The sequence below is a fragment of the Rhea americana genome, unplaced genomic scaffold, assembly GCF_003343005.1.
Source record: "Rhea americana isolate MKP2758 unplaced genomic scaffold, rheAme1 scaffold_267, whole genome shotgun sequence".
NCBI classification, from domain to species: Eukaryota; Metazoa; Chordata; class Aves; order Rheiformes; family Rheidae; genus Rhea; species Rhea americana.
In genome coordinates this window covers 267,419-398,163 of record NW_028186387.1, presented here as the reverse complement: position 1 = coordinate 398,163, position 130,745 = coordinate 267,419, and the positions used below count along the sequence as shown (strand labels likewise).

The 130,745-nt window shown below is 40.2% G+C and overlaps 2 protein-coding genes across 4 annotated transcripts in view; one reads left to right on the top strand and one right to left on the bottom strand.

Moving 5' to 3' along the window:
* MUSK (muscle associated receptor tyrosine kinase) overlaps window positions 1-7,454 on the top strand; it is a 62,632-nt gene extending 55,178 nt beyond the window's left edge. The window contains exons 15-16 of the mRNA XM_085307868.1: window positions 243-391; window positions 2,662-7,454. Of these exons, the coding sequence (XP_085163994.1) occupies window positions 243-391; window positions 2,662-3,338 (826 nt within the window). The 3' untranslated portion in view covers window positions 3,339-7,454. The remainder of the gene's footprint in view (window positions 1-242; window positions 392-2,661) is intronic.
* A 41,042-nt stretch (window positions 7,455-48,496) lies between these two features.
* Window positions 48,497-104,237, bottom strand: LPAR1 (lysophosphatidic acid receptor 1). Of its 3 annotated transcripts, none has more exons than XM_085307864.1 (4): window positions 104,068-104,237; window positions 89,558-90,305; window positions 50,093-50,390; window positions 48,497-49,916 (listed from the first exon to the last, which is right to left on the bottom strand). In XM_085307864.1, the coding sequence occupies exons 1-4, from the start codon at window positions 104,125-104,127 to the stop codon at window positions 49,883-49,885; spliced, it is 1,140 nt and encodes a 379-aa protein (XP_085163990.1). In that variant the 5' UTR covers window positions 104,128-104,237; the 3' UTR covers window positions 48,497-49,882. The 3 variants fall into 3 exon arrangements, with proteins under 3 accessions (XP_085163990.1, XP_085163993.1, XP_085163991.1); XM_085307867.1 differs by lacking the exon at window positions 104,068-104,237 and adding an exon at window positions 99,519-99,632; XM_085307865.1 differs by having other exon boundaries at window positions 48,497-50,390.
* Window positions 104,238-130,745: the final 26,508 nt, after the last annotated feature.

Below are 130,745 nucleotides of genomic sequence, written 5' to 3'. Positions count from 1 at the left end.
AAATAGTAATCAGAAAGAGCTATACTGGATTTAGTTCTCCCTGAACTAAGTTAAATACCTCTGTATTGTGCCTTGTAGATAGGCCCAAGGGGGTGAGGGGGTTGGTCTTTCATGTTCCTTCAGTTAGTGCTGAGGACTTGCAACATTTTTTTCCTTTCAGCCTGTGATTTCAACACAAACAGAAAACATTTTCTTTGCATGCGTCTCTCATTGATATCTTTATTTTTTCATTGTCCCTCTAGGGCTCCAGGACTGCTGCCTTATGAGCCTTTCACTATGGTGGCAGTGAAAATGCTAAAGGAGGAAGCGTCTGCGGACATGCAAGCTGACTTTCAGAGGGAGGCAGCCCTCATGGCAGAATTTGACAATCCGAATATTGTCAAACTTTTAGGTATCTGAACAGCTGTCCTACTGTGGGATATACCCCTCTATGAATCCGGTGGAGCTCCTTTTAGGGTACAGAGTTGAACATGTAAGCACAGCTAAGACTCAATGCAAAAGGCAATGTTGGTCTCTTATACAAGAAAAAATGCCTTTTGTAAAAGAGAAAAACTTCTCTATGTGCCACTGCATGATCTGTTGAATTCTGTACTGGCACAAGACTCAAAATGTAGATTTTATGCTATTAAGAGGATGGGGCATTATAATAAACCCTCCTCTTCTTATATCAGAATATACCCCTGACCATGCTGCCAATTTATATAGCATTGGCACAAATGTCTTACAGGGAACACAGAAGCTTGTTGGAGCTGTGATTTATTTTGTCGGTATTTAAAAAGAAAGAGGTACAAGTCTTGTTAGTTTTATGGGTCCCACTTACTATTATGATATCTGAACACGCACTAGCAATAAAAACATAATGACACAAATGAAAAATAAAACCTCAACCACAAAAACAGCCTTTTCCTTCCCCTCCCTTCTCGGCTGAAAGGAAACCCTAGTTTATTGGGCTTTTTAGAAAGTCTTGGCTCCATAGCTCTGCTATTAGGTCATTCTTCTGTTAAGAAAGTGCTTACCGGGTTTTATTTCAGTAGATTTTCAGTTTCTGACTGAAGTAGATGTCAATAGCCATCTTCACCTAGCAATCCTGCTGTAAGTTGTAGGCAGATCTGATCCTTGTGGACAAACGATTGGGGTCTTTATTTACTTCAGTAGGAGAAATACTCCTACTTTGCTCCCCGAAGTTTGGAAATATATAAATCCTGGTTTGGGGAAAGCTGGATTAATACAAGTTCTTCAGCAACAGAGAAGAAAAGCAGGAAGTACCCTAAACTGGAATAAACATCCTGTTTATTGTCAACACATTTTAAATCAGGAAAGGGTAAAGGGACAGAAATAAGATAGTTTCTTATTATGGGGTGTGGCGAAATAGCCATGTTTTTTGAACACAACTTAGACAATAAAGCTTTTGCATACGCCCCTCATGCTTGTCAGGACCTGACGTTATCACACCGGTAACAGCTGTCATTTTTTTCTCAAAGATTTGAGTGGTAGATCATCAAAAAGAATTTTCTATTTCACAACAAGTTGGATCCCAGTTGCTAAATGATGGCCCTAAGAAAGGAAAACACATGCTCTTTAAATGTTGCCTTTTGGTAGTAGATAAGTTAGTAACAGGTATGCAAATAACACATTTTTTTTGCCTACCTCTAAAACTGGTTTAGTATCACTGTGTGTTTACTGCAACTGGTTAAAAATTGGGTTTGGAAATTTATATATTCCGTTGGTGATCTTTGCACACACCCGAAAAAATAATGCAGAGAGGAAAGGCTCTTCTGTTCCATGTTCTCGTATAAGATATGTTTATTATATGCATCTAACAACTGGTGTTCCTGGTCTGAAACACAGGAGTAASCCATTAGAAAACTTAGAGAAAAGCAAGCCAAACACTTTCCTACAGATGAACAMACTTTCATCAGCTGCATTTGAGTCACAGCAGTCCTACTGCATGGTGAGAGCGGAGCCTTGTACGGATGCAGACTCCTCTGCTCTGCTCTACTCTTTTCTGTCTCTCTCTTCCACTTTCGCTCTTGCTTTCTCTTTCTTTCTATCTCTTTATTTTTCTCTCTCCCTTTCTTTCATATGTTTTACATAAAGTAATTTCTGCAAAGCACATTTTTACATGTGCTGTTTTCAAAAACACAGAGAAATTTGGGGTAGAGGTGTCCTTGTTTTTCAAGTATACCATTGAACTCTTGAGCATGGGCCTGAAAATGCTTTTCCTGATTATTCCTGAAGTCTACCTGTATATGTGTAGCTCCTATATCCATAGCAGTATGAATGCAATAACTACAATAAAAATCTATTAAAAAATACAGTAGTCAGGACTAAAAAGATTGCTTCTTGGAAGCATGACCTTCCAGTTGCATCTGGGAAAATGCGAGATTCCTGTTAATGCCAATTTAACTAGAACTGGGCTCTTAATTAGATACAGATAAATAAGGCAGCTGCATGATTTGRTTAGCATCTCTTACAGAGCTCAGCATTAGGTCACTGGCTGAGGGAGTTTCAAAGGCAGAAACCTGATGGAGGTTAAAGGTGGTATGCCTCACCTTTTCCTCTGCCCCCACATGCATTCCTTGAAAATCTCCTGTTGGTGTAAGTTCTTTTTTTTCCCTTTGCTCTCCAAAAGTCCTGTGTGGTGCATCTGTTTCCTTTCAGGTGTGTGTGCTGTTGGGAAACCGATGTGCCTGCTGTTTGAATACATGGCCTACGGGGATCTTAACGAATACCTGCGTGACCGCTCCCCGCGCAACCTCTGCAGCCTGGTGCATGGCAGCCTGGACACGCGGCTCCGTCTCTCCAACCCCCTGGCCCTTTGCTGCACCAGCCAGCTCTGCATTGCCAAGCAGGTGGCTGCTGGCATGGCCTACCTCTCCGAGCGCAAGTTTGTGCACCGGGATTTGGCCACCAGGAATTGCTTGGTGGGGGAGAACATGGTAGTCAAAATTGCCGATTTTGGTCTCTCGAGGAACATGTATTCAGCAGACTATTATAAAGCGAATGAGAATGATGCCATTCCCATTCGCTGGATGCCCCCTGAGTCCATTTTCTACAACCGCTACACCACAGAGTCCGATGTGTGGGCCTATGGGGTGGTGCTGTGGGAGATCTTCTCCTATGGCATGCAGCCCTACTATGGGATGGCTCATGAGGAGGTCATCTACTATGTGAGGGACGGCAATGTCCTCTCCTGCCCTGACAACTGTCCCCTGGAGCTCTACAACCTGATGCGCCTGTGTTGGAGCAAGCTGCCCTCTGACCGGCCAAGCTTTGCCAGCATCCACCGCATCTTGGAGCGCATGTATGAGAGGGCAGTGGCTGCTGCGCAGGTCTGATGGGTGCACGCGGGAAGGCACTTTCTCCTCTGTCCCCTGCATTGGCGGCACCACGTGAGCAGCCATCAATGTGAGCAGTKCGACTCAAGTCTCATGGTCTGATGCAATTCAACCTGTGGAGAGCAGACTCCTGAGCTGCAGCTCTGCGCAAGGAGCCCTTACTGCAGAGCCAGGCCAAACACACTTAATCTGCCAAAGGGAAAGGAAAGAAACTGTGCTCGAATGGGTGTCTATGAGCCATGGCTACACTGAAGGGAGAGTGCTTTAGGAAGAGTCGAAACAGCTTGTTCCTCCATCAAGCAAAAAGTTTAGATTGTATCTCCCTAAGGTGGACTATATCTTCCATACTGTAAGACTAATTTCCAGTCACAATGCCTGATCTCTTTCAGATTAGAGATGATCCTGGCCTTGCTAACTCAGTGCTTATATTTGGAATGTGCAGGAGCAAACAGTTCTCCCAGAAAAGCAGACCAACATTTTGATATCTGCACTTCCCTTCCTAGCAATTCTATTCATGTACTTTTGCATTTATGCACTTGGCTTTTACCTTTTCTCATAGGTTTTCGACTATCATCTTGGGAAAAAAAATCACAGAAGACAAGCCTTTTTTGGATTTTTTTATACTATTTTATTTTGGCATATTCACTTTTATTAAAAAAAAAGGATGTTTCTGAAGCCATAGCCAACTTACTTTTTCCTTTTGATTTTCTCCTTCTCTTTGGCACTCAGGAACATGACTAACAGAAAAAAACAGGACCCCAAAGGAGCACCAACAGTGGCCGGTGTAACATGTTATAGAGATGAGCAAAGTCCCTTAAGCACAAAGCCTTACATTTTCAAAAGAAAGAAGCACGTAGTGAGGTTCAGAGATAACTTATTTGATTTTTGCCAAGATCTCACCCAAAACTTTGTCTCAGACATAAAATCCAATTTTCCCTGCCTCCCTCTTGCAACAAAGACATTCGGTGCTAAGGGATAGATTCAGCTTGAGGATCTGGTCTGTGGACCCATGATTTCTCTCAGGTATATTTCGTTCCCTCTGGCTGCACTACAGTTCTCCCTGAAACAAGAGCTGGGCAAAATGCAGCTTCTATATTTGAAACTTGCACAAATGTGTGAAGCATCAGTCACATATAACTGGTGTCACATACCACTTAGTGAGAAAATATGCTTTCTTTTTAGAGAACATGGTAGGTCCTGTTCTTTTTTAGTAATTAAGGCTARTGTGTGTTATCAGTGGCCTTCAGAGTTAACATGCCAGTTAGAGGAGYGTGGACAAAAATAGGAGTCCACACTTTACAGAGTAAGTGTTGCAGACTGGAACAAACACAAGATGAAGGACACTGCCTTGGTTACAGGTGGTCCAAAATCCACTTTCTCCTGTATTTTCCTGTGATGTGAGCTAATCATCTCTTCTATATGTCATAATCTTTTGGTTTCTATTTTAAAAATAACCATCATTCTGGGCATTATAGTTGTGGCCACAACAGCACAGCTTAATGTTTTCAGACCACTGGTATCTATTTCACTCAAACCAGAGAGCTTACAATTAACTGAATAGTGGGAAGAACAAGAGGAAACTCTACCTTTGCTGTAAAACATTGAAATACTAGTAATGTTTGGATGTGTGAGCACTGAGCACAAAATGACCAGTGCTGTCTTACTCATTTAGAAGTTCTTCCATTACAGAACACCTTACTGAAATCTGGATACTGAAAAAAAACAAAGCCTAAGAGCCCCAACATCCTGTATTCAAATAGAATAATTACTGCAGCTCCTTACATAGCCCCTATTACCACTTTCTGAGCATCTCATAGTCTTCATCATATTGTATTTTGTCACCTACCTGGCAAAGATGTACTGTCATCCCTGCAGTACAGTAGTAGGAATAAGCAACAGCGTCCCTGGGGCTGGAGTTTCCTGCAGACAGTCACAGGATAYCCCTGTCCCTTCTCACAGTACGTGAGTGAACACAGATCTAAAAGCCTTTGGGACATGCTGATACCAAATTATGGCCTACTTAAATTGTGCCTTGCACATTCTTTGGCTCCTCACATGCACCGTTGTCACTGGGAGCAATGTCCCAGATCAGGCAGATGTGCCTGCAGCAGCTGCCCAAGGGCAGGAGGACTCTGCTGCTGARCTGAACCTCACATATTTGGCTCCATCTTCATCACTCTACACAAGGGTGCACTTACAATCTTAAGAGTTGGCTTTAGTTTTCTTTCATCTGCCACCCACTTTTTGAGCAACTGAACACAAGTCACATCATCTTTGTGCAATTCAGTTTTCCTACAGTTGTAAGAAAGAGGCTGCTTCTTCCTGCCTTCCACTTTTTGCCTGTTTTACCAAGTTAGACCTGAATGGCATTGAAGCAGGGACTTTCTCAGCCTGTGCRTCTCTATTGCCACTTGCCACAGTGGCCCCAGTCTGCATTGTCAATTGGAGTGCTCAGGGCAGCAAGGATTTTATCATGCCCTTTAGAGAGGCCAGGCTCAGGCCTGAATGTGAAACAGCAGTGTGGATCCAGCWTAAATACTCCTAGGAAACCAGCGCCTTCTCCTCACCTGAAAGGTTACACTGACAGTGCCAATAACAGATTTGTGGAGAGTGTATGTAACATGCTRATTTGAACAAATCAACCCCTTTAAAGCCTGGAGGACAGTTTGCACTTCTGCCTTCTAAGATCCCAGTGCTAGCTGTAGTGATTTGCCCTCATTTCCCCCAGCTGGATGGCTTTGAACACAGAACAGAGTTTCCTTGTTTAAATGTTGGATGCAGCTTCTGATGTTAAATACCTACAACAGTGCATGCTGTAAAGTTCCCCTTGCTTCCTCTGTGTGCAAGAGATTCCCACAAACTTAGAAGAATAACCATTTTTATTGCAGTCTCCTARCCAGAGCTTCCCCTTGGTGATGACAGTTCAGGCCCTGACCAGTTGGCATGGGCTGGTAGTTACTGAAGAGTGGAAAATGGGCTTTCCTTGCCCAGCATCTCAGTCTTTGCATTGTAAGCACAGATTGAGATGTGTGGTAGGTAGTGACTGTAGCTAGAGATGGAAAATGGTTCCTGTGCTACTTGGGGAAAAAGATCATTTCAAGATCATCTCATAGAGCAGCAATCTGTAATATACTCTCCAAAGATGATAATCACTCCTGTGTCATGATACAGYGGAAGAGCTTAGCACCTAAATGGTGCTTTCTTTGAGGATTCAATGGTAGATAGATCTTCTCTTGCCTTGATATATGGCTGGATTTTTCTGCAAGAGACTCCTCCTGTGTGTGTTTTTCAGCTTGCTGAAAGTTGAATAGCTTTCAAAATTTGCCTCTTTCACAACTCCCCTCCACCTTTTGTTTGAGAGTTCTGCTTCCGTAAATGTACATGTTATACAATGTCCTAGTTAAGAGATTTACATGCTGTTTTGTATAGCAATTACGTAACTCAAAATTGTTGTGAATGGGAGTAAACTGTGGGTAGAGGAGGAAAACAAAGGTTGTTATTCAAAAATCTAGAAGTAAAATTATTTTGCCATCTCTAGTTTGCATTTACATACTCATAGAGAGAAAGTAAGTGAACCAAAAATAAGCATTTTTGGAAAGTCAGTTCCCATTCCCATTGATTGCAAAGGGAGTCTTGCAGTCACTGTCACATAGGGTGAGAATCCCTAAGAGAAGTGGATTCACAGCACATATGGTGTAACTATTCCTTCTGCAAGTGTCCTGCCTAGAGCCTTTGTAGCATATGTAAAGCTGTATCCTAGATGACAAATGATGACAATTTCATCAACCAAACAGCACAGAAATCCACCGATGTTTTCATGGGTATATTTAATGGCTGCATTTAAAATGCATTTTAAATGATAAATCCTATCTTTATTGGATACTGCCTGCAATATGGTATAAATTTGGGTTAAAAGAATTGCCTCTCAGATATTTTGGGGACTAAACATAATAGTTTGATCTCTAAGGCGGTATATACCTGTTATTCTGTGATTATTTGGATACATACTTCGTGAATGATGGTTCTGAATGACATCCCAAGCAGAGATGTACGTTTTACATTGTCTCAACTTGTGTAACTCATGTGTGTAATATTTTATAAAATAAAGAGATACCAGGAAAGGATAAAACTAATTCTTGGCTTTCTGCCCTCTTCCTCCTTCAGCACTGCACTTACTCTGTGTTAGCAGAAAAACTTTATTACAGCTTTACTGTCAGAATGGTTGCAGAATGATTGTCAGAATGCAACTGCAGTTAAAAATTCACATAGACTTTTCAGATCAAGGCATGTGGCAAAACTAGCTTGTTACCTATGCTCATAATCCTTCTCCTGTACCAAATAACATTTTGAGAACAGGTAGTATGGTATTACGAAAGCAACACTGATGTCATTCTCTTGGTCATTTTTCCTTGACAGAGTAATGTAAAAGATGTCTCATGTAGATGAGAATGACACCTGCCTCCTCCTATGATTTCTGAATTCTGATCTTACACCTAGAGATACATGGAATAAAATCATGATATAAAATTAAAGGAGAATTGAATTTGCTGTCTGTAGAACACTCGTGAGAAAATAGTTTATCATTGACGGTTTATCTAAAAAAAGTAACTTCTTTTTCTGCACATGTTTCCCATTCGTCAGCTCATTCAGTAAGCCAACAAAGTCTTCTGGAATTCTAACAATTTTTGAATTCATTGCAAATTTTTGATAATCCCAACTGGAGAGTAAAGCCTAATTTCCAAACTATAATGAGTCAACAAAGCTATGAAGTACATTCCTTTTCTTTCAATTTTTAATGTGAGGTGAGATCTTTTCTGCAACTAGTTTTGCCTGAGGTCTTAAAAAAGTCTTTTGTAAATATTATCTTACTGAGAAGGTGTATGATGAACTTGAAACCGGTCTACCTTTTTTCCCCTTTGATTAGAGAGAATCATATTTAAAGGGTTGGCTCTTAAACTACAAGCATTTTTGAGACACAAGGAGAAGTTGGGCCCACAGTTTCTGTTAGGAAAACAATGTTTTTTGAATGTTYGTAGTTATATTTCTAAGCATATACTCGAAGGTTTGCTCTGTGACAGGACCTGTAGTGTTCAGTAGCTTGCTCACTGCCTGGCCTCCCTCCCTCCCTCCAAATGCCAGGCCCCTCTGAGATGTCCTAAGCTGGACATCTGTAAGCAGCTGCTCCCAAAGTCATTAGTCRCCCCGAGTATTTTGCATACTAGAGTGGCAATGCCTACCATCCCGTATGAAGCAATGAGAATGACACAGCTGGGGAGAGGACAAGTGTACAGCGGATCATTTTGTTTTTCTCGGCTTTTACTTGCGTTGTTGTGGATGCACATATCCCTCTGCGTGCGCATGTGTTTTTGACTGGGCAAGGTGAAGAAGTATACCTTGTGCATGAGAAGAAATTTTATAGTGATCCTTTTCTGCAAATTTCACTTGGTAGCTTTCAAGACTTTTGATTCTTTATAAAACTTTTCATTTTTGATTAGATGTAGGAATATCAGACTTCTTCAAGGGAAACTTGAGGTCCTAACAGGCCTTTACAGAATCTCTTTTGAAATGTCTTTAAAGTAGGAGCTACTATCTGTCTCTGCTGCCAGAGTGGTGCTATGAAGTAGATGGGAAACTGCTTTTCACATGTCATGAAGTTTAAGAAATCAGACTAGGATCTTTTTCTTATTAGGAGAAAGGGGGGGGGGAACCTGAATATGTCAATTTACCAACTTCATTGAAGCTTTTGAACCTATCTTCATAACACAATGTGTATTTTTCAATTTTCTCAACTTTAGAAGAGAAAATGAGGACTCATTCACTGGAAAATCYTTAGAAACATACTTTTTACACAGTCCGGCAGAATCTAGCAAAGAGGATTTCCTTAGAGTTACCTTTACATATTGAAAGTATAGAGGCCAGTTGAACTGTATAAAGAAGAAACTTAAAGATAATATTAAAACTAGAATTTTTTAGAGTTAGAGAGGTGATAGCCTGAAATAAAGGTCACATTTTATGTCACTCACATATTTCTCTAGCAACACAATAACTTGTCTCCTGCAAATGTAGGATTAGGTAAAAAAGAGTTTCATCAACAACTGATAGGATGTTTTATCATAGATTTGGACTAACTTCCCTAATATAACTAATTAGTTATATTTATTAAGCAAGTAAAATTTTATCCCTGCAGAGATGCTTTAAATCTTATGCAWCTTATAGCCAAAAAGGCTTTTCTGCCTCTGAGAGAGACAACCACATTATACATATCTACTGGGCATAAGCAAGCATGTTGGGGCTTTTGTATGTTTATCCGCCCACCCTAAAGGCKCTTATACAGAAGAGATGTTACAGCTCAGGAACTCATATATGTCTGCAAACTTTTAGGTAAACAAATGACTTAATGGAAGAGTGGAGCTGAGCTGAGGTGAGTAGCAGTGGGTGAATGAATGAGGGTTATTCACTGTCTGAATGCTGAGCTCATTTTGTGCTAACTTCTTATTTAAAGCAATATTAACATCACAGCAATGATWCTAAAGAACAAGCTTTACTTACAGAGAAGACAGGTGAACTTCCTGTGGCCTGCTGAGGCCAGGAGAGATGATACAGGATCTCTGTGATGAAAGAACATCAGCAAACTTGATGTCCTTGCTTGAGAAACATGACATTTTATTGACAGAAAAAATACCAGGCATGCTCACTCCACTGTTGAATTCATTCGGATTTGACTTGGATTTACTCACTGTGCCACAGCATTTATTATTATTTCTCCCTTTCTGGAGCACAGTAATAGTTTTCTGTTGCTTCTGGACCCCAAATCACCATACCAAATCACCATATATTTGGTTATACCGAGTATAACCACACTGAGAGTGCAAAAAAGAAGGGTTGCCCTGCTCCCCACACTTGTCCTTGTTCCCRAAACTGCAGCCCTGTCACAGGTTCCCACCCACATACTCATACCAGAGTGGTTCAAAGGGCASGACATTCATCTTATTGCAGTGACGGGGCAGGTGGACATCCAATGAGCAGGATAGCACTAGCAGATGAAGTGCATGTTCCCAAGTCACTTACTATGGACAAGGCAGTATGACTGTGCAGATCCCATTAAATCAGAGCTACTCCTGCCCCAGGCAGAGACCCGATGTGTAATAAGGCTACAGGTCTCCATGGCTCTGAGAGGCTGCTGCTCATTTAGAAAGAAAGAACTGGTGAGGACTGTACGAAGTGTTCAGATAAAACCCTCCAGCAGTGTGAAGTCATGTGCATTTGAGTGTCATTACTTGCACTGATGAGGTAAACTAAAAGATTTTACAAGCTGCTAGGCTGATTCTCGGCTCCATTTCAGATGAAACTGGTATGATTTGTAGTTTGGCATCAGTAGTACATTACAGTTCAATAGCCATGGATTGACAGGGGAATGGACAAGATGACCTGATACCATTGTGATTTCTGCATGAAATCTTCCAAGTTAATAGCAAAATCTGCTAATGGTTGTGCTCTCATGAACTGGTGATACAAAAAGGATGTGAAGTATTGTCTGAGCCCTAGGTGGCCCCTTTTAGACAAGACAATAAAGCCTTTGACCAATTTATTTTAACATACTATATGCAAATGTAACACTATAAAATTTGCAAAGAAACAGAATCGTTTTCTCCTTTGCAAACCAGATGCTGAAATCATTCTCTCCCTGAGTGTGCAGAGCGAGGGATTTTGTCTGCATGAGATGATACATTTTGTCAATGAAAGAAATACACTTAATATTCTGAAACATACACTGACTCAGCAAGAGTTGTACAAATATTTTCTTTGGAAAGCTACCATACAGTTAAGTAGTTGCTACTACACATTTGCCTTTTTATAACACCCTAAACAAAGGATTATCAATTAGCAAGATAAAATAACTTCGTGATAAAATACTAGATTTTATATAGATTATACAGATTAAAACCTTACACTTGTAAAAATATCTCTGGTGGTAAGAAATAATGTACACAGCTCACTCTTGAGGACCCTGAGATCCTCTCTGGCTTGACCAGCAGTCCTTCTAATTTTACTCAGTGGGTGAAGATTATTTATTTATTCTCTCAGTGTAAGGGTGAAGGGGTATCCAGTGAGCTTACTGACAAGCAAGGAAATAAAAATTTTACACAGGACACAACTGTATGGACAGGAAGCTGAAGAAACCAGAAATTAAAGAAAAAAAGAAGTTGGAGAAATTCACAGAAATAAGGCCCATTAGTTGCAATTAAATTTAATCAATTGAATTTCTTATGTGGCTGTTTTATAGAGGCATGAAGAACACAAGGGAAGAAACCTATGTGACCTTTTCTTGCATTTTTTTATAGTATCTTCCGGTTACTGTTGGAATCAAGATACTGAATATTTGACTTTCTGATGCCCTATTTACTTATTCCACCATGAAACTTGCCTGAAAAAGGGCCTGGGTTGTAAAATTTTGGTTCTAATCAGACATGTGTCCTAGCTGAAGGATACTTGTTCGGTCTGGGCTTGACAAGAGGTATGTAACTGGAGAAACAATGATAGCTTTCTGTATTCCCTGTGCAACATCACATCACTTGGTTAATGCTATAATACCTCTATACCAACACCTGTAAAGAGACAAGAGAATCGCCTTCCACAGGCTGTTGCACTTATTACCAATCAGCTCCATTCTAGGATTAGGAAAGATGAATCACCAGTAAAAACTCTGCCTCATGCAACTCGAAATATTGTTACTCATTGGCTTGCGCCAATGACTTTTGAAGCCTTCAGCATGTTTATAGCTTACAAAGATGCAGCTGTACCCCAAACTGAAATCAGATAGCAGGAGACAATAGGACAATATGACCAGAGTGTGCAGAACAAGAAACCAAGCTCATCTCCAGACACAGCTGCTGGAGGTCAGTATTGAAGCCATATAGCTACCTGTGTGGTACCTGCTCTGACAAGAGAGGACTTTGACCCTGCAATCATATTGTGCTGACTGGGATTGCACACAATCATTTTCCAAATTAAAATCAAGAAAATATGCACTTAGAGTCCTTGCTGTTGATCTAGTAAAAGTGAAACATGTGCTCAAAGCTGAACACAGCCTTCTTGGGTTTTGGAGTCTGATCTTGTCCTTAAGGCTACCCCTGTGCTGAAGTAATTTCAAAAGACTGAGATTTTAGGATAAAATCATTTTCTTCCCACAGCTTTGGCAATACCATTATTTGTAAAACCCCAACAATAGCATCAACAAGGAAAGGCAAGAAATACGGCATTTGTTAGCAAGTGATTTTTCCATTCAGTCATTACTAGCTATCAATCYCCCCAGCTTCAGATGTTTGTGGCCAAATATGATTTGTACAGTTCCAAGCCCTGGAAGTGTCAATCTCAGCAGCTGGCTTTCTCACTTCCCCTGGGCCAACTTTTTTTCCAGTATGCTCCATGATTCATCCACAGATGGTTCCCTGGATCAGCAGCAGGCAGCTCCACCCACAGCCAAGAAAACTGGTAATCCCAGTGCTCACAGCAGAGCCAGGCCCATGCAAGAATGCAAACCCCAGTGCCGACAGTATCCTCACGCTTACACACCTGTTCATGTGCTGCTGGCCCCACATTTCAAGAAACTTCTCTTGGTTTATTTTGAAAACCTTATCAAAGGTTTGCTAAGAGGAAGAACATCCTGCAGACATGTTAGGGAGTTACAAATCAGGATCAGACCTGCCATAGACACAAGGAGTGACTGGCAGCTCTTGGAGAGGAAATTTGCCATTTGCACAAGCACTGGCTTGAGAMTTAGTATAAAACTAAAAAAACTCCCCATGCAGTTCGACCAAGTGTAGCAAAACCGTTCTGCTGCAAATCTGCCTCCCTGGGGCATGTGGATACTGAAGATTTGTGAGGTGCCSTGGAGCATATGTAACTACCACTTTTGCCTTTCTGAGGAGCACAGCATGTCCTGGGCAAACAGCAGCAAGTGTGCTGATGGYATTACCAATCCATACAGGCGTTGTGGGATACAGCAGAGATATTTCCTGATCTGCTCCATTTCCTGGAGAGGGAAAAGTAGGGCAGAATATGAGATTAGTCCTTTATCCTTCCTCTGTACACATAGTATTGCTTGCTAGCCCTTGGTGCCAATGGTAAAACTTCGATTGATTTCAGCGCCAGCAGAAGAATTTGGCTAGTTCAGAGCACTTTTGAAAATCCCACCCTAACTGTCGACAGTGAGGTTTTCATAATGTGAGTGGTTATGCAAGGAAAAGATTTATAACATCTAAGGTGATGTGAAGCTGGACAGTTTTAATCACATAATGGAGCTTTATGAATTGCTGCATATTCTTGCTGAAGTTATATAAGCATGACCCATACCTGACCTTCCTTGGCAGCTTCCTGACTTCTAATTACAGACCTCCTGGCTACAAATTTATGCTGGGATCCAAACAGTTTGGCAAATTCCAGATGCTCATTTTTGGCAAGATGGAAATCCAAATAGCCTGACGCTGTCTCAGGAATGTCTTCCCTGGAGAGCCACACACTTTTGGTGGCAGATGAACAAGTGAAATTTTCCCTCTCTGTCTTCCTCCAACTCCTCCCATATTGGTGGCACATTTGTAAGGAAAAGCCCTCACATCCTGTGCCTAGATGAAAAARGGGTGATAGCTCTGGGGAAGTTTCCTACCTACATGGTTTGTTTTTTTTCTTTAAAATCAAATATATGCTTTCATATGGTCAAAGTGCTGCAATCTGCCAGCTACATCGGTGTGAATGCTTCCAAGTTAAAACAACATGAGAACGCTGAATCACTCCCATCTCCCTAATGCTTATGACACAGTGTTCATCACTGCAGCAGAAAGAAAACAAGTGGGAAAAAGTGACTTGTTCGCAGGCCTAATACCTCCTGCTGGGTTAGCCAGTGGTCACCTAAATCTGCAGTGGTAGAAAGAGTAGGCTGTAACCAATGGCCTCAGTCAAGCAAAGCGACAGCCCTGAGACAGACTTTATGAAAAGCCAGTGCTTCGATAAATAGCATTATTTTGTCAGCTCAGCRGGAGACCAGGCAGACAAAGGGTGCTAAAGTCATTGAGACACTTTTCCCATAGTTTTATCTCACAAAGAACAAGCAAATGGGTGGCTTTTGGGTCATAGTGGGTTACCCAACAACATTCAGTCAAGCACAAATTTGTCTATAAACCATTTTCCTAATTCTGTGCTAACAGAGGCACCGAACATAATATGCCCACAGTAACATAATGGAAAATTTTCTAGACCCACCACAGCCAATACATAATTCCAGATACATGGAAAATGGGATAGTTTTTCTGCTAGTGATCACAGAGGAACTTCTCCCTCCATGAATAGGTCAGGATCAAGCTAGTAATTAATCCCTGTTGCATATTTTGTATGAGCAGCTGAGCATTACTTCTGTGTAGCCAATAGGTAAGAATGGTTAATAGTGTTTGCAGCCCCTGGGGTGTGTGTGATTTATCCCTTTTTCAGCACAAAAGATCTTCAGTATTTGACACAGGGGCTTGCACATGAACAACTGATTCAGGAACTGAATTATAGGAATCAGAAACCTATTACCAGACAAATAGCATACACCTCTGAAAAATGCTCAGCCATATTCTTCACCCTATCTTTTCACTTTTTTCACAATCTTGAGCAAATGCAAACTAAAATGGGGTGCACATCCGTTTATTAATTATAATGGATTAATTATAATGGCTCTAATGCAGCTTCCTTTCAAGTCAGTGGAACAACTCCCATTGACCTCACTTGGGAAATGACTACAATCCATAGGGAACTATCATTAAGTTAAACACAAAACAAGTGCACAGCCAAGTTCAGCCATGTTAGCTCACTGCAGAAGAGGTAGACAGACTGAAATCTCCCCAAAAGTCATCTCATGGGAGAAAATGAAACTCTGTCATGTGCTTTGCCCTAAATCACCACCGAAGGATTTCTCCCAGTTAGAGGGAGGGAACACTACTGATTAATATTAATTTAGGCAAAGTGTAGACCTAAAGGCTTTCCTACTAGAAAGCATTTTGGCATTTTTGAAAATGACARAAGTTGGATCTTAAATCTGTAGTGAATATGATTGTAAGTGGCTGTATTTTGACTGTATTTTGACAGAGGTTTAAATGGGATGAGTATTCAGTAGTGTTTCCCCAAACACTTCACAGCACTCCAGCCCATCCTTGAAGAACTGTGATGCTGCAGCCAGTGGCACCAGCACACAGAAAGCAAGGATAAGTACAACGACTGCTGTTAGCATCATCAGGAATGCAAGAAAACAAACATGTCAGAACCTGTGTGGRGGAAAAAACTTCCCAAAGAAACAGGTCATTTCATAGGTGCCTACTCCCAGTACTGAACCAACTTCTTCCATAAAGGTGCTGTACTGATGCAATTAGACTAACTGTGTACTAAAACAGTATTTGGAAAACTCTCTTGGATGAAATGGGTGAGGTTATTTGGTTGAGAGTCTCTGTTGCTGTCTTCCACTCCTAGGTATGTCCAGTGACTTTAYGGGCTGTTTGCACTGACTCTCCTCTGGCTTTCTCTGACACAGCAGCAACAAAATTTCTATAGGAGTCCTGCGGTCATTACTATTTGATGAATAATGAACAAAATCGCTACTCCTGTAGACTTGGAAGCTGGCTAGACCACACAGGTTGCAGCATCACTCATGGATAGTGCTCCTTTTGTGAGCCCTGCTAGGTGTCCCACACCTTCACACCATCTCTGATTCAGTTTTGTTTATTCAAAAGAAAGAAAAGGTGTCAGGAAAGGGTGGGTATCACTCTCACACTGATACCCCCAAATTTTTGTAGTCTTGGCTATGGAGTGTAGCTAAAGGAGATGTTTTTTCCTCTCCTCTATTGCAGTGAAAACAAGCCAATAGATTGCATGACTCCATGCCTCTTAGATTCAGGTCATCTTTGTACTCCTCCTTTCTCTCATTGCAACAGCAAATTGACAGATTGGGAGTCAGAGGACAAGATAAGGCAAAGCATTGCGCTCAGTTGCTTTGAGGTCTGTGGATACTGATCCACAAGTAGAATCATTAGTTCTTGGCTGCATATAGAACTACAAGATGAAGCTTTATGAACTGGAAAGACAAGACATTAGAAAGTCCAGGCGAAATAAATAAACTACAAAAGGAAAATAAATAGAATTCACCTGTGACCCTTGATGTGGGATTAAAAAATGACAGAAAGAAATAAGTTTTCTCCGCAAAAAAATCAAAACAGCAGAGGCTGTAGCTGCTGAACTCCATGACTTGTTAAGTGGAGTGAGCAGGGGTGAGAAAGAGAGCTATGCAGGTGCAAAGAGCAAAGGGTGGGGTAACTCACAACAGGTTTGTTGAAGTCTGATGTTTTGGCAGGGGTATGTATCTATTCTTCAGAGGGTCTGGAAAGGCATGTATGCCAAAATATGATGCATACTGAAATCACAGACATAGATTATGCTGCCACAAGGGAAAAGACAGCACAACATATTTTTCTGGGAGGAGAATGAAATCAGAAGAGCCAGAAAAGCAAAAGTCATGGATGGGAACTCAGTCAACATTGTTTATCATTTTCTTCATTTCTCTCTGCATATCCTGTAAGGGAGACAAAACTAACTTATTTCTCAGCTAGCTGATGCTGCTTTAATGGAAAGACTGGTAAAGGTTTAGAGCTTTTATTTCATGCATTTTTCTGGACTGAAGTTTTCTTTTCAGCACGGCTTTGTGCTTGCAAGCAACAAGCAATGTCTGCCAATTTGAGAAGGCTCAGGCTACATGCAGCATTTGTGGGCTGTCAGACATAACAGCAGTTGCTTTTTGGAGGAGGAATTAGCTCATAAATATTTGTGAGACTGTTAGTAAATGGATGAAGAGCTTTAGCAAGATGGTTCTGATCAAAATACGGAAGATGGCTTCAGCATGCCTGGACAAATCCAGTCTGGTAATTGCCCTTTGAAACCATTCAGGAGCACGAGGAAAGCAGTTTASTTTTCCCTCCCCCTGCTTCACAAACAAAACAAAGAGTTAACTGTATACATTGGTGGAGGGCTGCAAAATCTCGCACTATTCAAAATGTGATCCTTTAAACTGTATTTCTGGATCTGTATTTAAGCACCTAGCAGGGCTACTTTGTTTTAAGAGGAACTAACTTCCTCCCCCCTTCCCTCCCTGCCCTGTGTCTTCTAGGAAATCAGCCTCAGAGTCACATAACCCCAGTTGCAACCTGATCCTGGCTCCTGGCATTTCCTATGATCCAGATGCCCCTGAAGACCACTGGCCAGACAGTGGGATGGGCTGCCAGGCCAGCACTGGGCATGAGAATGAGSAGCTGGGATTCTCCCACCCCTGACAGTGTGAATGAGGGTATCCAAAAGGGCACCAAGTTTCCTGACTTGCTATCCCTTGTCTCRTCTACAGCCCTCACGTTTTCCTTACCCTGATGCACAAAAGATGAAGATGCTGCCTGACCAGTAAGTGCTGGTCTCATTTTCTTTTTTGGTAGAGTGGTCCAGGGCTGTAACATCAAGGACTTTACGTCTCTAGCAAAGCGTTTGTTTCTAATCTCTCTTGGAGCTCTCTGTGGCTGGATCACATCTGCAGGCATTAAATCAAGGATCTGAAGGCCACACTGGCCTTTACAGAAACAGAAATTTGTTGCTAGGAGCTGGATGCAAGCCTGGTCTGAGGGAGCCAACTTCTATGCTTGGAGAACAGAACCCTGGAAAAAGTGATACCTGCCCCAAAATTTAAGTGGATATTTTTTTAAAGTGGTCACAGAACTTTTTAATAGAAGCTTAGCGTTAAAAATTAAAAAGGATTTTTTTAACAAAAAAGTAATTAAAGGTGCCAAAAGACCTGCACCAAACTCCACTATAGAACAGATTGGAGATTATGGGCTGGACTGGTCAGCCGGAAGCACAGCAACAATTGAGTGGGACTTCCACCTACAGTCGCAAGTCCATGGTGATTGATAATGCATGAAGCTAAGGATCACTGACATATTTACAGATGATTCTCTCCTCTGAATTCTCCCTTAATGTGTTTTTTTTTGACCCAAAATGTAGCATCAAGCTAGGCCTTGTTGTGATTGACCTATTTTGGGACACCTTCCTCTACATAACACTCCAGCTATATCCCTGGAATACACAAGGGTCTGTCCACAGATTCAGTTGCAAGATGGGGGTTATGAAGGCAAGGTTTCTTGGAGAAAGGTTGCCTCTTACTTTATGTTTGCATAGCACTTAGCATAATGGAGCTCTGACCCCATTTAAGGCCCCTGGGCATGGGAGTAATGCAACARCAATGCTACAGCAGCAATCTCTCGGTGTATATTATCCATTAGGCACTCACTGTGAACAGCAATGACACATCATGGATCTTGTTCAAGAGATACTTCACTTGGTACTTTTACTGCATATTTTTGGGGCCCATCTAGAAATACTCATAAGTCTTGCTCTTCTTGGAGATCCTTCTGACTAYTAGCAGGAGCTGTGTTCAAAAGTAGGAATAGGAGCAGTTTTGTTTAAATTGCTTTGTGGTTGTTTTAAATGACAGAAACTTAAAATATTGAAGAGCTTTTATGATGTGCTAGGAACAAAGACACAGTATGAGAGAATAGTGGAAATCACGAGTCCTRCTTAGTTTAATATACTATACTCTTCTAAATTACCTTGGAAGTCAGCTGCAAAAGTGTGCATCTCAATTGCTTAACAATGCTCAGATCAGGAGCATGCATAGGCCGTTCTCCCCAGCAGAGCATAATGGGTCTCTTAGGAAAACATGAAGCTAAAATGATCTTGTATAATAAATTTTCTTAGTGGAATGGGTACAGTACATCCCGGGGGCCGTTTCACTAAAGCCAGATGAGTTATACCTGACCACAAGTTGGTGAAGAAAGGTGGCCTGGTTGCTTGGGAACCTGTCTGGCAGTTATCTGCAGGCACTGCTGCAGCTGGTCTGAGCAGTTTGGGGGGGGGTGTTGCCATGGTTTTTCCTCCAGGGAAAGCAATATATGCTTTCATCATGGTGGCGATCACATGAGAGACTGAGGAGCTCTGTGATGCCACAAGAAGAGAGACTGCAGATACAAGTGATTTTCTCCCAGACATCAATAAAGTACCCAGTCCTGCCCATGCTGACTGCCCCTGTGGTGACACACAAAAAAACTGTCATCAGTAGCTCTGTCTGTCCTCTGGACTCTGCATAAATTAGCATCTGCAGGATTGAGTTGTAACATAGCTAGAGTGAGAGCATCCCATAATCTATCATTATCATCATGTTAATCCCTTTACCTTGGGCATGAGTCTGGATGGCACCCTTGCTTCACCACTGAAATCTTCTTCCAAAAACTATGTGTGTGCTCTGCTCACTGTGATCTGGTGATAAATAATAGAAACTTCACTAACGGCACTAGCAACTCACTATTAATTGGCAGGTATGGAAGAGACGTCTGCTCTTAATGACTGAATTCTGTCTAATGACTTTCTTTGGGAGGTCAAGAGTCTCCAGGAGGAAAATGAAGCATGCTGAATGATAAGACAGATGCTCTAGCATGTTCTTTTCACAATTCTCAATTTTCATTGTACTATAAAACATAAATGACAGGAGAATAATGAAATAAATTGATGATTGATTTCTGAGACAAATTTAAAGTGGAAAACATGAGGGAAAATAATTATCAAATTGTAATAAAAAAATCTGCAACTATTTTACAAGAATCTATGCCACAACATGCAAGGACTCACTAGAGTGTTGCTCTATCTTTCTTTACTGGAGGACAGACAAACTCTCCAGTGCTGCCAGGCAGCTCCTGTGTCGCCTGTGCCAGAATTCCTCTGCTGATTGCCATCTGACTATGTCCCCTCAGTGCAGGACTAATACCCTATTAACAATATTGTGCCCTTGCACTGTGCGAATTCTTCTCTGCTCAGTCTCTGAGGGAGGAATGCCTACTACCGCGAAATTCAAAACCTTCACAGGACAGAGCAAGTGTCAGGAACTGCGAAGTATGTTCTGCTGAAGGCTGTATTTTGTGCCAGGTTAGTTTTATTGAAGTAGTTCAGAAAGACTGAATAGAGGTAACACTCCCTAGGGGACAACCTGGCTTAACTGAAGTCTCCTGTTTTCTCTGGTTGTACCCTTGCTTTCCACACAAGTAATTTGCAGCGATTTCCCAAAACTGAACAAAAACCAAAACATAATTAGTCTTCAGCAAGTACTTTTCYTCTAATTAAATGCTATTTATAGAGTACAGAGGCATGGTAAGATTTACTTAAGAAATAAGATCTGCTTAGATCTAACCTGTGTTTCTGAACAAAGTATCCATTACAAGTCATCATCTGCGTGTATTTAACACATACACGTTTTGTCAACTGGCATGAGTCATTAAGTCTCCCCTCATTCAGGAAGTTGTCACCCACCCACTCATGCCCAATCAACTCTTTCATTTATGTGTACCTCTGTCAAGTCCTTCCAACTTCTTTTTTTCATTGAAGATGCCGTGGGATTTCACAGCTCAGCTCCTGCTACAGGTGGGAGGTAAGTATCTTTACCTGAAAGCAAAAACAAAGTCTTCATACACTGCCTAGTGTAGGGAAAAAAAAAAAAAAAAAAGGTACTAAATCCCCTCATTCCTTCTCTTTCTACTCTTTTCAGGACTGGAATTAATTAAAATAAGCCAATAAACACCAGAAAAATACTACAATAGAGCCTATGTTCTACAGAAATAACAAGAAAACAAAATCACATTGGCTCCATTAATAACGAGAGCAAGACCCCATCTAAAGCTTCRTAGGAGATTTAATGTCTAACCTGCAACTGTAGTTACTATGACTATATAAGMAAGTTAGGCCTAATGATGGTAATGCTGATGCTGCAATGACTTGTTAGAAGTCTAACTGTGGTCAAATTAGGCATACAAATGTGCATGCAAGTTACTAGTGCCTCTCCCTGCCTAATGCATAAAGCATAGGAGCTCCTATAGGCACCACCACCAAGAAAGAAAGCCTTGCAGCGCTCTCTCTGCAGCTCCTACGTGTGGGCCAGGTGGGTGCTGTGATGTAAGGGGAGTCTCACGCTCTTTGAGATGTGACAGGCCTGAAGCAATGAGGACAAAGTCTTCCATGCAGAGGAAATACATCTCCCAAGAGGGAACACGTATTCTGCTTCACACCACAGAAGATGCAAGCTGTTACAAAGCTTTGGCCACTCAGTTGCTGAGGTTTCCAGCTCTGAAAGCCGGCGATTCAGTTCCCCAGCTGCTGGCTGAGATGCTTGTGAACAAAAAATTAAACAATATTGTCAGGGTGTGTGGGGGGAATTTTGCTGTTGTTCTGTAAAACATTATAGTAAGCTGAAAACAAGGCCCAATCCCTGGCAAGTGATGCTCAGGACACTGGAGGACTGAGCCCTGGCGGAGCCAAAACAAATTGCAAGGAACAGCAATAAGTCAGCAATCATTGTACTAAAAGCCAGTTTCCTTCAGTTTATCCCCTTCTACAGTGTTACTGCTTTGTTGTCCTGATTCTGAAGAAAGTATTATATTTTCTCAGAGATCAAAGGTCAAAAAAGATTATTCAAAATTAATAGGCACCTCTTCACCTCTCATAGTGCTCAGGACCACACACAACTTTTTTTGTTACAAGTGATGGGCTTGCCTCCAAAGAGAGAAGAAAATTTCAACAGCGATGTTAATTGTAAATTTAAAAACTTTACTGTTATTACATTAATGAAATAGTAATAAATGTTATAGCTGCAAGATCCAGAACAAGGTTACTCCAAGTCAGTGATTTAGGAGAACCCTCTTTGCTGCTCTGTAACCACCATCAGCAACGCAAAGACAAAGATAATGCAATCACAAGCTAGTCTGCGTAGATGTGAAATGGGGCCAGGGAGAGTCTTGTATTTAACTCTCCAGAGTAAGAAAGATGGAGGAATGCACATGAACATGGTTTAAAGGTTGGGGTTTTCAATGCAGTTTACAGGACCTGAGCACCTAGCTCACTCCATAGAGGGGTTTGAGTGAGCAAGAATTAGGTAAGGTTGGGCTTGAAACGGGAAAGCTGGCTTGTTTCTTTCTCCTGGAAAGGGGGAAAGCCTCCCTTTTCTGTTCCTGGAGCAGGTAAGAAATGCCCCTGCTTTGCTCCCTCTCCCAGAGAAAGCTCCTCATCTGGTTTTAAACACAATACTGCTGGTCCATTCGATTTCAGCTTATGAGTTCAACAAGTGCTAGTGTTTTTTTTTTTTTTTTTTNTTTTTTTTTTTCTTAAATCTCCATCCAAGAATCTCCAGGATAGGTGAGAATCCCAGCATTAATCCAAGGCTGGAAATGAGCTCTGAATCTTCCTGTAGCTGCAGAAAAACTTAAATTTTAAAATTGAAAGTTATTATCGGAAAACCTAGAAGACACAACCAGGAGGCAAAAATATCCTGAAGGTATTGTTTTACCTGTTCATGGTTTCTAAGCTAATGTCATGACTTATGGATGTCTGACTCTGGAAATACTGCTAAGCTTTGATACCAAGGGAGTGCATTCAATTTTAAGTCCTCCAGAAGTATCCTGTATAATAAAAAATGCTCTTTGATACTCAGATGCCATGATCCCACATCATAGCCTCCAACACCAGGCATGTAACTACTGATGGGAAGTCACACCTCCGATTTTTGATATCTCCTTGTGTTCTTTCACTTGGTTCCTGAACATCTGGAGGTATGCACACACTGTTCATTACACATAAACAGCCATGTCAAAGCAGAAGTCAATATGGAATAACAAAATGCTGAAGGAAATTGCCAGGATGCAAAAACATCATGACATAACCACACTGGAAAAGTGCTTGAATATGCATTTATTTTCTTGTTAGACGATTAAGTGACTCAGAAATGATAACAACATTAACTTCACTTTAAAACTTAATATATTAAATGATTTTACAATATGCAACAAGTATGAGGCCACATGCTCAAAGCCAACTTAAGTTGCTGGATTTATATTGAAAATCTGTGTGTTAAAATGAAACCAAATGTGAAAAGCAGGAGGAATAAAAGAATCTGGTAGGGCTACCACATAAAACTTTGAGGAGTTGAGGTTTATTCCTTCCTGAAATTTGTAGAAATGACTATGCTTGAACCTGAGCATGTTGGGGACTTCAGGGTTGAGAAAAGCCAAAAACATCACAACAAGCTATTCTCAGATTATTTAATTTTCATTTTCTATTCTTAGCCATATGCAAGTCTAGAAAATTAAGGAAAAAATAAAAGAAAATGAATAATTTTGATACTCAAACCAGTATAGACTGGGGGAACCAAAAGTGTAGGTGAATAGTCTAGGGGATCTGTATTCCTGCAAGAATGTTTGGTTCAGACCTGACTTTAAAGTCACTGGGCTAAATCCTCCTGCCACTGAAAATGACAAGTCTCTTATCTTCTCTAGGTGTGAATATGAACAGGCAGGAGTGCTGAAACGGATGAAATATTCCTACCTGGTGAAAATAAAAAATAGTTGGAAATCTTTGCACCTATGGAAAGTAATATTCTCCTTTTCCCCTCTCTGTCTCTTTTCTAAGGCCAAAATAACTTAAATGATCCAATGAACAAATAGATCCCTTGCTCCTATTTGAGTGGCAAAAAAACACAGACATCCATTATCCGGAAGGTCTGACTTAAATGATAGAGGAGTCAGCAAAGACAGCCAGGGACAGTTTTTGAAGACTATGCTACAAAAATAATAAGATGAATGCTTTAAGCAGCTTGGGAAACTTCACAATTGGCAAACTGCACACGGGAACTTACCACGTGTTTTCCAAGAAAAAAAAAAAGTGTATCTCTCACTAAAAAAGCCAACAGCTTTATAGCTGTCTGGCTCTGCTGCACTGAATCTGCATGGGAATCTTCCATTCCCATTGTTCTGAAGTGTAACTTTGTTTTACATTACTCCTTCTCATGCAAAAATGCAGAATTAAATGAGAGGGGGAAAGTGAAATCCAGAGATAAAAACAAGGAGTGGAAAGATATGGAAAATTAATGAAGTAGAAAGATACAGAAAGGCCAAATGGCAGGACTGTGTTATTCCACTGGGCCTTGGAACGTCGCAAATGGCCCGGACTCTGTTATTTTATTACAAGCAGATCACATGCAGGGGCTGGAACAACCATCCTCAGCCGTCTTGTGCTTCATACACTCTGGCCTTGTCTATATAAAGATTTTTTTTTTCCCTTCAAATTTCCTCCTGTTGCTTTTACTGGTACAGTTCAATTTCTGTCAAGAAAACAAAACAGGCTAGCATATGGCATTTAACCACTATGTCATCTAAGTCTCCACCCAAGAGATTTAGAAGGTGGCTAGCTTGCCAAATCTCGGCTTTCAAAAGGCATACAGTCACCTCATGTTCCATCATCTTCGTCATAGTTTTAATCCATGTGGACAAGGGAGATCTAGGAGGAACAGCATAGGTGGGGAAAGAGATGAGGTAAAAAAAGGCAACACCATTTCCAAGATCTTCTATATTTTCCTGAGAAACTTTACCGAGAAAAACCCAATCAGAATAAAACCCCCCAAAACCCCACAAACCCCAACATGTAAGTTGATAGCCTCATATATTCCCATGATTCCTGTTGTTGATATGTTGGAGACCTGCAGAGGCTGGCGTGTTAGTCTGCACCGCTGTGCACACAACAGCCAGGCTCACAACCCAGAGGGTCTGTAATGGGGAAAGCAGGCAGGTACAGTGTAAAGCCGGTGCAAGATCTGCCTCCCTCTTTCCTAAGAGGAATTTCAGCTGAGAGGAGGCAATGTAAGAGGAGCTCCTTTCCTCAGCTTGTTCCTAACACAACATAGAAAAGAGCTTTCCCTTTCCGGCTCTCAAACAGACCTAGATGCACCCTTCTTCCAGACTGCAGCCCCTGTACCAGCTTTTGCTAACAACAGTGGCTCCTTGAAACTTCTTCTCTAGTAGTGACATCCTTGGTGCTCTGTTGTGTTAATTCAAGCCTAGTTATTGCTTAAAAAGTTGGAGGGCAGTCATGCAAACACCTTGATGTAGAAAATGATGGTAACTAGTTTAACTCCAAACATCTCTTCATCAACCCTCTCCAGAGTGTTTTCTAATAACCTGAACTGAAATGCAGAAAATGTGATCTCCTAATTGTATTTTGGGTTTTTCCTAACTTCCTAAGCCAAGCTATTAAAACTACCCTTGCTGCTTTATTTTCTGCTCTTTCCTTTTGTGAAGATGGACAARTCTCTTTATTGCAGAGGCGTTAACGACAAAGCAGGATATGTTTAATGAGTTAGTCAGAGTTCAGATGCATTTTCCAGGGACAGGTCAGGTGTTTTTGCCATCTGGAGGAGTGTGTGTCTGCTCACACCTCAGTGCCTGGCAGTTCCAGCATCTTTTCCTTCTTTGTTCAGGCCTCTACACTGCTGTTGGCTAAAAGCATCTTCTGCTATTCTGTCTCCCCATGAACATACAGCTAATTTTCTCCTCTTCATGGAAAAAAAAACCCTCCTATTTATGAATAATAGAGGCAGTGAGATAGATTTTGCCGTCCTTTGTCAGTGTAAGTTGTATTTTCCTTGGGGAATAGCTCCTTTGAAATCCATGAGTTGTGCCATGAGCTCCAAGTGAGTAAAGACMACCATTGCTAGCTGCAGTGCAAGTAGTTCTAGATAAATGAAAAGGGTTAGAGATTAAACACAGGTCGCAGATTTTACTGAGCTTTATAAACAAATACTCTGCARAAGTTTATTAATATATGTTCAAAAGATTGTTTTAGTGACTGGCACTCTGTTTTTTCAGTAGGGATATAACATAGCCTACAAAATGGACCTGGTGAAGACATACATATCTGGCACTGGAATTGCATAGGGCAAGATGATTAGCCTTTTCCATAATCTACAGACCTGCTCAAGAAACTGGTGAGTGACTTTGATAAGGCTCTACCGATTCACAGAAGCTGAAGTCATAGCCCTGTAACAGATCTTTGTTACAGGAAATGCAGGCTATTCCTAAAACAGCTAATGATTTCATAGAGTTTTAATTTCAAGGCATGTGATTTGGTGCAGGGTCATTCTGTTCCCCCTCCCCCCTTAAGAGTCATTTTGAAACATTTTTTCCTGTTTGCATCTGGTTATAAAACTGCAAAGTTAGGAAGCTTCCATACCAGTTCTTTACTCAGCAAATTTATTTTTGACTTAGGGGCCTTTGTGACCAGCCAAAAAACTCCTCCTAGAACAATTTCTTGGAAATCGGTTGCTGGCACAGAGAGTTTTGATTCATTAACCTGACTACTGATATGAGGTGGCCTGCAAAGAGTCTTGAATGAATTGCATGTGGTGAATCACAAACTATCTGCGTTACCAGAACAGTTCTTTTGTACTCCTGTCCTTCTTTTCCCTGAGACTGCAGGGATGACTCCTCATCCATGGTCAAGCCTGCATTCCTTATCCATATGACACTTAATCTACTCCCTCAGCACCACTAAAACCAGCGCAACTGGATGCCACAACAGAGACTAGAGGACTAGTTTGAATTAATCTGATAAGTGGGAGGCTATTTATATTTCTATTTGAGTATTTTTCTTCTTTTTCTTTGCTAATGACATAAAACTACAGTAGAGGAAAGCAAAAAAAATAGAGAAAAAGGAAAATTTTGCCGTGCACCGACAAAATGAGTAGAACACCAGGAAAAAAAATTTTTTAAAAAAGCCAGGAAATACACATCTATCATGTGTCTTCTCACACTCACGTTAACTGCTCCCCACAGTCCTGACTTTGATTTTTCCAGCAAGATCATTTCAAGTTGTGGAATCCAGAGAACATCAGAAAACTTCTTGTCTGATTCATATATTCACTGATCTAATAGACAATTTTATAACTGAATCAGTGTCCTTGGAGGAGCAACTGTGTATTTGTCCAAGAGCATTTTAAAGGGCTTAGCAACACATTTGAGACAAAACTTCTTACATGACACTCCACACCACCATCAAGTATGTAACTCATAAGTTTAACATGCCATTTCTCTGATAGCAGTCTGTCTTCCTCTGCTTTAATACAAAGGGATAGGCAGACCAGGGCATCCCACATATTTCTTTCTGTAGAGTGGATTCATTTATGAAAAAGCTAATTTTACCTTGGTCATTACACATGTGCAAAACTCCAAACTATTTCCTTGCATCAGAGCAAATGTTCATGACATATCCCTTTACCCTAGCTGAATATATCTCAATTTGCTTTAAAATTCCCCGAAGTGCCCAGGGGTACTCAGTAAAGTTAGGAAAGTAGTCAGATGGACTAGCTACAGGTTACTCATTGAGAGCTACCATCAGAAGGTGATATTCTACCGGTGGATTCTGTTTCTTCCCCTTATCCAGGCACTGAAACTCAAGGAGATGGTCAGAAATTACACTTGGCACATCCAGAATTATGACCGAAGGTTTCTTTTACATGATTAAGACCTGAGCTCAGGATAGGGAGAAGAGTATCTTAAGAGGAGTTATGAAGGAGATGAATATTGGCTGTTGTTTCATCTTAAGGTCCTGTTCCTTGCAGCTGGGGTGGCCCAGACATGGAAGAAATGAGCTAGTGGCATGAAACTCTAAGGAGCATTAGTCAAACCAAGTAATGCAACAGGGAGCAGAAGAGACTGGCAGAGCCAAGCCAGGAAGTGCTTAACAGGTAAGGAGCACGGTCATAAAGAGAAGAGGAGAAGGCGAGCTTTGGAGAAGAAGAGACATGCTGTGGGGCAGTCACAACTGAAGCAATCTGCATCCCCAGTTAGCAGAAAATGGGGAACTGTCTTCATCTGCTTGCCTGTTCTCACAAAGGACACTTTGCATCTGCAGTGGTCAAGCTACCTTTTAGCTGCCTTGATTTTTTTCCAGACAGGCAGATTTCTCAGATCACCTCTAAGCATTTATTAGAGAAACTGTCATTTAATAATGTCCCCTTCTTCACAAGAACCCATCCTACAATAATTTCCTATAATCCTTTGGCCACTACTTAGCTGATACGGATTTTTACAGCTGTGGAAAGAGTCTCATTAAGATGAGCAAACCCAAATTCTGGACAGCTTTTTACAACACAGTTCACATGCCTATGGTGCGTCACACAGTTTCTTCAAGCAGCACATTTTTTGATTCACATTAAGATAATTTAGAAGATAAATTGGATGATTAATCTGCCTTTTCTGGGCACAGAGCTAAGATACACAATATTAATGGATTTCTTGATTCCCATTTCACTATGGAGGTAACAGCTGTGGATGAAGAGATCCTCCAGTACCCATACGCAAGGTTTGGCCTACTTCTCCTAAGGTCAGCAGTCATTGCCCTGGTAATCTGGGACCCAGATCTGCAGCAGGCAAACTGTTCCAGCTCCCTTTGGAATGTAGGGCCTCCTCAGTGTAAGACGGTGACATTTGCACCTTGCTACATTCACATTTTTTTTCCTCTCAAGTGCATTTGGGCAGATGCATGCCTGCCTTTCCTTCTCTTTATTCTGTTAGTATCTCAGTTTTTAGATGGGATGATAAACACTTCCTGAACCATTGTGGTTGTGTCAGCATCAGAGTTAAAGCTACTTCCAGTCCCACATTAACTAATGAATGATGCTTCCACCAGAATGATGCTTTTCATCAAACAAAAGGTCTTTTTGTACTGTTTTTGCTGTTTTCCTTTACTGTAGCGGAAACTGGCATTGCTTTTCTGGAAACACAGCTGAAGTGCTGTTTCCACTTTTGAAAATGTCAATATTTATGCCTATGGCTTCTGATTTGGTTTGGACTTTTAGCCATGAAGCCTCAAATCATCTTGCACAGTCCAGACCAATGCCATCACAGTCTCCTTCAACAACTCTGCTGAAGATCTCACCTCTGTCTGGATCAGCAGAGTTGGGGTGAGGGAGGACACCAGCCTGCTACTCCCAGTGCCTCTTCTTGAGTGACCACATCCCTTGGCTGATCTCCAGGCATGAATGAACACCTGAATGTCACTGGCAGCTCAACTCACAGAGAATATAGCAAGCCATCAAATGGCACCAGCTCTTTACTGTTTCCACTCACAGAGAGGGCAGGAGACCTGTAGATGGTAGCTAGATGMGCAGTCTCCTGTTCACCCATAACTATGATTTAACTCTCCCTCTTCCCTAGCTGCAGTTGGTTTTAACCAGCTGCCACCAAAAAGAGACCTATTTTCAGACAGATCTTCACAAATGGCATTTTGAAAGGGATTAATATCATAAAACACTACAAAACACTGTGAATTAGACCAGTATCAAAATAAAAATAATTATTCAAAAATGAATCAAACTGATGGCATGACCAGTATTGACTATTTTTGTTTTTTCCATTTGTCTGCTTTTCTTTTTATTTAACTTTGCAAAATAATGTGCCACTTGGATGATTTTCCCTAGGTAGTGATCATATAATACTCCTCAGATTGGCTAGATGTAGGGATTTAATTACATTACAAATGTGACAAACTTTAAGGTTTAAGAATTAATCTATCTAATCTATTAATCTATGCTGAGGTTACTGACATAATATTTATTTCACATATCGTGTTGTTATGCCTTTAGAAAACTGTCATGCCTAATTTGGACATGAGGATACCAGGAACAAATCGGAGATCTCCCAATCCAAATGGCCTACTGCCTGTGTAGGTATGCAYATCCTCAGTTCCTTGTGGTACCTGTAGTAACTGTGTTCCCCAGTGGGGCATTCATGTTTTTGTTCCATTTCTGCATCTGACGAACATGATCTGTATGTCAGGAAGTGAATCACAAAGATCAAAATGCAGAATAGCCTTTATGTGACCTAAAAAAGACTCTGTATAAATGAAAAACAGCCCCGTTCTTCCTCTGGCCTTCCTGGGCACTGGAGGATGAACACTTCATCCTTGCTGGAGGTGGGCAGGGAAGTTGCTGAGACCATGAGCCACAGAACACTGGTAAAACTCAACAAGCTGTGACAAAACTTTGTACATTGCCAAATAATCAATATTGACCAAGTAACCCAGAGAACAGGCTTTCCTGAAAGACTGCTAGGATTTAGAAATAATGGAGTATTGGAGTAGTAAGAGAAGCAAGTGCATGAAGTAGGAGGAAGAATGATGGTTTTGGGAAAAATTGCAGAACTAATCATCTTTGATACTGATTTTCCCACTCACTCTGAGGCTGCTTTTATCTGCTCACTTCCTGCTGGAAGTGGTCAGCTCTGAGCAGCATTTTGAGGAGAGTTTGCTTTATTTCTGGCAAGCTGAGAGGGAATGGACTGGCATCAGTATTCAGCTGCTGTTGGGTTCTATGAAAATCTGGCTCTTGTGACTATCATTGAGATCTGTAGAATCATAGTTTCACCTCCTACGGCTAATCTGAGTGTGGAGGATGGGAGTTTGAAAACTCTTYAGCATAGGCTCTTTCTGAAACCACTGTGAATTTTAGCACTAATCTCAGAGGTAACAGAGGCAGGGTAGCACTGAATGTAGTTTTTGTTGTTGTTGTTGTTKTAGGGAAAAAAACAGCTTCTGGAACCATGAGGAAGTTATTTCAAACAATTGTGTATGAAATGCATTTACCTGAGTGGGACCAGTGTAAGCACTGGATTGAAACAWCAAAGACAGCAGATCTCAAAGCATTCTGTAGCAGCACCACTCCCCAGGTCAGATACAGATAAAAAGCTTCAAGATTTATGGGGGCTCAGCTTTCAGCTTCCCTTTCCTCTTTGCAGTCCCATACTTCCTTTTTCCAACAATTCCTCTCTTCCTGATGTTAACACCTCTCACTGCTGTGAACGTTGTCATGCCGTTGCTTTGCTAGAGTCACCATTCAAACTACCCCAGTCTTCCTTCATTGGTGACTATTGCTCATTCACAGAACGATAGGAAATGCAGTCAGCATAAAGAGGAACTCCTGACATGCCTTCGCTAATGTGCAGTGGGTCATTTTTGGAAAGATATTCAGCAGCCTGGCTTCATTCAGCCAYGTTATTTCTTTTCACCCTGTCAGAATTCTGCTGTTCAGTTTTTCAGAGGTTGCAAATGGTGAATAGTCACAGAGCAGCTCAGGCTCGTTCATGCTCCTACTCCAGCTAGCGATGGGAGAGGCACTTTCTGGAATTCACAAGAGCTGATGATAAACTGAACCCTGTCTTGCAGCTCSCAGGGATAACCCTTGGAGGTCAGGAACGCTAGGTATTTTCAACAGGCGTTCCCATCTTCGTGACTGGAATTGTGAACATTCCCCAGCTGTGTAAGATAGTTGCATTTGGTCAGTGAAGCATAAACCAAAAGTATCCTTCACAGTTTCAGAAGCAGTGATAACCAGTCTCCTATACATTCCTTAAGCTTTCCCCTTGTCCCATGATCTCTGTTTATTACAAATATCACAACACAGAGAGGATTTTTGCACACGAGTGAGTGAGTTGGCAWGTTAGCAGATGAATGGACTTTATCAAGCGTCCTCTGAGAACAACCCATCACAGAGTTGAATCAGAGGCTATTGGTGAACAGGTGAAGAARTTCTTAATGGTCCAATGTTGCACTTATACTTCTGTCTATCCACTTTTTCACTTTTCTTTTGGATGTCAAATTACCTAATGAATATCATTGTGTCTACCACTATAAAATTTATTGTAGATGGAYAGCTAGCTAGATGGCAAATAAAATCAGTCAATATCACATTAGGTAGTAATTAGAAGATAACTGGGCTATAGTTAGACTGTAAATAGCTGTAATGTAAGTATTGTAATCTGTTTGTAGAGCTAGATATGGAAGAAGCTGCACATYACTAAAGAAAGGAAAACACAAATATACCTGAAGTTAGGAAAGGGAGATGAAGTTAAGGGAAGTAGATGAAGCTGATTTTATCTTTTATTATTTTTGATTCTTAATAATAGATAGCAAAACCTTTGAGAAATTAAAAGGTATTTCAGTACTTAGCTTGCAGGAACCTGAGTTTTAACATATTCGAAATGCTTAAAAGAACTACAGGAAAAGCAACATGCTCTGCTTACTCTAAAACCCATCTTTGGTAATAAGAGCATTCCTCCTATCTCTTGCCAAGCTTGACTGCATGCTGCTGGGTTTCCAGGCAATCACACCTGCTTCTTCAGGAAAGAGAATATGCCAGATGTCAGATTTTTTTTCCCACTGGATGTGGATCATTTGCTGAATTCAGAGCTAGTAAGCTCCAGTTCTTCCATAACCAGAAACTTTTCTTACCTCTAAYTATGGAAAGTCTAGGAAACATACATAATATGAACAATACACAAAATTTAAGTAGCAGGTTTGTAGAAGATGGTGAAGTTAGATGGGAATGCTTCTCTGAAACTTATTTGCACGGTCAGTTTAGGATTCTGAGTGGTTGTGTAATRAGTTTTTAATTTTTCCCCATCATTAACCCTAGTACTACCCAAGGTACTCAAAATAATGTAGAAAGCTTTTCTTGGGATATCTCAGCCATTAGGTTAATGTGATTTTTAAAAAAGAATAAGATCTTTACATTCAAAAAAAAAAAAAAAAGCAGATATGTTATGTATGACAAATAGGAAATCTAGGTTTGCAGTTCGAAGTGAAAGCTCACCCAAGCATTATCGGTGTCCCCAGGTTAGGCTTGCTTCCATCCTCTGATCACTTTCTATAGCGGAGACAGCTCAGAGACTCCATACCACTCTTCATTATGTGAAATTTGTCCCTGGCCTGAATGATATCTGGACTTCATTCTTTGTTTTTATGCTCATGAAAGTACAGGATTTACAAATATGATCTGCCTGTACCAAGGTCAAAAACAAGTTTAACTCTCATTTGAAAGAAAGTAGAAACYGTGCCCAGGTTCTTCTCTTAGTAGAGATAGTAGATACATACCTGGAGATCCTTTTCTGACTGCAATGTGGTCGTCTAGTATTTATGAGAGAATGAGACAAGATCATAATCACAGGAATAACACTGACATCAATTTATGCATTTTGTTTTCTATAGTTTTGAGAGCAGATTCAATAATCTATTTTAGTATGCTTTAAAGCCCTTTACCTGTAACAACTGATTTGTCCAGAGTGTGGCATCTGCAAGTCTATGCAAAAAAGCTGATGATTTTATTATAGTAGTTCCCAGCTCTGCTGAGCACTATGTGGAACACTGAAGCACATATAAGACATTATAAAACAGGAATACTCACTTAGATAATACTCACTTAGAAGTTTTTTTTCTTATGGAGTAGGTGAAATTTCCAGTCATAGTAAGATAGGAATCCAAGGACCAGCCAATATGCAATATAAGTATAAGTATACTTATAAGTATACTTATAAGTATATATATAAGTATATAAGTATAATATAAGTATAAGCCAGTATAAGACTATATGAGATACAATGCTTTTTGATTATACTTCCCTTATACTTCCAATGTGATAATCAACAGAAATTGTTTCTCTCCAACGAATGGTCATTGGCCTTTCTGTAGAGCATTTATTTGCATCAGCCCAGGCTCTTATGGACCAGAGCTGGGATTTTTACATTTCAGTTAAACCACTGGTGAAGCCCCTTCTTTTATGCCTTCTCTGGGATGGCCCAGACTTGAGTGGGCAAAGGCATCCGGAGCATCCTGAACCATCTTGTGCTGGCTTCAGACCCTGGGAACATTGGTGATATATGCACTTTCCACCAGATTAGGGAAGTTCCCACCCAAACCTCTCTGAAGTCACCAAGAATCTTTTCACAAACTTTAGGAATCTGGGAGAAGGCAAAAGATCCCTAAACTCAATAGTCATGGAAAAAAAATATGAGGGCTTGCACATGCACTGGGACTATTCATATTCCTTACATGTAATATTTCTAGAAGAAAATCCCTTCCAATGGTACTTACCTTCTCAATCTCAGATGCTGTAGCAACTCTAGTTTTGTAAAAAGTTACACATGTACTTGCTGGGCAAAATCCTTGCTGCCCTTCCTTCTTTCTCTACAAAGACATGTATGTGCTGTAGTGAGGTTGATTTCAAGCATCTGTATTACCTTCCTGGTCTGCAGTACTTAATTGTTTCAACAAAATTCAGTAAGATTGTTTTAGATTGATTATCTCAGTAAAATGTGACCGTGGCTGTGGCCTTGGCTCTGGTTAGAGAAACAAGGAACACATTTCCAGCTGTCACAAAGGGGAGGAAAGAAATAAACCCAACCAACCTCAACATAACAGGAAGTACAGCGGCTGGCAGACGGATGGCTTGGGCTCTGTCCTGCGCAAAGTCCAATAAAAAGTCAAACCCAGCAGACTGGCAGCTGGCCCACAGGGGTTCAGTTTGACATGGTTACCAGAGCCTTTGTCCTACCCAGGTTAAACCTTTCATCTCAGTATTTATAAAAGAAAACTCTCAGTTGCCCTAGCGGAATTGCCATGCGTGAAAGGATCACAGGTCTGTCGGAGAAAGCCAGGGAACACCTCCGGTGATGTTTTTTCACAGAGTGGTGTGGATTTATGCTTCCATGCAACAGCCATGTGACCAGCTAGTGAATCTGATGCAGTAGATAGCAGCCAAAATCCTCAATAATGCAACTCTTGTTGTCAGGTCAATTTGCTCTAACAGAAGTCCCTCTGTGCTGCAGCAATATTTTGGAGCTCTGTAGCTCTGCTCTTTGTTTATCTGGCAGAGCCCCTCCCTCCCTGCTCCGCTGAAGCACCACAGGCTCACCTGAAAGCAGTCCACAGCTCCATCTTCCCTAGAAACTTTCCACCTCCTTCCCCAGTGGATGTAAGGGAGCTGGGTTTGCCAAAATGATAAAGTTGCTAACACAAGTCATATAGGCTTTTCAGGGAATGCAGCCATTTCCTCTGGGACTCTATTTTAGCATCTTGCTTTTCAGCAGATCTCATTGTTTTTGGTGCCTTCTTTATGCCCAGTCCTTCAGAAAATCAAACTTTCACAGAATGGTAAGACTTAAGCATGCAGGCCGATTAGCTTTTGGGCTATGGTCCAGCAAAGTTTGACTGCAAAGAAACTTTCAACTTTTTCTGTGAAGTTGAATTCATTACATTTACTTTTCTTTTTTTTTTAATATATTTTTCTTGTTGATTTACCAACAACGAACAGCACATATATTATGCCTTCTTCCTTTGTCATTAGTTTTTGGTGTCCAACACATTCTGATGTAATTCCTTCTGTCTGCTTTCCTATCCAAACTCTTCTCCAAAGAATGAGGTAAGTACATTACTTACCAGCTCACGCCTGAGCTGACAATGAGTCAACTGAGTGACTGAATTGCTCTACTGAGAGACTGTTGAGTCCTGCACCAGAAGGGGCCTCATTTCCTGGTGGAAATGTTCTTGTGTGGAAATGTTCATTCACTGTTTTGGGCTCTGTGTAAATACATTATAAAAAGGCATTCCCCATATTGCAGAATTCACAATGGAAATGCAATAGTGGCAGAGAACAGAACTATTACCCTTTACTGAAATGCAAAAGTTAGATACTGAATGAGAATTGCCTAGTCATACGCAGCCTGTAGCAGGACAAGCAATCATATTGGTTTCTCCAGAGTCTTGGTCCAGTATTTTATTCAGCTGACTGCATTTCCTCTCTCTGCCTTTATTAACTATGTGCAAACATAGTTCATGTCTAATGTCATAGTCTAACCCAGGTCTCTGGGTTAGAAGCAGGAACAGAAGCAACCTGTCCCAACTCACCAATCTAGTAAAATATTTTCTAAACTAGGTGCCATATATACTGCCTTGTTCCTGGTGTAATGTGGCTGAACCAAGTGTTTACAAGGGTACCATCAGTTCTGTGTATCTGAACTGGTGTCCAGGAAGGGCAGGTTATGAATTGGGGGATGAGCCCCAGGAACTCTCCAGAAGCACCATCTGGACGGCAGACCCCATGAGGTGCACCTAGGTGGGGAGTGCAGACTGGGGAGGTGAGAAGCATCCCCACTGTGACCTGCCCTCCTAATGCTCTGACTGCCATGTGAATCCATGGACAGCTCATAAATCAGCAGGCATGGTCAGGGAGCAGCGAGGGCTGCTCTGCAAAGGAGAGTAGCGGAGGAGGATAGTAGGGCAGGCTGGGCAGAATGAGGTCATCAGGGCAAGTCAGGGCAGAGTGACCAGGGTCAGCTGAGGGCCCAGTGCAGCAGCTGAGTCTACAGCTATTAGCAGGGCTGAGGAAGTCAAGTCTGCAGGTTGAGGTTCCCAGCCAGGTGTGGGCACAGCTGCAGCAGAATGCAGACAGGGATTGATTGCAGCTTCCAAACAAGGGGAGAGTCCTCACAGTGGCTTCGTGCAGAGATTTCTACCTGATGGCTGGTGGCAAGGTCAGACACCTGCATGGTATCAGAGTGCTTGCCTTAAGTGTGGGCACTGACCTGGGGAGGGCTGYGCCAGCCCGAGCAGGCACAGCTCATCTCTCCAGCTCCACAACTGGCTGTGGTGCAAATTGGATCAGTGATGAGTCAGGGCCAGTTAGGAAGCAACAAGGAGGCAAAAGCCCACCTAGTTTGGGATTGTCATTACAAAGGCTCATGTTGCTTTATTGATGAGCACTCCTTTGATGAATGAATGGACTTGCTTTATTTTTCACTGTATGGTTGTCTTGCACATAGTGTTAACTAATGAAATCATGCTTTTCTTTATTAAAATCACACGTATGTCACTATTAGTTCATAGCAAAAAACATGGATTCATAGCAAATTTATATACAGTATGATTTTTTTCCGCTCTTAATGAAAAACACACTGTTTGGTTTGGGCCATGTCCAAGCTTTTCAGTTACAGAGAGTTTCTCTCTGAGGTGGAAGCTTGTGGGAGGTTACTTTGAGCAACATTACTAGCACAGCCACTCACTGTGAATATTGGCATCTCTTTTACTTTATTTGGATGAAGAGTAGTATTTTCAAAAGTGTCTAAGCTACTTAGGTGTCTATGGCCTACACCAAAAAAATTTCACTGGTGCATGTTGGTCTAGATGTGACGTTTTTTCCTTCAATGGTTGCTCCATCACACAGCAATATGTGGCACGGGTACAAAGGCGCCTTTCATTAGTACTGTGTCTTGATTGCTGAACTAGAATAACCTAGACTGGCACGAGCACTGCTAGAGATACTTTTACACAACTACAGTCTCCTCCAGCAAACTCAGCAGAATGAAGTCAGCCACACTTCCGAGTGATTTAGGAACTTGGAAGGTATGTTCTTTTGACTTTTACCTGACATATTTTACCCAAACTTCTCAGGCCATGTAAATATTTTGGGGAAATGCTAGCCTTGTAAGTAATAGGGTAGGCTATTAGCATTTTAGAAGAAAACATGAAGGGCTGTTCTGTGCTACAAAGGCTTTGTTGATACCACTATGTACTGGAAAATGGATGGAAAAAGTAGGATTTTGATTTTTGTGCAGATGACTGTTAGGTGCTTTTCTTACATCACCAGCTCTGTGCTGGCTCACTAACACAATGTCTAGTTTAGTTATAATGTTGATACAAGAAACTTCCAAAATGCTATTCAACTGCTGAGTTAAAAAAGACACAAAAAAAAACCACTGCAAGGAAAGGCATGCACACATCCTGCTGGAGATACCTGTGGTGGCATGGGTTCTGCGACAACAGCTATACCTCCTGGCCGAGCAATATAAGTGAGCGTGGCAGAAATACTCACTTGCAGGGAACCCCTGCAAAGGCAGAGGGGTCACCAGACTGTCAGTTTTTCCACTTCCTGGCAAGACAGAATATTGACAAAGTCAAAAGTAATCTTTGACACATCGCAGCTGGCTGAGTTATAGCGCTCTAGTACAAGTTAAAAGCCAGTGCTGTAGAGACCATACCAAGTTCATTACAGAGCACAGTAATTGACATCTCTTAACAACAAACCTTAGAGCCTCAGCCAAGATAAAATTCATTCACTTGCACTCCAGGCCAGGACTGCCATCGTGATAATCCTCATTATTGGTTCATCATAATAAATTATTTGTACTATCCAAATTCAGTGGCTACTCTGCTGTATCCCAGCCAAGTCTGTACCTCTTTATAAAATCCTAAAGGCAGAGAAGAGGGTAGTCCAGTTCAGCTCCCTTTCRTGTTGCTTCTTGCACAAGCTACTTGCCTCCCTTTTTGTCCTGTCCTGACAATATGGCAATGTTTTTAACCCATGGGCTGCTGCTCTTGTGATAAAGCTCCCTGGCACAACCTCTTTTGGGGGGGTTGTGCAGGCTGACTTCTCCCAGAAGAGAAATGGGGGTTCTTCCCTTGTCCCCCCTCAGCCTCTGCCTCTCTTCATGCTATTGCAGCTGCAGCGAGGCAGAAAGTAAGATGTGGGAACAAAGCCTCTCAGATTGCATTTTGTTCTCTGAACTCACTGCAAGGACAGTTCCCAAGGACTCAAGTCCTAGAATATCTAGGTGGACATTGTTTGTTTAAAAATTTAGCTGTCATCTACAGATGGCTATAAAAAAAATCTTATTTTTTATCTTTATAATTGTACTTTTTCTCCCCAGAATTTTGAAGCATATACTTGGCTTCAGTGTGTGAGGTTTTTTCAGAAAAAAAACAGTGCTGCCCCATTTCAGATAGTTTTCCACATAGAAAATTAAGATAATAATAACAATAATACCCTTTTAAGTGAAAGTCTTCTAATCTTACAAGTTTTCATGGAGACTGTCTAACTAAAAGAGTTGCTTGTAAGCACTTGCACTTTACTTGTGAACTTAGCATAAGTCCTTGAGCATGTCTCGTGTTCCTGGACCAAAGCAGACATCGCAATACAGACACTCAGCATGTGAGCTGCTGACAAGAGCAAAGGTCAGCCAAGATTCCCAGGTCCTGTTTTACCTGCCTTGGTACAAATCTTTCCTTTGCCTTGCCTTGGATAAATCAGATGTGGCTCGTTTTTGCTTTTAGCCAAGTGGACTGGCTGGCAGGATTGCTGCTTTACAGAAAATTCGTTTTTCAGGAATGAGAAACTGCATGGGAGCCTGGAATTTCTGAAACATTGACACCTGTCATTGCCAATGTACAAAAAGCTCACAGGACCCTTCAAGTGACTCAATTAAACTGATGTTACTTAGCTAACTWAGCTGTCACTTAGCTAAGTGATACTTGAAGGCTCCTGGGGGCTTTATTTATTTGGAAATGACAGTGAGTCCCAGAGCAGCACTGCTGATCAGTGGCTAGYTGCCCAGGAGCTGCAGGCACCGCARTTTGAGTAAAGAAATCACTAGGGTTCAGGGATGCTTTCCTTTTCCTATATCACCTTTCTCCTGTAGGAGGACTTCACTGTGGGCTAACGCAAGCCTGATAGAGCAGTGCCAAATGTCCCAGTTCAGTTGCCTCTGCCCTGAGGCTCTTCTTTCTTGCTGGCTGGGCTCAGGGAGCTCATTTTAGAAGCTTTTATTCAGCTCTGTAGGTGTAACCAGGCCAGCACCCAATTTTCTTTCAGGTCTCAGGAGGACCTTCCCTTCCCCAAAAAGTAGAAATTGTAAATCTTACCTGGGAGAGAAGGAAAATGAGAACATTCACCAGGAGAGCTTTAGCTGAGGAGGATCTTTTGAACTAAAGAACATTGAATTTTAATCTTCTAAATAATCAAACATCTACCAGCATTGTTATTTTTATTACAAGCTAGACTGTACCTTGGCCAAGACAGCCTCAACATTAACTGCTACCTTTTGCAATCTTTTACCTTAAGAATGAAGGACAAAGCTACGATTTGTGGAGTCTGTTCTTCAAGCTCACTCAGGAAACTGTAATTTTATTTGTTTGTTTAAACATAAGGTCTCCAAGTAACAGAGATGAATATCACTTAATTCATGTAAACAGATCTAGCCACTTGATATGAATCACAGCTCTGATCACAAAATAAAAACAAGGGAACATAAAATGCAGAGAACATCCATGTCATGTTTATCAACCCTGATGACCCTATGGTTTCAGCAATATTGACACACCGTACCCAAGAAGTACTTTATCTTAGCTTTTTAGTTAGTAATCTCTGCTTCATAACATGGTGAAACTTTCATTTGGCAAAGATTTTGGTACACTGCTTTGTCCTTCGTCTCCCCACCACGCATAGAAAGTCATGTACATGACTGTGCACTGTCAGTGTTTCTGGAACTGGTGCCTTCACCTTCCCTGCTTGTGAACATACAAGGTACAAGAAATGCAACCATAATTTCACAGTTTCCTACCACTGAACTCAAGTGTGCAAGGTCTTTCAAGTCCCCAGAACTCATTATCTGAACAGCTGAGATAAAATATGCAGATTATGAAGGGAAAAAAAGTCACGAGTAAGAGTAATATGTCAAGACCCAGACTTCTGCAGACATCCACAGGAGCAAGATTTCATCCTATGCATCCTGAGACAAGGTCTGGGAACCTTCCTCCTCTGCAGTGCTTGAGCCAGCTCTTCTGAAACGAGTACTCAGCATCGTCTAACTCAAGGGCCAGGAGCCAGTGGTGTGTTGGTAATACCAATGTACCAGTGCAAGTCCATGTTTATCAGCAGTAGCATGTCACTGAGCTGTCTGACTGTCCCTTTCTCACTTCTTTCCCAACTCCTTGCATAAGCTGAGCACTCCTCACCCCATCAGTGTTTCCACTGACATCACTGTGGTGAGCGGGGCCATGAAGAGAAGTGGGCACGTCTCAAAATAGCAGAAGAAAAAACAGACATTCTAAAGACTAAACAACAATTTATCCCTAAGCTTTTTCATGCAAGGATGTAAAAAATTGAATTTGAAAAATAAAAGAAAAGTCAGTTATTTTTAAAAAATCCTTAAACCACCCCAACTCAAGTGCCTCTTTTAGAAATGTCCTAGGGGTAGCAGGCTTGCAGGCGGGATAGTCTGTTAGCTGTAAGGACACATATATGATATTGGCATCTCCCCTGACACAGGAATTTCTAAACAAAATAATTGTCACTTGCTAACATCTAGTTTTGGCTCAAGCTCGGTCCTTACTGTTAGAAAACACAAGAGGGGTCTGGAAGGCAATAGCAGCTGGACTAGCTCAAACCAGGCACATTTTTGAGTAACTCCCTTGAACTAAGGAGTGTTTACGCATTTTGAAAAAGCAGGATTGTAAAGAGACACTTGAGGACAAGAAAAATGCACAAGTTTCAAAATCCATGGCAGAGTAAGCATTAAAATATCCTGATATCATGATCCTGGAAAAAAACAGAGAAGAAAAAAAAAGCCCTACCCAGACTTCGAAGCATCCTTCAGTCTTTCAGAGGTGAAACATTATTTATATAAAAACAGTTCAGTTTTGTGTTGAGTGTGGGTGGGAAATGGGAAGGCTTATCCTTTTTTCAGTTGGCCTTTTGAGCTCTTAATAATGAAATACACCTAAAATAACAAAGTCTCCAAGCTTCCATCAGAAGAAAAGTCAAGCTATGGAAAGGGCATTATTCTTTCCAAGAGCAAAAAAAAATTCCCTTTCCTGAATTTGTCAGAAAGTCCTTGAAAGGATCATAAACAAAATCCTGCACAGAAGGTAGTGGGGTCTCTACTTTGTTGTCCCTCTCCCTCTGCAATTTTTCACTTCTCTGGTCTTTGTTTTTCTTTCACCCCATCCCCCAGTGAATTTCAAGGAAACCATAGCAGTGGTGGAAAGCACCTGGCTTTCATCTCACAGCTTGTTTTACAGATGATTTAGGCAACCTGGAAGAAGCTTAGAGAAAAAGAAACATAGAGGAGGAACTGGAAAGGTTCTTTAGAGGGACCACATGAAAGAGAAAGCTCAGCAATAGATTGGATGTGCAATGACTAGAGATGGGAACAGCACATCAATAAGTACGTGAAAGGCATACTAAGAAGCAGAAGATTCAGATAATAGTAGGTGTCAGAGCCACAGTCTACACTACAGACACCATGTAATCACTGTTTGCAACAAGAAGGCAAACATCAACCAGTCGCAGGGCTGCTGCACAGCTCATCTGCAGCTGCTCCTGCTGGGACCATTCATCTGCAGCAGTCTAGTGCTGGAGTGAATGCAGGTAAGCCAAGGCACTTTTCTGAAGTGTGCAGTGTGAAAATTCCCGGGCACATTACATGAAGGCACCTGGGGAGCCCAAAGGAGGGGATTTCCAGCAAAGCTGAGTCGCTGGCCATGACTCACATCTTCCAAATGCTAAGAACAAAAACTGGGCACAGCCTCCCACATCAGCTTTTATATCCTCATTATTTTTTGATTTTTTTTTTCTTAGAGACTCTGCAGGAAATAGAAAGAGAAGTGTTTTTACTTTGTCTGGAGGAAATATGCTACCTACAGCAATGAAGCTGTAAGGAATTTCATCTAAAAACACAGTTACTTGTCCATCTCAGGCCACTTTTTTCCTTTGCTTGTTTCCTGGTAAATAGGACTAGTTCTTCAAATTGTTCCATGTGGCAGAAGCCTTGAGTGTATGGGCACTAACCTGGCTTAAAATGATCAAATTCTGAAATTCTTCTATTTCCAAGATCCCCAACCCTACATACCTACATACAGCCTTGTCATCTCAGCCACACATGCCCAGCCACTTGGCATGAAGGGGCAGATCTCAAGATGCATAAAACAGAAAACCAGGAAAAGTGAACACAAATAAGGCATGTAAAACCAAACAGACAAAGGCAGTGATGCCTGGATAGCATGAGACAGACAAGTGGTGCAGTGAGGGTGGGTGATTATACTCTACAGCAGTGCATAGCGGTTGTGCACATCTTGTTTTTTGCCTGTCAAGTTCAGCTTTATAGTTTCAAAAAGTACTGACAGACTTAGCCCTCTCTGTGCTCCAGGCTTGGGCCTACTATACTACCCCTACATGGGTGGCTTGTGCCCCATGATCCCAGAGAACGTGCTGCAGACTCTGGGCCTCGTCATCCCAAATATACTCCAAGTCTCTGCTTGCTGCCCACTGCGTGCTAAGGCTGTGTCCTGCATCACTGCACATGTTGTATATTTAATGGTAACAGACTGCCATATAAACAGTCTAACTTTGCCAAAAAATGGTGATCCAGGTCTTAAAATAAGAAATCCCAGAGGTACTGCACTGCATTTTCATGAGGTATGATTTACTTAGCAATTGTGTATTTTGGCTTTCTGCTTGTTATGTCCAGCAATCAAGCTCTATGAAACTGCTTTATATTACACTTGCCATGTCATGAAGAGTCCATCATTAGGGCATTAGCTGTGAATCACCAGGGTCTAGGGAGAGGAAAAAATCTGACTTTTCCCTTTTTACATTCTTGTAGGGTACTTAATTATGCCCCAAATGACTAGTATTTTAATTTTATCTTAGGAGTGTCAACATCATTTTTCTTTATTTTGCTGAAGCAAAAAAGTAAAAACCCAGGGCACAAGATTTCTTTCTATATATAAATGCTTAGCTTCTTTAACAAAAGGCTGAGGGTTAATCGACCCCTTAACAAAGACTTTTTTTTTCTTGAAATTGGGAGTGAAGTAGAAATTAGCATAAAAATAAACCAGACTTGTAAACCAGCTGTGCTGCATCAAAATTGAAATAACACTTTTCTTTTCAGTTCCTCCTGCTTCCTATTGCTCTGCCAATCAGTGCACTAGACAGGCTCGTTTCCAATATATGTGACCCTCCCTAGTTAAATCAAAACTGCAGACCTATTTTGGGAGAAGCATGTTCATGCATAGGCACTGGGAAGTGGAAGAGGAAGGAAAAGGGGAAGGGTAGTGAAGGGAAAAGGGGAAGGGGGAAGATAAATAGAAGAGGGAAGGGGAAGAAAACAGGTTTGTTTTCTGTTAACTATTTAGCAACTAAAGAGTGCCTGAAGTTAAAAGATGCAAATATGGACTCATCCAGCTCAGAAGAAAGAAAGGTGGGTACCTAGGAGCTAGGAACAAAAGACTCAGAAGAAGGATCTCCATTCCCCTCTTTTATTATGTGATTTACTAGATATAAGCTACCCCCTCCTTGTCCCTGTGATTTACCCCTACGGTAGCTCCTGGAGCTGACAACCTTGTGCCTACACACACACACACACACACACACACACTTTTTAAAGAATTCTCCTCCATACTCAAAATGCCAGCTTTCCTGATGAAGGATTTATCATGCACACTCTGTATTATACATACTAAATGCTTTATTGTGCTAGATACAAGTTGTAAACATTTAGAGTAACTGCACTTACTAGCAAAATTATTTTGCAAACCTCACTGGCTCTCTTCATGCTTAAGAGTTATAAACATATATACTTTTTTTCAAACAGGAAAACAAATGAACAGATTCCTGAGGCTCCCACATACACTTCTCATTATCAGAAGTTTATCACAGGCAAGAGGGAATATTTCAAGGAGGCCCTTGCTAAAATGCTAGCAACTTATCAGTAGGCTGAATTTCCCTGTGCTGTAGAAGACAACAGCTCAGTTTAATAACTTTGTATCTTTTCCTATCAGTCTCTTCTTTCCCCTCACTATATTTAGAAAAAATGAATTGAGGGAAGAAATGCTTGGAAAATCTTATAAGAGAAGAAAATGGGAGGAAGGAATAGTGTATTTATTCTTGAGGAGACACGACTGGACAGGTGTGAGAGTTACAAAGCTTTAAACTGGAGTTCTTTTGAAAATGATCTGTAAAAGGAGCTGTAAAACCTGGGTGATTTCACTGAAAAACTAAAATCACAGTTGTAATTACCCTCCATAAAGTTTAATATGTGTATGGCACAGGCTGATCACTAACTGGAAGAACTGATCAGAAGATACACTACAAATAAGCTTCTACTATGCTTGTAAAGGAGCAGCAAAGCTTGCCATGACCTTATCTGTTCTCCAAAGAAGAATTCAATATCTCTTCCACTTGGAGACTGAGGATTAAACCAATCCTCACTACACTAACCTCTTAGTACTGGTTATGTTTAACCCAAAGAAACACTTTTTTTAGCACTTTTACTAAAAGTTGATGCATGTCTTTTGGGATGGCAAACCTTAAACACACAAATGTAGAATTCCAGATTCAGAGCTTTTCTATGCTAGCATCTTTCATCCTAGTTTAGCAATGTTAACTACAGCAACTGTAAATTTTAGTACAGACAAGCCCCTAAGATCACAAAGGAAAAGCACATATTTAAGTTTTATGATGTTATTTCTGCAGCACATAGAAGAAGAACCAGTCCATTAAGCCTGATCTCTGCCAAATTCATCCCATTTCACAATTAGAATGACCCCAAGGAAATTATAGGTACAACAGGAACAGAGTCAGGGCTCAGTGTGGGTTAGAGCAGATGTCCTAGAGAAATGTGTTTGTCAGCAATGTTTTGCATCAATCTGATTCATTTTGATTTAAAGGCAAGTTATATGTGCTTGTATCAAAGCCTCCCAGTCGGTAGCATCCTCTTTAATCTCGCTTGGGAAAGCGATCTGTTTGGTATGATTTTATTTCTTTAACAGGAAAAAACAGTATGGGTTTAAGCTATACTCATCTGTTGTAGTGAGAATGGCCAATGCTGATGGTAGTAGTGTCAAAGAGAGAAACTCCAGCTGGCTTTATACCAGTTAAACTTGGTATCCAGAAGTATACTTCTGGGGCAGCATCAAGCTCAGAACAAGCCACAGAACCTGCCTCAAAGCAGGGGCCAGCTCGAGCTTCCTGCTCCAAACTGCAACTAGGGGCTAGGATAGCCAGGCCATCCCTTCTCCAGGCCATACCTACTTCAGACACCTGCACATCTAAGTGCAATGGCAACTCAAGAGAAATTTACATTGATATTCCTAAGTTGGAAGAGGAGCACAACTAAAACATTGGTCATAAAATATGTTCTTTCTTCTTCTATACACAAATTATCCAGGCTCAGTTTGCACTGTAAACATCACATGACTGCCCTTTCTTGAGCTATGCCAAGCCTTTGCTGCCAGCTTTTTTAAAGCAATGCCATAGCAGTGACTAGATGGGAAGGATACAGTTAAAACAATGGTTAATCTTTGGGCAACTACTTTAAAATCCTAGTTACTGGTACATTATGGGTAGGTGTGCTTTCATTTTAAGAAGCAATGAAAAAGCTTTTAGCTGGCCAGTTGTTTCTTCTTGTGCTACCTATATGCCCAGCTCTGAGCAGGCCGGTTAACAGCCAGCTACCAGGAGATCTCAGAGACCATGGAGCAAGCAATAGGGTTGACAACAAATGCAACAAGTGCCAAATGGAATGTATTTTCCATTTTTCATGCAAATGCTGTGATTAACAGCTCTGTGGATCAACAGCTCATCCAGCTTCTCTAAAGTCAAATATGCTAGAAAAAAGGGAGTTAAAAGTTTAGGAACTAATACTTCATCCAAGGGCAATTTTTTCAATTTGTTTCCAGACTTGTGCAGCCACTGAATAAATGAAGTAGTAAAAAACCATTTTCTTTGACCTGCAAATGACTTAATCAACCATTTAGCTTTTACTACACAATACCCCACCACTACAGTTGCTGAAACAAACACCATTACATTTGAACTTCAAGAGGATTTACTTGGGCCAGCAGCAGCCAGCTACAGAAGAATTTTAATGGCTGTGGGAGGATCGTTGGTATTTTAAGAAGTCTTCTAAAACCTTTTGTAGGATTTGAGATAAGTAAAAATAAGTGGAGTAATTCTTTTTCCTAAGTACTTTGCCTACGTTTTCACACAGCAGAAGCAAGTTCTACAGCTGCATTGTGAAGCTGGAAAATCTGAATAGATAAGTAAAAGCTAAAAAAATCTACAATGAACAAGTGGCATGAGAACCACTCTAAAAGAAGAGCAAAAGAATCACTCTGAGCCCTTGTTTTAATTCCTTTTACTCACAGCCAATTTAATTTCATTAGCCTGCAAAAAAACAGTCAGTCCACAGATCATATTTCTAAGGATATAGGGAGATCATTTTGTTAAAACAAAGCACTAATTTCATTTTTAAACACCAGCTACATGCTCAGTTAGTTCCTCTAGTGGAGTCTTACAGGCGGTTTTTGCATCCTGATGCCTTTGATCTAAAGCATTGTGCTTCACCTTTTAGAAGCAAAAACCCTGCTGTCAGAAGTGCTCCTAATCTGCCTGATGAATGAAATCCAACTGCTGTTAAAAATGCCAAAGTTCCAGCTTCTTGTCTAGTACCTCCCTGAAGAAGGATATGATCAGTGTACATGGGTAGCAACTGCTAACTATTGTAATTATAATGAGGGAAAAAAAAAAACCACCTAACCGCTCTTGCGCATCCATTTTCACATGTGTGAAGATCCATCAGCAGTGTATCAAAAATGATCACGCTCCTGGTTAATTCCTTCACCCACTGCTTTTCCAAAACCACTACACAATTCCAGCATAGTAAAGTAAGGTGAATGATATGCTACTATATCTTAATGTCACCCTCCTACCATGTATATCCTGGATAGACTCTGTAAAGAACATGCTAACAGCAGTTAAAAGCATACCAGGAAAAGGGAAACTCCACAAAAAAATAAAGGTTCTATAAGGCCTTTCTATTGAGGAAAATGGGATCAGGAGAAAGTATCCTGGTTCCTTTCCACCATCTGCTTTTCTCCCCAAAGCAATCGAGAGGAAAGAAAGCAACTCTGGGCATTTTCAGGAAATGAACGCTTTTTCCTTTGGTCAGATGTCCCCCTTCTCTGGAGGCACTTCTACTTCCCAATCCTCTTTCTTCTGAAAGCTCACCTGCATGTAGCCCAAATACCATGCAAGCACTAAAAGAAAATTACGAATGCTTTAGCAAGTAGATATGTAAAAAATATATACCATACAGACGGGTCTCTTTCTCAATGTAGTTACATGAATGAAAAACAAGTAACTCTTTGGATACACTTACTTTCAAACATAGTCAGAAAACTCTCCGAAGCAAGCATAACACTCAATACCTTGGTCAACCGCCAAAAGATATTTGGATCATCTTTTACCCTTTTGCCTATTCCCCCTTATTAGAGTTGGCCCCACTAATTTGGCTGAACAGCACAGGTGAACATCCTAGCTTTACTGAAATTAGTGGCAGAACTCCCACTTCGTTCATTCCAGACAGGTTTTGTTCACTTGTTCTTCCCTTCCTCAGCAAAAAGATTCTTTTTCAGAGCATGTTTCTCCCACAGTTTTAAAAGAGATCCTACAAAATCTGCCTTTTGCTAGATTGACACTCTCCTCCCCCCCCAGTTTCCTTCTTGCCCAAATGGGAGAGTATTGTCCCTTATGTTACACTGCAACACAATACAGAGACTGATACACCTCAAACACCTCAAAAATTTTTTATTAAAGAAGCATATAACAATATGGAAAACGGTCTTAGGATTTTACTGTTGATACATTTTACATTGTTAGGAAAACACTTTACATGCATGCAGTTTCCCAGAGAAAGGTCCCAAGTTCTTTATTTGCAAGATCCCATCTTTGCTCACATTTATTCCTATCAAGGAATTGTAATTAACATCACTGATTCTTGGGAGTTGAGATTCAAATGAGTGGCATTTCTCTTCAAAGTAGCTACATACGAAAAAACCCGTATGTTAGCATAGCTTGCCATAATGATGTGTATGTCTGTGCATTACATCTAGAATTGTTCAGTCATTGGCAATGGACTATTACATATTTGGTCTTGACTTTACAAAATAAAATTGTACCTTGGTTCCAAGTAGTCCACTGCTTTTGACGTGAAGGGTAAATAATTTAAAAGATACCCTACAAATATCTCTCAGTGCAAAAATCCATAGAAGTTGGGTTTTTTTAATTACAAAAAAGTTCCATAAAAAAGTAAACATTTTTCACCTAAAAAATCCCCTTGCACTCCATCATGAATAAAAATCCCCTTGCACTCCATTATGAAAAAGAATAGCATTCCAACACCATAAATACATTTTTTAACATACCAACATGACTGTAGCCCTTTAAGAGCCTTAGAGATGTATCTTACTTTAAGAACTTGTCCAAGAAAAACCTGGGACCCCTTACACATTACATATTTCATACCACACTTCAAAGAAGAACGTTAAATATCTTGTGACTAGAGTATTGTTTATTTCATAATCTAAACAAACACTGGAATACAGTCTATGTTTTTCTACTTTCCTGCAGACTCTACAATGAGCTTTTTTTTATATATATATAATTAAAACATTCTGCATACACACAGAACATGCATGCTCTCTAACACCAGTAATGAAGTTAAGAAGTGTGTCAGAATTTCCATCATCTTCCTGTTGCTTGCATTACGAAAAATAATTTTTTTTTTTTACTGTAGTTACGGCAGTGTGGCTAAGAGTATGAAGACTAGAGCACAGTTTTACTCCCTGCACAGAAAATGTTCACCATGAGCATGCTGATGGTGATAAATATTACATATCTATTAAATGAAAAGCTTACTTTTATCCCCTTTTTCATTTTCCCTTTGTTTTTTTTTTAAAGACTAAGTGGCTACATGTAAATGCAGTGAAGCAGGTATAAGCTTAATTAATCAGAGCTGATTCCAACTGGCACCAGGATGCAGCATAATCTGGCAAAGTCTAGTTAGCGTAGTCTAAACAAGGCTTTCCAAGGGCTACCTATGAACTCCATTGCAAGGCATCTGCTTTCTACTTTTTGAAAGTAGAAATCAAAGAGCTTATAGCAAGGCCTGTTCTGCCTACAAGGCGGATCTTGTAGGAGGGGAGGGCTTCCTTGAAAAAAAAAAAAAAGTAAAAGGCACTGTAGTCCATTAGTGTTTAAGAAAACCTTGTGAGTTTGTTACCTTCCCTTGGCCCCCGCACCCAGCCCTCTCCGTAGGCAGCGCTGCCGCCCGCCCGCCCGCCCGCCCGCAAGGTGGTCCGCGGCGACGGGCTCGCTGTGGTCTTACACCACGGAGTGATCGTTGCTGTGCACGCCAGCCAGGATGGTGTGGTTGAGGGAGGAGGCGGAGCGGTCAGAGCCTTCGGTGGGGCCGTTGGCGCTCTCGCTGCGCTGGCAGCACAGGATTTGCTTGAAGGTAGCACTCATCTCCTTGTCCCGGTAGGAGTAGATGATGGGATTCATGGCAGAGTTGAATTCAGCCAGGAGCAGGAAGAATTTTTCATAGGCAAGGACGTTACACTGGGGACAGCAAACATCAAGGAGCAGCAAGACTAAWCCTGGGGTCCAGCAGATGATAAAAGCACCTAGAAAGAGACAGAGAAAACAAAACAAGACAAAGTCCACAAACATAGTAATACACTGTCACTCACAAAAACACACTAAAAACCATCCAACTRGAAGCAGCAAAGTTTTATGTTCTTTTACAAAGTATCTTTCCCACACTATTTCTTCACTGACCTGATGAGACGGCTGCCTTTTAAAAATCCATAAATGGTTATGGGCAGCACATCAAAAGAAAAAGACATTCTCCTCCCACATTCACTACTTGCAAAGTTCCCTGCTTGGCAAATGAATTTGCATTTGAAGTTGGTAATGAGGAACACTTTTTCCCTTCAGCTAGAGACCTCTGACAAATCAATTTCTTGATCAGGAGAAGCAATTCTGCAACTTACTTCTCAAACTAATAAAAACAAAGAAAATCTTTTTGTTAGTGCTGTGACAGAAACACCAGCAATAGAAAAAAAGTGATGCAGGCAGCAGTTCTCAAGAAAAAGAAAGCCTGGGTCCTGTTAATCCATTTCAGTCCCATTATGTAATGGAAAGTCCTAAACACACATCCTTCTTGCACTGAAATGTCGTCCTTCAACAGATCTATTTCTTTTCTGAGAGCTCTATTCAATAGAAACTCRGAGGCCCCTCAGACTTCAATAGCGTAAATGCCACAGAGTCTTAGTCTGATTAAAATGCTTTCCCCTCCTTYCTCTACTTTACAAAACTCTGAGGGGATAAAGCTGGAAAGAAAAACCTGTGTTTAATGTGGAGATGAAATCAGAGGTGCCTCATTTTATTAGGACTGCTGAGTTAAAAGAAGATGCTCACTTCTTGCAAGGTTAAAGAGGTTTTAAATACAAGCATCACAGAGAAAACTCTTACACAYGAATTATGGTAGAAGGAGCATGGTGCTCCTGAGATTTTCCAGACTGACATGCTCGGCCGATGTAAAAATCAAGGTCTTATCATTAGCTGTGAGGCTTAGTGCAGGCAGCAGCACTAAGAGCCTCCCAGTACTATCCAGTTAAATCTCTTTCAAACAGGTTGTGGTATCACTGTGGCATGTGTTGAAATATTACCTCCCCTCCCCTTTTATTTTCTTGCAGCAAAGTGCTCTGCAAGTTTAATTTATGATATTCAGTCAGTTCAATGTGCAACCTCTTAGTTGTGCCTGCCAATAGGCAGCCAGCAATTTCCAACTTGGGCATTAACAGCACTGTGGACTCCTTTCCATTAGAATACCCAAATCACATTGCATAGGCCGCCCCCAGAGTCACATCTGAATGGCTGAGCAAACACCAGGGGTGTGCTGTGCTACAAACTGGTTTGCCTACGGACACACCCTGCATACAAATGCTGCAGGGAAAGCTGTGGTTCTCCCTCTCTTTTTTAATTGAGTGAGTAAACAAGAGGCTGGACACTGACAAAGAGTCCTTTGATCATCTGAAGGATCACTCTCCCAAGTTCACACATAGTCTCTCTCATCTGGCCTTTGCCAGTCCATAAAGACTGAGCACCCAAGTCTACGAAGGCAGAAGCTAACAAAACTGAAAGGGTGGCAGAACTGCAGAGCTCACAAACCACCCTTCCCAGAAGCATGCTGCAGCACCAAACCGCAGCATCCTTAGAGGGGAGATGTGGCCTGTAAGGAAGCCAGAGCTAGACCACATGCATTTGCCTCTTTATCCTTGCACTAGAGATGCCATGACAGGTTTTTCCAATGCAAAGTCCAGCAGCTTGCTCTCTTTGGCAGTAGTGGACCAGACTCTGCACAGGAGAGAGTCCAAAGAGGTATCAATAGGTGCTTCAAAACCTGCAAGACATCAAAGGTAACTGAGATAGACAATCAAAAATCAGTACAGCCATCCACACTTTTCATATCACCAACTAAGCAACCATATGTAGACTTCCCATACACCAAAAAATGTTGCTAGACTGAGCTTGTTTGCCACTAACTGTGTCACAGTGCCATTTGATGTATATCACTTTGCTGATGAACTAAGCTTATAAAGGGAAAGAAGCTGAGAGGCAAATTGCCAGCTGCTAGTACAAAGCATTTATTTGGCCAAATGACTTGTTTTAGAGGCTGGAAGTAAATTTACAAAATAGGGCTGAAATTCTCCCACACTGAGGTGCCATCAAACTTGTGAATCCACTTCATAGTTTTTGTCTGCTGCTCTTTCATATTTCAATGGTCCTAGAAAGGAGTACCTGAAACCCAGGCCAAGAACTATAGTCTTTTGTCCCTTACTGTACCTGTTCCCACAGAAGTAGAAAATTGCATCTCTTCTTTGCAGAATTGCCTAAATTAATTCCAAAACTGTCCTCCACACTGAATGCGTCTGCTGAACTGGTTTCTGCAGAAACCAAGAGAATGTTTTAAATTCAATCACTCATCTGCAGAAACTATGTACTGTGTTCAACCTCCTAACTACTGAGGCAAGGGAGGACTTTGTCCCAGTTTTTCTGTATATTTTCTTCATTAAAGGTGGCCTCTGGAAAATAACATCAGAGATGGGAACACTACAAGTCAGGGGATCCGCAGTTAAGCACAGAAGATGATGTCAGTATCCTCACCTGGCCTGTAGCAGAAGAGTCCAATGTGGGAACAGTGAAGCTGACAGTAAAGCTCTCCTAGGGTTAGTAAGAGTTGCAATTGGGAGCTTCCAAATTCCAAACATTTTCTTTGTTTTATTTCAAGTCTTTTGCTGAGAAACTAAGTAAGTCAAACAGAAAGTTCCACTGCTATCATTTTTCAATATGTTAGCAGCAGCAACAACACTAACTGATACAATGAGGCAGAAAGGTATTTTCCACTGAAAAATCCCTTGAGTTTCTGGTAAGAAGCAACATGCACTGAACACCATTGTCATAAGGAGTTTCTGAGCCTCAGTAAGAACTTCAGTATTTCAGGTAGGTCCAATAAACTGTAAGATGAGCCTCGATGCACTGTGATCAAGAAAGACAGGACTGCAACAGTCCTGCAATCAACAACATGATCTGTGCAGCTGATTCCACACTGAAAAAAATGTTAAGGATCAGTTTCCCACCTGGCTCCAACAGCAGATGGAAGTCATCACTCTGCCACTTGTTACCCTGCTGCTGTGCCAGCCCCTGGAGCAGGGTGAACGATGCACCAGCGATAAGGATGTTGGGAGAAGAAGAAACGTGTGCCACCCTGCTCCAGACCTGCGGAGACAACGGCGGCTTCCTACTGTCAGGCTCTGGAGCCATGAGACCGCGGTGTCTTTCCCACATGCCTGTTTGTTCCATGCAGCAGCGGTGGCAGCATATGAACACACAACATCCAGCACTGACCCTTGTGCAAACCGGGCTAATTTCAAGCTTCTGAACAGGCAGCTCATTATCACTGGGAAGCAAAGCTATTGAAGACAGCCCCATTCAGTCTGGTGGGTTTTGTTTCTCTTTAGCCCCTAGGATTTTCCTAGCAAAACTTTTCACCATGCAAATGACTCCTGTGGCTTATTAGATCGAGAGCTTGTAAATGGTGACACAAACAATGCTTTAGGTTTTCTCATTTGTTATTTAACTTTCAATGCCCTGAAAAATACTGGAAAACATCACTCATGGTAAGGGCTTGTTTGAATTAGGAACAATGCTAGGAACTTAAAAATGTCAAACTGCTCTTACTTCAGATTTAGGAAATAAAATTTGTATAAACCYGGAGTTCTTTCTCTAGAACGAAAATAAGCCTGAGATTCATTTTTTCTACCTCTAGCTTGGAGTATTTGTCAAGGTAAAGTGATACTAAGCTAAATGCGAGGTTAAATTCTTCCCTTTTCTGRAATCTCTTGTGCATTGATTTTGCCAAGGATCAAGATCTAAAAATATCACATCTAATGAAACAATGAGATCCAAAAGTTTCTTGTTGCCATATACTGAAAAGCCTTAAGAATACATGAAATTCTTCATGTATTCTCTGCTTAGGATCTACAGAAAGCAGCCCAAGGTACATCACGAGCAGCTTCCAGACACATCTGTTAACATTTTGTAAATTCACTGAAATCCATGTTGTAACGAATATATGGAACAAATCTATTGCATTTAAGGCATCAGATCTCATTTTCTATATGGATATATTATCATCATGCACTGGAAGAAGGATAGCCCAATTATGTGTGAGCGAAGTTACAGATAGTATATCCTTGGGAGGGTAAAAAGCACTGTTGCCTGTACAGACAGCACCCTGGAAGTAAGACCTCCAGTCCCAGCAGTCCTTAGAGTTGCTGGCACCAGGAGAGATACAAGGCTGGCATGACTGTTTATCTGCAGCATGAGGAGCATCGCCAACATCTGTCCCATCTGGCCTGGGAAGAGGAGGCTTGGTAAGGATGAAATGCTTGTCAGGCCAAGGGGTGAACAGCTTGCTATGAAATGGGAAAGCTTGGGGGAACCATAGCAGATGTCACTGAATCTCTTAAAGTATTTAAGGATACAAGAGGGGAAGCATTCATGTAGAATGAGAAGCACATTTTACAGCAGGAAATCTGAGTAACAACGAAATAGTCATGACATTGATTTCTCATCTTCTGGACCCTGCCACGTGATACCTCTCATCCAGGGCTGAAATTCCAACTCCTTGTGCATACTCTGTCCTGTTACATGGTAAAAGCCCACTGAGGTCTTTCCAATAACCACAACATAATTACAGCTTGTCTGTCATGAACTCCCATCCGATTCATCAGTCTGGTCTGTATTTGCGTGCTTGGAAACTCCTGAGTGAGTGTGGCATGGCCTCACAGAAGGATCTGATTGCAAGAGAGTAAAAACTGTAATGGGCAATAGATGTATGAAACCAAGCATGATAAATCACAGAAAAATGAGTGACTTTAGAAACAGAAGAGAAAACATCTCCAAAAAAAAAACAGCAACAGAAAAGAAACAATCTACAAAAGAATAAACACTGACAAACTAGTCACTCATTACTAGCTCTTTGGTTCTCTCAGGAATGTTTGTAAAATCAACAAGACAAACTACAGACAGCACGGAAAGATAAAGTAGGAGAAAAGCATATGGAGAAACAGTCTCCTAAAACACAGCAATGTTAATTTAAGACTTCACTTGAATGTCAGATCATCTCTGTGCTACTGCAGCCAACCAAGCCTGCTGGTTTGGTTTATCATCAAGAACTAGCTGTTCAGAATGGCTTTTTTTTTTCTACCAGTGCAGATCGTCTTAAGTTGGCCTGCATTTATACAAACTTTGTAAGAGCCAAAGAAAGACTCTCTCTTCTAAGCAGCCGACATAACTGGAGGATCCAACATGTTTAGTAGAAAAAAGGTTGAAGAGTGGGGGAAAACATTTTCAGTTTTTGTTACGGAGCTTTGCTTTACTTTCTGAAAAGCCAAAAGGCAGATGCTGCACAGATCAAAAACCAAACTGGATAAGTGAATTTCAGGTTATTGTCATTCTATATGCACAGCAAGAGCATTTGGTCCATTTTTGTTCTAAGGCTGTGGATTAGATCTTTCTATTGTTGTTACAGATGAAAATAGAGCCTTGTTTTAGCTGGAAACCAATCAACTCTGATATATTTTTGTATTAGTGTTCATTCTGAGGAGGATGTTAGAAGTTCACAAACAACATACTTCCTGAAGGGCTGCTGGCACTCAGCCCTTCCCAGGGATCGCTGCAGGCCAGCCCTCGTGGTGGCCCTGCCCTTCCCAGCCAGGGTGGCACAGAGGAGCAGCATGAGGTGTGCTGAGGAGAAGGCCATCTCTTCTCCTCAGCACCAGCAGCACCATGTCCACTGCTGGCACTTGGTATCCAACAACTCCCTGCGAGCTGTGGTGTCTCTGCACTGCTCCTGCTGTGGGTAAAGGGTCAGGGACACAATCCAGCCTACATGCTCACCCTGTATGATCTTCAACCAGATGCCAAGGACCCACATGTGGTCATTTCTTACTTATCAGACCGAATGACTACTCTTAAAAATTCACAGGTTAGCAGACAAAGCATTTCCAATATGCCACTTTTTTTCCCCCTCCTTTTTGCTTTGGATAGCATAAGATTACATTTATTCCATGAACATTTATTTTCCTCTAACTCACAATGGCAAAATAAAAGAAGCACTACAGATCCTGCCAAGTCACACACCACTGTTATTCTACTACTTCTAGCTGTCCGACCTCCCATGCTTCCCTTACAGCCTGTCAAACCCCTGAACAAACTGGGAGGGGAGTATCAAGTGCTTCTCAGAAATAAAAAGTCCAACTGAACTGGAAAGCAATGAGACAAAGCTAGGAGTAGTAAAAGAGAAGACCAAAGACGAGAAGCAGTGAGTGAGGGAGGTTATTCTAAGGCTCYGGTAAGATGTGATTCTTGTGAACACATCTCTGTTCTGCAGGACCCCTTTTTCTCTGGCTTTACCATACAGTGTCCCCTTGTGTGCTTTCTTCCAYCTACCTTGAATGCTGATACTAACTTTTCCATTTTAGCAAGGCCTCAGACTCACCCTGCAGATTTCTTATACGGAGGAATCCGTAAGAAGGAAAAAAATATGGAGAGAGTCCATTTCAGGGAGCGAGAGGAGAGGTGAGGGGAAAAAAAGATCTAGTTTATGTTTGCAATTTTCTTAAAATTACAGAGACATTGCAAGGCACTACCACAACCCAGACAAAAAAAACCTACTCCAGGTGAAATGCACAGACATTTATTCCCACTCCCCGTATTAGGCAGAAAAAGAATGAGGAGGCCTACAGTATGCCAAGACAACAACAAAAGTGAGGGGTATCCATATGCTAGATCCTTCAAACCATGGCAATTGTTCCTTTAGGCTTCAGTTTCTTCTCTCAGCTGTTATGCGTTTTTTCCCTACTGCTGTGCCCACCTTTCCCCCTCCACCTGTTGCCTTCTCCAAATCCTCTCCTGATTTCAGCATGGTACTTCAGATGGGCAGCTACATTGCCTCTTCTACTTGTCAAGGAAAWTTGAGAATGAAAAGCTGTCAGACCAGGGAAAGGTGTTTTGCAGCACCTTTTGTAGGCTAGAAACAGTGCCAGTGGGAGACAATCTTCAGATGAGCAGAGCAGAGCAGGCTCCATTTGCTGGTGGATGAGAGAGAAAGCTGAAAGACAGTGCGACTAAAATCCCCAAGGAAAGAAATATGACAGAAAATAAAGACTGCTGCATGAAAACTAGCTGCAGGCAAGTGGTAACCTGCCTGCTACACAGCATCTGCCATCACGTGTAGGTGTRTCGGAAACTCTTCCTCTGACAAGCTACCTGAGCTGCACTGCTGATTAAAAAAAGGKAAAAGAATTAAAAGATCCAAGAAACAAAGCTCCCTAGTTCTACTTAAAAAAAAATGGCCGAAGAGGGGTTACAGAAATGCCTGTCTTTCTCCACATCCCAGTACAATCATATCCTCACCAGGGAAAGCCACTTGCTATGCTAGCTGAGGAATAAGCTCACCAGCTGCAACACAACTGCACTTTTTCATGCCCTAGCCATCTGTAAGCTGCATCAATAAGCCTCCTTATAGCAGTGCATACTGTCTTGTTCATAGCACRAATGGAGATAAGTACCACATGAAATAGTGCTTATTTATAGCTAAGTATTGTTTTCTTCTGATATGGTATTAGAGAATGAAATTTAAAATGAATGCTAAATTTTCATATATGTAAAGTAACTGTGGACATAGTTTATTACTCTGTAAACGTCCACAGCTTAGAAGTAATTCTTCTAATTCTTGTCTGACATAATTTTTCCCATTTTTTCCCCAAATTGCTACAGTATAGCTCATAATTCTCAGTGGATGAAAACACAGTTGTTGCCATGCTATTACAGTCTCTCTCTGCTGGAAACAGTCAATTTTTGAGTCAGGTTGCCTTCCACCCATGGGATTTTTTATGTGAAAATATCAAATGTGATTACCACAAACAGTCCAATTTAACTAAAATAAAATAAGYCCCTGTTAAATTACCCAAATTCTATAGAACTTGAGCGACCAGATGGAGAGATTTGACTCTCCATCTACTGAYTCCAAAATGTCTGGGGAGGATGACACTGGAAGATAGTACTTGCAAAGTATCTCAGGCTGGAGAGAAAGCACTATGCAGATATGTCAGCAAGGAGAGCCGTTTTTAAGGGTRGGTTAAAGAAGCTTTGTTCAGCAGTCTCTGCTACCAAAAATCCTTTAATATTTGAAATTTTTTTAAGGGGACAATTCCCCCAGATGAATTTTGAATGTGAGAGAGATTTGCAGCATGTTCCTTTTGCAGTGCTTTGTGTTTCTGATTCAGRGCAAGACTGGCTGAGAAACTTAGCTGAAACTGCCCCTTTGTGTTTCAAGTGAAATATTTCCATGATGGGAATGTGTGCGAAGGTCAGGGGAATACCTCCAGCAGTGCAAAATGGTAACTGGAAAAAAAAGTAAAGTTAGTGAAAATCTACCCATATTCMTRAAATAGTGCCCTATATCTACTTAACCATAAGATGATTTGAATAACAGAACCAAAGTAGAGAAGAGAAAATACACAACTGGAGGGCATATAAAAGAAAGGACTATTAAAGTGCAGTATATCCAGTACAAGGAGCCTGGTGGTATGAGCCTGTTGTTCACAACAGTATCCTCCCCCATCCATGTTCTACTCTTACAARCAACTCCAAGTGTGTAATTATAGAAAAAATCCTGAGCTCTCCATGGACAGRAGCAGATCACCAACACCATTTCTAAGTATCTAAATTTCACACAGAAGTTGCTAGGTTTGCCATATTCTTCARTCTGTTTTGCTGATGGCTTGCAAAGGGATTTTTCAATAAATTATCTATTCTCTCATTTCCTATCTCCTCCACAGTTAGGCGCACACCTGCACTACAATCTCCTCCYGAACTCTCCTTCAGGACTCTGAGTTGCTGAATTTGGTCAGACTTGACACCAAATAATGACTGGATCATATATAAACACAAAAATAATTTCTTKCTCCACAGGCAGTCCCAGGAGAAATACAGTGTGTACCTGCTTCAAACATCTGTCTTCATCTTTGAACTGCTGCACACAGAATTTATTCAGAGTTTAAAGTATGGCTATCTGCGTCAACAAATCATCCCAYCTCTGAGGAACCTGGCTATTTCCCTCCTGAAACATCTGTGCAKTTTAAAACATGGTAATGACTTAACAAGAAAACTTCCTAGGGGTTCTGCTTTTGCTCTAGCTAGGCTGGGAGCAGCACCCCTTGCCTGTAAAGAGTGAAGTTTAAGCATGTATCAACTTCACTTCAGTCTGGATCTTAATGCTTAGTATTTCATCTGTGATTGTTCATCCCTTTTATCATCATCTTCTTCCTTTAAAAACAAAACAAAACAAAAYCCAACTAATGAAACAAAATCTGTTCCTAAATCCACACACAGTGGATTGACCACAGTTTGACCACAATGTATACAGACTGTTTTGATACATGGTTGACCTTTGCTCTCCCTGTTCTCTTCCAATGATCACATCATCACAGTCTGGACAATTTATTATTAAAATACTTACACTTTTTTTTTTTTTTAATTCCTCAATGAAACCTTCAGGTGGAACCTCTAATTTTAAAGCAGGCACATGTTCTCACATTGGAAACAACGTTCCCCACGTGTAGGAACCCCATGTGTATACCTGCCCTGCTCAGAAAGGGCTTTCTGCAGAGCAGCCTCCATAGGGCTTGGCACCCACTTCCTGCAGCCATCTTCACCATCAACATGCACTGCAGACACAGTCCGTGAGTTGAGTCCTTGAGGGCATAGCAAAAAGCTACCACAGYGCACTGCTACTTTACATGGGGATGGAAACACAGCTGAAAATGATGCACAGCAAAATTTCACAAGCTGCCCACAATAACTATTAGCCAACATGTGTATTAGTGCCTCTGTGTGCATGACAGTGGTCTCTGAGCATGCCACAGGAAACTCTGCATCTACCACCATCACCACGCTTCCCCATTTTTCACAGTGGATGACTTTTTAATCTTCTCTTCCTATTTTTGGAGCAAAGGTTCCCTTTACCTCCCACAGACTGCCAGGCTGGCTTGTATAGCACAGTGTTCATGGGAGGATCTCTTCAGTTTATAAGCCTAAACCAAAAGGTACGAGGTTTCTCTCTGTGGGACTAAAAAATGGTAGGCTGAATAGTCAGCGGAGCCCTTAAACAAGTCATTGCTGAGAAGGAAAGGGAAAGGAATGATAGCTCTCTCTTTGCACAGTTTATGGTACACCTTTCCCAAGAAATTGTTATCAAGCAATGCYGAAGACAGGATATTTTGATACTCAGCCTCCCGGCTTTCCTTCCAAAGGTCTAATCTACTGAGAATCTTMCCACTGGGATCCCAGGGTAGCTTCYCCACAGGGTGTTTACACTGCCTGTGAATGTTTTAAATATCATGCAAGTCTCCAAGCCTTACAGCCTTTATAGTTTTCTTCAGCACTTGGACCCTCTGAAGCTTGAAACTTCWATAGTTACAAAAGCCTTGCAAATACTGAAAACAAAGCAAAACAAACTGAAAAAAAAACCCAAAATGTAGGTAGAAGCAAGTCATTAGAACTTCATGGGTATGGGTTAAAGTTTAGCCTAGGTTAATACTTGTTGGTGTCATGCTCTGCCTGCTTTTAGTAGTCCTGTGAAAAGAGTTTCTTGGTCTCTGGTCAGTTGATCCAGCCACCACCAAATATTTCTTTGACTAACATCTCTAAAAGAGAAATCAAGTACTAAYGCAAATGAAGACTTCAGGATGGCTTTTCAACTGAACTGTGCAAACCAATGTTGTTTGACTATCCCTCATTTCATATACATGTCTTTTTTTGTTTTAAAGAACAACCTGCAAGGATGGAATGTGAAATCTGCTGCTTTTGCTAAAATAAATGTTTGAGCCTAAGTCAGTTTATCCATATCCATTTAAAATTCTCAAATCAAAAAGTTGTTAAGGAAAAATGGAAATCATCACCAATGTAATGACTGGATGAGAAAGACAGTGTTTTGTTTTTGTTTTTGTTTTTGTTTTTTTTTCCCTCCCTTCACAAGAAGGAAGTAAGCCATTTATCTATGAAAAGCATTTTGGACAAAAACAGGAAGTCATTAAATGTCAATGGTCAGGATTCCAACTGATCTCTAAATTCATAAAGATATGTGAAGCTAATCTCTCAATAAAAATCTGGCAGTTGCCAAAGCAATTTGAACATTTACCGCCGTATAAAGACAATCAACAGGCCCCATGACATTTCACTGCTGCCAAAAACCTCACACAGAGAAGATATTTTGGTGCCTTCAACTTCCAAGGGTTCTACAACCTTTACACTCCATTATGGAACCAAATGCTCACACTGTCTTGGATTAGTAGTGATACCTTGGCTGGACTAGGAGCATAAAAATTCTGCTGGTRAGAGGCTCCTGCAGTGACTGAAGCTCCTGGCACTAGTGTCATGGGCTCATGGTGACCAAACACCTACTCGCATGTTATGCTGAATAAAGAAAAGCAAGTAACAGAAGTCTAGGGAAAATTAGAAATGAGAAACTATCTTTCWGTCTCTACCTGGCACCCTAGCTGAGTCACCTGGTCCAAACTCAGCCTGCTCTTTATGGGCACTCATTGCTTATGGAACAACTTAGTGTGCTGGGTGGGAAACAGACCTGTCCCAGGAAGGTGAAAAGACTCTGTCCCAAATGCCTGCTAAGCATCTTAGGTGACCAGCTGGCTGCCCAGGATGTTTTCCCATCCCTGAACAAGCACAGAAAGGGCTGCTTCTCAGGAAGTGGTGGCCCTTGTGAAAATCTGGACTCTCAGGCTGGACATCCACAAATGGAGGCAACCAAAGAGCAGCAGGGAGGACTGAAGCTCTCATGCATCAGAAGTGAGAAACCCTTCATTTACATCGTAGGTCTTTTTATTGAGTTGTCAGGCTCCACACGGGACACTTCAAAAGTCATATCACTGTTGTGAAATTTTGCAGCATGACTGCCCGGTCCTGTAGGAGTGAGCTACCCTGGACCTCTCAGGGTAGCCATGCAAACATGTTTATGCAAACGTGAAGGCTCACCACAAGAGGTCATCTCAGGCACCGAATGGGACAGCTGGCACGCTGCAGGCAGCGGCTCATAAACCAGACTCTGTTTCTGTCTGTGTCTGCAAGGTATATTTAACATTTAAATCTGGGTGTTTCAACTCTTCTGTAGTACCTGCAGTTTTTCATCACAGAAAAATCTTTCATGTTGAGGCTGAAACAAAATCTGTGTTCTCCGCTTTTCCTTTGGAAATCTCAAACCCTGCTGCATATTCTGGTACTTTCCCAGGGACAGTCACAATGCCATATTTAAACAATGCAGTTTGTTTAGCAAATTTCAAACACTTTGTACAAGAGAGCGTTTAATTGTATTTTCTTTTGTTGTTAAGATATTAAGCATTACTGGTATTATGTTTGGATGGGCTCCAGTTGCAACACAAGTTTCCAAATGAAGCATGAAGGGATGCTGTTGAATACGTAAGGGTCTGCCTTCATTCTTACATAAGATGAAACCAACAATATTAAAATAAATAACTATTAGACACTATCTACTTCCTTAATATGAATAAAATTTTTCTCCTATGTTAGTACCAGGCTGTGAATAGGAGAAAGTGTTAAGACAGGCAGAGATACTTGAAATGACTGCATTATAGTCCAACTCTAGCTCAACTACAAGAAACTCAACTGCAAAAAACCTATGTTTGTTTTCCTTTATATAGTTATAATAGAATTTTATATGATTACAGCTAGCTAGCTAAGGTGTGGTAGACGTCTTCAGGGGCAATTGTATTAAGCCCATTTATACTAAACACAGTTTTTAGAAGCAGATTCCACTGTTACAGCCGTGTTCCTCTGGAAAAACACTGAACACAAGCTTCAGGGTGAAACGGATAATAGGAACACAGCTTTCTTGGCTAAGGGGATTTCACTCCGGAATAAATCTTCCTAGAAGTCAGCTGGTCTTCTGGATGTGTTAGTGTAGCTTCCTTTTCAAAAAGATCTATTAGGCYCACTTTGAAAGCTAACAAGCAAACAAGAACCCTTAAAGCAAAAGCAGTCTTGAATACAATGTAACTGAGCAACTGCAGCATAATCAGTCGCCTGTAAATCCACCACCCAAGCCGTTCTTGCACTGGAGAGAGGGGAGTGTCAAGGCTGTAAGGACCTATCACCAGAGATGCCTACACAGAGCAATGATAAAACAGAGGGAGGATAAAGCTTTATGACAGTAGATAGACATGAAATTGCATTTCACAAGAGACCCAGTAAGAGAAGAACTACGCATATTTTGCTTGTGATAAGTACCTATAGCTTATCAGAAAGGTAAATTCCAGACTTTAGCACACTTCATTCTAAGTGTGTTCATTCAAGATTGCCTAGATGAGGCTGATAACAAGGGAAGAAAATGTAACTTTTGGCCTGTACTTCTACACTGAAGATAAGGCATAATTTACCATGATGCAACTAGGTCTCAGTTCTCATAGATACCTCAGATTTCCCTTGGAACAACTGATTTTCACTGTCTGGACAAGATYCCATTGTACTGTAACTAATGTCTTAGGTGGCAGGGAGAATTAAAGATTAATCTTGTCCAAACTTCAATGAAGCCAGTCTCTGGATTCATTAAAAATATTACCACACAAAGAGTATTACAACAGTGTAGTGGTGGACTTCTAGAAACAAAATGCAACATTCTTTCATTGTACAGTAGGTATTTTTCCCCTTTCAGAGAGGTGTTCACTGTCCAATAGCATATAATTTTAGTGTGGCAGCAGCAGTATTTCCCATACTTAAATGGGAAATGCAATGAATAAGTTTGGAAACGTTTCATTGTTGGTGGTAAATATCTGAATTCCAGTGGCAGCTCCTCTGTAATTTCCTTTGTGTGTGGCATCACGGAATCTACATCAAATGAAAGTCTTGAGGCAAATACAGAATTGTTACATTGATGATATTTAGCCTYTTTTTTCAAATCATAGCTTTAAAAATCACACTGCCAAACCATGTATTATACTGAAAACAAGCTGCATCTGCTAGTCCTTTCTCCCATTGGTACTTACCTGTTGAAAATCCTGGGAAGATAGCTACTTGCAAGGGGGGTTATGTTTTGCATAGCTTTGTTTTATGTCATTGGACCATCTCAAGTAGACAAAAATCAAAGCAAGGAAAAAATTCAGAATGTGTTAGTTACCACCTATCACTACCAGTAAGGGAACCCCAATTCCATCCATTTACATGGCTAACTATTAAAACTGCTTCTGGGTTAAATGCAGAATGAGCCCACCGAATATAACCAAGTTTTTCCACATTTATGCATATATCAGAGATGTGAGTTTGACTCCCACATTCTAGCTATTTTTTGTGAACAGAGCCTGCCCTACCTTTGTGGTATACTCTCCCATCCTAAATTTAATCCCAGGAAGCTAAGCACAGTACCTGAAAGTGCCCAGGAATAGTGCTCGTCTTTCAGCTCTGTGTTAGTACCACATTCTGCGTCACTGTGGCTTAAAGATTTTTAAATAAATAGCCTTTGAAACCACAAAAAAGAGCACTATCATACTATTTTGAAGGTTGCTTAATCTTCATGTTTCTAAGGATGTAACTTCTTCAACCTCTGGCTACTTTGCTCTAGTGTCTCCTCAAAAGACATTGGATTCTGATTATGATAAAGAAGAATTTAAAAAGAGCTAAATCTTCTTTTTCAGTATGTTCACTCCTACCAAAACTGTATAGCACTAGGATACTTAAGTACTACAAACAGTAAAACCAGGTTAATTTCCAGCCACCTTCATCTCCTTAAAGCACGTTCATGAGAAGTGGCAAATAAAGATCTTTTAAATCGAGTCCCTATCTACCAGGCAAGGAAGAAAGAAGTGTTAACATCACTGCTTTCTCTGTGGCATGTCTTGACTATAACACAGCTTTGTTCTGGGTGTTCTGCTGCAGTTCCCACTGAACTCTTGGCCTCTTTAACGAGACTGCCGAAGTTGACAGTAATTATTTTCCACTGTCACCTGTCTTCACACTAAGGATGAAGCCAACTCATTTCTCATAGCAGCTCAAGAATTCTGCGAAGGCAAGCTGCAATGACAGCCAAGTTCATGGCTGTGTTCACACAAGCACCCTCTACACATACTAGCAGATCCGTTTGGGAGGGCATTGCTTCTGCATTGCAAAAACTTTAAAATTCTTCCTTTTTAACACTCTCTGCTTGCCAGAGATTTTAATCCTTGAAGGATAAAACATTTAAATGAGTTTGAACATAACATTTTTGGCAATTAAATACCAAACCATCTAGAAATTTTGAAAATACAAAAGACATTTTAACAATTCTTGGAGATGTGGACTGAGTTGATCAGGCCATAATTCACATCTCTATTAAGTATGGTAGGTAGTGCTTTACTTTGCAAATAACCACTAGTAATAGTATTCAATCAGATGTTGCAGATCTGCAAAGTACAGGCCACCAAAAGGTGCCAAAGATACAAGACACAAGTGAAAGCATTTGTTACACATGCTTGGAAAGCCTGAGACCGCATGTACAGAATAACAGAACAGTGGCATTCACAAACCTTTTATCCTCCTAATCCACTCCTATCGACGCTGCAAGCCATGCCTCCCAGACACATCTGCATGGCGTGTGGTTCCAACCACTTAGTGAGAACAAATTCTAGATATAGAATTCAGATATCGGCTCAAAGAAAGATGGGAGCACAGAAATAGAGAGACATCTGTCGAAGAAAGYGAATCCTCCCCGAGCTTCAGAAGCAACTGCAGAAATGAACAGTCACAAAAGGTGTAACTGCATTGAAAACACTCTGCCATATGGAAAACAAAAGGCTCTTTCATACCCTTTCCAAATCAAAACATAAGAAATTTCTGCAGGTTATCAGTCCTCAGAAGGTCTCAGGATGTCTAGGCCATCTAACATATCACACCTTTCCACAACACAGAATTGTAATCACGGATATAGGTTACAAATTGGAAAGCTTAACTAACATAGAAGACCAGTTAGTACCTGAAGGACCAAGATTGCTACCAAGCTATAAATGCATTTTCCAGCTGGATCACATTCAGCAGTTGCACRTGTCAGCTGCTACAGAATTATTTTCTTGCAATTAGGTTGAGGATACAGAAAATACAAGGGGTAGAAAAAAGCATGAAACAGAGCCATGATGAGAGTAAAAGACACTTCTTTAAACTTCCAAAGRCAGATTCTGGATTGCTTCATGTTAAAAAAACCAAGCATCAGGCAGAAAGGCTCTGCTCACCATCACTGCTAAAGAATAACAACATCTGTCCAGAAGATGGAACTCAGGGACACAAGAATTAAGTGTAATTGCAGTAACAGCTAATTAAAGCACCTACACAGTGTACTCATCCTCTTCTACCTGCCCAGAACAGTGCCTGCAGGTTTGTTCAGAAGTTTTACTTAAGCTGTGCTCACAGGACAGTTATTTTAAGTCATGATTAATCTGAGATAGACTCRCTGATGCACAAACTAGCAAAATCTCTGCAGTTGTTTTCTAAAAGGTATATGTGGGATTCCACCTAAAGCAAGAGGGAAGAAGCATAAAGTAAATTGTCAGACATTTAATTCTACAGGAAATCCCCTCAGGAATTTTTGAAAAGAGCAATTAGTACTTTATAGGCAAATTGTTTGCAAAATCCTCCTACTCTGTAACGTAATTGCTTCTAAGAAGTACTGATGCTGCTCTAAATGAGACACTTGGCCTTTTTTCTACTTCAGGTAGGAATCAAAACAGCTAACAATTACACAAGGCATTAAAGCAAGCCATAAACAACTTACCTAATTTTATTTTAAAATGTTTTTATTAAAGAAATCTTGAGGAAATGCAAGCCTGTGTGCTACATTRTCTCCCATCAGTACATTCCAATACAGAAGGACAACAATAATGTGTAGGAGAGATGTATAAATGAAGGCAAATCCATGACAACCTTCACTGCACTTCATTTAAAGCTCCTGGTGATGCTTGCTGGCTTCTCATCATTTTTCTGCATGGCTTAGAGCAGCAGGCATAGCAGAGCCAGGGTAGCAAAATTTGGGATGAATGCAACAAGGAAAAGAAGCCATTTCAGAGCTGTAGCAAAAGTCCATGCTTCCAGCTGTTTGTCTTTAAAAGACAGGCTTTGTAGTCTGGAGATTGATCACAGCTGTATCTCTAAGTCCCAAATCAAACAGTACAACAAGCTTCAGAACTGCTGAATTCTCACTTGTTGCTCTGCAAACTATGTGGTGAAGAGAATAACAAGACTTTCTGTGTCCGTTATCTTCTCAAAGATGCAAGCAAGGAGGTACACATCTGCTTGTCCCTCCTCCAATGTTAACTAGCATTCAGTTTCTCTAGTAACCTGGCTACATCACAAATATTTTTACTAACACAGTAGTGCTCATTCTGCAGTAATGATGTCTGAACCTCAATACTRTATCTGTATATGCTACCGCTCAGTTTACTCGCATGTGAACGGGAGACTGGGAACAGAGTAATAACCAGACAAGATTTTAAGACCGATCTACTGCTCGTTTGAAGATGGACAATCCACAGTATTTGCAGCATGAACTTTTCCAAAAATGCTCATTGCTTGTATTCATTATCACTGGCTACGCTCGATCCTCAAACAGCRTTTATCATGGAGGGTGCATGCAACTCTCACAAGTTCCATCTCCAGTGTTTCTAAAGACGCAGTATTGGCACATGAAATAAGGATGAACTTAGGCTAGGGGTGCAGAGCAGATAACATGATCTGAACAGAGTCTTCACTCCCCACTGATTTCACAGACATTTAACAGATCTCTACTATGAAGCCGGCTGAGAGCTTTGCAAAGCCCTCAGTATTGGGATCCTACTAGAGGAAGTTCGGTTGATGAATTCAGTGGCTCAGTGCATGCAATCCCTGTTCTAGTTGTGATTTTGTTGCCCCACATAAAGGGGGTAGCCAGCCATCCCTGTATCTTACTAACGCAGCTTACATGCACAGCTTGTTCTTCTCCCTCCCAGTGMAAAGCTGGGCAAGCTTACATCAGTGCCTGTACCACAAGGGTTTTGAAAAAAATGCATGCCTAGGAAAGGGAATGAGTGAGAAAGGAGAGCTGGCAGGATTGCCATTGGATGTCATTCTCCTCTAACCCACCCCATAAACTCTGAGTTTAGCCCAAGCAGTTCCTAYCCCCAGCAGCTCATAAACAATATCACAAGATCTACTTTTTTTTCTTCAAATTGGCTGAGGAAGTTCCCTGGAGATTAAAGCCTGCTACTGTTGCCCATGGACTGTACACTGGTGGTCAATGCTCTGAACATTAYAACAGTTACCTATAGGTCAAACTCATTGCAAACAAACAAACAAATAAACAAACAAAGAAGGGRGAAAAAAAGAAAAAGAAGAAAAAAGAAACAGTCTCCAATTGATTCATGGTCTGGATTTTCCTCAGCTGCAGCTAGGAGAGTGTTAGACTGAAGATCTGAAGGTCCCTGATTCAACCCTGGGTTTCAGCAAGGGGGTCCTTGTTACTCCTTCTCTGGAGATATTCAAAGCCCGCCTGGATGCAACCCTGTCTAACATGCTCTAGGTGACCCTGCTTGAGCAAAGGGGTTGGACTAGATGATCTCCAGAGGTCCCTTYCAATCTTACCAATTCTGTGATTCTATGATTCTGCATTACAGATAACACCTGTACTCATCAGGGTCACTTTGTGTACGAGTTCAGGGTTAATGGAAGAGGATTTAGACAGAGATCTCCTAGAATTCAGCCACATCTGTCAGATTGCTCCTAGCAACTTGTCTGAGGTTGAATGTTGCTATGATCCAATCATTTTGAGTGGAAAACTCTGTAGTTCACTGTAGATRGAGCAAGGTACAGGCAAAAAATGAAAACATCACAAAGCAAGAAAATGAGTTTATCTGAGGCATGCAGCATGGACTAATAGCATGCTTTGAGATAAGCAGTGAAATGATCACATATAGTACTCAATGTACTCAGTGATCACGCAGGTAAAGACAGAGGTGGCTATACTAACAACTGAAAGAGCTTTGTGCGTCATCATAACGGATGCATGTTAAGTATTCACAGATGCAATTTAAACTTAAATCTTTTTGCCAGAAAAGTTTTATGGAGAAATGTGTAAAATGCATTTAAGAAAGAAATAGAAAACTATATAGAAAAAGCACACTGGTGTCCTCTTACCTCTCTAACCAGAAGGTAGCTGGGCTTTCTGAATTTTTTGATAAGTACTATTATGAAAAGTCATCTCATAAAGCCAGAATCACATGAGAATGAGCTATTTCCTTCCTGTGCTAAATAATCAGAAGGACAAACTTGCTGACAAAACCATTCCTTGCTACAATTTTTAGATAATTCTTCTAGGAACATTCAGATTTCAAGGATCAGCAGCATGCTAAGTGTGGAGAAGGGAAGAAGCTTAAATTGAGGAATTTTATATTGATACTAATGTCTCTCTGTTGCTTATTTAGCACAGGGCTGCTTCACAAAAGCATGTTTTTATCACAGAACTAGAAAATATTTAATGATACTGTTGCATTGCATTCGTGTTGCTTGGATTAAAGGACAACCATCTGTTTTCTCTTTTCATTCTGAGGAATGGTGAAAGCAAAAATATCCAAGTCCCTCCTAAGAGAAGTTCTGGCAATCTTTGGGTACCATAGTAAGAGTCTGTTATTGGAAGAAAATATGACCTGGAGGGAGTGGGAGTAAGAGAAGGAGCCAGAGCAGCAGAGGAAAATGACCACGTAGGGCACAGCAGTCCCGCAGGCCTTGGGGACAGCTCACAGACACCTCTCTGTAATGTTTCCTGGCATCACAGAGCTCTTCTTCAGCCAAAAAACCTTGCCCATACCAGGCAGAGCCAAGCTGAAACTTGAACTCTCTAACCCAGCAATTTGTTTTGGTTCACAGGTAACTATTATAACCAGAACCTGAAGACTCATTTTCCTAATAAAGATSCCAGTCTCTACAGAGAAAGCACTACATATGACCAAATGAAAAGTTGTATTAAAAGTGTTTTTTCAAACATTTGTAATAACTCCAGTACATGACAAAACTGGATGTAGTTCCTATTAATACACTACATGCAGACCAAGGACATAGTTATCATCAACTTTTGAGGATTCATGAACTCTAAGCAAGTCTTAGAGCCAGAGCTGATACTGCCTCAAATACGGTAACTGTGCAACATTGCTTATAATTATTAGGGATTTCCTGGAATAACCTCACACAAAGAATGCAAACTTCAATACACACACACACACACACACTTTAATCTCAAATGATGAAAACAATCTACTATAAATCTCCTATTCTAAATTTGAAAACAAATCATACATGAAGTGAGTTACCAAGTAACTAAATATTTTCGGATGTTTCTGTTATGGATATCTATCATATTTTTTCAGGAAGTTGCTGAAACTATTGCTAGCCTCGAAACTCTTCTCTAACAGCTCTTCAAAATGTTGGCAAAATGCCTGTCTTTTCCAAGCATTTTGCATTTTTTTTTCCTGGAGCATTAGAGGTGTTTAAGCAATTGAAAAAAATTCTTCCAAGTATGCAGACTTTTCTTTTTTTCTTTCTTTCTTTTTCTTTTCTTTTCTTTTCTTTTTTTTTTTTTTTTGGCAGAAGTAGTCAGCCTATGTCACAGAAGTGGAGGAGATGGCTTCAAGATGTGGCAATATACATCTCTTATTACCACAGATTTACAAAGCACAGGAAGAACTGCACCATATCATTCTGTTGCAAAGAGCTGCCTGAACAATTGCACACGGTCAGCTTTACAGACAAGCATTTGAGGATCCTAAACTCCAAATATTGCCTTGTGTGGGAACCTCTCCAGCCCTGCCTGGTGCTAAGGGAGTGAGTTCAACCCACGGCCATCTCCCCTGGACCCATAGAGGAGGAAAATCTGGGCTATGAGCTTACCGAGACAAGGTGCCCCAAGAAAAGGACTAGTATCAGCAGTGGCTACACAACAGTCAGGGCTGACAAATGGTGGGTTCAGAAAGGCTAATTAGTTCAGTCTCACCCCACCAGTGCGGTCCGCACAGATGCCCTCAGGTTCTGCTCAAGCAGTGGTGCTTGGCCAGAAAAGCTACTCACACCTGCCATGCCAGCTTAGTGTCAACATGCTAGGCCACCAGCGATGTTTGTAAACACTATTCATGACCACCAGCATTTTCAGTTAGGTAGGATTATTTTTTTTAGCCCCAAAGAAGCAGAGATTCAAGGAAGTTGGCACCCTGCACAACTTAAGAGAACTTGTTAAATATACTATAATGCAACAAATCACACAAATCAACAGTGAAAAAAACTATAATAGGTAAAACCAAGCCCATTAGAGTTGTGAGTATATTCACCAGTGAAAGAACTACGAGTGATGTGTAATAATTAGTTGTGACGGTCCACAAACACCAGTGGGCCACTATCAAAAATATCTGAATACACATGTTTAAAAGAAATGTTTACCTGCTCAGAGTTGCAGGCAAGATACTCAATATTCCTCCCATATACACACTTCTCTCCTACAGTTGGAGAGAAAAATCATCAAGGGGGCTTACAAGGAATATTTAAGGCTACCACTTTTAATCCTTCCAAGTGAAAAATTTTAAAGTCACATTTTCAAAAGTAATGGCAGAACTGAACTGTGTAACAACTCTGAAAGAGTCTTGGGTATTCAAAACTTCTTTGAAAGTGAAAAACTTGCAAACAGACTGTAGGTTACAAAGTCAGTGTTTTCAGTAAAAATGAAAAAAACAATTCAAAAATTTCAAGCATTAAAACAATTCAGCAAAAACCTATTCAATTATGAGTTTCCTTTTGATAAACAAATTTGCTTGTGAAAGCAGAATCCACATCTTCAAAAGAAGTACRAGGGGCTAAATCCTGAATGTATATTGCTGATAACTTAACAATTCAATTAGACCTATTCCTATTGTTCACATAAATCTATTTCTAATGCACACTGAATAAAACACAGAATTGGATGCCATTGGCAACTAATGCTTCCTTATATTTCACAAACTAGCTCCAAAAACCAGTGAAACAAAATCTTGCTTTTCTTCCAGGATTAAAGCTCTATATAATGCACATTTTTGCCTATTACGAAGGTTTGCAACAAGACAGCTACATTTCATTTCAAGATAGGAGGACTGGAAACATTTTTCATTGCTATGTTACACACTCAGGTCCAGCTCAAAGCTGCCCCAGATTGGGCCTATCGGCATTGCAGAGCACCAGCCTTCACTGGAAGGTGCAACTCCAACCCCTTTGCAACACCATCCAATAGTTAACGCTCCCACGGCCCGTCTCAGGCATCTGGGCTGGCTCTGAGAAATGTAGCTCCTGCCCACTATCTGAATGGGAACAAGGCCACAAAGATACACTAAAAAAAATAAAGAAAGGGGAGAGATAGGGACAGAGGAAGGGGAGAGGGAGGATGGTTGAACAACTAAAAATGAAAATGAGAGAAAAGAAATGAATTGGCAGTTATTTCATTTACTTTATTTGTTTATTTAAATGGACCCCTCTCACCCTAGACTGAATCAAGTCCTGGATAATAAGAACTTTTCTACTCTTGAAGACAAAAACCAGAACAACTCATTCTGTGCTGAACACTGGCTAAAACAGCCAAGGATTAAATGTTGGTTATCCTTAATGAAAGACCATTTTTCAATCCACGTGGCGCACAGAAGCCATGCAGCCCATCGAGGAGTGTGCATTCCTTGCTTTTTCAAACAAGTAAAAGCAATAGAAATGACACTGTTACAAGATAATCTCAGATTAGTCTCTCTGCCTGTTACGGCACTGTAAATTCACAACGCAGCGGGGAAGCAGAGCCAGCCCACGAGGCTGMGCATCAAGCCAGCACACAAGGACCGAGGGATCCTTCAGTGCCCCGCACCTCACGGTCACTGCCAGAACATAGCTTCTGCTTGGGGCTTTCTGGGAAAGGTGTTCACAAGAACCAGCCCCGCACACAGCTACGGTATGTGCTGTCTGCCAGATTAACRTGTTTTTCAGGCTGTCTGTATCTTTTTAACTTAGGCTTTCAAGTTTTCTCAACAAAAGTTTTGCTGAGACCATAGCATGCCTAGAAAAGAAAAATGAACCCCACCACCCCTGCATCTGCCCATCTTCACAAAGGGTTAAACCCTGCAGGATGCCTTATATACRGCACTAGCACAAAAGCATAGCAAGTGAAAAGCTAATTTGCCTCACCTCCTTTTCCCCAACATTATGTAACCAGCACATTTACTAACATAAAGAAAAAGATCTCATTAAGGAACAAAGAATATACTCCACTTTTATATTCCACAAGAGATACTTCCAAAAAGCTTTTTTTGTTGACATAAAGGCATAATTCTTTACRGATAATCACACAAGTTCCAGAAATGACACCAAATATGATAAGAAATGCAGCTCTTTYATGTATTTCACAATGCATGCAATATACCAGTTTCAGTGACCAAGGAAYTTCATTTCTTCCATTCTCACTTAACTAATTATTTCCTTGTCAGCTTCAGAGTAAGAATTTTAGTCAGGGTATTTACTGGGAAATTATTTTYATGCTTCCTAAATGCAGCTTGGTATGTACTGGTATAGAAGAAAAAAGGTAAACACTTAGCAACATGTTTCAAATTGAACTCAATGGTAGTCAACTTCTTAAACACAATATTGCATGAATTAAGGATGAAGCAATTTACYTCTTTATCTTACTTGTATAAAGTCTTTTCTTCATGCTCTGGTCAGCCTTACAGAGTTTTTAGTCTTTAAGCCTTGAGCACTGATTCCCTCATCCAACTCGCACATTAAGACTGGAAATCCTTTCAGCAGTCCACTGGCACCTGTGTGACCTTTCATTGCCTTCCAACAGCGCAACTTACATTTTAGGAGGTCAGTGTGAAGACCTTCTTTGAAAAGCATCTTCCATGAAAAGCATCTTGTCATGACATGTGCATCCCTCTCAATGCAAGCGTTTTCTTTTTTTGATTTCAATATATTTCACACCTGCAACTGAGGTAACTTAAAGGTTTGATGTGCTGATAATGTGGTTACCAGTCGGAGATTTTGGTTTATTTAGGGCACACACTCCAGAGTCTACAGCAGAAGCGTAGCTGACCAAGTAAACCTTTCGCTATTCTGAAATGATGTACAAAACACAAAGTATAAATAGACCTAGCCTAGAAATCATACATTGAAGTATGAATAAGCATGAGAGCTAAGCTGTAGGTAAAAAACAGAGGCTTAATTCTGAACTAGCTAAAATGTAGACCATCACCTCTCTTTCTCTTTCATAGATAAAAAAGATAAAAATTTCTCATTCTCACGTGGAGGAGGAAAGACTAAAATACCTGAGAACAGCAGCAGGATCACTTCATTACATTCGCTCCTCATCTCAAAGTAGAAGAAAAGCTTGCTCTCTCCTCAGATGYACTCCTCCACTCCTCCAAGGAGCAGGAATGGCAAATTTCTGAAGTTGCAAACAGTTAAGCAGCATTTGGAAAGCTCAAAAGAAGAAGTCCAAGAAATACAGGGCAGTTTCTTTCGTGTGCAGCAAAATATAAACAAAAGAGCTGCTGGGGATGGGAGACTGGATTCAGGTTTTCACTGTAACCATTATTAGGAAATCCATACCATGTAGAAGTTTTTGATTAGCAAGTTAAAGGGTCAAATATCTCTCTGCATTAGCATTACTTCACAAATCAACTGCTRGAAACTAGTAGTATGCTAGGCTTTTTGTATAGGACGAGAGGGCAAAAGTGCAAGACTTAATATTCTTTGGCTTTCTTTCACGCAATCCTTTCATTTTTTTGCCTGAGCTTATACCTTCTTCTATGTAGATCAGGACTTATAATCTCTTTCCTATTTTTGATCTGCATGACAAAGGCACAGGAACTTCTTCTGGAAAATGAATCAGTTAGTGTTGAACTTGTGTGCCTGAGACAGTTTTACTTCTGTAATTGATTAACATGCTTATGTTCACAACACCAAAGCTTGCAGATGAGCAAGCCCGAAATATAGTTAAGAACGGGATGCAGGGATTTACTTCTGTGCTCCAATTGTCACAAAACAACCTATAGAAAGAAGAACTAAGGCAAACCCTACAAATTAAAGAGTACAGTAAACCCCACAAAAACTAACATCTGTAATCACATAAATACTTAAAAAAAAACCAGTATGTCTTAAAAGTGCAAAGAAAAACCTTGCTTTACAGGTCTACCAGCTCAAGATAGTTTTTGYAACAGAAATTTTAAATTTCCATTCTGACCTAAACAAACACAAGCTAGAAACACCACAACAGCAATACTCATCCTGCCTTATACAGGGTGGTAGCAGCAGAAGCAAATTGCTATGCCTTTCTGTTGCCAGAAATAACATGAAATAACTCCTTCAGCCCGTATACTGCTTCCCTACCAATGAGGCTTTCTTGAGACTAGAGTTAAGCTACATCTTTGTATCCCTTTTGTAAATCAAATGCGAGCAAGGGGTTGAATCCCACATCACCTAAAGATAACGGTTTCTTACTATGTTTTGAAATAAATATATTTCTCCATGAAACTGCCATATCTTGAAGGTAGACATCTCATTATCTGAAGGACTTACAGTAATCTGTGGCTATGATAGTAAACTTTTAAATGTAATCTGTCTTATCACAAGTAGAACTTGTAGCATCAACTGCTGATTAGGAGGAACAACATGACTGACTTTGTAATACAGTTATCAGTCAGGTGACATTTTTCGCACTGCATGTCAGCTGAAGAAATAAATTAGAAAACAGCCTGTTCCTTCTCAGTTCACTTTAAACTTTGAAATGAAACTTTTATTTTGGTAAATATGTAGAAGTCTTTCCTCAAAATCCTTGGGGGTTAACTGAAACAGATGTGGAAAAGTATCAACACTGGCACTGTGCAGGCTCTGCTGTACAGCCTGTCACTTAGAGGACTGGCAGACGACAYGGGGTTCCCAGCTCTGTACCTTGGCATGTTTTGGAGTCTTAGTACAACTGCTCAAGTTCAGATGAGTGAGCACAGTTTGCACTGTGCTCCTTCCTTCTTGTTATGTAAGTAGGTTATATTTATGGTAGATAATTTCTCATTGAATGCCATTGAATATCCGTCATGTTCGTAATTGACAAAGGTAACCAACTTAAAAAACAAACAAACAAAACACATTAGCCAACTAATCTAGTTATGTATCTGGAGCCACATAATATTTTGTTAAAATTTCTTTCAGTTTTCCTTTTACTAAGTTAAGTTTTAAATTCTAGTTTATTTAATGGAAGAAAATAGCTTTTGTTTATACTAATATGCAATTGATTTATATAGTTTCTCTCTCTAAATAGTGTTTCTCCTGAGGAAATTCCTCTGTACATTATTCATTGTACTTTTAGACAAATAGAAAGGCAGCACTTAAGAACAACTTCMAATGATGGGAGCAGAGTTCATATCAATATCATATCATATCAATGCCATATACAAGAACAAGTTCTTGCTGAGGTTACATCAATATCAGAAGATGAAAACCAGCTCCCAAAGCTGCTTTTAGGAGAACAAGGAAGGTACTGAGTCCAGGAAAGGATTTTCATCAAGAGGAGGTAAATGCAGGAGCTGGACAGCTTTTCCTGCCTGTAATAGCTAGATTATCTCTCTCTTCATTAGGAGATGACTTCTGCCTTGAAGAAGGAAGATCCCTCCGAAATCGTAACAGTCTTTGCATATCTATGATTATATTAGCAAATTCACACTAAGGTAACAAGTCCTTTATTAAAGTCTAAAGAACTAAGAACTGTCTAAAGACAGTTCTAACTGAAACACAAGAAAACAAGAGTTCTTTTTTTCCACTTTCTTCGTTTATTTGCAGTCTTTTCTTCATATAACCTCACACACTTTTAGCACTAATACCAAGGAATTATTGTTTCAACCTACTGCAGGACACACTGTTCTCGTAACAACAGCCTGCAACAACAGCCAGCCATTTGGCAGGTTTGTGGGGGACAGCTTTACAGACTTCTCCAGTTGCAGAATTTAAGGTCATTGTGTTCACATATTTCAAAGCACTTACCCCTGGTTGTCTATCTCCTGTTCACTGGTRGGCTTACATAGCAGAACTTGAGATTTTAACTTATCATAGCTCACCTAGTGTAAGTGCTTCAGTAACAAGCAGAAATTCCCATGATTGAGAATGCCCGARCAGTGAAAAGAAATGCTTCAAACTTAACAAAGGATGTCACAGTGCTTGAAGTCTTGTGATCTTCTATACGAACTCAGATTCCTTTTATTTGCTTTCCAGGTTTTTCTTTGAGCTCTTTTGGATCATGTTTTTTGATCTTTCTCACTATACAGGATAATAAAATAACATATTTTTAAAAAKCTGAGTTACTGATGAGTCCAGGCCTTTAGAAACAATAGTTGTGGGAACCAGGAAGGAAAGAGGGAGACACAAATGYATATGCACAAGCAACCACCATAAGCCTTGCAAATGGCCAAGCTACGATGCAGCAGTCCTCATGTAATGGTAGCAAAAACAGGCAGGATTTGTTTTTCTGCAAAGATCTAATTTTTGCAGCAGCATATCCCTGTAGACGTGTAGTTATATACCCTCTTCAAAAACACTAAGATGTTTATTAGTTTCTTTAGCACAAAATTTTAGGAGCTGGCAGTGTCCACTGTAGCTGAGATGAAARGAGAGCTCAATTCTAGTCATGCTCATTAATGTCACAGTCTTGAAAGCAACCTTGGATGACTACATGGAGATCTTTGGATGAAGAATTCCTTACAGTGTTATGACAGAGTGAGTATGAAGGAACATGATGGAAGTAAACCTTGTAATGATCTGTCATATATATGGAAAACAACACCTGAACATAATCTCAGTGTCTCCTTGTTTGGCTACAAGGAAAATGAACTTTAGAGACTAGAAGGCTAACAAACACCTTAAGCAAAGCCACATTTAAGCTCAGAAACTCATGCTTCGAGCCTGGCAAAAAGATTTCTATCAATGAAAAATAAAGATCACTCTGAGTATAACAATATTGTTCTTTCTTACTGCGTTTTTTGGACTTTCTCACCTGCACTGTAGTTTCCCATTCCTCCTAAAGGAAAACAGAGYCATCCTTCAACCAGGAGTAACCCTCTTGCTTCCTTGCCTTGTTGTTTTGTGGTGAAAGAGAAGCTATTAAAAATCTAACAGTTGCTCTCAAGCTCGAAGGACAAGCATTATGGAAAGCATACTTGGCGCTCTTGTTCACCAGCAAATAAAATCAGAGGAAGTGTTCCTGAGATCACAGGGTAGCACAGTGCCAACTCTTCCTCTGACTGTTTTCTTCATCARCTCATACATCATTCTGGGAATTGCTCCTCTTGGCACCATATCCTAGCGTGGGGCGCAGCCCCGCAAACCTGAGCCAGCAGTCCTGTGTTTTGGGAGTTCCCTTTTCCTTTCTAGGACTGAGCAAAGAGGAATGGGTATGAGGCCTCAAACTGCACAAAAGGTGAGGATTTTTGCTGTTGCTCTCCCCTTAAGCATCTAAGTAGTACATCAAATGTGTAAGTGTGTGATGGAAACTTACTTGTGGTAGGGCTGAAAAAAAAAAGACATTTGGAAGAAGACAGTCTGTGAGYTCGACAACAGCATGCCCGGCTGCATGAAACAGGAAGCTGTTCTAATAAAACTAGAGCCAGAAATGCTCATTTTTTGTTTATATTCAGGGTCAAAAAGACGCTAAGTAAAAGAAAATAAGCTGTTTCTTAACACTTTTTCATATTAAGACTAAAATGATGGAGACGCAAAGGTTATTGTTTGAAGRCTAATCGTCATTGCTAGCTATTTCCTAGTGTACTAACCAGCAGAAAGCCAGACACTGTATTTCAGATATCTCAGAAAGCATTTCTAAGAATTTTTGTATTTTGATGCCAAGAGCCATAATTTCACTGAAACTACAATGAGAGAGAGAATTTTGGATTTAATGTTTTATTTTCCTATATTCATGGAATACCCTAGATAAATAGATAACCCAGAATACTTACCCATACTGTTCATGTGAAATGAAACAATACATGAGAAGTAACACCACTTCTCCTCTCCCACAAAGTAGTCTCTTGTTCTAGATGTTTTTCACTGTTGGGAACAAATGATTGTTCAGTGCCTCACTGAATACAGTTGTGCAATGTGACAAGTTAACAGTTGACATTTTTGTTCACATTGCTACTCAAGCTGAGATCTAGCTGTAAATTTGGCCTTGCTGTACTAGCTCAGTATTTGAGAGGAGCTGCCCGATATACAAGAAGGAAAAATGGTATCTCAAGGATCAGAAAATGGGCCAGTGCCGGGATAAGGACGTTACCCCAGATTGCAACCTTTTGCTTTAAATTACTACTGCCTTAAAACTACATGCCTACTACATGCTCTGTTCCTGTAGAATAAAAATGTTATCTTGCAAGAAGCCATTTTGTGAAAGCATTATTGGTGCCCCTTCTGAAGTACAGATTCCCACTGTCTGTTCAAAAAAATTTAGTTTAAGAGTCTAAGAACACTGGATTTTAACCGTGTATGGAGACTTCACAGACAGATCTTCTTGTACACACTGAATTTCGAATTTTTTATTGGCAACAATTCCTATCCTGTGTCATCAGCTTTTCTTAATATATATATAGTGATTCTAGGTTATGGAAAATCTCCCACAAACAGGTCTCTATCTCAGCTAATTCAGAGAAGTCCAAGCTCACAAATAAAACCCTGGCTGTGGCACCTTTAGATTGCAGGAATTGAGATACAGTACAAATTCACTTTGGTTTAGCACAGATTTTCACTAAGTGAATTTCACTCCTTAGCAAGCAGTTTGTTATTTCACCTGGATCCAAGAGAGAAGGCTGTCTTCTATTGCTTGGGGGCAAGGATGTGTTTTCCACATCCTATTATTCATAAAGAAAGGTAAAAATTAGTTCCTTTGACTGAGAAGAAGCTTCAGTTCTGCTATTTAAAGAAATTCATTTTTTAGAAGTTTTTGGAAACAGACAATCTATGCAAGCAATTCCAAGAATCTTTATCAAAAGCTGGACACAAAGTACAAAGCAAGAATTACTCAAGGTTTATCCCTAACGTGTTATTCCTGGAAGAATCCAGAGAGCTTTCATTTGCCCTTTGAATTTATTCCCTCCCTGAAAAGGTAATATATTACACTGAAGTTGGGAGAAAGAATTTTATTAAACAAAGCATCATTTCCATCACATGTGAAGGAATGGACTTACTAGAGGGATTTTCCACCTTCCAAAAAAAAATAAAACAAAACCACATTTCTGCCTTGGAAAATGATGGACGTCCCTCAAAGTACAGTTTCAAAGGACCCTAAATGAAAATAAATAACACTTATTCTCAACCGAAGGGGGAAAAGAGGGGCAAACTTCCAAATGGTTTCCCCAGGGAGGAGTAATGAATTACACAGGGATGCTTGGCATACTTTAGAGAGAAGATCTTACCAAGGACATAGCAGTTTTTTCTGAAGATGCTATCGATTTCATTGGTGGGGCAGTGAAGAAATTAAGCAAAACACTTAGCACCAAACTCTCAGCACCCCCAACCAGATGCAGAGTACAGAGGAAGAACTATCTGAATCCAAAGCACCATGAGAGCTTGCATGGGGTTTTTTTCGAAAACAAAGCTGCTTATGAAGTTCATGGCACAAACTGACCACTGCATAATTTCTAGATGCCCTGCTTTCCTATTCTTTTCCCTTTCAATAGTGTTGTCAGCAAAGAATTACTGAGAAGAGATTTGGTTTGGGGCTACTATTTAAAAATTCAAAAGATAAATTGGATTTATTTAGAGGAGTATAAATGTCAGAAAAAAATGACTAGCGAGAATTACACAGACTAGTTAAATGGCACACAGTACATACAGAATTGTTTTTAATAGCAGCATAAAACAAGAAAAATACCACACCCCACCCAAGTCTTAAATTTAGGACACACTTTCAATCATCTCATAATTATGTACAGACTACAGCTTAAATCTTTAGCAAGTTTTCAAACCTCCACTCTTTCAACTGAAAGTATAAACCTCATTTTGCAGATAAGAGTGTGTTTCTTTTCAGTATTTCTTTACAAAAATTACCATCTTCCTTTCATAAAACAACAGTCCATCTAGTTAATATAGTAAACAAAATATATTTATCAGAAAAATAAAAATAGGCATTTATATGTGTGAATATAAAATGTTCTAGTCCATTCTTGTTATGAGTGATAGACATGAAAACTCATTCTCATTATTTAATCAAAATGATTTCATATTAAAATCTGCTAACAAACACAAGCAATAGTCTGAAGACCTCCATTTCCCTTGACCTACTTGCAAGCTGAATATGCACTGACTTTTTATTTTTTAAAAATCAATACCAAAATGTCATACAACACATGGAAATAAAAGAAAAAGGTGTACTTTGTAAGTAGTAACAGCGTAACCTGGAACTCCATCCCTCCTCCAAACTGTAGGTGTTCTCTATTTTTCTCAATGGGAGCTTTAGATAATTTCTTATCTAGAGGTTCTTTAAAGACCTCCAAGAAGAAAAGATAAAGAAACCTAAGTCATTGTTTTTCAAGCACTGAAGAAATCTTACAAGATTATAAATGAGGACTTCCCTCCTTCATTCAAATATCTGATGACAGATCTTTAAAGTTTTGCAGATATACTACAGCTTTTAAAGYACTTACTATGAACCATTTCTTCCACACACTGTGGTAACAAGAATTAATCTTACAAACTATATGACATGTGTTCCATTTAATTACCGTCGTCAGCTGCAATTTCCCAGTTTACCTGACTGTGAGTTAAATTCACAATTTATGCACTTTTAAAATACATTTATCTAAAAACACTGCGACTGCACATACTACACCCTGTGTTGTAGAACAGAAAGTCATTGATGGTCAGACTTGTATTGCCAGTGCCAGTTCCAGAGTTTATTGCTGTTTTTCCGTTACGACTAAGTCAATACACAAGYGACATTACTGTGACGCAGGGCTCAGGCAGGGTTGGTGGCTCTGAACAAGCCCCTCATGCTGGCCACAAGGTAACTCTATTTTTACGGCTTCTCATGCCCCCACTGCTAGAGGAGAAGCTGTAAAACACGCCTCATCTAGTACCAGCCTGTTCTCACTCCTCACCTAAAATCTCTAGGAGAATACAATAACTGTAGGGAAAAAACAAGATTCTGCTTTCCTGTCTGGGCCACCACTACTGCATGGAACAACATCTTCAAGGTAAGGTGACACGCTCATTGTCAGTGATCTCAGGAAAAATGCTGCTGAGGACCTAAGAGGTCACTGTGCCAGCCAGATTCTTCAGGGATAGGATGAATAGGTAAAGYGGTCACTTTCCTGTTGGAGGGCAGAGTTAAACCCTTGCCTCTCTGAAATACCCTGCTATTGACACACTGTGCGACCAACACCGATGTTTGCTTTGGACTATCAGAATAACTTTCTATGGACAGGAAAGATCTGCCAAAGTTTAAGTACAGCCATAACCAAACTCTGTCTAGACAGTATCATCTTCACCTCAGTTCAGGACCACTTATTTGGTAACTGGCAAAACACAATTACTAAAGCTTATGTATCTCAATGCGTCTGAGATGCGGGGCCCAACGAAAACAGGTCATGTTGGGTAACCATCTGATGCTGTTTGAGTGGTATGTGAACATGCCCCATCTGAAGATATATTCAGATTATAGCAGTAATTCATATTCTTTTTACTTACTACAGAAAATCTAATATTCTTGATACATAAGGGGAGGAAGACAGGAAAAGATGCAGACTGCATGTCATTTACAAAAGAGACAGCGTAAATATTGAAAACACCTTTTAAAAAATGTGCCCCCAAAACACTTCCTGATTTTCACCCTTGAAAGAAATGCTATATGTCAGCCAATCACCCAGAAAGGTCACAAGTTATTGATAATGTATTTATTTGCTTTAACTATCTTGCTAAAACATATATTGAAACTCAGTGCACTACTTGAGTTCTTTTTTGCTTCTTTCTATCCCTCTTTGCTACCTAGTTGTAAAATAAAAGCTAGAAAGGTACAAAAACACATCTCTCCTGCAATTCATAACTGTGTCAAAAAGAGAGGGGGAAGAAAAAAGCTGTTACTGAGCACTTCCACTCTTCCAGATGTTTATAATGAACTTCCAGATGTTTTCCTTACATTTATTGCTTCATTATAATGAGCAAGAGGCTGTCTTCAAACAAAGGAGACTTCTTTAAACCAAAACAGTTTATACAAAAAGAACCTTCCCTTTCTTTTAATCTGTGCCCATATTTGTTTCCAAATCTTACAGATTAAACCACACTCCTACAAACAAAGCAGATTACAGGTAGGAAAGGCCTAAGGATCTAACCCTTTGAAAAGGTAAAGGACCTGGAAAAGTAGTAAAGAATTCTCTGTTTGCTCTCCCYACATCCTGCAATCGTGCTCAACTCAATAGGCATGCCTCATTTTGGCCAAATACTATTGAGAATTCACCATACACAGAAGGCAGATAAGAGGGATTAAGAAAAGAAGAAAAGTTCATCTTGAATTAGACATTATTTTAGTATCATCACTGTACTATATGTATGAAGACTTGTGGGCATTATTATTTCAAATTTAGATATAAAACCTCAATATCATAATCTCAGGGTAGTATTTTTCTGCTCTGCCACAAGAAAAGCTATTGACTAATTCTTATGAAAGACGACAAGCAATACCATTTCAAACTTCTATATATTCTGAAGGCAGACCACACACCATATGAAGTTTTCTTTTTTTATGATTTCCTTTGTAGCATATGAACAACAAAAGACAGGATTTCAGACCAAATCTAAATGCCAAATGACACACATACAAAAATGGGAAAGAGTTCTCCTCATTTTAAAAATGAGAGCTGACAAATTACAGACCAGTGCTTAATTGCCATTTAGGCAGGAGAATATATAGGCCAACTTTCCAAAACCTGTAATCCAATCAGATACTTACCCACATATGCATGCATAGTAGAACCCCTAAAAATCYAGCCCTTCATGACTTATATCAGCTCTTGGAAGCTTAGAGCACAGCTAGTATTTCAGCCTAGAGCTCTGAAAATCCTTTTCAGAGCTTTGACCATGATTTCCTCAAATAGTAGTTAGATACTGCCAGGCCAGTTTTTGGACCAAATCTACATTTGTCCCAGTCAAATGCATTCAGAGTTTAACTGTAGCCTCCACTAGGAACAACAGCTTAGCTTTACCCTTAAATATAAGTAACAAAGATTACAAAAAAAGGAGAGGATGAGAGGGAAGACACCAACTTTAAGCCTGCTGTATAGGTTTCTGCCTGCTTCCCTCACTGCTCATTTAAATGTAACAAATAGTAGTGGTGAAATGCAAAGTGTCATTGAATTTCAAGCCAACCCAGGCAAAATTTTATGGCCACTTGTGGTATACAGATCAATTCTGCTTAAGTCTCAGTGCAAAAAAAAAAAAAAAAAAAAAAAAAAAAAAAAAAAAAAAAAAAAAAAACATGTTCTAGAGAAAGAGCTTTATGTTCTTTGTTACATTCAAAAGATTTCAAAAGGAGCCTTGTTATAGGAAAAAGAGCTCAACCATGAAATCACTTCCTTCTGTTTAAAATATTTTACTCAAGAAGAAAAAAACAAAAGGGCATGAAAAGAAAAGAAAAAAAAATCCGTTCTCTGCTTTTCACTTGGTCGCAGGATTCAACATCCTACTAGCTCTGTGGGATGACGCAGTGTGCCAGATCCCGACTGCCCCAGCCGGAGTGTCAAGCCGCCTTAGTCATTAGCCAAACAATGAGCCCTCTTATGAAACACGATTGGCGTCCACCTCACACACGCTGACAGCATCGCCATCAGGACGGGGCTTTTCCTCCCCCTTTTGGGGTGGCTCTTGTCCTCTCGGAACAAGGCAGCAAGGCACAGGGAAGGCAGGCAGTGTTAGGCAGCTAACAAACAAGAAGCTCTTGTGTTACTCTCTTCCCCCTCCAGCCCCATGCAAAGTATAGCATGGATAAAGACAGGGGAAAAGATGATGATCTACACGCACAAGTGAAGATCTGCTTCTGAGTACAATCAATAAGGTGACAATTTCACAAAGACCAGTTAACGTACGTTTAAAAGTTAAATGAATGGTTCATGGCTGTCCAAACTGCAGTTGTTGTTACTCATGGGTGAGAAGCATTTTAATACAGATGCTAAAAAGAGGACTACTTTGCTCTTCTCTATGCGTGATATAGGTTTACTCAGCCTCCAGTTTAGAGCTGTCTTCAGTTCCCAGGGTACTCTCCTCCTTTAAATCAAAATGCCTCCTTCTGGCTAAGGGGGCTGACACACATCAGCCCCATTCCTGATTCAGTTGCTGGCCATCACAGACAGGAGAAGAGGTCTTAAGAATAAACTGAAACATTTCTTTTCCCTTCTCCTTTCAGCAAAAAGTTGAGTTCTGCCTCAAATAGTTATGTATTATCCTGCTTTGGATCACTAAATAAGGCAGGGTTCTTTTACTCTGTGTCACCGAAGTTTACTGATGCAAAAAAGAAAATAAGCCAGATAGTATCCGATAAACATTCACCAGGCTCCTCCATGCAGCTTAAGAGAACCACCTTTTCTGCCTTTCCCCACTACCTTTGCAAAAAGGCATTCAGGAAGTACTATGCTTGAAATGAAATCTTTCTCTCACGAAAATTTTAAAACAGACTTGCAAGTAGACTTTGAGCAGTCTAAGAGCACCATGTTACACACCGATCAACAGGCTGACTGTACTGCACTGTCTACTTCATCCAGTGATATCTCCTAAACAGAGCATCTAAGTGACTTTTGTTTGTTTTTTAAACCAGAAAATAATCTCCCAAATTCAGCAATTCAGAAGAGTACTTATCTTGCTGATGGCAACCACTGAGATCATCCCATGGATCAGCTAGCAGTCAGCATAATACCCTGACATAGGAAACTTTGCATCACAAGATACTGCAGATGCCCCCGCTTCTGCTTCCTGGCTCCACGTTATTTTTTTAAAGCTGTTTGTCTGTCCTCTTTATCTTGCAGTTGAGTCTCAGAGGTGACATGGAGATGAAAGTATTACTACTTCTTTACTGTGCAATACCAAATGAAACAGTGTGTGTTCTGAAATGCCTTACAGCAGAGAAAGGCCTTGCAAAATTGCTCAATGAAAATAATTTTTAAAAAAATCATTTCTCTCTATGGCTCTGTAACTTAACTGTTCCAACCCAAAAAACTCCTTGAAAAAACTCCTTTCCAAAATAATACTGAAGTAGAGGGCTAGCTGACTTGAAAAGAACTAGATCTGTTCAGATAAAAAAAAAAAAAAAAGAAAAAGACTCCCACCAATCTCAAAGACCTCATGCCCAATAAGCTCAGAGGTTTATTCATTGCCATTTTGCAGATCTAGATCCAAATAAAGAATGAAGAAAGTGGCTGCCTGGCAGATCCTCTGTTTTCTTCCAACTATAGTCAACAGATTTAATAAAATAACACATTCCCTCTCCCTATAAATCACCTTATGTAGATCAGAAGAGATGCTAAGGCAGAATGTGTGCAAAACCCATGAATAAATTTAACTGCATCAATAACAAAAAAAATGAGAAAGTCTTGTTGATTTTCTTGAATTTTGCAGAAAATTTTATCATGTGCTACTTGCAATCCTGACAAATCTTAAATCAATCTAAATGAAGAATCCGAGCTGTTACTGAACTACATCGCAATTAAATTTGAATCTCCATCAGTCTGACTAATGCTATCTAACCTCCAGAGTTGTTCTGTTGTTTCCAGACCAATATCAGGGAAAAAGAAAGTAACATACTTCATATTCTACATATACCTCAAGTGTTGAAGCCACACTGGGTCCAACACATCTTCAGAGTGACCTCTGTTCATACCAACAGGAGAAAGGAGTGCAGTGACTAGACACACACAGCTCTAGTCCCATGCAAGCTTGCTAATGACTACCAATGCAATTTATTAATTGACTTTTATTTATGTACTCTTACAACTCCACATAGCAGTAGTAAAAATGCCTACTATTTCTTGTTATTTTTTTTTGTCTTTAAAGTCCGAATCAGTCTTACTCTTCATAGTRTATATTACACTGCTGTATGAACAGCAAGTCATACAGAAGGGAAAACTGTAACTTCAATTTACTAGAAGTCTGCAAAATTTGAGTTTTCTTTGTTTTCAGACCCCTTCATCTTGACTTTGCTCAAAGAATCACGGAGGTAGGAAAGGGCAGATTACCAAAAAAACAGGCAGTGAGAAGAGGCTTTGCCCACCACTCCACACTCCCTCACAAAACTCAAAGAGGTATTCTTTCCCTGAAGAGACATATAAGAACACAAGTCATCAATGATTGAACAGGTTAGTCTATACAGTTCATATTCTGGTTAAAAGTCAAGTTACTAGTCAGATAGTAAAAAATTCCTTCTCGAACTAAGGTAAGAATTTTTACTACATCAGAGCTTTGTAACTATCCTGCTTTGTTTGTGCAGACAGTAACTGCTAGAAGGCACAAGTCACAGTGCCAAGCCATGAAAATCAGGACAGTGATGCAAGAAAGAAGGCAAAGTTTTGCTCTTGGCAGACTGGATATAGTTGCATCTATAGAAAAGAATACAAAGGCAACATCACCATGCAGCCAGGGCTAGGATCCCAAGAGACTTGGGTACCGCCCTGCCGTATCCCACAGCTGGGAACACTCCTTCGGACAAAGGGATGATCAGCATCATCCCTGGATTCCTGCTGCTCACTGTTTGCAAYGACAAAGAGCAGATCAAACTGTATGGAAAATCACAAAGGGATAGTGCCCAAAATCCAGTCTGTGTTTTTGCACAAGAAAACTGAGAGTTCCAGACCAAAAGCAAGTGCAGTGAGCCACAAGAGAGGAAGCCTCCGACTTCAAAATGTGTCATGACATTTGCCTCATGTTTCCCCATCTTCCATACATCCCCTGAAGCTTAGGGACTTCCTCGGCATTATGCTAAAGCACACTGATTCCTCCCATGTTATCTTTCAGGATTAACAAATTAACAGATATTCAGATTTGCAACTTATTATTGCAGAGACCAGTGCTAAATTCACAGGCAGTTCTATTTAACATATGAAATCTTTTTATCAATTGTCTGTAGCCCTTAATTACTTTCCATACATGCGAGTATTGTCTGAATATGCACACCATGTTTTGCCCGGCAAAAAGAGGACAATATGGACTTAAATGATAGATGGAGGCCCCCCCCACTAAGGTTGCAGCCATTTGGCTTCTTTAAAGGCAAAAGGCTGAGTACCACACAGCATAGGCTGCTGCAATGGAGTTTAAGCCTGCACTGCTGCAGAAGACTCTTACATCTTGAGTGTCTTGTTCTTCACTGCTTTCTGAAGTACTTATCATGGAATCACAGAACRACAGAATGGTTGAGGTTGGAAGGGACCTCTGGAGATCATCCAGTAACCTCCCTGCTCAAGCAGAGTCACCTAGAGCACATTAAACAGGATAACATCCAGGTGGGTTTTGAATATCTCCAGAGAAGGAGACTCTACTGCCTCTCTGTGCACCCTGTGCCAGTGCTCCGTCACTCTCACAGGGAAGAAATTCCTCCTCATATTCAGRCAGCTGTGGTTCAGTTTGTGCCCACTGCCTCTTTCCCATCACTGGGCACCACTGAAAAGAGTTTGTCCCCATCCCTTTGGCACCCTCCCTTCAGGTACTTRYACACATTGATMWGATCCCCCCTCAGGCTTCYCTTCCCCAGGCTGAAGAGGCCCAGCTCTCRCAGCCGTTCCTCRYAGRGCAGGTGCTCCAGCCCTCTGATCAYCTYYGTAGCCCTAYGCTGGACTCTCTCCAGTAGCTCCATGTCTCTCTTGTCCTGGGGAGCCCAGAACTGGACTCAGTACTCAAGAGGAGGCCTCATCAGGGCTGAGTAGAGCAACCTTGTATGTTACAGGGCTCAGTGACCAAATTTCTTAATAGTCAATTCCATAAACTAACTTAACTGCAGGACTGTAATGAACACTGGCAGTTCTTATAGTCCCTTTCTCCTGCAAATATCTTGAACTGTTGCTGATCTGTCCGAAATTGATGTACATTAYTGAGATCATCTGATAAGAAACAGAAGGGGAAAAACATGGAGGATGAAATAAACACTTACCAAGTACAATGACCACAGTCTTCAGGAGACTCATCATGGTGTCCCGGTTCCTGCGGGGTCCAGAACTGTGCCTGGACATTCTCATAGTCCTTTGGCGGACATACCCAAAGATATGAGCATACAGGACTACCATGACCACGAAAGTGACCAGGTTGAAAATAGCCCAGAAGACCAGGTAGGAGTCACTATAGAGCGGTGCCATGTTGGAGCAGTGAGTGATATCACAAATACAGTTCCAGCCGACACTTGGTATGGCACCCATTACAATGGCCATCGTCCAGATAACAACAATTACGACCACCACTCGCCGGTTGCTCATCCGAGTATGTAGCTGCATACGGAAGACTGTAATGTGCCGCTCGATAGCAATGGCCAACAAGTTGGCTACAGAGGCTGTCAGGCTAGTGTCAATGAGACCCTGACGGAGAAGCCAGGTGCTTACAGTCAATCTTCTAGTGTTGGGTCCTGTGTTAAACATTAAGTAAAAGTAGGCCAGACCTGCAAAAAAGTCTGCAGCAGCTAAGTTGGCCATTAAGTAATAAATAGGAAAGTGGAATCGGCGGTTGACATAAATAGCCACCATAACTAAGAGGTTGGCCAGCATTATGAAGATGCAGACGGTAATCCCCAGGCCCATTACAAGCTTGCTGACAGTGTTCCATTCAGTGGCTAGATATTTTCCACTCCGGTTATAAAAGAAGGCAATGGTTTCATTGTAGTAGCACTGTGGTTCACTCATGGCTGTGGACTGAAAGAAGAGGGAAAAAAAAAGACATCAGAACTGAAAACATTCCACTGACCATACAATTGCCTCCATGGATAAAGCATGCCCAGAAAGCAAGGAGAGGCACTGAAGGCAKGAAGACAACACGCTTCAGAATAAATTTATTTTTTCAGAACAAATAGCATTCCACAACTTGCAAACAATTGTTCTTATGAAGCTAGTAACAGCAACCAGATCAGAAACTACTAGAAATGCCTCCATCTGCTCTGGGATATAGAATGATTTCTGATGTAGTTGTGAACTACACAGTAAATATAAGAACTTCTGGCCAAGCAGACAAACTGAAAAATTCACTTAGATAATAARGCATGCGATTCATAATAATAAAAAAAAATAACTGTTACACAGCATCTTATTTATGTTACTAGTGCATAATACTATTGTTTGGCTGTAACTGTGTGAGAAAAGAGCTCCTCAAAGAAGAGGAAGTTGATTATTTTCCCAGTAAGTTTTTGACACGTTCAGGTCCAACCACAGACACTTCTTGTTCTCCTGCTGTGTTAGAAACAGGGAAGAGCACCCTAAATTAAGATTATCCATATACTCTAAAACTGTAAATTAGCAGGGTCAGTGGTTGTGCCTGCTCCAAAGTCTACACAGCATCAAGTTCTCTGATGACCAATAAAAAGAGCATGCTACTGTCTCTTTAGGAGCGTTCTTCATTTTCCATCAGGCACATTTCTAAAACAAGGTTACTTTCCTTTAGCCCTGTGCCTTTAAGTGTAACTTATCTGACCTGACTTATTCCAATTTGGAGTAGGAGGAATGAGGCAAGGAAAGAGGAATGCAATTTGTGCCTTAACAGTATTAAAAGCATCAAACTTTATTTTTTGTATTAAGTATTGTTATTGCTATATCAGGAAATACAAGAATAATTTTCCTTTCAGAGTAGTCTGCTTAGTACTGTTACGGGTGCAACAAACCAGTTTTATATTCCATTAGAATATTCCATTAGAAGTTTTAGTTTTTTCCTTAAAACCCTTGGCTGACAAGAAAATGCTTAACAAGTTTCCTTCCTAATTTATAATCAATTATTAAAGGTACAATTCCCAAAAGGCAAACCTTGTGGCAGATAGGAAAAAGAAACCCCCACAAACCTCCGAAAAACATGCTGGTTGCTTAACAAAGCTTAATATAGCTTAACAAAGAAGACTTGAAATAAAACTCCCCAAAATTATGTCAGAAAAATCTCTGGCTAAAGAGACTCTGGAGACCTGGCTTTCAAGGCCAACACACCAGTTTTATAGCTGTGGAACACTGCTGACTGAACTCAAATTCTTATAAAAAGAAGACTAGTTTTAGAACCCAAGCTGGTAATAAGCCTAACAAAAGAATGGATCAACAACATTAAAAGATAAGAATCTCTTCCCGTTAAAGCAAGCAACCTCCCCCACCCTCTCACTCCCATCTTTTGGACAGCTCCAGCCACTCCATAGAAAACCATATGGCTAACCTAACTCAGATGTTGAAGCTAAAAGGTATGCAACAGGGAGACAGAATTTGCCATTGGACCCAAGAGAAAATGGTATCTGATAAAGAACTCCTTGAAATTACCAAAATCTACTTCTGTTTGTATTGATTTGCATCTCYTTGGCAACACAATTAAGCCAATTCGAAAAGAGCAACATACAAAACTTTCCACATCTATCCTAAATGTGTTACATGGCAGGTAGATCTGTGTTAAAGAAGAAAAGGTCTTTTTGGAATGATTTAAACTCCAACTTAAACATGGATCAGAAACATTTGCAGAGCCAGAATAATAAAAAGCCAGAGCAAATACTGTTTCTCAGCACACTGACTATAAATTTTTTATTGTTCCTCCAGGATACCTTAACCCTTAAGTCAGAAACCTTTCAGTCTTAATTATTTATGAATTTTAAAAGTTCTCTTGTGAAGTCTCCGCTCCATAGAAAAACTGATTTACAAGGGATACTAAACAAAAGGAGACCTAGCTATAAGACATCTGGCTTTAATTTGTTGCTTAAAGACTGTGTGGTAATAACAGGTCAAGTAAAAGAACCCTTAAGGGAGAGAGGAAGTCATAAGAATGAATTAGTGGCCCTTACAGGGTCTGCCAATATTTGTATTAATAATGTGACTGCGCTGATTTTTTGCTCTCTATAAGAATATCTGGATACAGTCTGATAGTCTGCATTATACAGCAGGTTGGGATTCCAAAATCTAGTGGACTTCCATGATCCTGAATAAATTCTATCTTTGTCTCTGTATTTGCTGATATAAATTTTCCTTTCAGATGGCTGCTGCTCGTATTTAACAATTCCTCCTCCACTGTTGCCCCTGCTAGGAGGCTWGTTACACATGGAAAAATACATCTTAAGTTATTTCAGAAATTTAAAATATGGTACAGATTTTTTCTGTTTTTGGCTTTGTTTTGCACATAGGCTTAGAGTGTGAAATATCCTCTTGACTTCATAATACCCTCACCACCTTTTTCATATGAGCTCTGAAACAAGATATGATAAAACAAACCTTTCTCTAATATGAAATGATAAGTGCAGTGCATTTGTCTTATTCACAAAATGCCATGCCAGTGCTGAGCACGTGATGTACAGAATAAAATACAGAGTTAGATTGGTAATTTCAAAACACAACCACAGCTGTGTAATGCAAGAGGTATAGCTCATGGGCTACTTCTGTAGTTTTTGGAGACACTAGAACACATCACTCTGCTTGTGGAAGGGGTTTTGAAAGAAGTTTTGTTTCTAAGCATCCTATTCTGAAACCTGGACTCTCCATTAAGAGCAATCTCATAAATCCCAAGGGAAAGCTGAGCACTTCAGTGCCTCGGCTACACAGGTGTTTGCTCTTGAGAATTAAATTGGAAATTGATTCATGTTTACTACTGCAATTGCAAGACTGCAGTATGCTTATGTCTTGATAATGGACAAGCATGATAAACAAGCCTAGCTGTGACTATAATAAAGGTATAGTTTGCTGACAAAGTTCAAACAGCAGACTTCCAGATTATCAGCTATCTCCAGTTTTAGCAGATGTCATAATGATTTTAACCTCTGAGCATGCAGATTCCAAGGCATCACATTTATCCATAATAATGCTATCTGACTGCAAAGGCCCAAGCAAGATGGAAACAGAACATATCTGTGAATATTGAAAGTGTTAACATATCATAATGGCATATGCAAGCAGGCAGACCCTTCTTCTCCCCTGCCCCTGAAGGAAAAGGGGTAGGGAAGTTTATATCGTAATTTCCTGAAGCCTTGCTCAGTCTGTTTCATTGCCTGCATAAGCCAGATGTTCAGTGCCCCAAGATTTACCTCATCCATTTAGTTTATCTTAATAGAAGTTTAAAGCAAACTGAGCTGTGAATGTCCAYGTTAACTAAACCTCTAGGACACATTTGTGTAGAAAAAGAAAATATCTGAATTATAAACTAAATGAGACAGATGAAACAGACTGGAATAATAGCAGGCTAAAACTAAAGTTTCTTTAATCATACAAAGATGATTTAATTCACAAGACAGGGTTCTCCCAACCTGAGTTCAGGGAGTTAAACCTCTGTAAAATCTGAGAGCTAGTTACAACCACAATATGGTGCAAGAAGGTCAGGAAATTCAACATCAGGACTTAATAAATAAAACTCACTATGCTTCTGTAGTCAACATCCAGTCATCACTTGGCAAGAATGCCAGCTTGGCACAGGCCTTTCCAATCACTTTCTCTTATACTTGTCCTTTTGGCTCCTTTCCACACACGACAAGAACAGCCATCTGGCCATGGTACGAGACACCACTAGGGTGGAAATGGGGAGACTGGGAAGAAGAGCCTGCATAAACTATGTTCCCTCTAGTGTTTCATGCTCGGGAAATCTTGTTCTTGCCCCCAGACCTCCAGCATAGCTTAAAGAGCGGAGTGAGGCATTAGCAAACCGTAGAATCAAGGCAAGGTGGCAAGCAGTCCATTATCACTTTTTCCTTTCGGGGGAAGAGATATGAATGAAAAAGGGGCTGGTTGCCTGGAGTACAAACTTGAGAGAGGAGCTCTCAAGCTTGGTGGTGAATGACAGTCCATCGGTGAGGACTGCGAACAAAAAGATGCTTAGGATGAAAAATAAACATTGAGGAGTTTTCAAACACTATTGAATGATGTTTTCTAAAGGAAGCATTATCTAACTAAATGATCAATCTATAAACCCCACCTGGGACCTAGGAGGTTGCAGAGTTCTACAGTGCACAAATCAAAAATGAACCAGCCAGTCCACCCAAGAGAGAGCAAAGAAAAGAAAGCCCCCAACATATGTGGGCACATTTACTTCTCACTCCGAGAAACAGAGCTGAACATTCTTAGAATACTGAAGTCTGACTTTAACAGAGCTTTTAAAACTTGGAAGCCACAAAAATGTTTTCATTTTTCAAGAAAACTAAATATTTTAACCCAAAGCTCTCCAAACACTGTCAGCTTTTCTCTGTTCTTTTACTGAATTAACCTTGACATGCTGTCATTTTCTTTTCCCAGAATACAGAGAAGAGATAAAAAGTCACATGCAAGCCAAAGAGCTCAACTGTGTGAATGTTATCCAACTTGAAGTTTGTAAGACTCAGGGTAGACTCATCCTATTGAGGATGAACTCTCAAGTTAGAGGCAGTTACTCTTGGATCCTGAAAAAAAAAAATTATCATTCTCAGTGTTCTCCAGAAATCCAAAAATTGTTTCAAAGGAAATGTAGAACTGGAAATCGTAGCATAGGATTCCAGAACAGCAACAGATGGTTTACAGCTCTGCATTTAGCACAGTGGAAAATGGAAAAGCAGTAGCACTGCTTTGAGTTTAGCTAAATACTCTGAAATTCACCAGCATTCCAGGAAAGCTAAGCTTAAAAAATTGAGGGGAACAGCCAATTTTAAAATCCCCAAATAAGGACATCAATTAAGAATATGTTTAAAATAAATGCAAGTGAATAAGTATAGGAATAAGTGAATCAACATGTGAATAATTTCTCAACCCACAACTGCAAAACCATGTGTTTTGTAAAAGTAAAGTTGTAACAGATGAGAAAAAAATTGATATTCCAACAAAAAAAAATCTCCATTATCTAATGAAAAGCATAAACCATTGTCTAACAGCAAAATGCAAAGGAAACAAGATCAAAAATCCAGGGGAAAAATGTTCTTTTCTTTAAAGATAAAAGTAGAAGTTAAGAGGAAACATTTACTCAAATAATTAATTCAAATGTCCAAAAACAAGAAAGTCTTGAGAGAAGGGTCCTGCTTTGTCACAGGCTTATACCTATTACGCCTTTTATAACTATTTATACCCAAACAAAGAAAGCATAAAATAATATAAAATATCTACCAAAATAAAAGTCTTTTACTCATCCTTTGCCTAACTGCATCTCTCAAAGAACCTGTTTGATGGGTATTAATAAAAACTTTTTGTATAATAGATTTGGCAGTTTATTCACAATAGGCCATGTCTTTATTTTACTAGAATCATTTTTCACTTCTCTCAACTGAAAAAACATGAGAAAATAAATCCCATTGCAAAGTCCCATTACTCTCATATGATACAACAAAGCACAAACTTACATATGATCTTTGTGGCCACAGATTGCATACCCAATAATCTTAAGATGTTTTTGTGACAGGTGGTGTTGTTACTGCATTTTATGTATAGCAAATGTTCCAAATACCCCCCAAAAAAGGAATCGAGAAGTCCTTTGTACCCAACAGTTTACACCTGAAAAGGGCAATCTAACATATCTAGATAGTTAGTGTTCAGAAAGACTCAGTCACTAACAACTGTGGAAAAAGAAATAATTTTACTACTGGAAGGTATAATTCACAAATGACACAGATCCTGTTTTAAGCTATGATTATGACCTCCACAGATTGACTATAAAACCAGTGAGGGTGTTGACCTTCCTTAGTGCTTATTCACAGTCAATTATTATAAAAACATGCTCAGAATAGCTTCTCTGGGTTAAAAAAGAACGGGTGAGAGCAGGAAGTCCAGCTAACTCTAAAAACGCTTTTCTTCTGGAAGATGCTAGAGCACACAGCTATTAGGCTTGAAATGCCTAGACTCAACTCTACAGCTTTTCAAGATAGATAAATCAGGAAGTATGTAATTCACTATTCAAACAAAAGAGCATTAGTGAAAAACAGTGAAGATCAGGAGCAAACACAGCTGGTCTAACAGACCTCAAATTTGTTAACTCCATAGTTTCAAATAATTGCACTTTCTACTGCTGCAGAAATGAGGCACACACATGCAAACAAAATCTCTTTCACTGCAGAAACTTAAAAAATATATATATAGAGAAAGAGATTTTGGAAATGAAAATTCCAAAAGAGTTAGAAAAAAAATTCTACAAGACACACAGGGAGACAGCAAGACAGAGAGACAGAAAGATGAAGAGGGACGGAGTAGGGGGCAGAGACAGAGAGAGATAGGGCRACACAGAGAAAGGACGGGAAATCCTTTTAGACAGTAGCCAGGAGAGGACTATACAAGAGCCTGGCCTGGMATGCAGCTCCCTGAACACAGTCAACAGAGGCAGCACTTTGCATAGAAGAGGTAAAGAACGGGTCCTCATCTCTGTTCAGAACAGTGCATACACCCTCAGCTATGGTGGTGACAAACTACAGGGCACATATCSCGGCTGCAGCTGGACTTGCCCACCAGAGGGAATGAGCAAGAGAGGCAGAATCTTCTGAGAGATCCCGCAGCACCAAGAGTCCCAAGCCCCCAAAGCAGTGGAGATGCAGGTCAGGTCTGTGCCATCTGGGACTGTAAGTGGTAACTCTGAGGAAGGCAAGGGTAGGATCTGGTAACTTCTCACCAAAAGGAAGGCTCCTGCTTCTCCTGAAGACTTGCAGTTGATGTTGATGAACAGGTTCACTGCCCTCAAAACTGACAAGGATTAGGTGTGCTTTCAAGTGAAGCATCTGGGCCAATAGACTCTGTGCCATGCAGAAGCAGGCGGAGGAAGCAACAAGTGCTAACAGTGGGTGACTCCCTGCTGTAGAGGACAAAGGCATCCATGCACTGACCAGACCTCGTTTCTAGAGAGGCTTGCTGCCTGCTGGGGACTCRGATCTGGGATGYTGTGGAGAGACTGCCAAATCCTGTCTACTCTTCTGACTCYATGTGGGCAGCAATGATACAGCTAAGGGCAATTTGGAAAGTACCAAACRTGACCATAGAGCTCTGGGGGCAGTGGTCAGGGGTATGGAGGCACAGATATTATTATTTTTTTTTTGATCTTGCCAATGAGGGGAAAGGATCTGAGGAAGAGCAGACAGATACCGTGAGTTAACAACTGGCTGCGCAGCTGATGTTGACAACAGGATTTTGGTTTCTATGACCATGTGAGCTTGTTTGAAGATCAACAACTGATGGGGAGAGATGGGATCCACCTCACTAAGTGGTCCACATGCACCTTTGCCAACAGGCTGTCCATCCAGGCAGGGAGAACTTTAAACTAGGAAAGACTGAGGAGAGCTATAGAGACTACACAATCAACAAAACAGGTGGTGGAGGCACCTCAAGTATTTACAGGCAAGTAAGGAAGCGCGTACAAGACGGGTCCTTCTGAGATATCAGCATGCTCAGATGCATGTCTGAAATGCTTGCGCAGGGCATGAGGAATTAACAGGGGGAACTAGAGATCTGTGTGCAGTTGCAGGGCTATGATTTCATTGYGATTACAGAAATCACAGAATCACAGAATTGGTAAGATTGGAAGAGACCTCTGGAGATCATCCAGTCCAACCTCCCTGCTCAAGCAGAGTCACCTAGAGCACATTAAACAGGATAACATCCAGGTGGGTTTTGAATATCTTCAGAGAAGGAGACTCCACAGCCTCTCTGCGCAACATGTTCCAGTGCTCTGTCACTCTCACAGGAAAGTAATTCCTCCTCAGAGGAAACGAGGAATTTTTCTCTCCTCAAAGAAATGTGGTGGGATAGCTCACATGACTGGAATACTGCAACGGATGGCTACAGACTCTAAATTTRGGAAGGGCAGGACAGGAAGGCGAGGAGGTGAAGTTGCCCTTTATGTTAGAGAGCAGCAGAAATGCACAGAGCTCTGATTGGAGGTGGAGGATATGCTGGTCGAAACCTTATGGACAAGTATTAAGGGGCAAATTAACACAAATGACACTGTTATGGGTGCTTGCTGTAGGCCACCTGATCAGGAAGAAGTAGTAGATGATGACAGACAGATGAAGTAGCTGTCCACAGACAGCTGGGAGGAGCCTCATATTAAGAGGTCTTAATCCTCATGGGGGACTTGAATCACCCTGGTATCTGCTGGAGGGACAACACAGCAAGGCACAGGCAATTCAGGAGGTTCCTAGAAAGCATCAATGACAACTTCCTGACACTGATGACAGAGGAACCAATGAGCAGAGGTGCTATGTTGGACCTACTTGTACTGYTTTAGAAGCCTTCAGAGTACGTGTGTGTGGGGGGGAACACACACTGAAAACCCAAAAGTACACTTCCAGCAACCCAGGTGAGTTTCCATGCATAATGAATTGAAACATGCCTCCTTTGGGCCTAACTCTGTGCTCAGTGAGCCAAGCCAKGAGTTATTTGCTGGTTCCAGTAGCTGAAAGACTGGTCTTTTCTGATGAAAGCATGCTGTAGGCTACTGAGGTTACTTCCATCCCTAAGGCACTCCTACCAGCCCTATTCATAGAGCAAACTAGCAAAGTGGGCATTCGGGAGATTTAGCCTCTAGGCAAAATGCTGATTCAGAATTATGTTAGCGGGCATAGAATATTTAATTTGAGGCTGTAAAACAAGATTTCAAAATGGAAATAAGAAGACTATCCTYGGTTTAGCACTGCAAATGCACAATGGCAATATAAATTTCATAGTTTAATTTTATTTTGCTTTGATGGACCTTTTTGTGAAATAGAACACACAAAAGTCTCTCTCTTTCAGTCAGGGCTCTGTACTAATGGGTCCCCTATCAGTATTCATATTGTACCAAGCAGCAGTCTGTAAGGCAATGTCAGTCTTTGAATGAAATAGAGATTTATTAAGAGTACCTGGTGAGTTCATCTAACGTCATAAAAATTGCATATTGATACTTAAATTTCTCCTACGGCATTGAATAGATTTAGATTTAATCACAGTTTGTTTCTGCTTGTCTGACCATTTCCCTCTTTCTCTCATTTAACTTACCATCAGAGGTCTGTTGTGGTACACAGGTTAATGTTTGCTTGTCTGGAAGGCGAGAAAAATGCAGTGCACTCTGCTGGGTCCACAGATTTGGGCACCAAATCCAGAATGTGAATCATACTGCGTTTTGTTGGGGAAAGGGGAACAACATCAGTTCCACTCCGTAGCACACTGTTCTCTAGCATCCCCATAAAAAGGGAAAAGCTACTGAGAATAACCGTTCTGCAGACTACCTGAAAAAAGACCCGCAAGGCAGAAAAGCCCTGAAAAGAGAAGCAGTTTACCTAATTTAAGTCACAACCATATTTAGCTATAAGAACTAGAACACTGGAGAGACTATTTTCCCATTTTGACACTGGCTACTAAATTCCCTGTCCATATGTCCATATTCAACTTCCTGACAGAATGTTTCATGCAATTTACAGCATACCCTAGACAGCATTTTCAAAACTGCTGTTGTCACTGCTACTTCCCACAAGCAATCAGTAGTACTCTTGATCCTCCAGTAGATAGAGCTTTCCCGAAAGGCAAAATCTAAGAGTTTATCATGCTCCTTTATTTTAGAGAGGCAACTCTGATTCCTGCTGCCCCAGGAAATAGCGATGTAAGGTGGAAGCTGGCATGGAACACTTCTCTCCTTTCTTCTGCTTCTCAAGGTTAGTCAATGAATCAGTGGAAAGATCAAAGGCTGCTCTATAGTGTGTTTGATGAAAGAAAAGAGAGACGAGGTGAAGCAGAACTTGCAATGGCAATGCACTGGCACATGGAAATAAAATTTGCATTTTCTTCTCCGTGCCTTTCTCTGTYTCATCACCGCAGTCTCCATAAACATAAGGACAGCAAAGATAGTTTAGCCTTTTCCAATCTGATTTGAACAAAAGGAAGAGAAAACAGAGATGCATTCAGTTTCAAACAGTGAAAAAAAGTGATTTTGCTAACCACACAGGCACGAAAGGCCACTATAATAATAAAAACTGCTTTGGATTTTTCTTTGGAACAGCTGCAAGGCAGTTACTTAAATATATTCATTTACTTCTAGTATTTGGCTGGTAAAATCTACTGCTGGCAAAAGCAAAGAGGGAGAGAATGATGGATCTTTTCTTAAAAAAATATTTTTGGACAGTCTTGGAAGCCCTAGTTCATTAAGCAAGTAGGGCTCAAAACATTTCTTCTTCAAAGCTTTTACAGCAGAATTCATCTTCTGCTATTCACAAAGCCAGGGAGAAGATAATAATCACTCCACAGAGTAAATTACTTTTAAACATCACTTGTTCTATTTCCTCTTTGCAAGCAACAAGGTCCTCAGAGAACGCTAAATGCTTCCTATGGAATTCTCTAACTTTCCATTCACTGCATTATCAGACTAATCAGGTTTCTATGATAAATTTTTGTACATACAGAGGGGAGGTAGGAAGCCATTAMATCTACCAACTTAAAAACTTAAGAAGTTTTATTACTTTGCTGTTTCTCTCTCTTTAGGATTAGAATGGCTTTTCTAACTTGAAATTACTAGATTCAGCCTCAAAATAGTGCTCCATTGTCCAAAAATCAAAGCATATTCTGGAAATTTTTCTTTTAATTGACTTTGATGTGTTGGGAACACAGTGTCAGAACCACTTTCTATACCTTGTTTTCAGCCATGGATGGCCACTATCCTAGAACTTTATTTATCCTTCACATTTAAAAGTGGCCAAGATTCCTTAAATCATCATTCCTTATCTCTGGTAGCAAGATACTGAAGGGGGAAAGAAGGCTGGAGCAGAAAGTTGCAGAGAGGTCAGCAAGTAGAGAGGATATGAAGAGACTCTGCTATGGAAAATGTGTTACTTTTGGAGGCCATACAAAAGTACTAAAACCTGTTTCTGTGTTAACCTAGCAACAATAATTTTTTTAAAAATGATAATAATAATTTCATACCCGGTATCAAGAAGCAATTTTCAAAAACTTAGCTAAATTTCCAAAATGTGAGTCTTTTTTCACCTGTCTCAGAAAACAAATCTGAGACAGACACCACTTACAATTAAATTAGTAAGAATTTTTCTCACTGTGGTGCCACCACAAACATTTATAGGATTCAAAGCTAAGTATAAACCTATTAAAGTGGGCTTCTGATTGCAAAAAATCCTGTTGAAGTCTCCAAGATTATCCCCAGCAATAAATAAGAGTCTGTGCTTGTTTGTGTAGTTAAAGGACTGATGACAGAGAAATAGTTATTACTGTGATGCACACACACACATACACAYATATACATACATATATAAATATATATACATATGCACATAAATATATATTTATACATATTTTTAAAAARCTATTTTTTTCTAAGACTAAATTCACTGGATGTGAAGGAAACAAACTATCCTGGCAAAGTATTGTTTAAAGGAAAGCAGCAAAGTACTTTTTTTTTTAAATGAGATGCCATCTAGCTCATCCAGAAGGTATGCAAGGCTACTTCCAAGTTAAAAAAAAAAAAAAAAAAATCCTTCTTAAACATTAGTCTCTAAATGTCTTCTGCAGAACACAGTGGTATCTGTTCAGTTTTAAAGAGCAAGATAATGTGCTCCAGAGAAAGGTGTATTTTAATCAATATAATCTTCAAAACTATATTCAAAAGTCATTTTAATATGAACACRAATGTTAAAGGGAATCCCATGCACTCTCTGTCTGAAAACTACTTTACTTCAGTAAGCCTTCATTTAATGGTTCAGCTCTATGTGGTTTCTTCATTACATCCTTGCCTGCTAAAAAGCCATTCCTTACTCCCAAACAATATATACATGGCACTAAGCCAACAGTTTGGAGCCATGAACTGTTTTACAGAAGATTAAACCTTATATCAGCCATCAGATCCATGATGGCTTACTGAAATTGACCRCAATTCATTCACGAACATTAGGCTGCCTGCGCGGAAATCATCTGTCAAACCAGAGCCTATTTTTACAACATGAGGTACAGAGAACAATATTTTGCAATCTTAATCTCACACTGGGATATAACTCTTGCATTTTTTTCCTGTTGCYATTTCTCTTCTCCTCCAAAGTCAAATCTCATTCAAGTACTAACAAGCCTTGTTTTATGTCAGTGACTGGCATCTTTTATTTGTTTCTAATCTTTGGTCTAGTTATGCAAGTCCACTGCAGTATTTAATTCAGCAGAAACTTTCTGCAAACACAGGAAGCATGCATTTATTTACTTATAAGTACAACAAAATTTGAAGACCATTTTATCCTTTCAAGTCACAGTTTTTTTTCCTACTCATATTTGCATCACAATTTAATTTATTTTSCCTTCAAGAGAGTGCTCACTCTGCACAGCAATGCTGAAACAGATACGCAAATTTCTTACACATAAAGAAGGCTTTGAACAGATAACTCAGAGAGACAGTGGTGCAAGTGTGATTTTGGAGCAGACAAGAGGTGCCTTAGAGGAGCCTTACTCCAGGAAGGAGTTCAGCAACAGCCACACACGTCAGGGGACACATGCATGTAAGGTTAGCTTCCTATCTGTAATTCTGTCTTGTTACAAAAACAGAAAATACTTCTCTGACCCTCATAAAGATTGATACTTGAAAAGCAAAAATAATAGATTTAAAATATACTGGTTATTCATTTGAAATACAGCAGGAAAAGAAGCACAAAGAAGTTGTGAACTGACTTCCCATTTAACTCATTTCACATTTTACACTGCTTCCACCCACTCTGGGTGAGGCCTTAGGGTCTGGGGCTCGTGCTGTTTTCTGTGAAATGATGCACTTTTCAGTGCTTGTTAGTAAAAGCTCTAGCCTTCCTGAGCCAAAGGAGCTTCACCAAACAAAAATGCAAAATAAACATTAGATCTCCATTTTTTCTATTAGTACTATCTTTAATTAACTGCAATGCCCTCTTCAGGAAAACACATATCCTTAAAATTAACTTGGGTCATAATGAATTCAAAGATACTTTGAAAATGCTTTTTTGAGATGAAAAAATGATTGCTATTAACATCTTTTTTTTTGTTTGTGATATTTACTGCATCAGAAAACACAAGTACATGGAGGTGAAAAAATCACCTAGGTATTTATAAATACTAAGTCTGAAATGGACGATTTGATTCACAAAACAAGATTAGTGTGTTAGTAATTGTAAGCATATTATTAACTTTATTGCCATGTTTGGCTTRAATCCTTAGCTTTTTTGGTCGGAACACTAAACCTGAAATTCCTTGTGACAGTATTCCAACTGAACATGACCTTCTTCTATTTTGCATACATTGTTCTCAGTAAACTCAAACCATACTTCAGGGACTACYTACATGGAAACAACGAAGATGGTAATTTGCCATATATTTCCTTTTGTTCAAATACAAAYGGCTGTTTAACTCAGCAATGTCATATCTCAAAGCATTACAACATTCTTGCTGAACGCTAAACATCTTTGATACAAGGTTTTAGGAAAAATCCCCTTGATGACTCAAAAGTGAGAAAGGAGAAAAGCTAAGAATCAATTGGAACAGGAAAAAAAAAGAGGGGGTTCAGTCAGTTGACTATCACAGAGTTTCAYGTTGATCTACTCACCTCAATCACCTCTGGTTGCGACATCATGGAGGATAGCACCAAATCAGTGGGGACATCCATGGTATCTCAAAATGCCCCAGCTGTCTGTGGCACCCCTCCTCTGCAGCTGCAAAGCCGTGGTAGGAGTAAGGAGATGCTTGCTCAGATCCTAGTCATGCTGGCATTTGTTCCTAGTACGAAAGGAAAAAAGCTGTTGAGAATAACAAGAGAACTGTGTATGCAGCCAACACCCAAGCCCCTCTGCTGTCGCAGAACCAGCCTCYGCGTTTGCACAACCAATTTGCTTGCATGACCATCCACAGCAGACTCCCAGCAGAAGTTTCAAAGGGCGCCTCTGAGCTTGGTGCAGAGCAACCAAAAAAGAATACCGCCCAGCCACACGGGCTAGAATTCACAGAGGCAGAATACAGTAAAGCAGCTAATACACAAATTCACAAGGAAAGACAATCACTTGTAGAGAGCTAGAACTGTGTTAATACTTTTTTCCACAAAAATATTTTTTCCACTCTGCAGAGGAGCACTCATGAAACTACTTGTTGGAAGTTAGAATACATTTATTTCTTCACTAGCTATTGTTTTACATTTCATTTATCATATTATCTTTCTTCTGTGTTAATAAAAATAATTTAAATATTATGACAGATTTTTCTCATCCTGAGAGTATTTTACTCATACTTATTATTTTGCCAGAAATATACTGTAGGTGACTATACTGAATTGCTCAGTAAAGTCAGTTCAGAAGATCCACAGCAATGAAGCCCTTTCCATTTCCATTATGCTTGTTAAGGTCAGATCAGCTTCAGCAGCTATTTCTGCTCTCGTGCAAAGAAAACTAAACAAAACAGACAAAAAACAATAAATGACTGAAAATTAAGCCTGCTTCAAAATTCCAAACTAGTTACTGCAGTTATTAATTTCTTTAACCAGCTAGTAGGACAGACATATACAATATAACCCACATATTAGCCACTACAGAAAAGATTTTGAAGAGACATCTACTGCTCACTGTATCTACCACTTCCTATTCTGTAAGTCACAGTGGAAAATCACTRTTAAAGTGTATCTGACAGATACACCAAAAATGACCCCAAACCTAACCGGTATTTTTCAGACCGAGGTCACGGTATAATCACACAGACAGTGCTAGTAACTTTCCTTTAACTAAATTAATTTTTTAGTTAATTTTTCAAAGCCAACATTTACTTAGCAAGCCAAGAAAGAACAGATAAGTAATGCAGAAAAGTTGCACTCCACATGCTTTCTGAGTCAGTTATGTATTTTTGTTGTTAAACTCGGTCTTTGCATGCCACTGAGGAAATTATTCCCCTTCTTAAAAAGCATCATAAAATGCCTGCTTCACATTTCAGCACATCCCAGCATGCCTTACGTCACATGTAGCTGACTGTCTCATCTTCCAAGCTCTAGGATCACTTTTTCCATCTTTATACAGCTTTCCAGTGACCCTTATTCTTTCCTACTCATCTCTTGCTAGTAGCCTTTCATTTTTTCCATTTCTTGCTCCAAATTTATACTACTATACTCAAGGAGAGGAAAGAAAATGGAGATTTAGCCCTCCTCCAAAAATAACCTTCATTGGAAACCAAATATCCAAGCCACAGATCCTTCGAGCTTCCTTTTTCCTTTTCAAAACAGAGTTTTGTCTGTTTTCTAAAATTCATGAACTCTTCTACTGTGCATGACAGATGTAGAAAACAGATTCGCACACTGTCAGCTTGAAACTTATTTATGTGCTTCTGTTCTTCTCAAAACACACTTAAGAGCGATGTCGCTGCACCTCCCTTACAATATCTCACTATTAGTTTCAAAATTATCCTCCTCTCTTTACTTCCAAAATGCCACTGCTCTTGAATAAAGAAGGAAGGGAAATGTTTATAAATGAAATACACACTTCAGGGAGAACAGAGATTCTCTCAGAATCCTATTTACCAGATAAAAATGATTATTTTCCATCCTTTTTATAGTTCAGAGCACTACACAGCAGAAAAGAGAAAATGCAAAAAAATCCTGAATCTGTTCAGCCTTTAGCCTAGTTCTGTTTCTCCAGTTAGTTCTGAGAAGGACAAAAGGCTGAACCCACAAAATGCAAGCAGCAGTCTAACATAGAGGAGAGAACAAATATCTCCGTAGTCACTTTTTGCCATCTCTCCAAGAATCTGAAAACATACGATTAATAAAAAAAAAAAAATCTAGGCATATAATCATTACATATTTCCCATTATGCATCTACCTGAATTTTCATTGCTTGTAATATTACACTGATCACTCATTTTGGCAAGGAAAAGAAAGACTCTTTGGAATTTACCTTGCAAGGCAAAGGATGCCTCCAGTTAGCCTCCCCCCCCCCCCCCCGCAACACACATACCCCAGTCTGCAGCAGTCAAAAACTGCTCTCACCTTTGATATTTTCAATGTCATATACGTTATTAGACTCCACTAATCAGTAAAGGAGGCAAATTTTGTACAAGATGGAGAACTTCACAGGAGGGGGTGGGCCTATGCAAAGTCATGAAGTAAACTCTGAGCAAAAATGGAAGTTCAGTACAAGGAGGGTCAGCTCGCGCCCCACCAGCGGGCTGGCGTTGTCCGAAGGCATTTCCTCTAACGCTGAGATACCCGGAGCCAGGATGGAAGAGGAACCAAAGTCTCCTGCCTCACCACCCCCAGGGTCAGCGCCACGGCTTGCAGCTCTGCAGTGTCAGGAGCAAGAGGGCAYGGATGCCCAGCCTGAGGGCACAGGAACACAAACATCTAAGCGGAAACCACAAAATTGCTGGTCCCCAGTAGCTCATAACAGTGTCCTTCTTGCTCAACGTGCTTCATCCCAGTGCTCTGCTTTTTTCAGTCAGCTTACTGACTACAGTTTTTGGGAGTCATCTGAAAAGTCTACTGTGAGAGCTCCCCCCGCTTATGTGAAGGACTAGTCTGGTGACCAAAGCCTCCCATGAGAGAGGGACAATGTCACTGTAACCTAAGGAGAAAAAGAGGACTTTGCTGTCAGGACTTCTCTTGCTGTCAGGACTTCTCTTGTTGAAGACAACAAAACAAGGAAAACCTCAGGATGTTTCAGGCTGAATTTGCAAACTCAAAAACCGTTTGGTAGTTTCAAGCATCCAAACAGCACATATAGATGTGCACACATAGACCATCAGGATTCAATACAGCTTACTGGCATGTAATGGAGTGTATAAATTTACACGAAAATCCCCAATGAAACTGAAGTACAGTCCCAAGAACTCCCTGTAAAACTGCAGGGAAYTGGATAATGAAACATAATGCCAGATCAGATTTTAATGAAAGTTGCTCCACAGTTGACACAGAAAGTTTGTCATCTCCCAGACTTGCCTCTCTGGTTCAGTAAAGGAGAAGCGATCTAGCCAGYGCTGGCGCAGTTTTGTCACACAGCTGTGCTGAAGTAACAGCTTGGCTCCCCAAAGGCAGAGCTGTCACTTCTCCCATCTCATCCCCACACWCCCCATGTTCTTTCTGCTTACTAGGACAGACCCTGGGACTACATTTACTGATTTGACTGATAGACTGATGTTCTGCCATTTTAGTGGCAGACTGTGCCTGTTTTATGATCAAGTTCCCGTCTGAGCCAGAATATGCTGAGGAAGGAAGGAAGGAAGGAAGGAGACCCTCCTCCCCTTTAGGCATGTTCATCTGGTAATTCAGCTCAGATGTATCCTTCCTAAAGGATCTTGCTGGTTAAATTGTCAAAATTAATAAGTAAAGCTTTAATAAATAAAGCCTTATCAAAGCAGCATGCATGCCGAAGTCCCCAATGAAGCACAGAGATCACACGTAAGTTGATCAAAGCTACTATTGTGTGCATCCACAACATAAATTATACACTGAATAGCATCTTCCCTTCTTTTCTCATAATTTTTACCCTAAGAAGAAACCAGSTAATTTCCCACATCCCAGAAGCCGGCTTCAGTGGTGTACCTGGGCTTCCAGTGAAGCTGCCCTCTGGGACCTCAGTGCTGTAAGCCTCCTCTTCCATCCCCTGTTAACACTTCTAGGCTACCAAGCCAAATCCACRTTATTTTGAATCACCTCTTGAAGTGACGGTAGCTAAAATTTCGGGATTAAGACTCTGTGCACATGAGAAACTAGTGCAGCTGAAGCCCATGCATGCACAGGAGTGCTCAAAAAGGGACAAGTCGTGGGGGAAGTGAAGGCGGGTGCTGCTGTTGCTTTTATAYGATGTCAGACCTACTTGACCTCCTGAGAAAAAACGAGGTTATGAAGACATTCTGCCAACAAGTTAGGCTCCTAAAAGCATTCCAGCTAAAAATTAGTTGAACTGAACAAAAGAGGCTCCTCCTTTCCACCCCTGACAACAGCAAAACACATACTGGATTGAGCTTTCCCAACAGTGCAAAAAGAGGCTAACTCCATTCAAGCAAACAAAGGTAGCCTTTAACTTTATACTCRTGTGAATTCAGGGTACAGGCCCATGTTTTTCAAGAACAACAAATAAAGGGAACAGGATCTTCAAATAGACTTCACTAAAGGGCATTAAGACCGCAAATGTAATCTCTATTAAAAAGGAAGTCTGAAATACGAAAGTATAGGAGTGGCTTCTTAGTAATAAGATTCTGTTGGCTTGCTGCAGTATGAAGTATTGAAAAAAATGCCCAAACAGTGGAAATAGATTCTTGTACACCATTCATGAAAATCAACAGTGCAAGCACTGCCCATGAATATCACTCTACTTATTCTTCTCTTGATAGATGTTGCTGCCTGCACTGTAAGCATATCTAGAGAACTTTAAGTTGGGAAAAGAAGTCAGATCTGTATTTAAAATTAGTAAAGTGAAGATTACAGAATTTCTTCTTCTTTATGAAGGTGACTCATCTTTAACAAATGATGTCTCGCTGTAAAACAAAACATTCAGAAAGTCATTATTGTAATACAGTTGTTCTTTAATTGAGAAAAATCAGCTGACACTTGACACAGCATGCATACCTAACAAACAGAACACACATGCGTTTTTACCAAACAAAACGCACAGCTCATCAAACATTTTATGATTAACCATCATAATTTCTGGATCAGCTGTCTCAGACCACAGAAAAGAGGAACAGTGTTGTTTTGTCATTTCTTCAAGTAGTTAGAAGAAATGCAAACATGCCTTCCAGAAATATCATCTTGAAAGAACTATTCTAAAACTTCCATTATGATGACAAAACTACACTTCCACTCTTTTTCCTGTATAGAATGCAGATATATGTGATTTAGGAGTGATAGAGTGATATAAACCAATTCTGCATCACTGTGTATCTCATCCAAGCCCACAAATGTGAGTGCCACATTCTCCACTAGAATGATGTGCTGGGACTGAAAGATCAACTGGGTTTCCAAAACTCTTGGCTGTTTCCTGCAACAAAAAATATCGATATTCCTGCATGGTTGCTATCCTTCAGCTTTGCTTTCCTGTACTCCCCTCAGACCATCTTTTGGTACTACACCTTGACTTCCTATAATTCAATCTCTGGATCAGGTAACTCAGAAGGTGTAGATTTGATATGCTCTTGAGGTTGTTATATCTGGTTCAGCTAAATGAGGTTATCTTCCTTCCCCACCTGCAATGAATAAAAATCTAACTTACAAGAACAAAGAGGACATAGYTTTAATTGATGCCAGATGAATAAAACCCTTAAGCCTGTCAGGAAAAAAAAAAGCAAACAAACAAATCAGAAAACCCTGCAAAACCCCCAGCTTGAACAATACACAAAAAGGCAAGAAAAATAATAATAAGAAAAAGATCTATATAGAACTTTTACTTCCAGATCTTACTTCATAGTTATCCTGGATTTTTTGTAGTATCTTGAGTCTTACTGACCAAAAATACTCATTTGGCTATGTGCCTCTGGCTGCCTCCTTCACCAAACAATCACTGCTTATAAGCACTGCTTTGCTCAACACAAATAAAGCATGGCCCTGCCTACAGGATAAAATACTAAGCAGATTCCAGGTAAGAGCAATATTAAAGCTCAGCCCCAACCTGGCTGTTTCCTTCTTTCCTCTTTATATATCAGTGATGTACGAGACAGTGTTATAGCCCAGCAAAGGCAGTATATATCCCAGTATTTATCCTTTGACAGATGTCCATGCGAGTGTGGAATTTTACAACCGTCACAAGGGAAATGCCAAAAGAGCAGATGATTTGTCTAGGACTACAAAAGCTAAGCTCCACTGTTAGGTTCCACTGACATGCTGTAAAATTCAAATTATCAGTTCTTCCACTGACCTTTCTGCAGTGTCGTCAATCACTTGACCTATGTAACACTTGATTTCTTCATCTGTAAAGTTATCATGATACTATTGCCCACTCCACAAGCAACATCTGGTGGTTTCCACTGAGATGCTTCATATACTGTCTCATCTAAGACTGATTGGTCTGGCATAAGAGGCACATGCACAGGATATAGGTAATGCTACTCTTCGCATTCTGCAGCATTTTCTTATCTGAAATTATGTTCCACAACTTTATTCTATGTTCTTCAGCCAAAGAGTTATGGTTTTATGTAGCTACATGCAAAATATTTTCATTGCTCTCTTTAACCTACAAAAGGCTCACTATTTCTATAACTTCTATAGATGGGATCCCTTAGTGGTAACACAAGATGAATGGCAGCTAAGGCCACAATTTAAAAAAAATGGATAAATGGATAAAAGGATAAATGGATAAAAGGGATAAAAGGATTCTACACTATAAGCACAAATGTTCAGTTACCTGCCACAGATTCCTGGTAGTTGCTTCTCTTCTCCTTAATAACCTCTCTTGGTTTATAAAAGAACACTTATGAGTACACTTTCTAGCACATAAGGAAATAAATGTGAAAGGTGGAAGAATGGTTTAAATTCATGCTGCTAAAAAAAAAAGAATAATAATATGTTAATATTTCCTTTATTATAGTGGCTACTAGGAACTATTGCAGAAATTTTGATCTTCTTGTAAGTTACAGAACACTAGATCTTCTTCCTAGCAGAAACATACTACCTTCTTTGATTCTTTCTATTATTTTAGATAAAGTCTTCACCATCTCTAATATATGCCACTTTGGCAGCTGTACAGATTTACTTAAGCAAATGAAATTCTTTGGCCTAAGACTACTCTGAGCAATTTGTCAGCAATCTTTTAAAAGAGGAACATTGAAACTTCCTTTGAAACATATTTAAAGTGATAAAAAAAATCTAGATATCCCAGGATATGCCAATATGATTTCATAAGTGCGCACAGGTACCACTAACTGTGAAATGATAGTCTCAGCAGACTGGCACACAGCAGCAAATCATACCATGGAAATGCAGATAAGAAGTTCCCAGTCTCCACAAAATTCTTGTAATTTGATCCAAAGGCTAACGTTAGTATTACTTTTCGGTAACAGCTTCAAATAGATCTCTGCACAAGCATAGCACTTCATTTCTTCACATTCTTTTTCGTTCACCACTGCTTAAAAGGGAGAAGCCATGTTGCAAGTCACTGTCCTTTCACCTCAGGACTCTCCTCTTCCTTTCTCATACAGTGTATCTTGATTAGCGTTTTAGGAAATACCTCGTTTTATATCAGAGACCAGCTTGCTGAACCTTGAAGGAATTCAGTACAGGCCACACTACAACAAATACACTTGCAGATAGAGCTTCATAAGATACGKGAAACTTTACCAAATGACCCGCCAAAGCATATTGACTTAAGCTAAATTGATTTAAGTGATCATCCTGTCTACAGTGTATATTTACCTCCAACTTCTGCCCTCTTTTTCTGTTCCAGGATGTGTTTTGTCTGCAAACGTAGATAACCTCCTGCACCCTCTGTCTACTTGCTCAGGATTACAATGAKTTAATAGCTGTGTTTCCGTATCAGGCAAAAGGTGCAGGGAGAAAAAGAAATAAAGAAAAGAAAAAAAAAAGAGGATATTTCCACAAAAAATGATATGGTCCATTGTTGTACTACTGCTTTACAGCTTTTCTGAACAACAGCAACCAGTTTCCTGCTCTTTTTTCCACACAAAGAGATTCTTTTCCTACTGTTTCCTCTTCAAGTTTCTGTATCTCAGAGAAGGGACCTTCTCTTCCCTCAGCAGGTGTGTCAATGTAGTTTGAGAAGTATCATAAAAGTAATTATTCCTTTCAGACTTTGTTGACTGTGCACACTTGAATGCTTGCATTTTACTCTACAACACTCTACAACTCTGCAGCTTTGTTTGACTCTGCCATCTGCCATACTTCTAAAGAAAGCAGGATAAAGGTGTCTTTGCATCCACCGTCTATTACTACAGCAATGAATATAGAAATAAATTTAGTAAGAGTACTAAATAATCAATTGAATAGCATGAATCTGAAATTACATTGACAGAGTAAGAAAAAAAATGCCATTAAGAGCATGGGAGAGAACAATCTATATCTGATGCCACAGAAAATAATATGAGTGTTGACTGTGTATAGACATCCTTGCAAAAGAAAGGGAACRTAACTATTCAGTGTTGCTTTACCAACAAATAGCACAAGTTACACCCTTCATTACAGCCTATGCAACACTAGTCTCTGTTGTCTTAAGGAAGAAGTTGCGTAAAACGTGCCTCCACCTAAACCCTTCCTATCTTTCACTGCTAGTCACTGGACAGATTGCTTCGAAAGTAACAGAGCTTTAACGCTCTTGGCTGTGCCCATGAAGTGTTTCCAAATGAATAAATCACTACAAAAATGGATTTGCGAAGTTTTATGGGATTGCTGGAAGGCAGGCGTAGTGCAAGCTGACAGAGGAGCGCCCAGTGCCCCACTGCTCTGTGCTGATAACTGGGACACAAACAGAAGACTCCAGGATACCCAGAGGATTCAAAGCACAGAACAGCACATTCACTGTATTCACACCATTCCTTCTTTCCTGTAGTGACTAGACAATCATACACTTGGAAATAGCTTCTGCTGGTAAACTCATACATTTTAAGTCCAATTTCACTGTCCAGAAAAACAGATTTTCCATAACATACTGAACAGACATGATGATGGGAAATCTCTCTCTTGCAAATATTGCAGAAAATACTCAAACATGCTTGATTGTCTCGGCCCTTTCCCAGTGGCAAAGAGTTTGTATTACAAAAAATACAACCAGCTCTCAGGAACTGCCCAATAATCTCTTTCAGTCTCAGAAGAAAGATCAATGACAAACAGAAGAAGTAAAGAGACTGATTTACTCTCTCACTTCTGCAGAAGTAATCAAGATCCTTAAGGGAAATGAGATGAAGCTTTCCATGCTATAACGCTATCACATCAAGCAAGAGGAAAAAATTATTTTTCAGATGAAAGATAGGCAGTAACTACACAGACTAAAAGATGCTAATGTAAATAATACTCCACCCCCAAAACACAGAACACACATTTGCCCAAACTGCAGCTGGAAATCAGTCCACATTCAGAGACATTTTTCCACCAAATCCCTGTCCCTGTGGATGAATGAACTAGTCATTTCTTAGCAGTAATCAATGGTTAATTCATTTTGTCATTAAAATCTAGTTCTTTGCAGATATTAATTAAAAGATCAGATCTTTGCTTATGAAAATGCAAGTTGACTGAGTTAATCTAACAATGTCAATTTCTAATGAGATGATTTCTGCTTGCAGAATTTCCATATTGGTGAAATAATGCATTGTTTGAGAAAAAACATTTCCATAGTTATTATTTTAAAAAAGATATGTTTTCCACCTGACACAGCAGACATTAACAAAAATGGCTAAACAAAATCGCTGTAAGACTTAGAAGGGAGGGAGGGAAAAATGCAACAAGAAGAATTCATATTTTAAATGCCTCGCTATCATCAACAAATGACTTGTTCGTAATAAATAAACTGACAACTACAATGGAGCACTAAACTGGATGGCCCCCCCAAAAAAAAYAGAAGAGGAATCTGTTGGTTTTAATTGCTCTTTCCTCTCCTCACTGTTTGGATACACAGGAAGTAGATGAGATTTTTCTAATACTCCACCCAAAAAGTTTGGTGCAATTTCCCAAAGCAAGAAGCTGCAACAGCACTACCACAGTTGCATTCACATACTGTCCAGTGCAATCCTGAAGATTTCCAAGCRTGTGCAAAAGGGATCACAGCAACTTAGGCTAACACAGCTGAGGAACTGAGAGACACCAGGACAACAGTCTCATGAAAGATCCATGGGCAACAGTTTCTGGTATTCACCATTCAGTTCCTGGGGCTACTGATGTGTTCCACAAAAACTATTGGAAAACCAGACTAGGAGACCGCGAATATGCTCTGGATTAGATCACAACAGTGGAGATCATTTCTTCTGGCTGTTTAAAGACATTCCTTCTTTTATCCCACCAAATCATCTGTTTTCTGGCTTTTTCAGTCTTTTACAGTATAAGTGCTTGTGACAYCAACAACCAAAAAAAGCAGAAGGACAAACACTTCTGCAAGCATGGATCTAACCCAACCACTGAGCATGTCAAAGCAGATACTGTCTTCACTGTTGGTGCTCCAAGTTCAGACTGAAAAAGTTCTGTACAATTTTCTTGGTAGTGATTCAATGTAACCAAGACACACTACAGAATCAGGGATTTTATTGTTGCTTTCTGTTGTCTCATCTAAATAATACATCTGATTCTGTGTTTGTATGATGACTGCTTTGATTGCATTTTGTCAGCCAAACCATGCATTCTGCATAATAATATACATGATCAGATCTTAGCATCACAAGAACAGCCAACAGCATGTTTAGCTGTGCATCACCTTAGGGACTGTTTTTTGGGGAACTGCAACTCTGGCCACAGTATTTAGCTTTTACTTAAACCAAACCAAATAAAATATAAAGAACACCATGAGAACGTTAACTTCAACTTTTGTAGCCATCTGAAAAGCATCTGCAAAAGAATTCCGCTAATACTGTGTTTAACTGCTTACAAAGAGGTTTACTCTTTACAAAATTTAGTATCTTAATAAGAATGACCTTCCCTTTTAAAGTCAAAGTTTAACAGTAGAAAGGCCTCCAATTTAGATTCTAGGATGAAATTCAAGAATAAAAGAGCTAATGTAACGACATAAAAAAAAAGTCCCAGAGAATATCATAAAGCAAAAAAAAAATGAAATCATCTCTCCTACAATGTTCTTTGCCTCCACCCAGTCACACCTGTGCACCTCAAAATTTTAAAAAGGTGCTCCAGAGAATTTTGCAACTTCCTTCAGCTAGACAAGATTAACAGTTTCCACTGCCTCAGTCTTTCACTTTTAAAGGCCTAGTACAGATGTTAACTTTGCTTACACAGGGGGGAAAAAAGAGGAGTAAGTTTTCTGTACTAATCTGAGTCTGGAAAAAAAAATATTTCAACACTAACATTTTTAGATTGGAAAGGATCATTAACATACTAGCAAAAATGCAAAGGTATATCAGACCCAAAAAGCAAAAATATTCAGATGAAATTAAAACAAATAATTCGACAAAGCAGAAATGCATTTCAGGAAAAGATGAGAACACTCTTCTCTCTGCTGTCCCATACGCAGATGCTATTTGTGCAGAATTTACTTTTTGCACCATTATTTTTTTCTTTTTTCTGCGTCTCATAACTGTCTTTTTCTCACTGCAAAAGAAGCGCTCTCTAGTAGTCCTCTTTTTGCAGATTTTAAAAATTATCCTCACATTCTATTTATCACAACTCAGTAATCAACAAATGGTGTCTAATCCATTTCGTTTGCATTCACAGCTCAGCCTGTTCTTAAAAAAAGAAAAAATGACACCAGTCAAACCTTTTTGAATAGGAGCTCTGTGGTTAATCAGGGAAAGATCATTGTTCTTGCCTCAGTGATTAATACTGAGAGTACTGCAAGACTGCTTCTAAATCTTCTCATTCAGAGAAGAGTTCAATAGTGAATGTAAAGAAATTTATCAAGTGGAGCCCCCTTACTCAAGCTAAATAGCCCAAGAACTGTGCAGAGACAATATGATCTGAAACTGTCCTTTTCTTACCGCTGTAAGAAGACTTAATATGACTATCTGTCACCTTATTCATTGACTCCACATTCACTCATTTACAACAAGGAAAGAACCATGCAGTGCCACTCCCTCGAAGAAATCACCTACTCACACAGAGTACTCACATGTGGTCAGGAGAGACCCTCTCACAAGGGTATATAACAGCTGCCCATCCAAAAAAAGTGGAAGATCAATCCAGATATGTTAAAAAAAAAATCCACTAGCCAGAGATTTGTAAAGCAAGGATTTCAATAGACACCACACTATCCTGAAGCATTTGCAGGAAACTGTTTTCCAAGTGCCACGGGTTTACCTGTCACTACGTCTCATACCCTTTTTGAAGATGGCAGAGGCAGGCTGACCGCAGTTAAGCACTGGGTTCCACCAAAAGGAAGACAGTTCATTTACTTTCAAATAAGCTATGCATTTCTAACTTTCTCCTTTACCTACTCTGAAGTTATTTTACCAGTTTGGCATACCAAAAAGGATCTCCAAGTGTCTTTCTGTGACCACTGTGAAAGGCTCTTTGGTGAGTTGATTATTCCTAAAGTCGCAAGCTATTCTTTCTTTCTGGAACTGTTTTTGTTTGGGTTTTTCTGTCTGATTTGTCAAAATGGGAGTCTGATTCTGTGCCTATGAAGTTCAAAGGCATTTGCTGATGACCTCAATGGCAGGCAAGGAAGGCAACAGGCCTCCCACTTCCCTAAGCAATTGCTCCAGATTCAGCCTTGCTCCCTGCTGAAACCAAGGAGGAGCCCTGACTCCTCCTTGCAATATGTCTCCATACAGTCTGCTGTGACTGGCTATTTATGGCAAAAGCTATTCAAAGAGATGGCAGGTGGAGAAGTCATTACAGTGCTAATGGAAGCAAAATGGATTTTCATTTGGCCCATTATGACATTTCTTTACAGATCAATGGAAATGACCAAGAACATCTTGAAGGGAAAAATACAAACATGTTCCCTCCTCTGTGTTAGTGCCAGCAAAAAAGTTAACTTAAAAGATCTTTTCTATGATATAAACATAAACATCCCATTATGAAGACAGGAAACTAAACAATGCTACATCTGATCAAAGAAAAGATTTTTCTTAGTCTTTCTAGTTTTCTGTGTCTAAAACAATTAATGCTTTTCCCTCAGGGCKTTCAAGAAGATTTGTATCCTCACTACTCTGACTTCTGCCATTATAAGCAAACACCWCATTTTTACTCATATACAGACATTTTTACATTTTGAAAGTACAAACCTTCAGTATTTGGCTTAATAACATGGATATCATAAATGCACTTTCCCTAAATCATAACAATTACTGCACAAACCTCTCATCTTCTGCATGTGAATCCACAAGGCAGGCAGTAGCAAAGTTGCTCTGCATACAGTTTAGACTAACTCCAAAAATCAAAACAGATACATTATTTTCTATTCAAACTTGGTCATTTTTGCTAAGAGTGCTACCACCCTGTTTGTCCACAAGTGTATGAGGCTCCTTTCCACCAGCTAATGCCGAACATAGAACACATTTTTTCTCTCTTCTATACTTCGATGAAAGTGATAGAAAGTGTTACTACCACTAGATGAAACTTTCATTTATTTTGTTTATGTGTCCCCTTCAAGAACTCTTTTTGTAATTTCTCTGATCTGAGGCAGTTTGCACCATCCACAAATTCAGTTCTCTCACTTGCTGAACTTCCTTTCTTGATTATTTCTGTTCTAAAATGCAGGTGATCAAACCCAAAATATTGGCACAGGTATCTGCTCTCCTATCTGCCATGAGGAAACAATRGGCTGGTTTACCTACTTCTTGGACAGCATATTCGTGCTTTTTTACTTTTTAATCCAAAGTGATACTTCATCTTTTTTTCAAAACTTTCTTCTTCTCTGAAAAGCTTCTTCTGAGCATTATCATAGGAACCTCCAGAAGTTCAAAAAATTCTGCACAGCTTCCTCATTTTTCTCATTTTCTTCTCATTAAGCTGCCTAAAAGCCCAAAAGGTTGCCTTCCCATTATCATCCAGAACCTCTAGTCTTATTTCTATTGTTATCTATCAGTAAGTAGCGTCTCCTAATGACTTCCATTAATGCTTGCAAGTTAACGACTGCTTGGAGAATAATCTCTGCTCTGCCACTCTGCCAGGTAGTAGTATCTCTGCCCAATAGTCACTAATCCCTAAAGTGGATCTGCCTTAATGAAAGAGATGGTGGCTGGTACCTACATGTTTCTTCAGCTATTTTAGGAGCTTCTTCTCTAGAAATGGTCCATTTGCCATAAGATAAAAAACAATAAACAAAACCCAACTGCTTTAAAGCACATGTACTAGCCATAGGAATTCTCAAGACAGCATCAGCTGCAAGGAGCATTTGAAGCTGCAGCRGGTTAGAGCTCCATTGAGTTGTTTGAGTTAGTGAGTGCTGGAACAACTAGACACTTCTGAAAGTGATTTTTCAAACTCTCTCTTTCATGTACAAGCAACTTGAACTAGAAAAACTTGTATTTTTTTTAAATTCATACCATCATCTAATTTCACATGATCTCACAACTCTAAAATAAACTTAAAGAAGGAACCACCAGAAAATAAGAGCAAAATACAAGTAGACCAGGAAAACTAATGACAACCTGCCCTGGTTTGTGTAAACAAGTAACTATGTGGATGGTCCCTCACAGCATAACCACAAGGAAGCTGTGGTCATATGACAATGTTTTTCATAATCTGCACTTCCATAGTAATGACTCCTAAAGTACCAAATGCCTCCAAAATAAGTGATTTCAAAACAACCTCTGAAAATGTTTTAAAATGGCTTATTTTACTGATAAACTTTAAATCTGAAGAATTTAACTAATAGAGGAAAAAAATTCMAAGTCACCATGGATAGCTCATTGCTTAAGAAGCATGACTAACTGTCAGTGGCATGACTGTTTTGTGTGTGCGTGTGTGTGTGTTTGTGYGTGCATGTTCATAAAGCTTCCCATTGCCAGCTTGATCTCAGTGAACACCTATGGAGTATTGCACATAAACACAGGCAACACCACAGCCACAGAAGAAAGCAAATAAGGTGAATGCTTCTGTCTTCTTCCGTAATAAAGAACAACAACAAAAAAAAMMRAGGAGCTGCTCCTTGAAACTTTTCTGAATGTTCAGATCACAAGCTGAAATAGCTCTTTCACAACAYAGATCCCACATCTGGGGCATGGCCTCACACACATATTTGGAAGAATCTAACTCCTAAAGAGTTCTCACTACTAATTCACTTAACAGTCAATGTCATTAGAGCAAACAATAGTAGGCAAAGTCACTTTTATCAAGGTGTTAAATCACAATGCCGGATATCAGGRTGTTTTTCTCCAGCTCTCTATCACTCCTCAGCAGGAAAAGCAGCATGAAGTGCTCATCACAACAACTTACAAACAGACTTTTAATATAAATTTCCAAAAAAAGAAAAAAGACACCCTCCTCCACCCCCGACAGTGACACAAATCAACATTTTCATGGATCAACAATAGAAGATCCACTTGTTAACTCAACCTGACACTACCCAAATTTTGCTAAGAACACAAAAAAACAGCATGCTGGCATTCTTCTGAAACAAGCTTGTACTTAAACATTCAAGATATATCCTTTCCACTAGACAAAAAACATCTGGATGATAACAGAATGTCACAATTCTCTAAACAGCTTTGAGGAGTGTCAGAGTCAAAGTAAATACTTCTCCCTGCCTCAGTCTTGAAAACAGCTGTTCAGCCTTCAGATAGAATGAACCACCACAAAATACAATAATCTGGAAATGCTGAAGCCAAGGAAGTCCACAATTAAACACGCCAAACCCCAAACGGCAAATGTATCATCTTAATATAGATTTACATAGACCCTGACCAATGGTGTGCAAACAGGAATTTATCTGAAATAGAAACTTGCCAACCACTCTCCACCAAAAAAGTACATTAAAGGCTGTAAAGAACCAGYTTAGCATGGTTCAGGCCAGCACCAATACAGACACAGTAACTGTTTATCARCTTCTCAAAACAAACTAGAAATAACAGTCATGCTGCTTCAGAAATATTTTTGTAACATCTGTATCAATCCAGTTAACTGTTCATTGGGCAACTTCTAGAGTACTATATTTTGAGTAGTGAAGCTGAATGAAGTCTGGCAAGAATTAAGAATTGACAATGAAGAAGAATTATCTTAATGACTGGGTTTAAATTCCCTATTCTCACATCACTGCTTTTTCCCAAGGCCACAAACAAACTTATCTGATGGACAGCAGTGACCCAGAAATAAGATCTTACCTTTGATCTTGCCACAACAGAAGGACATCAAGCCCAGTAGCTCAAAACAACAAAAGTCCTGATGTTGACAAACGAAACACAATTACTTCTTGCCCACCATGTAAGTTGCTGGTGTACTCATGAAAATACACCCAGACGAAAAAACGATCAGGGCTGGCTACTAAAATTAATTTCTTACTAGAGATCAAAAGGATTCATTGTTAAGAACTGGGAAAGAGAAGAGGATGAAGAAGTGACAATGATTTATCCCTCTCATTCACACTACTTCCCTCAGCGTCTACCGTACCCCAACCTGCAATCAGTTGCAGTTTTAAACAAACAACTTTAGAGATGATTGGGAAGTAATACACTTCCACGATACCCTGGGAGCAAAAATTGTCAGAAATATTTAGTAGAGAACTGGAGCAAGAGTATTCAGTTTTGGCCTCAGGTAGTTCATGATGATCATTCCATGAATTCAAGATTTATAAATGCTAATCTGTTCTGAACCATTCCCTGAACAGAGATCGGTGAAGGAAAAACCAAAATCTCATCAGCTTTCCCTCTGACTGCTTCCCCTCTCAGTTATCAAGTGAAGTTTAATACAACTTAAGACTACTGCATCTCTGAATAAAGGGGCAGACACAGAGGATTAGCATGCTATTTAACTAATTCGCTTTACGAATTGACTTGGATTAAGTCCGGGTTCCATTTAGTAGACAAGTTCTCAAGTGCACACAAGAGGTCACATGGATTAAGTAGGTTGTTGTAAATTCACACCATACTTTAGTGATTACTTAACTTCTCTTACCAGGTTCTCAGCATACAGACCATCCAATAGAAACAAGAAATACTTTAGTTAGAATAACTGGGAGATACTAAGAATTCAAAAGAAAAATCAAAAGCCTACGGGCAGAACTCCATTAATGTAAAACCAAAACAAAAAATCTTTTAACATTTGTATATTGATAGAAATTACTCTGCATTTAATGCATCTTCCTGTGTAAGCATTGCCAGTTCTCTGTGTTTTACAGAGATAAACTCCTTTCACATGCCTTTTACAGAGCAAGAGAGAAGAAAAAACAATTTAAACACAGAAAAACACAACTGAATAGCAATTTTGATTATTATGATAAAAAAAAAAAAAAACAGAATTATTTAGCAGTTAGCCTCAAACTCTCCCCTCAGAACTTGATGCATATTGGCACGGGTACAAACACTTAAACGCATACACACTTCAAAGCCTTGCTAAGACAGTTCTCAACAAAAGCATAAACCATAAAGCATTACTAGGGAACCACTAATACTCTTTTTTGTGTGTGTGTGATTATACAAACAAACGAGGAAGTCCATGGCATTCAGGCCACAAAAGGAGAGTGCATTGAAATCCACCCACAAACTGAAGTTTTTAGGCGTCCTACAATCACAACCCACCAACTGTTTCTACGATACCAAAGCTAAGGGCCCATGCAGAGATCCTCTGACCCCTGACAAAGCTCCACGGAGGAGAGTTGAGTCTAATTTACAGTCCCAGTCATTGCCGAGCGGCCTTTCCTTGGTTAGCCAATCAAACATGCATCGCAGTACGCTGGCTTAACTGACACCGTTTTGGAGAAAACCCGCACTGGCGAGCCAGTCGGGCTCTGCGCAAAGCGACTGCTGCAGAGCGCTGCAGCAGCCTGGCTTCCAGAAATGCTCCCAATGGGCTGAACAGGCAACACGGTCAGCCTGGAGATGGGAGGAAGTCTTTGMAGTTTCCCAGTACGGCCACTCTGACATCTCCCTCTGGTGGAGACGCAGCTTATTCCCGCAAGTCCCTTCTGCAGAGTCACAGGCGGGGGGAGAATTTAATCAAACCATAACCTGAACTGGCAGGAGGAGGCACCGGGCACAGGCAGACCTCTGGCATAAATTTGTGAGTTGGACGCAAGGCAGTTTCACATTTGAGCCTGCTACTGACTAGGAACTGTCACCTCATCCCGGCAGCTCAAAGAAAACATGGTATTTTATCCCTCCGCCTTTCCATGTGTCTGCTGATGCTGGAGCAAGAGGGAGCAGGGTGTGTTTCAACACCAAAGCCTCTCCCACATTTTYGTGCCATTCTTCTGAAGTACAAAGCAATGACCTTTCCAGAACAATCATACTGGGAGTCCCTCTATATAATCTTCATGGAGTATTAAGAAGAATTTAGGTAAGAATAGAGGTGGAAAAGAGGTAACTAAGYCTCAGTGAGAACTTTGTGGATAAGAGCTGGAGAATGGGTTTCCATTCACAAGAAACTTCATGGAAGAGATACCGARGACACAAGCATGCAGGACTGTGGCAGAAGCGGTTTACACACTAGTTTTATGGCACTTCTGTATTCTGCACAATCATGCAAGTCCTTCTTGTCATCAAGTTGTCGTCAACCTGCACTTCTCTACCTGAATATTTTTCTTTAAACTAAATCTCTTATGGTTCTTTTGCTTGTGAAGGTTAAGAAATGCAAACAGGGAACAGAAACATATGGCACTTCTAGGAGAATCAGAAAACACTTCTATGTTTTTTCTATCAATTGTTTGCAAAAAAGCAACAGTTTATACAGACCAATTTTAAGCCTATTCACTAATTACTAGATTTGCTTTGATCACAGTAATATCCTGAAGTCTCAGTGAGCTTCCAGTCTCAGTTGCATGGGGCATTTGAAATAGGATGCCACAGCCGCTGTAACAAGAAGCTGAAAAACTAAGGTCGCAAACAGTTTAGCTTGGAAAAGTTTTATGATTTTTTTTTTTTTTTAATAAGGGGAAATGCACTGTTCTGAGGTGAAAATTTTAGCAATTCCATCCAAGTTTTAAGAAAGAACAAAATGAAACCAACACACTGCCTTTCACTTCATGGCAGCTCTCAAAGCCCTGCACAGAAACCATGCTCAGGGTAGGTCGGAGGCACCCTGGATAATGTCCGCAGTGCTGCTTCCTGTGCCTGCAAGTGAAAGCAGAGACCACTGATCTGAGTAAACATTTATAAAGATACATTTCAAGAGCAACAGTTGCATTTAAGATGTTATTCCTCAAACACTGGATATCTATCCAGAGATCAATTTTTGTGAAGTTAGTTACCCTGTCCTAGTCCATTACAACATCTGAGGAAAATGACTTGTGAACCCTAGTTTTATTGACAGAGCACAGACAGTGTTAGTGCATAGGCCTTGTGTCTTCAGAGTATAGCAATAAGCAGATGATTTTTTCAAATGTTATTTTATCAGCATTCTGGACTTGACACATGATAGAAAGAGATGAACACCCCCAAAAAAATCCATCAGTCAAAATGAAGCCTCCATTCTTTTACAGAATTTAACAATGACTTTGGTGGCAAATGCCTGCTTAAATTTGACTCCCATCCACAACTGGTCCTAGGTTTTATCATAGCACAAAAGACACTGTGCTCTTAGTACCTTAGTCCAATTCTTCTTAACAGGACAGGAATGCCCGAGGACATTCTTGGCATGGACCCAGAGAACTTGCAAGCTGTTCCACTGTATCAATAATTTACTGAAAACATGTGAATCAAGCTTTCCAGTAGATCTATATACACATTTGAAAAGATATCTTAGCAGTGCAAAAGTCACATTCAGAATGGTACTAATATGATATCTACTATGCAACATTCTCCTTTGGGATTTACAGGCTATCAATCTGATTTATTCTGGCCTATTGTATATTCCCCTACGAATTTCCCCAAATCTTTTGTACTTCAATAGTTAGTGTTGTGTTTAAATCTGTCATGTTACTATAGTAATGCACTACAAAGTTTAATCCCATAAACCTAACCTTAGGCGTAGTAGCCAGTGTCCCTTCACATCCTATGGCACAGCTTCATTACCACATCAAAGCAACACCTTTCCATTCACTGCGGCTCATCTCAGGACTGTATATGACTTGTAAAACTACTGCCCCAAACTCTCTAGCAGACTACTGATAACATACCTGTCACAATATGCACAGAAATAGCAACCACTGTGCACAATTTACTTCCGCAAGCCATATTGTCAATAAAAGTGCACACAAAAGTCTGGATAGAAAAGCAAACACAAAAGCCAACCTTTGCTTCTACTTCACATTTGGATATAAGTAACTGTGGAAACAATTTGTGAAATAACACAGAAACTTTAAAGGTGTAAGGACCTGAGAAGGACCTTACATTAGGGATGCTCATTAATGGATTGGAAAAAACACAGCTATGGCAATGAACAGACCCCATTAAGTAAGTCAGCAACAACCTGATGCAGCTATGGGAGCTAGAAGAATAGTCGGTCTTAACCATGTGAAACACTGCCAGGGTCCCAGGACAAGGAAACTTTTCCTAGGGGAAAGATCACTTCTTCCTGGCACAGCTGTTCATTTGAGTGCTTTTAACCTGCACCCCTCTGTCTTGAGGTCTTCTGTCTTGAGCAAGTCAATCAGAGCATTAGCAGGCTTGGCTGACACAGAGCCTTGCAATATTACTTCTTTCCCACAAAGTTCAAGATATCCATGTGCTCAATATTTACAACGGGCCACATGTTGAAGTCTACCATAAAGACTGCACGTGTAATGACTTGGCTGCCAAGACCAGCCCTTTGGCCTTGCCCGCTACAACTTCCAGTGGGAGGTCATTTCAGAAACAAGCAGCAAACAAACTTCAGATCTCTTCTATATTAGCACCCCACGTGACACCTGTAGGCTAGCTAGGGAATGGAGAGAAAAGGAGAAGGTACTTACAACACTTCAAACACTACATCTCCCAAATGTCGCGCCTGGTACCCTTGTTAAATAAARGACAACATCTCAAGAGCTTCAGGACACAATGCAGCAGATTCAACATTCATTACAGCTCAGAATCAGATTCCACTACCAGCTACTACACATACAGCAAAATTTAGTGGCTACATCTAGACCTTTTACCGACTTTTCATTTTAACAAATGAAACCAACAGTGACTGAGATTGTAAGGTAGGAAACTGTTTCTCCCTGGAAGGTCAGTGGTCTTTCTCCTCTCGTATAAATGTTGATCAGAAGTATAAACACATAATAAATGGATGGGACCTGTAAAGTATTTTTTTGACTTTTCTGCTAACAGTATATACTTGCTGGGGTTCATGTTAAGCTCACTGCTATTAAATAATCATCCACCTATAAGAGGTGGACACAAACTTTACAATGTAGTAAACATTTAATACCCATCTTACATTTTGTTATGGGATTGTAGCCTACTTTTTCCTGGAAAGAAGGATACTGCCTTAAATGTATATATTTTTTCCATCCAGACTTAAAAAAAAAATCATCCTCAAATGGCCAAATAACTTAGGAAAGTCTCTGCAAACTGCTCTCATAAATAATGTGCTGGCACCATTTTGTTCTTGACATACACTCCCTAAGAAGAGGGGGAGGAAGGAGGGAGAGGGGCTTACAATGAAAAACAGTATGCATTTCTTTTGCCAGACTTTTACCACTCTTAAGATCTCTAGCATTTTGTACAAAAAGATTTTGCCTTTGATGTCAATCCAGTTCTTTTTTTCTTGCTCCTGCTAGCACTACAATGTGCAATATATTTTCTAGCAGGCAAAGAGATTGGAATGCTATCTAGAGAGTGCCTGCGAAATACATCCTAGTCAGAGGGGCACTGCAACACTTAAATTCCTTAAGAAAACAGTTAATGGTTTGTAGGCCTCATATGGGTCTAGTAGAGAAAGTTAAACTTCATCATAAGTGATTATTGAACTCATCAGCACCTTTTCACTATTGAACACATCAGCAGCGGTTTCAAAAATTCACTTGAGGAGCATTTTGCCTGTTATTTGCAGTCAGAAGTAAAAGCAGAAAGAAAATATTATGCTTGCATACTTGGCACCTTTGGATTTTTAAAGAGAAGGTGAAAGCACTCAAGAATTTTATCTAGAGGATGCCACACAGAAGCTAGAAAAAATAAGAAGGTCCAATGCTTGTCATGGCAAAGTAATCTGAAATAAAAATAACAGGTTGCCACAAAACCATAATGCAGTTCTCGCTTATACAGTCCCTCTGACCGAAAAAAACAGTTCCTCCAAACATAGATGCAGTCTTCCCGTTTTTGCATGCAACTGGAAATATTTCTCAGGCCACTGACTTATGCTATTTACAGTTACCTCTGCAACAGATAGGGCTAGAACCCGCAGCTGAGAAACAGCAAGGCACAATGCTTAGCACATATTCCTCCACTAGAAATTGCAGCCAGGTAACTTGCCAACTCCTTTGACTATGATTTTCAGCAGTTTTAAAAACAAAAAACCTTCCACATCCCAGTCCAGGACACAGACCAGGGCATTCACCCCAGGAGCAGACTTGGGATCAGCAGGGACACAGTATCCCCACCAGATGCCTGTAGGCATGGTGGTGCTGCTGGGGAACAGGCACACACGTCATCCATTCAAGCCCTTACCAAGAATTGTTTAAGCAGAGCAGCCACGCAAATCTACAGCTAATGTTTTCACATGTCAGAAGCAGAGAAAGAACACTTGTTTTCTTCTTAGTAAGAAATTTTTCTTTACTCTGGGGTACACATTAGCACTCTCCCATTTATGTACAGCAACATAATTGCCTATATTATATAGGTCAAGAAGAAGCTGAATCCACTAAGTAGAAAAAGCAAGACAGAATATGTTTAACAAACCACTCCAGGCTCCATCTGTCAGGAAATTCTGAAGACTCTGCACTAGTTCGAGCAAACTATTGTTCCCCCATGCAGAAACGCAATGCCTTAGCTATCTCGAAAGGCCTTTCTCAAGAGCTTGTTAGAGAAAAGCATTGATCATAGTGTAGTCACGTGGGAAAGGGTCGCACATACCCTGAGAAAACTGGCATCAAATAGATTCTTTTCTTTACCAGTGTTAAACGTTGTAAAAMTGGAAACCGCATTTTTAAGAATAAGATGTGCCCGTTATTTATAGAAAAATATTAATTCTGGAGTACAATCTTCAGCCAAACACTGATCAAAAGTTTGCAAGTCAAGGATATTTGTTAATCAGCATGAGTGTGTGGGAAGAATGACAGGCAGTCAAGAACGAGCACTGGGTGACAGAAGTAATATGAGGAAAGACATTTCTCAGAATTCTCCTCTAGCTTCATTAAAAAAAAAATCAAAATGCCAGACCTCCTTCACATTTTTATTGTCATTTGCTTTAGTACAGCAATAAAGGAACAAGAATGTACAGGCAATGCTTCTACCTTTTTTAAAGCAATTAAACTATAAAGATAAACAAAGAAAAAAAATCAAGGCCCGTGAAATGTAAACAGAACAGCTGCTCTTATTCCCTGAATAGACCTTTCCTCTTTCCTGGTAATAATTTTGGTTCTGCCAAAGCAACACACCAATTTTGGGCCTGACACAAAGTCGTTCAAAGTTGAGACAGATTTTACCATTGACATCAATGGGCCATTGATGAAACCATAAGCTTATAAGATCACTATGAAGGAAACTCAGAGAAAATATGAAAAGCTTAATTTCAGCCCTAATGCTGCACCACTGTGGAACGTCACATTCACAGAGAATTCCCTCACAATGCATGGAAAAGTGATGTTTCACACAGTGGAAGCTATGTAGTCACTACCATTTCAAGTCACCACCAGCTCAAGTCTTGAGCAGATATTTCTGGAAAGCAACGGGGAATTTTCTCCCTCCAAATTAACATTAAAACCTTAGAGTTCAGATGGGCACCTTACCCAAAGTGGAAAGCAACTTAAAAGCAAAGGACAAAGGAAAAAAAAGGGGGGAGGAGGGGAAAGAAAAAGTGCATATAGTTGTTTCAGCTACTGCAGATGCCTTTTTTTTCTTAGTAATTCCTGTGGTTTTTTACAAATAGATTGCTTACTTTTTGAAGTTTGTCTTTTCATTTCCCTCAAAATATTTCTCAAAATCTTCTAAATATCCTTGGCACCTAGACTGAGAGTAGCAATGACAAAAGCTCCTCATCCAGTCYTGTTAGAGACAAAGCTACCTACATACAGCATGTTGGCAGCTGCTGTTCTTACCTGTGGCCATGAGAAAAAACAGAACTTATACAGCATATGACACTGTAACAGGCAAATGTCTTAAAGTGCTGATAGGTCACCACCTACAGATGCTCAGAGCCAGCTCTTGAGATTCCTGATGGAGGCAGCTCACCTCCAACGCTAATGAACAAAACAGCTGGATATTCAAAGGTAAGATGGTGGTGGTCTCCAAAGACAAAAGCTACTTCAAAGAAAAGACTAGTCATGTGGTTTAAACCTTTCAGTATTGGACAGAACAATCTCAGTATGGACAATTAACTTTTCATTGAAATACTAAATATCACTAATAAAGTACTGGCTTGTTACAGCAAATATTAACTCCAACCCCATTTAAGTKCAGTGTAGGTTTTTCTCTGAAACTGGAACTTTTCTTCAACATCCTGTTTCTGGACTCCCCACATGGGTGCACTATGACATCCACTAGAAAACCAAGTTAAAAATTAATTTTATTTTCCCATTTACGTTTCTTAAGAGAGAAGCAATTTATTCTTTTACCAAAAACTCAAAGTTTTGGGGAGTTATTGGTGAAAACTATATGGTCATAACCACCTTTTTGCATAGTGGTAAGATAACTTGTTACTCAAACACTAAGATTACGTATTAAAGCTCAGTACACAGTCTAATGTTACTTTAATTCTCCATTTTATATGTTTTTCATGTTTTTTATTTTTTTTGTTTTTTCAAAAGCTGTTTAGCTTTTCTGTTCTCAATATTTGTTTTGAAGAGAAGAGGGAAAGACAGCATCATTACTGATAAYGGCCCAGAACAAAAGTAGCAGCCAAAGGTCTACTAGTACAATCTGTTATGGGGAATAGTATGAACATTACCTTTCTAGAATGAAAGAGTGCTCTCCCATATCCCTAAATAATATTTCCTTAGTTATTTGCAGCTGAAGAATGAGGAAAAAAAGAGAAAAAACACAACACACATGAGATGGTGTTAATCTTTTAAAGAGAGAGCATCTAATTTTGAATAGTTAATATTTAATAAAAACAACYGTAAAACACAGGCCTATCGAATTGCCCTGCAAGTCTGGCACACACTAGTTAAGGAGAAATGCACAGTTTTTCTGCAGCAGTGATTTGCAAGTTTCAGTGCAGAACTTCGCATACACTTATGCAAACAGAGTACCACTTGAGTTCACTGCTGAAATTGTCAGAACATATTATTTTAACGCTATAGTATACCCATGCTAGTACAAGAGTAACAGGCTGCACGGCACGCAGTTCTGGCTGCCAAATTGAAACATGACTCTCAGACCTGAGAGTGACTCATTTTAGACCAAATGGTACAACACACCAGACCTGACTTAGCATGTAGAGACTCTTTCTTTCAGAAGATACAGTTGCAGATTGTAGTAGCAGCCATCCCGCTCTCCTAAAACTTAGAACACAGATTGCCTACAGAGGCTCACACAAGATATTTTGTCTCCAATGCTCAAAAAAATTGTAGTAACCCCCCCCCAAAATAAAAGAAAAAAAATGAAGAAGAAGAAAGAAAGAAAAAGAAAGAAGGGAGAGGGGAAGAAAGAAAGAGGGGAAGAAGGTGGAAACTAGAGGAGTTTCTATTTCTAATGTGTTACTGGACAATTGCCGAAGAAATCACAAAGGTGTGAGCGCAGAGAGTTCTGATTGTCCAGTATTTTTCTAAAAGTTTATACAGAAGATTCTTCATACAGTTCATCAGACAGAAGGTTTCAGATTCACCATGCATCTGTTTAAAAGGAACACGCAAAAAGAAGCGAAGGGAARAAAGTTGGTCCCTCCAGTTCCACCTCTCTTCACACCTCACTTCATTCTCTGCTTTTGTCTTAAAGCTGTCCTCCTGCTCCCCAGCCTACTTCTCTTTCTCTAATATTCTGCACCCTTGTGCTTGTCATTCATCCTCTCCTTGTCCTTCACCTTTGCAAACACAACCAGTAGGTTAATGCCGTTCCCGTACGAGTTTAGCAAACTCTCTGTCTTACGGACTGAGGAAGTCAGGAGAAAGAGATGGCAACCATTTTTAGCAAGGACTTTTTTCCACTGTCTTAATTTGCTGTAAAGAAATCCAGAGAAACTTCATGGAAAAAAAAAAGAAATTGGGACAGGCCTGAAGTAATCGAACAATGGTAGCACTGTTAGGGTCCYTTAATCAGACAAGTGCCCCTAACTTATTCCAGGCCAACTGGGAAGACGCGGGTTCAGCCGGCGCGGCAGAGCTGCCCCTCCGAGCCGACGGCTGCGCAGACTCCCGCGGGACCCCGCGGTGCGGGGCGGCGCGGGCAGCCCCCGCAACCGCGGGGGCGAGACGGAGCAGCGGCTGCGTGGGGCGCCCCGCGGGGAAGGGGAGCGGCCGGCGGGGCGACCCCGGCCGCGGC